Raw genomic sequence first — 122,591 nt, 5'->3', positions numbered from 1 at the left:
CGGACTCTCACACTTTTACAATTCTTTTCTGATCTACCACTTGAGGGGGCTCATTTAAAGCTCTTGGTGGAAGAAAATTTGTCACCGGCTTTGTTTTTTCGAAATTTAAAAATTTTATTTTTCTCCATAGAGTTTACACAGGTATGGCGGCCATTTTGAATTTTAAATATCAAATTTCTTGGGTAATTTGTTTCTCTAGTAGCAAAGTTTGCCCTGTGCCCCCCGATTTTTACTCTTGATGTTGAAAGAGAATAGTTGAAAGATTCCTTAAAGAGTTTTAAAGTTTGAGCAAAAGTTAAGTCTTTCACTTTTTAGGCACATACTACCATAAAAAGATTTTATCATTTTGTAAATGATCTAAATAAAGTGGGTGTATGTACGTATGGCACATGCAACCATAGACAAGAACACTACTTGTCTGTGATGCAACTCCGTGCGCGTGTTTATACCTGTGCAACTGTCTGAGTGTGCAACTGTAAGTGTGTGTGAGTGTGTACATCTGTGTATGGGAATGCATATTTGAATTTCATACTGTCACCATAGCAACAAATCTGAAAAAAGTTATACTTAATATCAAAAGTTTATGATTTGTGATAATGTTTTTCATGTTTTCTGAAACTTATGGTCACCCCTCAGTTTATTCTTGGACATGACAGAAAGTGCAGATTTAAAGTCTCCTTGACGGAAGTTTTAGAAAAAAAAAATTAAAACTTCTACTTCCAGGTATTTATTAGTCCCCACGGACACCGTCCGGGGGGACCTATAGGTTCAGTCATGTCCTTGCGTGCGTGCATCCGTGCGTGCATCCGTCTGTCCGTTCACGCAGATATCTCAGAGACGCCTGGAGCGATTTCATTCAAACTTGGTACAAGGATTATCACCTATGCCATACATATGCACGTTGATTTGTTTTAAGATCCGATCCAATATGGTTGTCTGGCAGCCATTTTGTTTCCTGTATTTGATGTCAGTGCGTATGTTCACGCAAATTTTTCAGTGATGCTAGGAGCAATGCCATTCAAACTTGGTACATAGATTACTCTATATGTTATACATATGCACATTGATTTTTGTTTTGATCCGGTCTAAAATGGCTGCGTGGCGGCCATTTTGTTTCCTATATTTGACGACTGTGCGTTCGTTCACGTAAATTGCTCAGCGATGCGGGGCGCGATTGCATTGAAAGTTTGTACCTATATTAATCCCTATCACATATATATGGATGCCGTAATGATTTGATCTTAAATGGCTGTACGACGGCCTTTTTCTTTCCTGTATTTAATATCCATCCACAGGGTCCCCAGGTATGATTCACAGGCGTTCAAGGATGAAATTAATATTACCAATGCTGTGTCCATGCATAGGGGCTCATGAATGCAGATATCTCAGATATTCCTGTGCCAATTCTTTTTAAACTTGGTACAAGGATAATACAATATGGCATACATTTGCAGCTTTATTTAATTGGTGTGGCATGCATAATTAGTTCCAATTTGCATAATTTGAGATTAGAGCGCTGTATCTTGTACAACTGTGCCAAATTTTATGAAACTTTGTGCAGATGTTTTTAGTCCCCAAGGACCGTCTGGGGGGACTTATAGGTTTGGTCATGTCCGTGCATCCATGCGTGCGTCCATCCGTCCGTTCATGCAGATACCTCAGAGATGCCTGGAGAGATTTCATTCAAACTTGGTACAAGGATTACTTCATATGTCATGCAGATGCACGTCGATTTGTTTTGTGATACGATCCAATATGGCTGCCAGGCGGCCATTTTATTACGATTTTTTCATGTACAGAGCAATAACTCAGGCATGTTTCAACTGATTATATTCAAAGTTGGTACAAGGACATTGACCAATGTCATAGATATGCACGTCAATTTTTTTGTGATACGATCCAATATGGCCACCGTGCGGCCATTTTGTTACGATTTTTTCATGTACAGAGCCATAACTCAGGCATATCTCAACCGATTTTATTCAAACTTGGTACAAGGGCATTGACCTATGTCATACACATGCACATTGATTTGTTTTGTGTTACGATCCAATATGGCCACTGTGTGGCCATTTTATTACGTTTTTTCATGTCCAGAACCATAACTCAGACATGTATCAAGCGAATTTATTCAAAGTTGGTACAAGGAGATTGACCTATGTCATACATATGCACATTGATTTGTTTAGTGATACGATCCAACATGGCCACCATGTGACCATTTTATTACGATTTTTTCATGTCCTGAACTACAACTCAGACATGTATCAAGTGAATTTATTCAAAAGTATTTGTATCACAGACCTAATGAAGAGGACTCCATCCTCTCTGAGGACCTGTAATCAAAGTACCCATTAACAAGTGGGGACTGTGTCAGCAACGATGACTTGTTACCTTAACTCTTTCAAATTCATTACCAAACAATTTCAAAGCATGAACTTGGCAAACCTTTCTACGCCACTATCTTGTCCTCTGTTTATTTGTCCAACGTTGTGAAAGAAACAGTTTTCCCTTTGTGTATTTTGTTTATTCTCTCATGGAATAGACTTGTATATATGAATTGTTTAAATTGATTATAATATCCTGCTGATCTGACTCACTGTTTGTTGTGAGGACTTCAACATTTCCATTTAGTTACTCTCAGCCAGTGTGCGAAACTCACGCAAAATCTCTACTGGCCAAGCGGGCCAGCAACTTTAACAAATCACTGTCTCTGAACAAAAATCACTTGTCCGACTCGAGTCAAATCCAAATATCATGCAGATTTTTACCCGCGCTCAGGGAGGCCTAGAACATTTGATTGAAAAAACAAAAAGACACCACTTCAACATCCTGACATCAAACTCTTGTGAATTTTAATTCTTTTAAAGGAAAGCAAATGAAGATGACTATCAAAACCAAGTTCTGGAAATTGATCTCAGTGCCAAAAAACATATGAAAAAACTAGTCAAAGGTTAAGCACAAACACACAAAACGTTTCTATTTCTTAAAACAGCCTTTCACAACAAACATTTCTAACATTGAGAAAACGAGCATAAGCGTGGGCTTGAAGTTAAAATATGTCCCAACACGAAAAAGCTAATAAGCGTCCACAACTCCAATCAGGGATGGGTAAGTTTTTTTTGCATCACAAATATAGGATCACACACAAATGGAGTCAATACAGCAGTTGACTCTTTCAAAACGATTCTGGCTTCTCCTCTTTGAGCGAAGATGGCTATCATCAAATCAAAGAAAGGGAATACAAAAAATTAGGGCGACTGATGAAGAGAAAAAGTACTGAAATGTCGAAACCCACGTTAAAAGACGAATCACAAAAATGTAATCTTTACAGGTGACCAAGGCAAATGGCCATCAAGGTCAAATCACAATGAAGGCGCGGTTTTACAATTTACTTTCTAGTATCGAAGTTTGACGTCCAAAATATTTCTGTCATAAGCTTACCCCGGTCGTGACACTCAGAAAGCATGGGCATCCATGCTCGTTCCACAACTTTAAGATGCCCCTAATCTTGGATTTCTCAACAAAAAAGACCCCCTTATGGAGAAAATACGACCAGAAATACCCCCTTACTTACAAAATCCAGGAGAGGGAGACGTATTATTAGATCGAGTCAAGTCAATGCTGAATTATGATATTGTTTTCACATATATTAAGGATGTACGATCGGAAAAAGTAAAAGTAATGTCAATTTTTTCAAATGGGGATTTTTGAATACCTACATATGTGAATAGTCCAAAACTGGGAAAAAAGATGAGGTCATCGCGCTTATTTTTTTACAAAATGACATTAAATATTCACGGTTTTTCACAAAATCACTAAAAATCAATAAAACAGGTCATCATTTTCATATTTATATCATAATTGCATTTTCCACGTTTACACTGTAGAAGAATAAACAAATTATAAACCTAAGCTACTTTGAAGATTTTACTTACCTTAAAATTGAGTTAAAAAGTCATGATATTTATTTTTTAACCAAAATTGCAACAAATATGCCCCAAATTTTAGGAATGGGAGAGGGTAATTTATTAATTATCGATAGTTTCTACTAATGTCAATTTTCTCAAACTTTGCTAAATAATAGCTCTTTTTGTGAATTTTTCAAAACCACATTTTGTTTAGTAGGTCACCGAGCTAGATTTTTCACAATTTTGCAAAATCTAACTAGGATTTACAGGTTCTGGCGATAAACCATGCTCTCCCGGGTTCGTCGCACGTAGGCGCTCTTCAAATGCTGCTGACCTGCAGTGGCCTTGTCCAGGCATGGTCATGATTCAAGCCTACCTGTAAACTTTAATGAGAGGGAAATGACAGAACAAAGCAAAGACTTTTAGGTTCTTCTACTTTTTAGAGTCTATATATTAATACAGCATACAAAAAATCACGTAATATTTATTGCCGTGACGCTTATCGGTGGGGATTAGGTTGACTTCGCTGCAGGCTAAGTTGTCACACACTACGTGGAGCCAGGAGCCGAGGCCGTGAACTTGGCGTTTCCCCAATACACGATGACAATCGTAAAGGCAAGCCCGCAACTGACACAAGTGTCAAGATTTTCGGCTAGTACACTCAAATCGACAATGCGACGGCCATTCTTCCATTCTCCGGTAGGTCTACTAGCGACACTATCATTGGGATTATAACCACGACCTCCTCTTGTATAGCGAATCAGACCACAGGGAACTGAGTAATCTTGTTGTTGTTGTTGTTGTTGTTGTTGTTGTTGTTGTTGTTATTGTTGTTGTTGATGGTGATGATGATGACGATAATAAAAAATATTAAAAAACAACTTTTCATTCCTTGCTGTTGTTTGTCGATGTTGTAGATAATTGTAAAAGAAAACTGTAATCGTGACCAAAAAACGACGTAGGTCGCTCAACGTCACTCCCGTCCTATAATAGGTTTTTTGAAAAGTACCCCTTTTTTTTCGATTTTATGGACCCTTGATAGGGAATAAACAACACTCCGTTTCCCCTGATTTCAGGAACACGCACGGATACCCTTTCCCCGACAGTGACACCACCGGGTGTCATACATAACAATCTATATATCGGGTCTTTTACAATTATCTACAACATCGACAAACAACAGCAAGGAATGAAAAGTTGTTTTTTAATATTTTTTATTATCGTCATCATCATCATCATCACCATCAACAACAACAATAACAACAATAACAACAACAACAACAACAACAACAAGATTACTCAGTTCCCTGTGATCAGACGTCACACTTCTGACTTACGTTGTACAGGATATATGTTGCATTTTTTATCTCTTTGCTGAATTCTCGTACCTTCAAGCGTGTTTTAAGGGCACGCTGAACATTTTCTCGGCGCGATTTTCCTTTACCTGCAGACGACATTTTGTACAACGCAAAAACGTTAGGAACGTCACTATGCGCGCGTGGTAACTATGGATACATTTCTGCGCGGAAATCGGCGCAGTACGCTTATATTTTTCCGATCGTACATCCTTTACACATCTGAGTCTGAAAGACACTTAACTTTGGAATAGAAGTGTCAAACTCATAAAATTCATTAGATTTCGAATAAGAGTTTTAAACCAGATCAAAGCATAGGAAACGCACAATGAAACTTTTGGTGAAGTTTGAGTGTCTGATAGGTATTTCCCGGGATATTTCAACCCTTTCTTAGACCAGCGTTTTTGAAAAGTACCCCTTTTTTCTCGATTTTATGGACCCGTTATAGGGAATCAACAACGCACCTTTTCCCCTGATTTCAGGAACACGCACGGATACCCTTTCCCCCGACAGTGACACCACCGGGTGTCATACATAACAATTTATATATCGGGTCTAATATCGATACTAGACGACACAAGAATGACTTGCGGCACACCGGGTTTGCGAAATTGCCCATATTTTACCGCAGGCTCATACATATCGGCTATTTTAATAATCTAATAATCAATACCAGACAATTCTAGAATGACTTTGCCTTGTGTCTAGACACGCCCGATCTGTGAAATCACAGATATTTACTTCATATTTATCGGCAATTTGGACTCTAATATTGATACTACAATGACTTGCCTTTGTGTCTATGGCACGTGTGGTCTATGTAAAATCACTCATTGGCGATTTCAGGACTCTGATATCGAAAGTTGATTCTAGACTTTTAAATCGCGGGTAATCGGAGATTTTACAACCTCACAAATTTTGACAAGGCCAACTTCCTCAATCCGACTCTAACTTCGACATTAGACGATACTATACTTGTCAAATCGCGGGTAAATATTCTATGTATATCGGGGATTCCATTATACCTTACAGATCCGGTCCTGCGGTCTGGCCAAGTGGCAAGCCCGATAGTCCGACTCTAACTTAAATTATACGATACTACATATCTAAAACTGTGGTAAAAAGCCTATATTGGAGATTTCACCACCTCACATATCTGACCAAACAATTCTAATTTCGATATTGTGCTGTCCAGTAGCTGTAAATATCCGATATCATATAAAAGTGCAATGTCGCGGTGTCCTAGAAATCCACTTTACCTCGACACGGTCGATACGCTAAACGATGACTCTTTAATGACCACAGCGAGATCTCGAATCGAACACATACTCTCGCGAGAGGTCTTTCGCCTAGATGCAGTACCGATCAACCTGTTCAGTTTTTATTTGCAAATTTCACGTTTTGCAAATCTCTTGAAAGAATAAATTTCGTATTTTTGAATCATTTTGTCAGGTATTTAGCGTAGCAAAACATTCTTGAAAAGTTCTATACATATAGTGAAAGTTACTGGCCCGCGTCTTTAGGAACAGCAGGACATCTTTCAGGAGTTACTGGTCCAGAATTAAAATAGCTGGTCTCGGGCCATCGGGTTAGCTGCTCTCAGCGGTTCAAATTTTCTAGTTTTATAAATTTGTACTAAACAGTAGTGTATAAAAACAACTTGCAATTGTAATGTTTGCTTTTTGAATTTTGTTCTTATTTCTTTACCGACTACCTTTTGATCCTCTTGTGTACATTTTTCTTCCTTTTGTTAATATTTCATTCCATTTGGGGGACTGGCTTTGTATAGGTGATTTGCACCTGTTTCAGTCGCCCTTTCCATTGTAGACATATTTCTTGTGTTTATCTTGGATGAATAAATAAATAAATAAATAAATAAATAAATAAATAAATAAATAAATAAATAAATAAATAAATAAATAAATAAATAAATAAATAAATAAATGTATATGGGTTTTATTATTGAACCACAGTCCCTATATAGAGGGACCGTGATTGAACCCACTTAATAGTCAAACTTTATAGTTGTCACAAATCAAGTTCCTCATTGAACCTATACTGATTTTATCGATTCTAATTTCCATGTTATAAATAAGTGTATGAAAATTAAAGTTTTTGAGCAGTTTCTGACTTCAATCACTTTATCACTTTATCACTTTATTACATAACAACACACTTCGGAAAGTGCAGTATAGCAAGAACAAAACTAAACATTGCATAAAACATTGTTGTCTATGTCTTTACCTGCAGCTGCTGGGGGAAACATAGTGTTTGTAATATATTTCATGAGAGACAGCGTATCATCTGAAGTTAAAATGTACAAAAACTTATCTCTTTCATTTAAACTATCAAATATAGGATAATACAACTTCATTGCAGAAAAGAGAACTTCTCTATCACTATTATATTTTTGACATTTCATTAAATAGTGAAATTCATCCTCGACGGAAGACTTACAAAACTTACAAAATCTGGATTCAGGTGGAATTCTTGGTTTTGACCTTCTGCCCAACTCGATTTGTAAACAGTGATCAGAAATACGAAGTTTTGTGACCAATTTTCTACAGCGTAAGTTCTTAATATCCAGTAAGTAATTCTCTAAACCAAACTTAGTTTTAAATTCTCTGTACGTTCTGAGCTTATTATTTCCCTTCCCAAGAGACTTATTATCATTGTGTAAATCACTGTACCAAGAAATTTGATAATGCTTGCGTAAGTTATTCTGTACAATTTTAATAGTGGCATTAATGTTACACACAGCTGACCAAATATTACCCTCGCTATAAGTATCAAGTATGTTTTGAATGAACTCAAACCACTTTGAATGATATCTTGCAGAAAGATACGCTGAACGTAACAGAATGTCATCACTGAAAACTAACTTATGCCAATATTTTAACATGCGTTTGACTATGGCAATTTTGATAGGATATCTACCAAGTTCACCTATAATACCTGCCTGGGGAGCATGTTTTGAAACTCCCAGTAAATATCTGTAGAAAGAAAAGCTAACATCATTTAAGAAATTACTCTTATCATTAATTTCATTCCCCCAAATTTCACAACCATAGGTAAGAATGGGAACAATCAAATGATCAAAAAGATCTAAAGCAACTTTCACAGAAAAATTCCCATTATAAGAAATACCTTTACGAAGACTAAAAAGAGCTTTAGTAGCTTTCATCTTAAGATTGTGAAAATTTGCTTTAAATTTGCCATTGGGAGTTATAACAAACCGAGATAACAATACTCTTTCACAACATCAAGGGCGAGTCCATTATAGGTAAGTAATGTACCTTTCAGTAAGTGATTACTTTTGTTAAAAACCATGACTTTTGACTTCTTTGTACTAATAGAAAGCTTCCACTTCAAACAATAAGAGTGTAATTTATCAAGACAACTTTGCAAACCTTCTTGAGTTTCTGAAATCAACAGCAGATCATCAGCATATGAAAGACAGTTGATGCGCAATGAATCTAATGTAATGGGGCTGTCCTCACTGGAGCCAAAGTACCTGGAAGGTCATTTATGTAAATGTTAATAAGGTAGGGCTCTTCTTTTTATAAATTTCAATATTTTATCTACATTTTGGGAAGTTATAACTTTTGTTCTTAATATTTTAGTGCAAAATTTGCAAGGTTTTCTTCTGCATCTTTAAAACGAGAGAAACGTTCATAGACTACGAATTTCGGATATTCTATGGAAAAACGCTACACATTTTCAACTTGCGGCAGACGTCCAACAATGACAGGAAGTTGTATGGCCAACCCTGCGCACAATTGGTCAGTTTTTATACTCACTACGCAGCTTCACTAATGGACGCCGTCGTGTGTCTGGCAATTTCACTGTAATTTTGACCATTTTCTCTTACATTTGCGACAATTTTCCTTGTTGAAAAGTGACCGAGAGTATGGCAACAGTCGAGCAGCTATATAAAGACTTCGGTGTGCTCGCTGATGCGAAGGATAAAGCAGGCGAGGTAAGTATGCTTCACCCGGCACACGAAAACATTGTACACATGTTCTGATCTGAACAAACATGGCCGACGACGCGATCGCACGACGGTTGTCAGAATTGAGCCCTAGTCAAAAACATCGAAGTGAAAGAACCAGTCTAACGTCAGGGGGACTAAAAATGGTCATAGCTTGTAGGAATCAACAACAGATGGGTTTCCTACTTGACGTTCTTGCTCTTGAATTGTGTATGGTTCAGTCAGCATAACATCAGACAGTACATGCTTTATGGAGAACACACGTAGTCAACTCGACTGAGGGATTTGTCATGCCATTGGTTACTGATTTATGATGACGTTTGTATACGCTCTTGATGTGGTTGATGGAAGCATATGAAAAATCCACCATGTATTTTCTTGAAAAAAATGCTGTGTGTAACTAATGTATATGTACGTGAACTCATCAAAGTTAACTTGATCAAATATCCATCTTTATAGTCTTTCGATTGAACGACCGACCGAATCTACTTGTAATAATTGTTATAATTTTATAATTATTGTAACTTTAATAATTATTATTTATTTAAAAGAGATTGTTGGTTCCATTAAGAAATCAAATCTTGTTGTACAAGGTGATACAATCATGGAGGTACCACAAGAAATCAACTTCCCTTTTTGCATTCAAAATGTTCAGTACAACATGTACATTATATAGTACAGTACAAGTACTCAAGACACAAAATAGTGAATTGTAGCAGCTTCAGACAGTGCTGTGGTCAATATCCTCACCACTCCCTTAGTCTTGCCAAAAATCCATTAGCTGAACATTGGGTGGACAGTTTTTACACTACACCACTTTATGTCATCCTCACTGCCCCCATGGCACAATCTATAGGAAAACCTGGTGAGTGGGCTGCACTGTAAAAGCTACAACATGATCAGTCCGTTTTTACAATGAGCAGATGTTGCATGAGTATATGTACTTCACTGTAGTTAGAGTACAAGAAATTTTTTTAGTGTTTTTATTCAATTCTTTTTTCTTACCATTGATGCAGCAGTTTTAACCAGATTTTACACAAGAGATGTATCAACACTGGGGGTCACTAACCAGGTTATTCTATAGATAAGGCCACAGTGGTAGTTTGGAGAGTGATCACCTAACATTCCGCCAAAGGCTCCTGGGCTGCCCTTGGTCTTTATTGTGCTTGTCCCTTTCACAAAGCAAGAACATACAACAATTGAAGTGGTACAGCTATTAATGGCAGCAACTGCAGAACTTACAAAAACAGTTGTGTCATCGTTCATTGTTCTCTGTTTGATTTGCAGCATGAGAAGGAATACCTCTCTATACTCAGTGCTGTGAAAGGCGGAACCAATGAGAAGAGACTCGCTGCACAATTCATCCCAAGATTTTTCAAATATTTCTCAAGCATATCGGAACAAGCAATTGATGGACAGTTGGATCTCTGTGAAGATGAGGATGTTTCAGTAAGTTTATGAAGAATTTGATAGTAAGGTCTTGCTGAAACAGTTACCTTACAGCACTAGCAGGTCTAAATAAATTATTCAGTTATATGATGATAAATTCTGTTGTTAATTTTAATTTTAAATCAAGAATGTTACCATCGCAACTGTAGAGCTGACGAGCTCATCAGATTACTGCCATACTAGATTGATACTTTTCTTACATGTTTCATTACAAACTGCACAAACTCAACTTTTGAAGGGACATCACAGGTATGAAAGGAGGCACATGACATCTCATCATTTAAAGGTAGGGGGGTCATCAGCACTGCTCGTGTGCGACTTTCTTGTTTACAAACAATGTAATTCATGCATATCTAGATGCATCACGTAAACACAGCTGCAAAAATTAAATTTAACAATATTCATCATTAACAAACGTATTATTTTCATTAATCGCCAACGTATCCTAGATACAGTGTTTACGTCAGTGGTAAGGTTCCTGGCAAAATTTAAGCAGAGTTCCGAGGACCCCTTCCCTTTACCGGATTTTTCTGAGAGTACGCCCACTCGAAAAAACCGCCCATGGGCGGTTATTTGGGGGGTGGGCCGTTATTAAGAATTTTAAATTTCATCTCAACCTTTGTCTACAGCATTTCAACTTGACTCCCCTTGAAAAAAATTACCTACGCAAAGGTCAAAAGTTTTTATATAGCGTACAAAATAAATAAGTTACACTTCTAAGATAATTACTTCGGCGATATATGTCCGTATACCCCTATTTATGCTACTAAAATGCAGGTGGAATGATCCAGAAGAACGCAAAGTCAACGTTAGAGTTTGCCACACAATGCCGACAATGATTGACAGATGAAGCAGGAGCCAGGAATTTTCCATTCTGCACGATGGGGATCATGAAATAAATAAAATGACTATCATAAAAAATAACTCTGTTTCATTATTTTTTTATTTAATGTACATCATTACTTTTCAGGTTTTTTTCGCTTTGATACAAAAATCTGATGATTTTCTTCGCGTAAATTTGTTGCATTCACAAACGTAACAGTAGTAGTAATCCCTAGTAGAAATGGTATGATCCACAATTGTTTACGATTATTGACCTCTTTGCGTGCAACGAATGTGAAACACTGTATCTATTTTCACAAGTTCGACTACTTTGATTAACTTGTCACACTTACAAACTAGGTCAACCTCAGAACACGTGCACACGTCAAAATCTGATCGATGATTTTCTTCGCTTAAATTTGAATGCGTTCGACAAACCATGGAGGCATATATAAAAAAAATGTCTATATAAAAATTTAAAAAGGTTTTTCCTTTTTTGTTATTGGCAAGTAAAATCTAGCGTAATACTTTTTGTCGAGGATCCCTGCAGTACGTCACTACAGTGACGTAGTAGACGGTGACCTCTCAACTTCTGAACACGAACCAAGAGATTACGGCCAGCATCCGCGCGCCACGAATTATCATAGATCCTAGGACTGAACTTTCCCCACCCCCCAAGTAAAGTTTGGTTTCAGTTTTGTGAGACTGGGAATGTCCATAAGACGAACGATGGTCATCGATATCACACGAAGAATCTCTCAGTTTGTGTTTAGAAGTTGAGAGGTCACCGCTACGTCACTGTAGTGACGTACTGCAGGGATCCTCGACCAACAGTTTTACGCTAGCAAATGGCGGTTCTCCGTGTAGTCATGTCGGGCAAACTTAGAAAAAAGGCGATATTTCAGTGAATTTTGAGCGGACTTCTGGTCTGGTTAGTCCCTAATAACCAAGCTGTCGATGAGTGTTGGCAATTTGTAATTTGGATGGAAAATATTTCGAAATATCGTCGAGCAAACTTCCGCAAAGGGTGCTTGCGGCGGAACATGGACGCTAGTCTATGGAATATCCCTTAGCTGTGGTGGCGGGGTTAAAATCGTAAAAGTCAAAACCAGCCCGTAAAAGGCATGAATCCCGTCTGAAAACACCACAGCTATGGACCCACAGCTAAATGGGACCTTGTGTTGTCACGGTTGTGCGTTGATTATCCATGCGTTATTTTTACCTGACTCGTAATTTATTTTTCCATGTGTGATGTTATTTTCCAAAGTGATGTGTATAATTATTATAGCAATTTGTGTTGATATACAAATAAAAGAAATCTTGATCGTATCTTGGGTTCAGTTTAGTTTTATGCGTGCGTGAATGAGTGTCAGTTTATGTTATTGTAAGATGCATCAGAAAATTGCAACATTGTGTCCTTTTTGTTGAAGATGGATCCGTTAGAATTTGTAGCCCGGGAATTTGTAGCGCACAATGACGAAAAAGAAAACAAAACTCTGGAGAAAAAAATGAGTGGATGTTTTGCAGCGTTCTACCGTCATTTATTTTTGGTTTTGTGATCACAGTGATAAAATAACTCCTTTATTTTTAGTTAATTGGCGGTAAATTTTTACCGAATTACGGCCCTGGGCCGTTATTTAGCTACAGGTGTGAAGCAGACAATGTAGCCATTTTCTGTTTAACGGCCCTGGGCGTACTCTCAGAAAAATCCGGTAATTGACAGCAAGAGCTCAGAGAGATCACTGTTGAAAATTAAATGGTCTAGATTTCTTTCTTAGCCATTTCTTTTTCTTTTTCACCTCAGATACGCAGACAAGCCATAAAGGAACTACCCAACCTGTGTAAAGGGTCTCTTGAAAACATTCCTAGAATTGCAGATGTCTTGACACAGTTACTACAGACTGAAGACTCAGCAGAGCTGAGCATTGTCACTACATCATTGCTGACATTGTTCAAACTAGATGCAAAGGGTATGTACAGTAAAACACTGGTTTCACAGAACAGGAACAAACCATTTTAAATTCACTAGCTCACTGGATAGTAACCAAAAAACAGTACTATTCTTGCAGTAGTTTTCACTAACCCATTGCCTTATAGCAAAAAGTACCTGCTAGCTCTGCTTAAGCGTCTGATAGCACGCAAGTAAACATTAAAGTTGACATCTCAATAATGCTGGCAGTCTTTGTAGCTAGTAAGCGAAAAAAAGGATGTAAAAGCTATTAGCCTTAGAGTTTTAGCTAGTGAATTTGCCAGCCCAAGCATTCACATCTCTTACTCAGTAATGAATGAAATAAATTTTTTACCTGGATGATAAGTTTTCCATGATTCACAGTGCTGTGATACGTTCAATACCATCTCACAGTGCTGTGATACGTTCAATACCATCAGAATCTCTCAGTTCTGTGAGAGCTACATGTAGGTGTTCTTCATGATAACATTTCCATCTATTGTATCAGTATAGCAGTGGTACCCTCAACTGAATTACATGTACTTTTCACCACCAGATTAACACACAACTTTGCCTCTTTGCTCCTAAAATGATGTCACGGCCGATAGCATACATGTATGACCATTTCATCATAGGATGTGATCATTTCTGTCTGTTGATGATACACACGTAATGATTTTCATTTTGTCATCTACACGGATGAAATTAGGTACCTAATGGAAAGTAGCGTTTTTAATTGTTCCGTGTTTTCTTTTCTTTTCATGACAGGAACTCTAGGGGGATTATTTTCACAGATTTTATCAGGAGATGAGACAGTGAGAGAAAAAGCAATCAAATTTATGAGTACAAAGATGAAGACACTGCCATCAGAGACATTTAATAAAGATGTTGAAGATTATCTGCTACAAAAGGCAAAGGAGGTGAGATCTTGTCAACTTGTGGATGGAGACAGATTCTTGATTCATTTGTCACTGCATTGATCAATAATAGTAATTACATATAGCTTTGTCAGTACCAATGAATTTGTGATGTCAACCCCTTACTATTACTCGTAATGTATCCGATTATCCAGTATTGTGGCCCCAAGGTGTTTTCTATATCTACAAATTCACTGACATCGCCAAAACTATAAAATGATAGCAATAATATACCATTCCTTGCTCACAATGGACATAAGCAAACTTTGCATTCCATAGTGTACTTGGCTTTGCGTCATACATTATGTTGTGCAAAGGTTGGTCCTGGAGAGGGTACATGTACATCATAGCCTAAATACATGTATGATCAAGGAAAATGTAAGACCTTGTAAATTGCAATGCATCTATGTCTTCAATTTGCTGAGTACAAGAGGACATGTTCATATCAGACAGTCTTGGGGTATGCTGTATTACCAAAATGTATATAACCCTGTTCACCCCAATGCATGATGTAAACAGGTCCACAGTCACCATTGATAACAATGGGTCTAGGCCAAACCATGGTGATCAGAGGGCTAACGTGACATTTAGCATTCACTTGTGTTATACATGCTTCTCCTTTGTAAAACTTAATATGGAAGCAAGTGTTTAAATTTATTGATACTGAAGACAACCTTTTCTGTTGATCGCCAAAGATGCTGCATACACTGTATATAAACATGTAGACCATAGAGCCAGTGTTGTCACTGCCACCATGCATAGATACTTCTAATTACTGTTCCATATGATAATTTTTCCTGACATAATTTATTGTCATTTTCACTAGGTTTTAAATGATGTGACAGGGGATGAGTTTGTGTCCTTCATGAAGATACTGTCTGGTCTAACCAGCATGCAGACAGTGACAGGGAGACAACAACTTGTAGATATTGTTGTAGAGCAAGCAGATCTGGAATCAGAGTTTCAGGTTGGTGATGCTGTGATCTCTGTGCTACCTTATGTACAGCCAGCCAAATTATCATTTGGTTGTACAGAATTTCTTGTTATCATTTTGTTTGACAGAAACTTATTATTAGTGACATAAGACCAGGCCACAAAGTATCATTTAACCCAAACATAATTTGAAAAATTTATCAATGGAGGAACTGTTTCACCGGAACATTTATATTATAAAATCAGCATAATGTAAAATATTTTATGTGTGATACATTGTTAGATTTTCTAAAACTAATGTCAACTCTGATATCACAACAAGATGTAGCTAAATGTTAAAAATATACTCGTTTCGTTCATCACAGCCCACTGATGCGGACAGTGTAGACAGATTAATGCAGTGTATCAGACAAGCCCTGCCATTCTTCTCAGTAAGTATCCTATGCTTCATTTGTAGTTATCATATGATTATGTCATGAAGTGTATCCTACTAAACAATTTGTATAAGAATCATAAACAATGCCATGTTTAACCATGCTGCTGTATCAATTTGTAGTGTTTGGGCAAGTTGTATTCAATTTATTGATAGCAATGTATGTCAGTACTGTCACATTTTATCTTTTTGTACCAAAATTAATATAATTAGACTGTCAGAGACCACCTCTTCACAAAAAGCTAGTTTATGATACTTCATTACTACCTATGTTATTATTGATACCACACCAATGTCAGGGGATCAGACCCTAAACTGTAGCAGTAAACAATCTGGCAGAAAAACAAGATTTTGTGTACAAGCTGACATACAGTGCATCAAGCAAGGCACATGAAAATTTGCCTTCAATAACAAGATGTTCCCTTCAGATTTATATTCTTTTACTGTACTCGTAACCACAAATACATTTAACGCAAAGGAATTCAGTTTGCAACACTTTAACATCATGTAGTCAATTTTACTGAAAATGTTAAGTAACAAACCAATGGAATCACTGTTGAGAAGTAAACTCGGCCTAGTAAGTGTGAATTATTTTCTCTTAGTGTAAAGAACTGAAGAGTAACTTAAACTCCTGTATTATTTCATTGTACTTTTTCAATCATTTCAGAAAAATGTTGCTTCTACAAAATTTGTGAGTTACATGAGTAGCCAAGTAGTGCCGTCACTTTCATCCTTGGTGAATCCATTGGAAGATGACAGTGACGTACAGCTGGAAATGTTGAGATTGTTTGCAGAGCTTAGTAACTTCACAGGGGAACTCCAAGACAGTAGCTGTATTGAGAAAGTCTTTGATAAACTTCTTGTAAGTAAAGTATCAGTTATCGCTGAGACAGTTTGTCTTTCAACCCTTTCCTTCTCATTTCCTTGTTCAGTCAAAAATTGTTTGTTTGGTCCTTGGTTTCTTCAAAAAATGATGCAGCGACAAAGATGTTTATGATATCTTCATTTTCTTTTTATATGAGCTCAGAAGATCAATTAGCACCATGAAAGCAACAAGTATGGAATGTTTGCACTCAGCAGTAACTCTGACACACAAGATGATGATAGTGATACAGTGGCTTCACTGTTAAGTAATGTACAGTACAAGCATGTGATCCTACAGATAAACATGTTGAATTTTTTCCATGTGTGACTTCCAGTCAGTCCCTTTAGAATTGTTTTCTCATAGTGTAAAAAGTGAGTACGAAAGTTGACACAGCCAGTTTAGATCAACATTCACAGTGATTAGGAACAAAACCTGCTGTTTTTAGTCATAACAGAAAACTGTAGGGATGTAACCAATCTCCAGTCATGTAAATGTTAATTAAATACAAAACATGGTTATCATTTTTCCATATTCAGAATACAATATTCGTCATCGTTGTGATTAAAGGTGCATTATCTTTCACATTTTACAATATTTTCATCATTTTTTGTTGTCTAATCTATATATGTCTAATTCTTATACGTAACGTATGTTGAAATCTGTTCTTGCTGTGCAAACACATACACTGCATGCAAAATGGAATCTTATTGTTGACAAATGAATTTAGCTTTTTTATTGGCATTGATGACATGTCAACTGGAATTTGTGGAGGATAGTTTGATCTGCATGTTCAGAATAATTGAGAATACTTTCAACAAAATTCAGTCTAGTACACTGTAATCATCTGAGAGAAAAAAGGGTCAATATTTCATAGGATTCATAAATCTTCAATGTTTGTTGGTTCACCAGTTCTCTTCTCCAATAATTTAACCAGGAATACATGCCACTGCCTCCAGAGGGGGAAGATGGAGAGAATGACCAGCCAAGTGATGAACCCAAATTACAGTTTTCATATGTTGAGTGCCTCATGTTTTCATTCCATCAAATCGGTAAAAAACAGTCAGATTTTCTGACTGCCGAGGAAAATGCAGAGAGACTCAAAGATTTCAGAACAAGGTGAGAGAGCAAGTATTTCAGGTCAGACAAAAATTGCACTGTAGAATTCAATGAGATCATACTGTGTCACTAGTCGCTAGTTACCTTGATGCTCAGTCTCTTTTGATGTTCATGAGTCCAGTGCATGCATCATGTAAAATACTCAAAAGAAATAAAACTGGTATCACCTTAGGTGAGTATGCAGGAAAGACAAGACAGTGTTATTGTTTTGTGGAAATAATTGCATGAACACACAGAAAATGTAGATGTCCATAATGTTAAATGTTAAAATTTACAAAGTACTGTACCTCAAAAGGGGATAAAACTGCAGCAAGTTATACAGAGTCTGTATGGGTGTGCTCACTTCTTGGTTTCCACATATTGCTGGTGACTTGTGAGAACACTGATTTATTGTAAGAATATTTTAAGTCGTCAGTAACCACATTACTCCTAATCATGACTTTGTGATGACAGGTTGCAGTACTTTGCCCGTGGTTGTCAGATGTACATGAAACAATTAAGACTTGCAGTACAGGGAAAGAAAGGAGAAGAGTTGAAGTCAGAAGAAAATAAAATTAAAGTGGTTGCTTTGAAAATCACATCAAATATCAATACACTGATCAAGGTAAACTGTGAAAGTTTAAATGTTGTTTGTACAAGTATATCAGTGTGTTGTGTTGTGTTCTGGTGTTGAACACTAAGTTGAGTTGTCCTGTGGTGTGGCACTGAGGCCGTGGTAATGGGTTCAATGTCAGAGTGCCTTACAATCACATTTTCTGTGTTGTTGTCCTTTAGAAAATCTTTTAAGCTTCACAAGTCGCTGTATTAGGTATATCTTCTGCTTCATCTCCAACTGATCTGCAAAGTTGTACAATATGATTACAGAACACAATGCTTACAAATGACCAGTCCTGTTTGATTGACATTTGATGTAGAACCTGATAAAGTAAAGAGAAACCATGTAGTGATTGAAATCAAGATCATTGATAGCTTTGTCTATCAGATCACACAAGACTCTGTAGCACCATAGCAATATTGACTTTGCATCAAGCTATCATATCCCACTTGTTCTTAAATGTTTCCGTTCAAATTTCAGGATCTTTTCCACAACCCTCCATCCTACAAAAGTGTTATCACGTTGTCATGGAAACCAGTTCAAAAACAAACTCCAGAACCAACAGCGTAAGTGACGTATTCACTCTTTTTAACCCTACCATCAACATGATTTAGCCTAAACCCATTGTTATCAGTGGGGAGTTTGGACCTGTTTACTGGATCAGGGGTGAACGCACACGACTGTAATGGTGTTATGTTTTATGGAAGTGATCAATCAATATTTTGGTATTGCTTCCTAAAACATGTATCATCATAGGTTATGTGTCTAACAAATGATAAACAAGTATATTTTTGTAAAGATATATATCACTAAGAGGAGTTTCATGAAATTTTGAAGTAGAGGGCCAAAAGACTAAAGTAAGCACCCTTCTAAATGGTAACAAAGATTTTAGCCATGAAATAGTATCAATTTTCTGAAAAAGTAGCTGGAAAAATCGAAAGAGTAACCGGTAATTTTTACTACCTGCCTCTTAATGAAACCTCTGACCAATGTACCCAAGAAATTTTCAGAAAAAATATTATTGAAAGTATGAAAAATTTTTTTATCCGCAATTGGTAAAATTAAACCCTAATTTTGCCTTTAGACAAAAGAGACCAGGCATTACACCAATCACATTTGAAGATTCAACGCCGTCAAAGAAACCAACACCCAGCAAACAAAGAGGAGCTCGTCAGATGTATCAACCACCAAGTGGAAAATTCAGTGCAAAGGCTGGTGCTGCACCAACATTTGGAGATCCAGATTACGGCTCAGGATTCAGTAAGTATTTTGTTACAATGTGTTTCAAAATATTCCAGACAGTGAGTACTACCTAGGGGAGGGTCTTATACTGGAGCAGCGTCTTAAAATCAAATGAGTATGGTACTCTCAGAGTGTAGTGTGTATCTGGTATCCCTGTGAAATGAAATGCTGTAGATGGAAGGCAGGATAAACAGTACCATGGTTGTTTAGCCCCATTTTCATTTCAATACACAGTTTGCAATGCCAGCATAATTACAGAATAAAATTTTACATTGAACAGGATGATGACAAAATTTTGGATAATTTTCTTGTGTGACATCGCTCTTAGTGCTGACATCAGTTAAATTGATTCATCCTCATCAAATTGTTTGTAATGATTTATCCGACCCAGTGTGCCCTCTAATAAACGCTTCTTTCTGAAAAATTTACGTCAATTTGCTAAATTGTTGAGAATTCTTTGCATCAGCACTATATCTTATATGTAAACCAATAAATTTGCTTGCATCACAGGCAATATGTTTGCGTCGTGGCATGTCATATTGGCTTTGAGGGCACACTAATCCAATCAGAGATGAAATGGAAAGAGATCGTAAGGTGCAATTTCCTCTTTTGTCATATACATCCTCTGTAATACTATTTCAGGCGGAGGAAATCGTCGTGGTGCATGGCGTGGTGGTGGTGGTAATCGGAACAGGAATAGAGGACGTGGAGGATGGAGGGGCTCTAGAGGAAGATATTGAAATGTTCCGGGACAAAAACATGTACAGTAATAAAACAGTTGTTTTATCTTCTCCACTTTATAACCAAGTACTTGACCAAGGCATTTTAAAAACTTTAAATCAGAAACATTGTTATTTTGTGACTTGCAAAGTAAGGAACTGGTAAAGAAACTCTGGCAGGTGATTGGAGATATGACTGTGAACATCAACACTTTTGATGAGAATTCTCAGTCAGTGGCTGTCTGCAAAATGTCAGGATGCATACAGTTTTAGATTGCTCTAGTTTTGGGAACAATGCTAACAGAGATAATGTAACATCTTCTTACGAATAACTGAAAGACCATGTGATTGAAAAAGTTCAAAAAAGTTTTCAGTGATGGTTTACAGAGCTGTGTCTCTTTCAAAATTCTTTGTCTCGTCATTCACAGAAATATTGTGTCAGCAGTGATCTGGAAAGTAGTGTCTCAGTTTATTTAAAATTCCATCTCAACTATTGAAAACAACATGGGTTTACTAAACTTTAGCTGTAACGGTTTTAAAAATTGTAGAGTGACTGTTGTACCAGCCAGATATCAGTGACTTGTCACAAGCAGTTCAAGCTAGATGTTTCTTTCATCCTGCAACAAAACTGAGCCGTACAATTCTGATTTACTTTTGTAGTCTTTATTGAAAAACTGGTCATTCTTTCAGATATCTTCTGGTGGCATGGCATGGAATGAAATCTTATTTTAGCAAAATGTACAAAAGCAAAAAATTCAGACCATGAGAGTATGTTGAAGCTGGGCCAGCTAAACTGCCTTGAGCTTGATGTTAGAAGGCCTGTAGATTGTGAATTTATAGGACGTTTTAAAGATTTTTTTTTACATTTTAGACAATATTGTATTGACCATTCCAGCTTTTTTTACTTTGCGTTGCAAAATTTAAAAAACAATAATTAGCCAAGTCTGTGTAGAGTTACAGCAGTTAACAAGGTAGCCGTACACACTGATCTTTAGTTATCAGCTTTTGTAGAGCATCGATACCCTTAAAACACTACCTCAACTGTGCCAGTGTTAAGAATATTGCTTTTAGAGCAGGATACCAGACACTTGTAGTTCCCAGTCAAGATTCCCACTACTATGCACCCCAACTCTTCCCACCAAGGTGAGGATTTCCCCTCTGTGATAGAGCGCCCTCAGTGGCAGTCTTTGCAAGACTGCACATTCACAACAGACATTGTGTTTTGTTGAATGCACTTTCCTTGTTCAATAAATTACTTTGTTAAATCCAAAATAAAAACAGTCATTTTATTTTTTTGAACTCTGAACTTGCATGTGAGCAGGAATTGTTGACAGCGGTGGTTGGGTTTCTGGACTCTTTCAGAAGATAGCAAGTTTGCAGAGTCCAAAGTAATGATTTACTGTTGGTTTTAGACTCTTACATCATACTGTACCTTTGAGCAATGCAATCCTCGTACCAGCCACTTGTAGTAACCAGTCAAGATTCCAACAGCTTTGCACTCTAACCCTTCATACTGTCAAAGAGTTTCCCTTCTATAGTAGAGCGCCCTCAGTGGCAGTCTTTGCAGACTGCACAGTTCATGACAATTACAACGTGAACATTTTGTTTTGTAGAATACATTCTCCTTGTTCAATAAACTATTTTGTTAAATCCAAAATGGAATCAGTCATTTATTTTTGAACTATGTGAACTTGTATGTGAGGAGGAATTCTTGACAGAGGTGGTTAGGTTCCTGGTTTCAGATGATCGCCAGTTTACAGAGTCCAGAGTAAATGGACTTACTGTTAGTTTGAGACCAACATCGTGTTGTACCTTTGAGCAATGCATTCCTCATTGTTTCATTAAGTAAAGGCCACCAGGTACCTTATCCTGTAAATTGACTTTTGCCAGTTGGATGATGGATTGATTTAAGAAATCTGCTTTCCTCCAGTTGAAAAACAATAGCAATGATAATTTGGAATCTTTTAATGTTGACAGAGTTTTGACAATCGGCAGATGTTGCAAAATGATATGAGAGCTGTGAAAGATGTAAAAATAAAAAAATTCAGGTTCATATTGCAAATTTCTGAGATCTCAGATTTTCATTTTTACCCAGGTATCTGCCAGATTGACTAGCTATTCAAAGTGATCATAGTATTGGTCTTGCATGCCAGACCTCTAACCTGCGCGTGCATTTGATTTCAGACCTGAGCGACTGGCCATGGGCTTTTGCAGGTTTTGAGTTCTGACACGACAAGACAACCATAGTATCCGCTAATGTTGACTGGCTCCTTTCCTGTAAAAATTTGGAACCTCTCTTCTCTATGACAGGGGATACACACACTTTGAATTCCTAGATTTCAGTTACACACTGTGAATTCCTACATTTCTGAAGTCAAGCAATCAGGTCCTGATACTTTGAACATTTCTTGAAACCCTGGATATCTTACGATGGATGACATGTCTGTCAACGGTACTTATCTCCACCGATTTCTGATTACTTATTACACTACCTTCCCCTCTGTGTTTTATCTGGGAAAGAGAGACTTCTTTTCTGCATAAAACACTTATTGTAGAGTTCATTTAAATGGCAATTATCTGTTATATCATCATTCAGTTTAACCGTAGACACTTTGCCAGAATGAGACTTTGCCATCTTGAAATTGCAAATCAAACCTGGAGTGTTAATTCTTCTCAGTTCTCTACAAAGTGCATAACCAGAGAAGAAGCGAGATCTGTTGTCTACAACACAAGTAACCACTTTGAAGAAATTTTCAATACCAGTGAATGTGTTTTGTACACAATTGCACTGAGTTTTAGTGGCGCGGCTTGAAGTTGTTCAACAAGTACTGTACTATTGTAGAGTATGTATTATTGCATATCAAAGTCTGCTGTTTGATGTTATTGAAGGAACAAACTTTGAGACGAGAGAGAATGCAGAAGAGAACACATAGTTTCAACTTGGTAGATTTATTACAAAAATAAAATAGCAAGGAATGGAATAACTACATGCAAATGACTATATACAAGTTGTTCATTGCACATTTTGACTGAAAGACTCAGACAAGATGTATGCAAACCAAAAATGATATGTGCACACGTACGAAAGAAAAGGTAATATTAAAATTCACAACACTACTGGAGACCAGTCAACGAAGGTATCAAATGTACAAATAAGTATGACCTGACATTTTTCAAGGCCTCTTCTTCAAGAAACAGTGAATATCTCTACAATGTACAGTTCAGCAATAATGCTTGCCATAACTCCCTATTCTGAACAGACAAATGGGTTTTTGCCGCAGTGCGCAGCTAGTACTGGGATTGCTCTGACTACTCAAGCTTATTAGCCTTTCTGGCTAATACCGGTACAGTGTGAACACAAGTAGCCAGATTTTTTCAAGGACGGGGTCAAGGGTCGCATATATAAGAGGGTCAAAGGTCATATAATTAAATACAATTAGAGTAATGAGCAAGAGTAATGATAAACAAAACATTTCAGAAGTCAGCCTCTTTCTCATCATTATGTATCCTCAGGCTCAGTGCTGCTTAATTCAATAAAATGAAAACTTCACATCAAAACTTTCATGTATGATTATTGAACACCACTCTAACTTTCAACATAGACTCTCGAGGGTCTATGCTTTTAATCACTTTCAAAAGTTGACCAGCATATTGTAAAGGATAGAAAAATTACAGAAAAAATGAACATTCTCAAGATCTTCATGAACTAGCATGCCATGATCACATTGATACTGATTGCAATCCTGACTACAAGGGAGTAAAACTCAGCAACGATTTCCAAGCTTAACTGACACAGTATTTTATATCGCTGTTTCAAATCAAACTGATTAAACAATCCCTCAATACAGGAGTAACATTTTGGTATTTGACACAAAATTATTCTAAAATATGCAAAAAATTGACGTCTTCATAATTTAATACTCATTTCAAAATTGACAATGACGTACGATCAGCCTGCACTGCACTGCATGGCCGCCTGAACATGGAAATAGAACGTGTACACCTGCTTGCAAGTGAAAAGGTTCATTCACAGTTACGCCATAAAAGTGACTTTGGTTCATTGCAAACCACTGTCCCTCTATGATCAGACCACTGTCCCTCTATGATCAGACCACAACTTTCCTAGCAACATTCTATCTACACATCACAAAGCATTGTGCCAATCATTAATTACATGCAAGTTCTCTATGGACAAGGGTTGTAGACAGGCAGGAAATTCTCACATAAACATGATACAGTTAACTAGTTATTTACATTTGTTATGTTGCATGTCATTGGGGTACACTGTTAACGGCCCGGGTGACAATCTACAGTCTGTGGAGTGGTATTCCTGAGGTCCCACTGGACTTTGATCAGTCTGCTTTTTTGTCTAGCCTTGGAATACACTTAGTCTGTAGTAAAAGAGTCTTTTCTGTGAACATGAAGTCTTTATACTGCTAAACGAATGTACATCACGGCATGGAACCTGCACATGGCTGCAGCACTGCACAGCACAGCAGATCAACATTTGAGAGACGTCAATGCTGAAGACCCCCAGCTTATTGTTTTTAGGTAACAGAGCATGCGCATCAAAGGAAAACTTAACCCCAACTTCTAGAAAAACTGTCTCCATGAAACAACCCACTTCAGCTATATGGACTCTGCGGTAACTTTATGGAAATGTACGCATTTTTTACACATTTTACGTAAATGAAAACACACTTGTGTACAAAGTTTATGGCAAAAGAAGTATAAAAAAATTACTGCAATGCACAGAACATCAGAGGACCGAGAACCATAGAAGCTAGACTGTCTTTAGTTGAAAGTAGTGAACGAACGTTACAAATTTCGAGTCGCCAGTCTGGCAATTGACTTGACCGTCTGAGTCGCCGATGAGTCAATCAATTCACCATTTTGCCGTCTGGCGAGCGGTAGTGCGCACACTGTAGTAATTTCTGCAATAATGCTGGATTATTCAAATGGCTTGTTCTATTATGTTTACATCATACAGAAAGAGTCATTACACTCGTATGATATCATGATGGAACACTTTTCACTGGGTCCATTAACCTTCAAGGATTTCTTGAAAAATGTTAGTTCATTGCAATCTTCCTAGAATGTTTCTTCTACAGGTAGAATACTTTCACTGTGTTGCTTTTCACCTCTGTGATAGCAATTCTATCAGCTGTGACTGCAATGTGTAGAGGATTTTGTACTTCACCTTGGAATAAATTACAGATCCACTTTCCATCAGATCTCCACTTTACAATCCTATCATTGCTGCCATCACAGACATAAACATTATCATCCTTGTCGACAGCAATACTGCACGGCCAATCAAGTTGACCGTCACCAGAACCAGGTGTACCTAATTTATACAGGAACTGTAAACTGCTATCAAAACATTTGATACAGTGATTATGGCAGTCAGACACCATGATAACATTGTTGCTATTGACAACCACCGACCATGGCCAGTCAAACTCAGTATTTCCACTTCCTTTGCTTCCAACCTCAGACACATACTCTCCATCTTGTGTGTACTTCAGGAGTCGATGACCTTTGACATCGGTAAGTAAGAGATAGCGAAGCATTAATGCTATTCCATAAATGCTGACTTCTTTAAGAGGAGAAATAACTCTTACGACAGTGTTGCTTTCATCACAAACAACAACCTGAGAATTTCCTCTTTCATTTATGAAGATTAGATTGCTATGAGCGATGGCCACATCCAGTGGCCTGAATGGCTTTGTAAACTGACCAGTAAAGCTTCCTATGACCCTTAAAAAGGCATAATCTTTGTCAAGGATCTGTATGATATGGTTGTCTGGATAGCATACCATCAGTTGGTCACCGTGGAATGCCACACCTGTTGCCTTTATAAACACTTGTCCAGGTTGTGAGGGATGGCCTTCCAGTAACTTCATTTTCCAGTTACCTATCAGGTCAAGATAAATAGAACAGTTACAAAAGTAATATATCTGTATTGCTCTGGGTGTCATGGTAACAAGCAGATTGTGCTCATAGTTGATACAAAACAAATACAAAAATGACTTTAATGATATGACAGATTAACACTGGGCTTAATATTGCTGATTACCATTAAACGAATGATTGCACAGTCCTTCAAACAACTCTAGGAAACATGCTGTATTCATCGCCAATAATATTGTGTGTACTTCTGAACAAAAAATCTACTACTTTCTATGTTAGATTGAAACTTGCATCACTTTAGTACCGACCAGTACATAACAAGTAAAGAAGTTGACATCCCAAACTCCCTTGATGACTGCTGATATTAATCCCTACTTCAGTATGGCAGTAAATAATTACAGGTATAATTAATTCAACAAAGTGGCAAATGGGATGTTAAGAAATTTGCCAATTCAGCATTTTGTATACTTACAGTATATGATAAATGGCAGCGGAAGAACTGCATTGATTCATGTTTCAAATAAATTTATGGGAAATCAAATGTCTTTTAATCAATTCATATTGCTTGTTTCATGACATGTTAGCATTCAATCAGAGGTAAGTTGCATCCGTGTATTCACCTTTTGAAACATCTCACGAACTTTAAACTCGTTTGCACGCCATCATAAGAAAGTTTTAAAATTGTAACAGAACCTCTGACATACATGTGAGTATATCTGTGATATCACAGCGGTACTTGTGGCGTATATCGAGCGCGCTTGGGTCATTGGGTCATCGCCACAGTCCCGCTGCGAGCCAAACCATAGGCTTCGTTGGCAGTTTACGACGAGACCGACCGGTGTCGTGGATTTAGCTTGCAAAATAATAAAATAGATTAAGATTGCAATAAATAAAATTACGGTATACCTACTGTATCATTGACTATCTACGACTCATCTTCTACTTCTACTAACGAACCCGACTGTGACAACCGTTTTTCAGTGAGTCGTCGATGGTTCCTGCTTGAATTTGAACTTTTGACCTCCAACGTATTCAGTGCGTTGTACGCACGATCGAGCAAACATCGTAGAAACCGTCGACAGCTCACGGGAAAATGGACGAATATAAGTGTTCTTATCTTGAAGGAAGTTAGCAGGCGTACAGAATGAGTCTCAGATAGTCAATGATAAAGATGATACAAGTTTATTTATTCAAAGGCTAATATAGTTCATTATTTTGCAAGCTAAATCTACGACACCGGTCGGTCTCGTCGTAAACTGCCAACGAAGCCTATGGTTTGGCTCGCAGCGGGACTGTGGCGATGACCCCAATGACCCGAGCGCGTTCGATATACGCCACAAGTACCGCTGCGATATCACAGCTAATGTGAGTACAGAGTACCGGTACACACGTATGTCATACAAATTCAATCAAAGCGATGTATTTACTGGTCAATTCATAGGGCCTAGAATATGATTATCACTAGGCCCTATGAATTGACCGGTTATACATCACTCACAAATTTAAGGTGTTGTATGTTAAGGAAGTACATACGATACTAACTCACCTTCAGCTGCTGTCCCTACAGAGCCAGTACTGGCTCCATGATCACTTGCAAATCCACCATAATCCTCTTTATCAATGTGAATTGTTGTCTGTTCATCAGTTGCCATGCCAACAAACATATCATCACTAACATCAGTGGGTTTGGTTTCAGACACACTGGTGTCATCAGCTTGTACTGATTCGTCTCCAGTGTCCTTACTGATGGTAGAATGGTGCAACGCTGAGTTGTCTCGGTCTGTTCATTATGGAATGCAAAAAAAAATTAATAATTGATGTGACAGGCGTTGTGATAAATGTTATATTTGAACATCAAGTACTTATGATACGCTTACAGAATTTCATGCATTTTCATCAAACAAACACTTAATGGAGACAAATGTACACATTGCTTTTCATTTTTGAATAGTAAAATTGCATTCATCTACCGGTATATAAACATTGATCTTACCAGCATTTGGATATCAATGAATAATTCTTATACGGTACAGTGGATACTATGATGAGTGTATGGTTTAATCATGATAAACCGATTCACAGCACCTTACCTTCACTTTCAGATGCTGTGATCTGTTTCTCTCTGTTTTCACTTTCCATATCATTTTTCCTTGCTGACAACTTTGCCTCAGTTTGCTGTAACTTTGTTTGTGTCTCCGTAAGTTCTGCGTGGAAAATCTCTCTCATAGCATCGGTGGCAACTTGCTGCTTTGTCAGAGCACTCTCTGTTCTTTCTAATTCTTGAGTAAGTAGCCTTGTCTGTTCCTTGAAAGTATCCCTCTCCTGTCTAGACTCATCAAGTTGACCTTGCATTATCCTCATTTCTAGATGTAACTTGGACTGTGTCACTGTTTGCCCTAATGCCAGGAGATGTTCAACCCAATACTGCGTATAACTTGAATGGCACTGAATTGGAATGGAAGTAAACTCCTTCCAAGCAAAGTAACTTCTTCATCGATAGACAAAACAGTCGTCCCCTTGTGGAGCAGTTGATCCTCAAGTTCTACAACAAAAGGAGAAAATTAGATTATCTTGTCTTGTCAGATGTCAATCTTTGAAGAATATACAGTAAAAATGTAGGGTTAGTTTATTGTACGGTAGTTTTGAATCAAAGATAACTTTGTCTTATTACATCAATATCATCTCAATGCTGTGCTGTCTATGAAAATATGTTTGAAACAAGTATTGTTTCACTGTCGATGCATGGTTCTTCCTAAATAAACAAATGCTCTTGATCAAATATGTTCACTCAAAAACTCGTAATTTGCAAAGTGACCCACCTTGGGTTTCAATGTCCTGAGTTGCTGCATCATTATCAGTACAAATTTTATTAACGTTCTGACATCCACGACACTTAAAGGTGATTTACCTTGAGTATCCATGTCCTGAGTTGCTGCATCAGTCAAGTGATACCTTGTAACACCCAGTAGTGCTAAGACATCCTGTCTACAGGATAGGATATGTTGAACTGTGTCTGTATTTGTTGTCAGTACTTGCAGCATATCACACTGCCTTCCTTTCAGTCTGATACACTTCTCAGCTTTGAACATTGTCTGTACACTAGTCTCAGTGGATGACTTAATTTCCATTGCTGGGTCAACCTCAAGTAGCAACAACTGGGATTGCTCCTCTGTGAAATGAAATATTGTAGGATTATGAGTGGAATGAAGATTTTCTACGTATGATTTTGTTTCAAGCTTAACATCTTTGACCAAGTGGCTAATATTTGAATTTTGTATTATTTGCATATTTGAAAATTATCTACCTGTTAGATTTCTTCTATTGCATAATACATGAAGGATACAGACTGACATTGTGAAGCAGCTCAGCTAAAAACTTCTGAGATGCTGCATAATAGCCAAGATAAGACTCTATTCCAGGTAATAGATTGATTATAATCAAGTATGAAATACAGCTAGCACACACTAAATTGATATAAATAATGTATATCAGAAGTACATAAAGATGGGAAGTGGTCGTAAAGTTTATTATACATTGTTATGTATCCATGCTTGTTTTTTGTTTTTGCAGGGAATATAAAATTATTATTGATTTAGTTCTTTCCCTGGCAACAGTTTGCCAAAACACTGATTGCATGTACCTAGCTGAGTGAGTACTTCTTTGCACTTTTCATATTCCTCAGCATCAACTGAAGGCCTGACATCCAAGTAGAGGGCGCCAATCTTCTTCAGTGTTCTATCTGAGATGGTGGTTGATGTGATCATTTTCTTTAGTTTTAGTGTCTGGTATTGATGCCACAAGCAGTTCAGTGAATCCAGTGTTCTACACTTGAGATGATAGATAACACTACCACTGCTTGTGCCTTCGACAGTGATGTCACGGTGAATTGCCTCCAACTGTCTTGGTGTGTCTTCAATCACTTCTTGCAAAAGACGGTATGCCTGTGTAACTTGTGCCATGGAACATTTACTCAATGGAATACCACTGATGTTGACATGAAGTTTGATTTGACCTGTTGAGTAAAGATGTCAAATTACAAACAAATGTATGATTGCAGTGATGTTACAAGTTAAAGATCATAGTTTGGTGTTTCTATTTTATAGTCAGTGTTCGCATCCCCTTCTGCAACCACAGCTAACGTAAGAGTCCTGCAGTGTTTCTATTTTATAGTCAGTGTTCGCATCCCCTTCTGCAACCACAGCTAACGTAAGAGTCCTGCAGTCAATCTGTGCACTTTAAGCCATTTTAGATTTTCTAAAGGGTTTCTATTGCTAGATTAATGGTAAGATCACATTGACAGACAACATAACGTCATTCAGATCACTTGCTATTTAAGGGAAAAGAGAAGGAAAAATGGTTTTACTGTTCTGACTATTCATCAGTTTTAAGGACCAGCGATCATAACAACAGAAGCAAAAGAATTGTAATTCGTTAGTTTTGGTGTGAACGCCGCCTTCCCAAACAAAACTCCTTAACGCTATTGTGAGGTCAAAGGTCAACTGGTTTCCCACAACACCAAAAGTTATTGGGATCCATGTCCACTGATACTGAAACAGACTTTACAATGAAACTCTATAGATTGCAGATATAGGCAATGTTTGTTTTACAGGCAGTTAACCCAAGTAAATTTTTCCAGGTTTCCCATGTTAAATAAATGTAATTCTATGAGGGGACAATAGAAATGGTACATTGATTCCAATATCTTTGATCTATCTACACATGTAGTACCTGCAGGCGTCATATTATTCTGATGATGACTATCATTTTCATTTCCAGAGTCTTCCATACCATGTGATGGGTTTCCAGCATCCACAGGTGTTTCTGATGAAAATCAAAAACACAAACAATATTGTGTGATTATTCTTATATTTATTTTATTTATATTATGCATTTTATGAATTATTCAAAGTGGATTCCCTCTGACTGCATGATGTAAACAATAAGACAAATATCAAAATCAGAAATGTAGTTTTGTTTCCACAAAAATCTTTCTAAATATCAAACAGCTGTAGTTTCCTATACCCGGTACACGCACCTAATTGTGTTTTGGGATTTGTGATTATGGCAACAAGTTAGCATGGATAAATGTGACTGAAATTGCTCAGGAAAGACACTATCTATCATGTCATGTCAGGTTTTGCCACGGTAAATTATTGGGGAAGAGCATAATCACACCACAGAATTATCAGATAATCTTGAATGCCCCTTTCTGTCGCTAATTACTGCTGTTGTGGACAAGATGTAATCTTCATCTCACCAACTCACCAATTTGTGGGCCATGATCATGTCTCTCTTTCTGTGGTAGAGCAGACTCCTCTGCTATGAAATTTGATGTAAATCTTTTGTTGATTTCATTGATGGATTTGCTCACAACACTCTGTAGCCTCTCCTTCCTTTCTGCTGCCTTTATGATAGAGCTTCATAATTTGAGATGACACCCTGGATCCTTTCTGCCAAAAGCTGTGGATCCATCATATCAACCACCATGTCATCCACGTACTCTGGGAAGTATTCCTTGATCAAATCATGACAGGGGGAATACAGAGAAACTAAAAGTGGTATTCCGATAGCCAAGGTAGATATAAGAAGATGAAGAGAATTCATTCCAGGAGAGTTCGGTGGGATAAGAACAAGATGTGACAGACGAAGTACCTTTTTCAGAAATGCTGAAGATTGTTTGTTAGATGGAATTATTTTCAGATGAGTGTGAGGTTTCAGGATTTGTTTCACCTTATCTTCCATTGCCTCACTGACACCATTCAGTACCCAAGTGGGCGGAGTTTTCTGAGTTGAATGGAAGTTTTCAGCAACAATATTGATGGCTTCTGCTAATTGCTTTTGATTGGTCATTAGATCTGCGTCATGTTCCTCAAGACATGACACAATTTGATAAACTTGCTTGCCCTCTGGTAAGAGTTTAGGGAGTTTAAATGTGAACATTTTCTCATCAGGTGTTGGCAAAATTTGAAAGTGATTTTGAGCTTCTAATCTGATGTTATAATATTGGAAAGTTTGATGATCTATTGAGACAATTACACTGGATGAATTGTGTTGTTCTTCTTCCAACATTTCAATCAAATCCTCTAACATCTGCTTATCACAGCCAATAATACGACTGAGTGATTCATCATCAGAAGGCCAAAGATTAGTCACACAATATTTTGCAGAAGGGAAAATATCATCTCTTATTGCCAAACCAGCTTCTGATGTTGCTAACGCAAAACATATAACCAGATCAATATTGCTGAGTTCTTTCAAATTGCGAAAATATGACTCGTGTGAGAGTAACCAATTCTTATTTGGTTTAGTGTGTTTCAGTGAACCCCTTGGCTTTGGGAAGATTGGTTTTATTTTAAGATCTTTAGCTTCACTTTCCTCAGTTTCTGTCATGTTAAGAACAGTGCACTTTACAGATAACCCTATTGAATGGAAAAGTTGGGCAAGAAGTCGAATGGCAGCCGGAATACCACCCTGGAATGGAGATCCCCACCTATCACTTATGATCAAAACACCAGGTCCTCCGTCACCTGTCATGTTATAAACCTGTGATAGTAATAAAGTATGGTCACTGGAGTCATTAAATATATTGAATTCAAATATTTATCAAAATATGTATTCAACAGTTGAAATATCTTGGTAGAAAGTGAAGATACTGGTACGTGGGTCTATAGAAAGGGGCTATAACACCCCTGTATTTGTAATAGTCACTATAACTAAATAACATAGCATCAATGACACTTGGCTCACATTTGATTTGATGTTGCAGGCCAGAATGAGTATACTTAACTAGGTTTACCCCTGGGAACATGCATACCAAGTTTCAAAGCAATCGGATGAGCAATTTAAGAGAATAATTTTTTGACCAAAAATGGGGAAAATTGCCCCCAAAATACAAATATAAAAATTTCACCACAATTTGAAGACACTCAACTAAGGTTGCCTCAAGGTACATGCATACCAAGTTTCAAAGCAATCAGAACAGTAAGTTATGGGATGAGCACTTTCAGAAAAGAATTTTCGACCAAAAATGGGAAAAATTGCCCCCCAAAATATGACTAAAGTCATCATAAAGAACACACACACACACACACACACACACACACATACACATACACATACACACGTACATACCCAATACAGATAGATATATAGACGCCACCGACCTACCATATACAGTAAGCTCTCTTTGGTATATACCGGTATATATATACCAAATATGAGCTAACAACCAGTAGGTATCTCTTGTATACAGAAAACAAAATTAAAGGCCCCTAAACCAGGACAGAACATTGATGACAAAATAAAGGTCCTTGAGATGATAAGAAAAATGTGGTAAGAAACAAGCGACCTAAGTAGCCTACAAAGCTGTGCCTTTTGTCATTGCTGGAAACCATGATAAAAGAATAGTCGATTAAAATGAATCTGAAGACAACAGAATGATGAACTTTGCAATGAGAAAATTCACAAATTTCTACTTTCTAACACAAAATACTTTAGATACATGTACAGGTAGTGATGATGAATAATGGGGGGGGGGGTCCCCTAAACAATCACTTAAAACCTTCTCAATAAATTAACTAAAGTGGATGTTCAGTAAAGAAAATCAAAGTGATCCAGGCTATTTAAAAGGTAAAAAGTTGTTTCATCTACCGGTAGCTGGTAAAATTTGGGACTTTCTATTTTAAATGAGGAGTCTTTAGTCATGGTATCATTTATCTTCTCTCCAACAAACTGCAACTGCAACACTGCTGTTGACTTAAGGTAGGATGCACCTCGAAAGTGAAAGACTTAAACTTTTGCTCTAACTTTCCTCAAGGAATCTTTCAATCATTCTCTTTCAAAATCAAGAATAAAAATAGGGGGTCACCGTGCAAATTTTTGTACTAGAGAAACAAATTATCCAAGATTTACCGATATTGAAAATTCAAAATGGCCGCTATATCCCTGTGTTAACTCTATGGAGAAAAATAAAAATTTTCGAATTTCGAAAAAATTTGCCGGTGAAAAGTTTTCTTTAACCAAGAGCTTTAAAATGAACCCCCACATGTGGTATATCAGAAGAGTATTGTAAAAGTTGAGAGTCCGAATGTCTGTCCCCGAGGTGCGTTCTACCTTAATATCAATTTACCAAATCAAATTTTCTTCTTTTTAATTGGTCTTGGAATTTGAACGGGCCTGAAGATGTGGCATAGTATGTTTCGTCTATCACAGCAGCCTAAAAACTGCTTCAAATTTCAGATTAAACTAGATGCACCTTGGAGACAAACATTCCGTTTCTAAAATTTTTACAGAACTTACTCCCTGGTCTACTGTTTGTGGGGTTTATTTTGAAGTTCTTGAAGTAAGAACAATTTCAGTCTTAGTTTTTATTATTATCCCTCGAGTAAACTCAGAGATAGCAGCCATTTTGATTTTAAAATATTGGTAAATGTCAGGTTATTTGTTTCTCATACCAAAATTTGCACAGTAAACTCCTCCCCCCAACTCATTTTTATTCTTGTTTTGATGAGAGAATGGTTGAAAGTTTCGTTAATGAAAGTTCAATCAATCAATCAATCAATCTATCAGCAAAGTTTATATAGTGCTAAAATCAAAAAAAGTATTTTGCTCTGTGAAGCTTAATGGCTAAACCACAATGTATGCTCTGGAGAAAAAGTGCGTTGTCAGTTTTTTTGAAAGTTGAGTCTACGTTTTGGGATTCTCTGATGTTGAGAGGTAGTGCATTTCATAGTTTAGGTGTAGTGTATGAAAATGTATGGCCACAATAGGTGATGGTTTTGTATGTTGTAGATGTTAAAACACGTGTTTCAAGGAAATAAATTTTCAGTTTACTGTATATGGTCTACTGATATGCATAAAAGTTTTTTGGTAAATTTTCCACATTTCAGACACAAGTGAGTGTGTGTGATAGTGACAAAAAGACCCAAACTTACAAATCCCATGCCACGCTTTATTTGAATGGCAAGATTAGAAAATATTTACAGAAACGCCTACATAATGGGAGAACCATTTGATTTCTTGGGGGGGGGGGGGGGAGGAAATGGCTAGGGCAGCAATTCTTAGCTCACCTTGGTTATACCAATGTGGGTTTATTGTATAAGCTGAAGTCGATGGCGTCTGTATGTATGTGTGTGTGTATGTATGTATGTATGTAAGTATGTACGTACGTACGTACAGTATGTCCGCCAACATCAAAAACACACACAAACCACTGCACGTTTCAGCTTGGTATTTGGTGTGTGGATGCATCCTTGGCTATAGATGGGATTTTTTCAAATGAAGTCTGCATTGCCAAAATTATGCAAATGAGCTTACAAAATGTGAAAATGGTCAAGAATTAATTACTCGAGAACCGCTGTTTTGATTGCTTTGAAAATTGTGTGCAAGTACGTTAGGTAAACCTTATACCCCGGTACAGTTTATGAATATGTGAAGATATCCTTAATTTTGTATTTTTGCTGAATTATTCGGTGATTTTTCTCATTTTCAGTTAAAATTCTTCTACTCTGAAACCACCAGCCCAATCGCTCTCAAATTTGCTTTGGATCTTTGCAAGGGTGTTACTCTTCTAAGTTGTTGAAATTACAACAAAATTTGAAAAATTACAGTTTTGGGGCAATTTTTGTCATTTTTGGTCAAAAAATCGTAAAAATATTTTCTTTTTAAAGCCCCTGGACAGACAGCTTTTATATTTGGTACACAGACGTACAGAGATGACATTAGTTAGATATGTGGAAATTGTCCTGAAATATACAAATTTGTATTTTTAAGACAATTTTGTCATTTTTGGTCAAGAAAACTTGTTCTCAAAATTACTTGTTTGATAGCTATGTAATTTGGTATAAAGTCCTGAGACATGTTATTAGATAACTTTTCTGCTCAAAGTGTTGGGAAACCCCCAAACTGTTATATTTTAGGTAATTTTCTCAGTTTGTGACCTTAAATGACCTACACCAACCCAGGATATGTTGTGAGACAGTTTCAAAGGCTGTGAACATAATTTTGTCATATTTGGTATCAATTTGTAGGAAAATTTGATCCAGAAAACAAAGCTGAGGTGAATTTTTTCATTGCGGACCAATTTTTGCAACTTTTCTATGTAAGACATACAAGAACTGATGAGAAATTTGGATCCAGGATAATTCCAGATGTTGTAATCACCGCCCACAGTGGAAGGCATTTCACTATCTGTAACTAACTTAAGTGCTGTTTACATTAGAATGATAACACTCATCGCATTAATTAAAAAATCCCCAAGGTTGTAAATACATTTCCTGTCATCTGGTCTTATGTAATACCAAGGGGTGGAACATTTGATATTCAGGAGGGGGTAGGGTCTAGAAGATTGATGAGGTAGCATTACTTTTTTACCAGATCCCTTGTACATTTTTTTACCCATTCCCACCTTTTTCTTTGCATCAAGCCTTCTCTATCTATTTTTTGCTGTTGACATTTGCTTATGTATTTAGGATCTGCTTCTCCAATTGCTATAGAAGTTGATATGCATGTTCCTAAAGATGACCTCCAGTACCTAAGTTGGAGACCTTATTTGCTTTTGTCATTCTTGTTTTTTCCTGGTTTAAATATTTCTCGAATGGACCAATTCAAACCGAATGTGAGCACACTGTCCTTGACGGTATTTTTTCTCCTTCACTGTGACAGCAATTTTTTTTGCTATTTTCTGTCATTACTGGACATTTAGACATTAGTGGATCATTTTTTTCCCTTCTTCTTCATCTGTTGATAATTTTTTCCCAAAAGTCCTCCAGCCCCTCCCCGAGGAATCAAATGGTACTCCCTAAAAAGATCATCAGTCAGTAGCATGGGCAGAAATTTTGTGCCATAGAATGTTGTAGAACACAACCATTTCCTTTCCTTTCCTCTTTTCCTTTTCTTGACTTGCCCCGGTATTCACTCTCTTCAAGCACTATGTAACTTACTTAGCCACAGTCCCTCCACCCAGAGGGTGCAGGGAATGTGCGTTAGCTGAGTACTATGGACAAGTGAAAATGTTCCAATCTTCAAGATTTTACAGGTAATTTCTCAATGATTTTCTTCCTCAGGGCACAGAGCATTATCAGTCTATGTAGCCTGCAATAAGCACAGGGGCACAAGGTATTATCATAAAAAAATAATAAATTTATGATTATAAAAAACTTGATAAAAATTAAATATTTCTGTCATTATTGTAAAATTTCCCAACTGCACTCGAATCCCGAATGATAATCCATTTTCATGCTAAATTTGCGCAGTTGTAGTACAGACCCTGTTATTAATAAATTTATGATTGTGAATATTCTTGATAAAAGATTAATATTTCTGTCATTATTGTATACTTACAAATGTACTCTACAACACTCAAATTTTATATGATGATCAGCATTTTTGCCAAAGTCACACAGCTGTAGCACAGACTCAGAGGAACAGTTACAGCAGCAAAAACAGTGCGCATTATCTTCATGCGCTGTAGTACTGCCTTGGCAGACCCTCTAAACAGTAATGCCAAGGCAGTACTGTGACCACGCATCAAGTTACTGTGCAATGTTGTTGCTGCTGTAACTGTTTCTTTGAGTCTGTGCTACAACTGTTTGAATTTGGGAAAATTAGGATTCAAGTGCTTTAGGGTACTTTTATAAGTATACAATAATGACAGAAATATTATTTTTATCAAGAATATTCATAATCATAAATTTATTAATAACAGGGTCTCTATGACAACTGCGCGAATTTGGCATGAATATGGATTATCATTCAGGATTCAAATGCACTAGGATACTTTTTTAGTATACAATGATGACAGAAATATTCAATTTTCATCATGTTTTCATAATCATAAATTTATTATTTTTTTTTATTCTTGCTATGACTGATAATACCTTGTGCCCCTGTGTTTATTGCAGGCTACAAAATGTGTAGGGCTAAGCTGTGTGAAAAGTCAGCCTCAAAGCAGTGTTCATAGATTTCTCACTTTTTGCATGAAAACCAAAGAATCCTTATTGAAAAATAGCCAATTTAAAGCTTATAAAGTAGACGACTAAAGCATAAATTTACAATTTACTGTGTAATCCACGGTTACTCTGGAGTAGCCACATTTAAACCATAAAAATTGCTTAATTTTGATATTTTCTGTTAAAAAGCTAGATTAGTGTATTGCTGGTTGACTCGCAATGCACTATGTGCTGATCATGGATGTCTGATGACATTGACGTGATGACAGGCTATCCAAAAGACAATATCATGATCTAGCAATTGAAAAAGGGAGACACACTGTTCCAAAAACCCCAATTATATATAACTGAAAGATACTGCAATCAGTGTAAACACCACAGTATTGAAGATGAAACACACTTTTTATTAGTCTGTCAGAAATACAAAGTCCAAAGAAAGAACTTTTTCAGTAAAATCAATTTCCCAAACGACGATACTGAAAATCAGCTTATTTCTCTACTAACAAAACAAGAGTTATATTTTATGAACAACTTGCAGATTATTTTTACTTTATATAAACAAAGAAATACCTAGTTATATTTATTATTAGCTACTATTACTATACTGTAATACTTTATCCTTATTGCAGGGCTCGAAAATTTTTTAAAAAATTCACTTGCCATAGGGCAAGTGAATTTTCAATTTCACTTGTCCAGAAGAAAAATTCACTTGCCCTGAATTTCAGACGATTTAAGGAGTAAAATGTGTATGGTTTTATTCATGTCATAGTAAAGAAACGTAGCTGTAACTTACTGATAAATTTGTGTCCTTATTCTGTGTATCAAAATAATATCTTATGTAATGTATACATGCACATGTTTCAGCCAGCTTTTGCTAGCATGGGGACACAGTGACCCATAGTAGGTCTTAATGGGGACAAATTAAATTTTGGGGGGACATGTAGTGTATTTCAATAAAACAACACCGGTACATTGTCATTGTGTGTCATCATGACCTGGTACCTTGTGTTAAATAGGCAAGTCAGGTAGGTGCACTAAGGGTAAGTATATAATAGGCCACCGGTGTTGTGTCAAATTGTGCCCATGTGAAACTTTCAGTATCATTTACTTTACTGTTACCACATGGTATATGCATAAACTGCAAGGTTCCCCTATTAAAGTCACCAAAATAATTAGCCAACTCATTTTGAGCAACTTTTAAACAGTTTATGATCTCAAGTGTAGCCACAGCTTTGGCATTGAGGAGTTCCTAATTTTACAAATCAAGATGTTTTGTATGTTGTTCATGATAGTTTTAACATTAAAGAAATATTTGTTTAGTTTTTATTACATTAATTATCTGTGTTTTTTATGACATTGAAGGGATTGAAATACTTTTTCATTTCTAGTGGTAAACTTTTGCGACAAGAAATAATAAGGTGGCAATTCTAAAAATCAGGTAGCGATGTGAAGTGTATATTACCACAGATACAGAATACTTCTGCAGCATTGAGTCAGTGTTCACAGTATGACAACTTATCATACATATACACTACAAGCTCCTTATGTGGTTTTGTTAGCCACACACATACAAATTTTCCATGCAGAAGAAAGCATTCGGTAGCATAGTGACAGTGTAGATACAAGTATTGTGGTGTTGTGTCATAGTTGTGATCAAGCAGGCTCAATAGCATCTTCAGCATAAGTATTTTTCTTGAGACAAAAAGGGTCAGGTCAAAATCCTTTAAAACAAGACACAATGATATTGTTCAATTCATTTCCCAATGTTTCAAAGAGTAATAATAGTTTTAATGATAATGATAACATTGTAGCCTAGGAACATTTTCATTTGATATTTTGATATCATTTATAAATGTCTGGTGATGTTCACTATTACATCATTAAACTGGAGGAATCTGCAGAAATATTAATGTGATGATTTGAAATGGATATGCTTACTGCAACTACTGTTGACAATTTCCCTTTGCCATAACTGTTGATAAAATTTAATTTAAAACTGACAGTCAAGCTAAATGCCATTAAATTGGAAAGCACCAAGAAATTACCTTTTATCATAAGATTGTACCTATTAGACCTCCCTAGGTGGTTTCTTTTGAACCATAATTGTGTACTTAAAGGGTCTTCATTCATGACATCACATAAGATGACCCAAATTTGACCTTTCAGAAAACCTCAAGTTTTTCTCCTTTTCCCTTGTATTCTGACTCTGTTTGTGAAAGTTTCCTTTGAAATAATGGTTTTTACTATCAAACTGAGTAATTGCAGGCCAAATTTTGATTCAAGCAAAGTAGGTAAAACTTGGACTAAAAAGGATGACCGGTACGCGGGACTCACAGAGGCAAAGCCAGGCCTCAGTGTATTCATCAATTTCACGGCTGACTCGCAGCGTGTTTGCAAGGTTATATCTGATTGGTCGATTGTCACTATTCACAGCCACTTAGGGAGTCTATTTGTATTGTTTTCATTATATTGGTAAGATTCAGCCACCCAATTGGATAACAGCTTCGAAATCGCTGCGAGTCGGCCCCAATTTCATGGTCGTCCATGATGCATGTATTGTAGCACGGTCCGTCCATGAGGGACTGAGAGGGACCGTGATTGCAGTATCGAACAGCAACAATGTTTGCTTCACGTACCAGGGAATTGGTAACTTTGTAGAAAGGAGAGTAAAGTGTTTCAATACATTGTAACTTTGTAGGAAGGAGGGTAAATTGTTTCAACACCTTACAACATTTTATTGTAAGCTGTAGATTTCTGTTGAGGAGGCATCGTGACATGATTTCATGAGAAGAAAAAAACATAAGATCGTGCAAAGACGTCAATAATTTGCCATTTGTAACCAAGCAGAACAGAGCTATTTTATCGGCCGGCCATATCGAAAGCGGTACACACTCAAAGAACTGGAGAGTGGCAGCGCGTACGTACAGTGGCCTCATTGAAATTCACTTGTCCGTCGGGCTGGGAGAATGTTGTTTTCACTTGCCCGGACTCAAAATTCACTTGTCACGGGCGTCGGGCGGCGAGAATTTTCGAGTCCTGATTATTGAAGAAAATTTTAACTTATTTTTGTATCACACTTTTATTGCCACAAATGTGATGTAAATCCTAATTTACAAGCAAGCAATAAAAATATTGTTATTATTATTATTATTATTATTATTATTATTATTACAAGTTTAGGGGCTATAAGTGTTATATAGAAATCTAATAACAGTTCATTGAAGCTGTGTTGGAATTCTGAAAAAGATGTGTTGTTTATTTTAATTTTGTCAATGGGGTGACTTCCAATTGTTGTACGTGCAGCGCAGAATTATGCATCATACTGTTCAGAGAGAGGGGATATCATTAACCCAAGAGGTAATGCTTGTCGGAAAAGTGACATTAAGCAGTTTAAGCGATACCAGCAGGCCTAGACTTTTTACTTTTGTGCGAACTTTATGGATACACGTTCAATCAGTTCAATTTAATTTTGTTTTTAGTTTTCTTCCATCAAAACTCACGACTATGAAAAAGATTTCCAACATAAATTAACAATCTCTCTCTCTCTCTCTCTCTCTCTCTCTCTCTCTCTCTCTGAAATTTCTTTTCTGCGACCACCGAACCTCGTAAGCGTCATATTGGCATTGAAGAATAAACATTTTTTTTACATCTCGCATGTTTCGCCCTGCCAGTGACGGTAGTCTGGCAGAGACCTGCGATTTGCGTTCTTCACTGTTGGAACACGCGCAATTCACGCGCACGCCCTTCAGAGAGCATGCGCAATTGAGTCTATGTGCGCGTGTCAGTTATGCTCGTGCTATCGTGTCGTTGAACAGTTGAATGTTGACAGAAACTGGAATTACTGCAGAGAACACTTTTCAGGATATCACATGTGAGTGTCTAAGGTACCAAGTAGGACGTTTAGGAAATCCTTTCAGAAAGTTCACGCCGCCTGTGGCCATTTTGTGGAGTATAAAGCTTATAAGCTTACGTAACTGCAGCGTATTTCTACTGTACATATTGCCGGAACATATGCGATGGAATTTTGTGTTTCACATCGTTCAATCATTCAGATGGAAATGCCACCCTTCTCCAAACTTTGAAAACATAGGGCCAAAGTCCCTGAAGCTACTATAGACATGGATACAAAACTAAGTATTTCCTGACTGTATGAAATTATCTCACTTAGGTCATCCTAGGGACATGTAAACCAAATATTAAAGCTGTCTGACCAGCGGTTTTGAAAAAACAAGCGACTCAACAGTTGACAGAGCTCTGCTGTGTTATGTAGAGAATAACCTTTTGTGACACATGCATTGATGAAGGTGGATATCTTTGAAAGCTCATTTCAGGATGGCCTGACCAAAAATGGAAAAAAATTCCGTAAAAATACAGATTTGCATATTTCATCAGACTATATTAGTCTACAATAGCAAATAAACGAGAGTTAATTACATTCTAATTAAAGTAAACAAGACTTGCTGTAAATCAAGATTTACATCATAAAAAACAGCATATCTGTCAGGTTATAAAGAATCTTGAGCTGGTTATCTTTTAATATCAGTAGTTTCATCCTATTAACCAAGCACATTTTAACTTTCAAATTAACATTGTAAGTAAGTTCTGTTGAATAAGTTGAGACTGTACGTACTCAGAGAAAGCACACTAAAGAGACAAATGTTTGAAACTTAAGAAGTTCAAGGCCGTCAAAAGCATTATAAGGAATCATGTTACACTTTCATTGCACTGTTTACACAGATTGCATAATTGCTATAAATAGCACATGAGGAATCTTACAGCCAAGCTTTACCATAAAAACCCTATCACTTTGACCACTCTTTTAATTGACCACTCTATTTTTTTGCTCCAAAAGTAATCTTATTTTATCCTTACCAAGTCAACCATGTATGGAAATTAGAACTTTCTCTATTTGTTTAACCACCCTATCATGACAAAACTATTATGAGCAATTTCTTTTAGATGGTGGTTCAGAATATATCAAAGTTGGGATTCAGGAAAGTTGCCTTTACATGTTTTAATCCTCAATTCACCATGAACTGTCAAAAAAAGTTTAACTTTCTGATAATTCCACACTAAAATTATTTTGGCTTTGATGATTTCCTAATTAATTCAATTATTTAAAAACATATTAATTATTTTTTTCTGGGTGAATTGATAGGGTTTTTACAGTACAAGAATTACATACAATGTAAGTCAAACATTGACCAAAAATGACAAAAAAATTCCTTAAAAATACACATTTGCATATTTCATCACAATTTGAACAAATCTAAGTTGGGTTATCCCTAGGGACCTGTATACCAAATAACAAAGCTGTCTGACCAGCGGTTATGAAGAAGAAGATTTTTTACCAAAAACACCTTTTTTGGCATTAATTTGCCTATTTTCAACAATATCAAAAATTAAAAAAAAATGGTTTCTCAAAATCATATTTTTCATCTACACAACAAATATCAAATCAGTAAGTACTGCGGTTCTCAAGATATTTGAGTGGACGGACGCCTCACAAACGGACATACATACATACATACATACATACATACAGACTGACGACGGACGGATACCCATCCCAATAGCTTCTATAGACTATAGTCTATAGTAGCTAAAAAACAGGGTGACAGACTTTGGAATGCTAACTCTTGTATACAATAATGTAATTTAATGAGAAGACATTTGTATTCGAGCACGGCTACAGTTTTGGATTCGCGAACTCTCATCATGGCGGATTCACTGAAACAGTCAGTTATATTCTCAACAATCCAGAGGGTGAGTCGAACTTTTTCCTATGTCCATGTACACAGCACTTGTGCAAAAATAAGCGAATCCACAGGCCTTTGGCGAATCAATAAATGCGTTTTTCACCAAGCTGAAAGGTGGAAAGATTAATTATTTTTGTCGCATGTCAATAGTTTGATATGACTATCGCCTTTTACAATAATACTGGCTATTCCATTGAGCATATTGTGCTACAGGTCAAAATCTTATTCCCAAGGTTGATATACATGTGTAGAGATTTTTATAGAAACTATTCCATAGCTATTTACATTTCTTTATCACTTTTTGCGGTTTTGCGGTTTCCTGTTTTTTGTTAGCCGATTAGCCGGCACATGCCAAAACGACTAGTCTTTGCGGTTTTCTATAATTGTGAGTTGGCACACGCCAAAACGATTAGTCTATTGCGTTCGTATTTCTGGGCACGTTTGGTCTCACTGTTTACCTCCTGTTGGTTAGCAACCGCAGTTTAATTGACAGCCGATTTTTTTTATATTTAGGGTAAATTGTTGCAATAAGTGTTTCCTATGACGTTCGCACAAGTGAGAGCCCTATACAAGTAGGGCAGTATTAAACGTGAAACATTTATCTTTTAATATTTCCCCCTTGTCTTGGCCTGCTGGATTTAATAAAGTGTTTAAAGGTATACAGGCACCATGGTCAAATTTAGCTGTTGCTACCATGGAAAGGGATCTAGCTAATCATAGAGTTTAGGGGTCACGCCAGGTCACACTAAAATAATGCACCACTACATGGTCATAATTTTACTATAGTTAAACAATCAGAAATAATTTGTCTTCATTATTCTTCCTGGAATGAGGGAAAAAAATCATTAATTGTAAATCCATAAAATAAATAAGTACCAGTGAATCATGTGTTAAATAAAAAAAACTGTGCGCTACTGTTACTGCTTGTGATAAATAATGGTACACGGGGTGTTAAGGGGAATAGGGTTCATAAAATTAATTTGAGATACTAGTAGAATTAATTTTATCACATAAAATTAATTTGAAGGCATAAACTTAATTCAGTGAATACATAATAAGTTAGTAATATACTATATAACACTTATTTGAGATGACTGCATGAAACAAAATTAAAACTGCTTGAAAAATTATTTCTGGTCTATATAAAATTAATTCTAACACACTAAAATTAACGGAAAACATAATTTTGACCAGAATGGCCCCAATATACATTATCTTTATTATTATTCACCTGCGCCTGCAATCTATGGCGTTTTCTTCGTACAGTAAATTTCGGTATCAGAGGACGCAGAGTCCAATAACTTTGACACGGAGTACAGCAACTTTTTGGTGTTATTGGACGCTATTTGACCTTTGACCTCAAAACACCATTACGTTAATGCGGGGAAATACTTCTAAACATTCGGTGCGGTACTTCACAACGTTGGTAGTGGTGAATCAAAAGCCTGTGAATTCGGGTGAAATTATGCTGCCGACCTACAAATTTCTCGGGTTTGAAATTTCGTTCTGTGCGCTTAGCGGACGCTCTTAACGCATTCTCAGTTTGCTCACGATCGCTCAGTGCAGTGCGGGACGGGCATCCCAAAAAAGCTTTAATTTTGATTTTTTCGAGGTAAAATTGGATTTAAAAAGTGTATAATAATGAGGTTATTCCCAAAATACCGGGATTTATGTCCAAGTATATTTTTAATAGGAATTAGTAGGAATTATGGAAAAATTCTATTTCTTTGACAAAATAGTTACCATGGCAACTTGAAACATTTAAAAATAAGTCTGGTTTTTGTGTTCTCTGACCCGAACACCCCCACTAGATAATTTTCATATCAATCAAAGTAACTTTTCATGGGATATTAGAAAAATTGAAATTTTCAACCCCTAAAATGGTTACCATGGAAACATGGGGCAGTGAAATAGATATCATATTTGGTCTTTTCGACCAAAAATACCCTTATGGTGAAATTTTCACGGAAATTGAACCTATTATTATTCGCGTTATTATTTCTATATAATACTTATATTAATTATTATTATTATTATTATTATCACACTTACCCCCGATCGAGTTACTTGTGCACTTGGCTACTGAATATGCAACTGTTGCTATGGGTTCTGGTAGCATGGTCAATCCAGCCCGTGTCAGTCATAATCAACAGCAGACACTGCATTACTAACAATACAGTTTGTTCGGCCATTTCACTGAGATTTTAACATTTCCGTGATAGAGGCTGCCCTTGTTTGCCAACAGGCGCTGGGCCCTCGGAGTGTCCGTTCAGTCTTTAGGGTGGGAAGGACGGGCCTTATTGAAAATGTATACACACAAAGACGTGCAGACCCAATACGCCTGTGATCTGGACGACAACTGGGAAGCTTGACCAAAACAACTGCACAGAGCTGTGCACATGAACCAGTTTTCTGAAAAATGACGTACCTAGTGACCCTTTTCGACCTTCTTGAACTTTGACCCTTTGACGCGTGCCCGCCCTCTTGAGCTGATCCTCGAAATCATGGAAACAATGTCAGAAGACAGTCGCTTCTTGATTGCCTTCTTGATCCGAAGACATGCAAAATTTGCGTAGCTTTTGACACAGACATTCGACCCAATGCAAGAAAACCGCCACTGATACCGGTTGCATCTGTGACGGCATAGAGAGATTGCGGTGACGGTTTGCCTGCATTGAGTCGAATGCCTGAGACTATTGACCCCTATTGACCTTGCTCGTGGAAACTTTGAGGTAGAGCTGGAAGGTGAGACCTATGGCCGCAATTTGCACTTTCATAGATTTAAAGCAGAGGGATCGTTTTCGTATCCTTGCACCCTAACTTTCTGTGACAGGGGCTGTGTGTACAGGCCTCCCACCACACAGTCCTACGTACCGTGTTGTGTGTTCCCGGCGTTATACCGTACGGTGGTGGGGAGGCCGTATAACGCCAGGAACACTCAGCACGGTACGCAGGGCTAACCGTGCCCCGGGAACTCGAGCACGGTACGCAGGGCTACCGGTATAGCATGCGCTGTTTTCATTTTTTTTATATAAAGTAAAATACGCATAGCCTCGGAACTACATGCTTGCATATCAGATAAGTTTGGAGATTTCAGTAAGATTGACAAGTGTTACCATGAATTTCATCATTTTACAAACAAATAATTATACGTATTGGTGAACCACTCCTTCATTGGGGGACTGGATCTGTCGGCAGCTTTATTTATGAGGAAGGGAAAACTGACTCTAGAATTGCGCGAGGAAAGAAAGTGGTACAAACAGAGAGAAGGAAAAGCCCAGATGAATGATTGAACTACAAATCATTTCACCATACCGTACCGGTATTAAAGTTCCATTGTTACTGCAACTTAGATTGACACTTTCACTGGTTTTCAACTTTCACTTATTGACTTAACATGAAGCTGCTAAATTTCTTTCCACATGCAAACTTTATCAAATTTTGTGCAGCTATTTTTAAGATAAAAGCACAGATAGTTAATTTATTAATGTTCATTATTAATGCAAATTTTCATTTATTTGACATGAATCTGTAGTGTCCTTTAGTTCACCTTATCCTATATTGTTGTTAATAACTGTACCTGTACAGCTTTGTCAAATTTGATGAAATCACCTTTGACTTTGTCCTTCAAGTTTTACAACTTTTATTGAATCTCAAATTTAAAAATTCATTGAGTTTACAACCTCCAGATGACAAAACTGTCTGAACTTATAAGAGTGTGTGTAACTGATTTGTGTAGAATCTGTATTAAATATTAAATGTATGGAAAAGTGCAAGTTCACCAATATGTTGTGGCAATATCAGTACCAAGTTTCACCGAATGTAATGGGCTGAGTGTTGATCAATATTGTTTTGATCAAAAATATCATCAAATATGCAAATTACTGATATGGAACTGCTGTCTTTCTTTCAATGCAAATACAGTTTATGAATAATCTACAAATATGGCAAGTTTCATTGACTTTATCCTCAATTCAAGAGATATGTCTATTTTGTGAAAGCTTGCTAGGTTTGCAAATTAGCACTTTGAGATTGACACCAAACTTTCTTATGTTTGTATGATCAATATCTGTGACAAGATGCATCTGATTTGATGCATTCATTCTGAAAATATAAGACATCAGGACAATTAATTCTGAAAATTGAATTGTACAAACCATAGCCGTACAAAACTTATAAGTAGTTACCAGTACCAAACAGAATCTATGTGCTTGATTTTGTTTCAATCATTTTCCCTATTGTTGATTGAATCCTTCCATCAAAAATGTTAACCTAACATGCAAATAAGCAATGAAATTTCACATCAGCTCTTAATATTTTTCACTGTTAGCATATTATTGTGTAATCAACATTTGCAATGAGTGTCATCAGAAACTGTTCCAGAAATATACCTAGTTTTCTGAAATAATTATCAAAATAAGAACGAAATTATGCAAGCCATGCCAGGATTTTGTTAAAGTCCAATGCGTGTTCTTAGATATCACACTGACAGACAGACATTGGTACAACAATAGCTCATGAATAAAGACTTGTGTGATATCAAATCTAGTTTGTAAGTCCACAGAGCTAACCTCCCTCTCCCTCTCCCCCTTGCAGGATGCAGCTGTCCTCAAGCCACTTACACAATGCTGACATAGACATCTTGGTATGCGTTATCTATTTAATCTTCATTCTATTGCACACAACCCTTGACGTCACCAAGCCTTTGTTTCAGGCTTCTTGTCCAGGTTCATTCATTATAGGCCATACTCTTGGACCCTTTGTTTCACTATCCCTCCACCAACTCCATCTCCTCCTTAGCTTCATCAGCCTACTTTCCCTTCCTGGGCCGGTCATGACATGTACCCCCATTCAAGAAGGTGGTCACCAAAGGCCTGACAGAACCACTTTCACCTTCGGCTCTCTAAAGGTCTACAAACCCAAGTTTGCAACCTAAACCTTTGCCCCGGAAGCAGACTGGCGGAGACTCCTTGCTTTGAGTTATTTTGTCTACCAAGTTTATTGATTTAGTACCGGTACTTAAAGTTTTTAGTCTTACCTAGATTTTTGGACAAAGTGCTCATTGGTAGTCAAGGTCCAGTCCATTAACATGTTGACTATTTATATGCTTTTATTATCTCATCATTGCCAGTTTAATTCCTTGTAAATTGTTCATTTGTTTTATTACTCATTTTGTTTCATGTTAAACATTCTCTTGGCTCCACATCCTATATAGTGGCGTGTACTTACAAATATGATGTCAACACCGGTGCATGTATCTTTCAACAAAGGTATGAATCTTATTTTTTCCATTGTGTATATATACTTACAGTTTAGAACAACCACAGCACATTCAAATATCATGACATACAAATTTCTTCAGTCAATTTATTATTTTATTTGCAGTTTTAATTATACAGAGCATGCACATCAGGTTGGAAATCATCCTGAACAGAACAAGCATTCAATACTACATTGCATAAAGTGTGAATCAATGTTCTACAGGATTCCATTACATTTCTAAGGAATTCATGGCATTTCTGAGGATTTTAAAATTACAGTGTTTCATCACCGTTGACAAAGGCAAATTGCAAGGCATAAATGTTATGTTCATTGTCTTTCTGTCATACCCTGGGCTTCATTTGCATTGTACAACACGTAACTAGGTACCGGTATAAACACAAATGTGTATGCAATCATATAATTACAGAGGGTATCTGTAATAATCAAATGATAAATATATATCCATAATTAGCTAATCAGGAAAAACATACAGTACACAATAACACTACCGGTATATGCCAAAATTTTCAAGTGTCACATCAGGATGTTAAATAGCTGTGGCAAAATTTCAAACAAATAAATATCATAACATCAACTGAAATACTGATCCAAAATTTACAAAAAATAGAATTATTGTATTCAAACCTGTACAAACATTTATGTGAGATATTTTGATAGAAAAAGTACAACACAAAATACAACATACTGAAAACCACGAAGTAGTATGTATACATTTTGACCATTGGTCATAAAACCAAGAAGTGATGTCTTGTGTTTTGAAAGTAGTGAGCACACCCTGCTCTAAATATGGCATTAACAGGTTACCAATCAGCTGGTCTCATGAAAATTGCATTATAAGAAGTTGAACAAAAGTCATGATATGTAATGAGAAAGCATGCAAATGAACTGACAAACTGAATTTGAGTATGTTATTAGAACACTTGCAACAGAGATCAAGGAAAAATGGGTATTCTTTGGAAAAGCAGCCTAGTGGTAAGCTATGACCATACTCTGGCATTGTCAATGCCTTGGAAGGTGTATATGTCATTTGTTTATGGAATATAACTAGCATGTTGCTGTTAGGATGGACATGCAGATCTGTTTTGTCTGCAGTTCATGCAACAATTCACAGGAGCCATATGTAGTCTCTGAACTTTACATGTTTTTAATGTTAAAATTAAGTTTACACAAAGTTGTTTATTCAGAGAACATTTTGATATGGCCTGCTCCAGACTCTGTGACAGCAATTCTGTCACCATGAGCAGCAACCTGCCAGGGGCTGCTAACATCTTGTCTAAATAAATTGCAGACCCACTTCCTGTCAGATCTCCATTTGACAATTCTATTATTGGCACTATCACAAACGTAAACATTATCATCTTCATCAACAGCAATTCTAGTTGGTATGGCTATCTCACCATCATGTACACCATATCTACCAAACTGATACAAGTAATTCAATTTACTATCAAAACACTTGATGCAGTGGTTTTGACTGTCAGACACCATTATCACATTTTTGCTGTTTACAGCAACGAAGAAAGGCAAATTAAATGGTATTGTTCCATTTCCTTCACCATTGACCTGTGCAATGAACTGGCCATCTTCAGTGTACTTACGTAGATAATGATGTCTTACATCAGTGACAAAAACAAACCCAACCATTACAGCAATGCCATAGGGGCATATATCCCCAGTGAGAGCAATTATTCTCAGAATTTGGTTGATGAGGTTACAAACAACAATTTGAATATTTCCTCGGTCATTGATATAGAAGTGACTTTCATTGGAGATAGCTACATCCCATGGCTTAAATGGCTGTGCAAACTGACCATCAAAGCTTCCCAAGACTTTGTCGCAGCTGTAATCTTCATTCAGTATCTGTACAATATTGTTATCTGGGTCACATACCACGAGTTGATCACCAAGAAATACCATACCTCTTGGTTCTTTAAACTTCGACCTGGTTTCGGACCTTGCCCATCCAATAACCTAAAGGGGATAAATGGCAAATGATTAAAACATGGATAATATCAACTTCATAATGAATTATCAAAATTTAAGAATTATTGTTAATTACTTGTCAATAAAAGAAAGCTACACCAGTACTTTGCAAACTCCTTCACCCTTTCAGGCCTGATTTTCTGGTAACCTAGCAGAGCTACCCCTACTGGAATATATAGGGGTTTAGGCCTGAAAGGGTTTTAAAACGTACAAACAACCTCTTGACAAATTTAATGTGCATTTCTCTCTGAGGGAAGGGGCATATTGCATTGAATCAACTACACAGTTTTACTTACCAGATGCTTTTTTCCTGAAGCTGAGACGTCTTAAGAATTTTGTAACGCCTGAAGCCTTCTTTCCTAAGAATTAAAAAAAAATACTTCAAGTTTCCAGTACATTAAAAATACGTTCACCAAATTTCTTATTCATTGATTTGAAATTGATAAATTTTAGTAAATTTACTGTGAGACTGTGAAATTTGATATTTCAAAACAACAGATCCCTTCCAATCAATCAATATGTAATCCAAGAAGTTTAAAATATTTATAGACTAGTCCCTTGGCCTTCCTCGGCACCAGTTACTGTGTCAGCAGTTACTGGCTGGCCAAGTGACTGGTGTACCAAGTGCAAAGCCATCTAGTGTCACAAGCGGTCTCCTTGTACCGGTATGTTGACATAAGCGTACAATGTATCACTAATAAGCAAATGATTAAATGATTAACTAGGACTTTGGCAATCGGTTCATAATAAGAAATAATTTTGATATGAGGCTGATAGTTCTCAAAACTTGATAAGGGAGGTTTTCTTAAGACTTGGTATCATCAGAGAAGAGCATCAGAACATGCAGAAAATGGTCAGGAAAATAGCCCTGATACTAGCAATAACACCCTTGCATAACATTCATGAATGCAGTACAGTGGTAAATAGGCTTTCATCTCCAACTATGACTCCATTTTCAGTGCATACAACATTTAACATTGAATTTCTTAAGGTGGTTGTAAAGGCTAGAGCGTCAGTTATAGATTTCAACAAAACTATTAAAATATAAAGTAGTCAACATTCTCTGTGAATAAAAAAACTAGACATTTGGGCACAAAGGCATTGCAGAGTTATAGCCTGTTAAAACTTCTGAAAAACTGACCAAATAAGAAGAAGTTGGGGAGTCCTTAGTGTATTAACTATGGTAGAGGTCCCCTAGCTTTTAATAAAATGTTTTTCAGGAAAGTCATTATTTGCTGTTTTTCAGGAAAGTTTGACAAGGCGGTGCTGGCATTCAGAGTGAGTGACTACTATTGTAAATGCATTTTTAGATTATTTGAGTGTCAAAGAGGTGTCGAAAGTGAGATTAACCAAAAAAACTGCTCTATGACTTCAAAAGAGGGGTGCAAATATGGCTTGTTTTCAACATTTTTGACAGAATAACAGTTTTCCTACATAATTGTATACCAATTTGATCCAACTTTGAAATGAGATATGGACATTGAATTTTTACAGCCTATTAACAAGGTTACAGATAAGATTTGTACGGCACAATTTTCCTGTATTTGAAGTATTTTTGAAAAATCACATTTTGAAATTTGGAAGAATTTTTAATAATTTTTTGATATATAAAACCATGTAAAATCATAAAAACAAATTTTATTTACAAATCCTGCCATACAAATCTTACAATAAATAGTGTCAACATATTTAAACTAATTTGGTAATATTAATACTATCCAATTAATTCAAATATGTAAAAAAATATGAAAATTTAAATTTTAATATTTACTGGTGTCATATTTCAAAATCATGGCTGCACATATACAATTTTTATATTCTTTGGAGAAAATATTAACTAAGGGAGTTATCCTGAAAATTTGAACTAAATATCTTGATTCTAACACTTGAAACTTGACATTAACTCTGAGAAAAGAATTGGTGCAAAAATAGCCTTTCCAACCACCTTAAAATAAAACTTCTCAGTAATCAGTGTTATAAAGGACAATGGCGTGCAATTCAATTGTTGCAAGAAGGTCCCTCTACAAACTGCTGGGGAAGACTCTGCCTGCCCTTGATGCATATTTATAACCTGGTGTAAGTATGAATTAACCCAAACTCTGTAAGGTTCACAAGTCTGTGGGCTAACAGGTTCACTCCCATGATCTACCACACAACAGCCTATTACTAAAAAGTTACTTTTTCACTTCATTCTGTTTTGATATTTAAACGGTATGCCCACAGACTTGGAGCAAATCTAAAATGTATGGTATAAACTGAAAAATATTCAGATATGCAGACAGGAATATCAAGAACATGTAATTTTCAGATTTTGGTTGATAAATTCAGAGCAAATGGAAAAAGATACAAACCTTTCTTTTGTTTTGTTTCAAATATGATTTGTGTTGGTGCTACAGCTGGTATTTCTTCTGTAGAAGATATACTCTGTATGTCTTCAAGACTTGTTTCAGCTTGTGCAACTGGTGCAAGGGCTGCAATTCCTTCTGTCTGCCTCTCTTTCTTCTGCACTGATGTTTGGATTGGCTGTATTGTAGTGCTCATAAGCTGGGAGCTGCCATTTTCACTATCCACAGCTGGATGAATTTCAGCTGAAATTACTTCTGTCTCTAGATTTTAACAAAAATATATTTATTTAGCCTGTTAGTACAATTCTGCTTCTATCCTGACTACCTTTCAGTTTAAGCTAGGTTTGATTGCCTTCAGCTTGTAAGTTGATGGGATGAAACTTATGGACACTTACCAGTCTTTTCATTTCCATCTCTTACATGTTGATGTTCATCCCTAATGCTTCCCAGTTGTGGTTCTGAAACAGCATGCTGTGACGATTTTGCTTCAAGGTCATTGATCACCTTATCCTTCTTTTCTAGTTCAACCATATATTCTTCTTTCATTTCAATACATTTTCTTATGTATGCTTTCTCATTGGTGTCCATTTGTTCTCTTAGCTCCAGATATTTTGCCTTAAAATTCTCCTTTTCCCCTTCAGTCTCATCCAATTGAAGTTGAAGGGACTGCTTCAATACTCTGGGAGGCTCTTTTTGCCAAAGATCTAACAGATATTCAACTACATAATGAATGGTCTGCGATGGACTTATCTTAGCAAGCAATAAGCTTTCAAGTAGAGGGCTGATATTTCTTTCTGCTATTTGTGGTAGTGGAGACAGTTTTGGTGCCTGGCTAAGGCTTTCTTCTAATTCTGAAAGAAAAGAAATGGGGCACTTTGTGATACAATATTGTGATTATTATGGCATTTCCAATATGCACTTCATGAAGAAATACATCTACAAGGAAGATCATCCTAGCTGGACATTTGACTATATGTTAAGTTTACTTTTTATGCAGTATGCACAAGTTGTACAGATAAAATAGTGGATAAAAGGACCAAGTCTTTGAGTGTTTGGATAGAGGTGTCAAATGACTTAATCGGGTTAACATATCGAATTTAAAGTATCAGATTATGCCAGCATTATTGTTCTGCAGGCATTGTGGTCGCCAGTTATATCAGGGGAAAACTGATGAACTTGTTATTGAAATATTTGTGTTCAATCTATACATACTTTACACTTGGCAATATAATACCAGTGATACATTACCATCTATCGTCAAGTTTTCAAATCCAAGGTTATTCAAGAGATATCTCCTGACACCGAGCAATTCTAAGACTTCCTGCCTCGATGATAGGATATATTGAACCTTGTCTGTCATAGCAAAGAAAAGTCGGACAACATATTGGCTTTGCCTCCTCCTAATACAACTTTCACCAGCATTGAAGATAGATGTCAAGTAGTTGTTCACTGGAAGGAGTGAGATGATACTTGGGTCTACCTCCAGGATCATCAGTTTATCAACATCCATTCCTGTCAAAGAATTTCAAAATTAACTTTGCAACAACTCACCCTAATAAGTCTGTTCTGGCAAACAAACAGAATTTCAGTAATTCCTTCTCAAATTGCAACAAGAATTCCAATAACGTTCTCTGTATGCTTGGAAAGCCAAGCCAATTATAATAAAACCCCTTCCTGACATCATAATGATATACCTGAAGATTGTTTACTACTAGAAAAGCTCTAGATTGATATGTGTCTAGTGGTGACATTTATTTTGCCTGAAGCTTTCATTATCACTAAGACATGACAGTAATCTTTGGTTTCATTGCATCCATAAAATATCATGAGGATGTTGAAGTAACTTGGATGATGACTCATCAGCAGCAGCTTTACTGCAGCTCACTATGTATTTTTAAATACACAGATAGGCAGTTATTAAACATGTCATTTGCAAATATATGGGTGAATAATTTATCTCTTGACCGTGATACTTCCCTTAGCGTACTGTACATTTTAGTCTTAAAGTTGTAGTAACATTTGTTTCTTCCTTTTGTCACCAAAATGACAATAATGACCTTCTGTACAAGAAGTTATGGTGAACAATATAATGTCCAAAACTTCTTATATATCTGGCAGGTTTATTCTGTTTTGGTGATGTAAACACTTGTAGATTATTACATTCATTTACTATAACATTAGCTAGGAATATGGTGATGAATCTACCTGTCTGTGATAATTCTTTTCTACACTGTTCATATTCTTCAAAGTGTAGTTTTGTTGTGAGCTCCAAGTAGATGGCACCGACTTTATTCAAGGTTTCCTCTGTGATTGTTGTAGATGTGATCATTTTCTTTAGTTTTAGTGTCTGGTATTGATTCCACAAACAGATCAATGCATCCAGTGTTTTACACTTGAGATGATAGGTCATGCTACCAGTACTTGTACCTTCAGCAGTGATGTCAGGGTGAATTGCCTCCAACTGTCTTGGTGTGTCTTCAATCACTTCACGTAAAAGACAGTACTCCTGTGTAACTTGTGCCATTGTTCGATTACCAACAGGAATGCCACTAGGAATCACATGTAAGTTTATTTGACCTGTATGTTGATTAAGATATTCCGAGTTACTTGTGGATCCCAAAATGATGGATATCCCATCCCAAATTCTACACTGTGAGCACACTTGGTTTACACTATTGAAATTGATTTGAGGGTGGCTTTGAATATTTTCATTGATAAGTCATTGTATGATTGTAAAATTTGTGTATTATGTTAACTTTTGGGATTAGATTTCACACAGTTTTGCCTAGACTCGGTTCAAGTCCGTGATTTGTGAATGTTTGAGTGGAGTGAACGCAATGATTTGTATTCTGCTTTCATGTGAAACGCGCGCGTGAGTGGACGCGATGAGTAGGGTGAACGCTATACAGCGGAGTTTCACCCGGAATCCGGCAGAAACTAACTCACTACTGCGCAGACTCAAACGTGACGCATTCAATCGCTGGCAAAACCTGGCGTAAGCTGCCAAATTCCGGATAGGGTTGTACGAAATAGGAGAGACACAAGAGAAACTATTATAAATGATTTTATTTTTTTTAAATTCACCGACTTGAACCAAGTCTAAGTTTTGCCCAAACATATCCGAAACTGCTTCTTTTTAGTCCTTTGGCCTTTGGCCCAAAGTACTAATGTGATGACGCGGCCTCTGTTGTTGCATACAGTGGGCCGTATGCTGTGGACGCAGGTATCTCAGAAACGCTTCTGTAACTTTTTCTGAAATTTGGTCTGGTGGTCACTTTGGCATGTATCTCAAACGGTCTTTTTTCTTTTTTGATTGAATCATTTTAAAGTCACTTTTTTAGCTTTTTTGTGAAAAACCACTATTTTCAATTTTTCCTCAAAAAGCACTGATTTGATTATTGTGATATTTGGCATGGGTGTTCGTATAGTTGAAATGCCGTCAGAAATGTTCAAAATTTGGTGATACATGCCTTGTATTATTTTTAAACAATATTTTTATCCATTTTTATTTTATATTTACTTGAGTTTGACTCGCTTTCGTTAAAGCTACCGTCTGCGCATGCGCACAACTCTAGGACAAAATCTGAGTTGAAGAATCGAATCGGACGCCATCTTGTTTCTCGGTCTCGGCACAGTTTTTACTTTTTGAACGTTTCACTGTGTCTTTCAATATGTTCTATAGTTATGAAGTTGACAGTGATGCACTTTTGCGGCTGTCGTGTATTATTTGGTACGAAAGGCGCGTTTGATCGACTGAAGAATGATGGTACCGGCAGGCATATCAGTTCTACTGAGGAAGTAATCCACTGGCCCGCATAGGTCAGGGACTCACTTAAGGGAGAACCACTTGATTTCTGGGGGGGGGTATGGAGGATTTTGAGGAAAAAAAATTGTCACCAGGTGAAATAAAAGAAAAAAATAAGCCTGTAATGGCTTGAGAAAAAAAATTCTCATAACAGACAGAAATAAAAAAGGAATTGTCATTATGCAGTTGAAATGAGCAAAATTTTGAAACTTCATTCTCATGTGTTCTTTGCTAGCATGCTGCCATAGGCAGCACAAATGTTTTTACCACAAGCAATTCTCATGTGTTTTTTTTCCCAGCACTTATGATATAAGCATTGACTACTTTACATCTCAGTGCACTCGATGTTTTCCTTCCCTTTTCTGACCCAAGAAATCATGTTTCAGGATTTCTGTTGCAATATCTCAATGGTACAGGCAATATCTAGATGGGACTATTTGACTTCTGTACATTGTGAAAATTTAAAACACAAGACAGGAGTCAATAAACTAGTGTAAAAACCAATATATTATTCTCTCAACATAAATATGTTAGAAAGATTACAAGTTGTCAAAGAAAAATTGAGGAACAACAAATATAATGAAGTACAATGTGTGAGCCTTGTTTCTCTGACCACAAAAGATAACATCTCCCCTGAGAACTTAAAAGGAATTGACTGTTATAAAGAAAAGCAGGTATAGTACTGATCACTGTTGATTTGCCAAAAAAGTGTTCTATAATTTAAAGTTGTATATATACTAGACTTTCCATTTTGTTTTCATTCGTTGGAATGTAAAATGAATATATAAAACCATCCTGTGATATGTGAAACACTGGCTTAAATTTGAAAAATTGCACTGCTACTCCATTTGATAAAAAAAATTGATGCAGGTGTGACAGTTGAAATTTAAAAATGCTGTCTCTCTGACAAAAAAAGTTCCCATACCCACTTCCTGCATACCCCCCTGAAATCAAATGGGTCTCCCCTTAATATGCGCATGCGCATAAGGACCAGCTCCTGGCAAGGACTTTGAAAAATCAAACCGACGCTGTCTTGTTTCTCGGTCTTGTGCGAATTTTGACGTTTTGAAGCTTTTAGCGTTTATTTGATGATATTTTGTAAATATGAAGTTCACAGTGATTGTATTTTTGTTGCTGTCATGTATTTTTTTGGCACGAAACGCTCCTTCGTTACCGGCGAATCCATTGCTTTAGCGAGGCAATCCCACCGGCGGCCCGTTAGTAATAGCTGGGTGAGAGCGAGGGAATTCGCTCTGTCCTTCTACCTCCATGTCATAACAAACTAGCGTCGTTTTATGTTGATGTACTGTCCTTTCGACACAGCGATAACTTAAGTTTTCTGTTGCTTATTTTGGGTAATTTCGACAGTTGTGCATTGATTTTGACATCATTGTTGAAGACAGTGTGTGCTTTCCACTGTCGACAGTCCTCGTGCCTTCTTTTGACCGGATCCGGAGTCACTTGCGGTAGTAATCCAACGTAGGCGATCGAGCGCCGAAGGCGCAAGGTCGAGTGCCGAAGGCACGAGCTTGTATAAATACGGTACCGAAAGCTACGCGAGACCAAGCAGTACAAGTGACTGGCGAGAGTCTATGTCTGCTTTTGTTGACCGATTTACGCGCACTTCAGAATCACGGCATAATCCGACATGGTAATTTGGCATGATCATCAGATCATACATGATCCGAGATTGCACTTTAGCAAGGTCACGATAACTAATGTTGTTTGTTTCACTGTCGTTTAATACCTATATTTCCACTAAAAGACCATTAGAATTTCCTCCTGGCTACTTTGAAATCGTGCACTGGCATGCATGTAGTTGTCAACATCACTATGCTTGAATGTAGTAGACTCTTACTATGAATATATCGACTGTCACTGCATATTGCATATGTGTGCAAGTCACTCCATATCATATCAAAAAATGTAGTATTGCGATGTTTGAGCTGCCACAAGCCAGAATTTACAGTTTATGAGAAAGTTATCTTACATGTAAAACTCAGTTCTACTGTGAACAAAATGCAAGCTATGTTATATAACTATTGTGAATAACATAATATTTTGTACCTATCACCGTGTCAGAAAATCAGAAGGAAACAACCACTCAGACAAACTCTGGTCAGGATGATACTGTCCAATTTTAATATTTGTCTCTCGGCACACACTAGATACTCATGACTGTAAAACAACATTTCCATATAATTGTATATTCAGTTTTTATATTTAGTTTGCTTTTCACCATATTCTATGTCCTTCCCTGCACTACATAATTCAAAATTAAATATTGTTTTTGGCCTATACGTACTTGAGGGGTAAGCTTATTTAGTCTCATACATTAAAGATGCACTGTTGACCTTCAGAGTCAAAACTTTTTATCATTGTATTGTAGATAGGTGTACACTCCAAATACTAAGTACAAGTGTGGTGAGTGTAACAAGCAAATGTTTTTTAGTCAATGGCCCAAATTTATTTTCTATTTGATGGACAATAAATACATGTGTAATCAATGCCAACAATCCAGTTTAAGTAATTTGGTTTAGATTAGCCATTGTCCATTATATTACAATAGTTTGTGGCTAAATTTTCTCCCTTCTGTATCGTATAAGTTCACCGTTTCCTGTTTTAGATATTGTTGATCCTATTGAGTTCCATCTCTTATTCTTGATTCACTTTCATATTAACTTTCATTTATGTCCAAACAATTTGACTTTTTGCCAAATTTCACATTTATGGCAAATAATAAACAGTAAGGAGGCACAAAGGACGTCGGTGCCCCCGGGCCCCATGTTTATACACTAAACTTACATCAGTTTTAATGTGTCATTGATACCGTTTTAAGTTACATCCTGCCTACCAGCCTATTTCTAAATATGATATAGAATTGTGTAGTCATTTATGTACCGGAAGGAGCAATCACTGCACATGTATCTATGTGTGTTGAGAAAAAAAAGTAGGGCTCTTTAAAAGGAAAATCATCAACATTACCTCCACTATGAGTACCAATATCCATGGTAGTACTTTCTTCATTTTCATCCTCAGGGTCTTCACTGCTTTGGAAAACTATCATAAGCAATGACAAAAGTAAAAGATGGCATTTATGTAATTGTACATACTTGCATGCTGTCACTGTTTTATTTTCTGTGAGTAGACCAACATGGTTTAAGGTAAAAGAATGGTTGTATTCAAAAGAGGGCACTTGAAGTGTTGGTTGAATATCACCTGAAAAGTTGCGCCAGCTCTGCCATTCTGGGTAATTTAAGGATTAAGCTGAGCCTCCTATAATGGTAGATCTTTGTTTTTTGTCTGTTTTGTAATTCAGGAAACGTATGTTGATCTTCCAGTAGAGTAATGGTATGCATAGATATGTAGCAGTAAGAGTATCATGTCAATTAATTGCTGATTTGCATAAAGACATTTATCAGTGTCATGTTGATTAATTTTGAATTTGAATATTAAATTAACTTTCCTAATTACAGTGATATGTTCAGAAATATTACATCAAATTTGATGAAATGTGGTACAGATGTTGATCTCACAGTGCTGTAATACATTTCAATGACACTTTAATTATAGCCGTATTGTTTAAATTAATTGCGAGTTTGCAAACATGATGATTTTTTGTTTTTAGGGTGATTATTCAGAAGCACTGCATCAAACTTTACAAAATATGGCATCAGTGATAATCTGTCAGTGTTATGATAGGATGAAAAAAAATTAAGTAACATCCTGTCAATTACCTACTAATTGACTCATTTAATGACCTTTTTAATTAGGATGGCTGCCCAGATTGGGTTTCAGTTTTCACCAACATTCATTCTCGGCCATTTAACCCGACCTGTATCACAGCATTTTTAGCCACAGACCCAATTAATGAAAAGGACTATCCTCTACAAGAAGTTGTAATCAAATTACCCATTAACAAGTGGGGACTGTGTTATCAACTATGATTTTTTGAGACAGGGTAATTTCCATTGCATTCTATATATTTCAGTTGAAGGATATTGCTCGCTGTAAGGCAAAGAAAGCAAAAACTCATGTTCCTATGAATAATGTACCCTTAAAGATGAATTTGTTGTAAAATGACCTCAACTTCACTGATTTCACTCAGCCAACACACCTGCAATATGTTTGTTTGTCAACTTTTTTGTTTATATAGTTTTGAAGAACATTCTATCCTCCATGAAATTTTTCCTCAAAGAATATTTGGAAAAATAACAAAAGTTATTATGTTCATTACCATTGTGCACAGTCTGTTCAATATTTTCCTGGCCAGTTTCTTGTATTCCATGAGTTGGGTTGTCATCAGCACCTGTGTCGCCTGCTGAAAGTAATACAAATGACAAAATTTTGAGCTGTGTTTTTACTTCATGTTTAATTCATAAGCTTTTCATAACTGCATTCATCATTTACTGTGAGCAGGAAAGAAAAAAGTACTGATTGGATGTTTGCTAGCTGCGGAGCAGATAATCAGTTTTTTGAACAAAATATTTGACAAAACAAATTAGCTTAAATTTTCCTACATTGTATGAGAGTCTTTGTAGGGTTTCATTCTTGTCAGAAACTTTAAGCTAACAATTACATCTACCAATATGTTTTCAAAAAATTGTGCCAAGAAAGTTCTACATGAATGTAGAATTTCCAAGAAATTCTAGAAGAATCTGTACAAACAACCTTAAGGCCAAATGTGTAGTTAAACAATAATTGTGCAAATACACAAAGCCTTGTGTGAAAGCGAATGACAATGCCATACCCATTGGAAGATAATCCCTGCCAATTATTACATGATGAAAGAGCCAAGCTTTGCGCTTTTTTTCCATGATCAAAACTGCAACTTCCACCAGTATACCAGTATTTATTCGTTTTTGTAAAAAATTGCAAAACTTATAAATGACAAAATGGCTTTCAGTATAAGTGGCCCAAAGCTGACCCATGTGTAATGCAAATCATCCCTTGGTGAATTTCCCCTTTAGGTTATCTTATCTCTGTGACAGGAGCTTTCATATTCTGTGTATCAGATTCACAGAAATCTGATTTTTTTTACCTGGACTGTGCACTTCTCTTCTTTCTACTGATATGTGTGACTCTGTGTCCTCAGAAACTTGTGATATAAAGACCCCATTGATTTCACCGATAGATTTGGAAGCAACAGTCTCTAGAAACTGCTTCACCTCTGCTGCCTTCTTGATTGAAGCTTCATAGTTTGAGATGACACGGTGGATTCTTTCTGCAAAGAGCTGTGGATCCATCATATCAACCACCATGTCATCCATGTACTCTGGGAAGTATTCCTTGATCAAGTCATGACAGGGGGAATACAGAGAGACCAAAAGTGGTATTCCGACAGCCATGGTAGATATAAGAAGATGGAGCGAATTCATTCCAGGAGAGCTCGGTGGGATGAGAACAAGATGTGACAGACGAAGTACCTTTTTCAGAAATGCTGAAGATTGTTTGTTGGATGGAATTATTTTGAGATGATTATGAGGTTTCAGGATTTGTTTCACCTTATCTTCCATTGCCTCATTGACACCATGCAGTACCCAAGTGGGCGGAGTTTTTTGAGTTGAATGGAAGTTTTCAGCAACAATATAGATGGCTTCTGCTAATTGCTTTTGATTGTTCATTTCATCTATGTCATGTTCCTCAAGACATGACACAATTTGATAAATTGCTTGCCCTCTGGTAGCATTTTAGGGAGTTTAAATGTGAACATTTTTCATCAGGTGTTGGCAAAATTTGAAAGTGATTTGAGCTTCTAATCTGACATTATAATATTGGAAAGTTTGATGATCTATTGAGGCAATCAGACTGGCTTCTTTGTGCTGTTCTTCCTCCAACATATTGATTAAATCTTCTAACACCTTTTTGTTACAACCAACAACACTAGTGAGTGAATCGTCTTCAGAAGGCCAGAGATTTGTAATGTGAAGTTTTGCTGAAGGAAAAATGTCATCTCTGATAGTCAAACTTGCTTCAGATGTTGCTAGAGCAAACCCTAAAATTATCTGAATATTTTTAATGTCTTTCAAATTTCTAAAGTATGATTCTGGTGACTGCAGCCAGGATCTATCTGGTTTCTGGTGCTTCAGAGTCCCTCTGATCTTTGGAAATATTAATTCTATATTCAGATCATTTGCTTCCCTTTCTTCGGTTTCTGTCACATGTAAAACTGTTGAATTTACCGTCAGCCCGACTGAATGATAGAGACTAGCAAGAAGGCGTACAGCAGCTGGAATACCACCCTGGAATGGAGATCCCCACCTGTCATTTATGATCAAAACACCAGGTCCAATGTCATTCATTGTGATTATTCTGTGTGAGAAGAAAGAGGAAAATCACATATACATAAATAAAAAAGTTTAAGCTTATATTCAATTTCTTTTTGAACTAGCGTTTTACCAATAATATGATATTCTGACAAATGGAAGAGAAATGCACCCCATAGATTATTTGGCACATGCATAATAATTTTCACAAGTCATAATTAAATCAGTCGAAACTGTCAATACCTTTGAAAGCTATAACTCAAGCAGTTCTGAAAAAATGTAATATTTTTTTTAACAAAAGATGAGTAAATTAAGCCCAATGTTTACATATTCAAATTTCTTTGGCATTAGAATATACCGGTATTTGTATCAGGTCATCTTAAAGGCGGAGCCTCCCTTTAAAAGGACGCGAAGCTATGGCGGCGTTCATTGTGTAAGTGGACACCAAACAGGCAACACGAGGGCACACGCTCCAGAAAATGCCACTTTTTATTTTTCCCTTTTTAGTCTGTCTGCGGCTGCAAAAACGCAGACAGACTGCCAAGCGATCAGCGCAAAGTTGCTGCCAATCGAACTCTGTGGTTATATTCAAAGTCTAGCGCGACTGGAAGACAATTTTTTAGGAAATTTGAGAGTTTGTGGTGGGTAATCAATGACTGTTGGTGATTTGAACCGACCGTCAATCAAACGCTTGTATAAACTCTGTTTGCAGGATTAGCAAAAGGTGACAAAAGGTTGAGATCAGTTTGTGTAATCAATGTTATAGAAATCAAACATCGTACCGGCCAAGTGTTTGACTGGGAGGAGAACTCCACTAATGCGAGAACCTGGGATTGAAAAGTGCGGCTTTAAAAACCAAATATCCAAATCACAACCTAGTGGACAAGTTTTCAAAACAGTTTTCAAAAATACCTATTTGCAAATTTTATAGTGGATTATGTTTCCATCAAGGTTTCAGGTTTTCCTTGACAAACAGAAGAAAAGACAATAACATAGAAAGCCATATGCACATGAGTCCAAATTGGTGTACGCCCAACAAACCCACAAGTAACTGCAGAGTTTGTATGTTAAGCGCAGCTGAGCACATTGTGTGCCTAAGAGGTTTGCTCAGGAAAACATTTAAGATCAACACAAGTTCATGGTTCAAAAAAATGCTGTTTTCAGGAAAAAACCGTCCTCCATGAAACTGATGAGGGGTCAGCAGTTAACTATGGCAGTCAGACTGCACTGAGTAACATACAGCCCTGCCATGCTGATCTGTCATGTACATCACTCTTGTCTGCCAGTGACACAAAGGTATGTGGTTATCTGCATACGTACGTACCTACCTCACCTCACAACCACTGAAATACCATATATCTGTGTATCAAATCCACATTGAAGCTTCTTACAGAGAACTAACAGTTGGAGCTCTAACAGCTTCTGTTGCAGCCTTAATTGCCTTCCATGCTCGCCATACTCCTATTGTTTTACTTATCCAACCCCCCCTCCCAAGGAGAGGGGCACTTCCATGGCATATAACTTTTAAATATTAAAACTGGCATGTACCACCCATTTGCGTGTCAGTGACTTGGTCTAAAATCAGGGGCATGAGTTCCACTATAAACCAGTGTCTTAAATACGTTGTCTAGTTTTGAGTGCAAATTTGTAAAGTACTAAGAACATTTGTAGCCGTCTGTTCCTGTTTCTCCTAGCAGCACTGAGTTGCAATCAATAAGCATCAATATCTTTTTCAATGGTAGCTGGGAAAACATGGCAAAAGACACCCTTAGCTTTAGCCAAAGTAAATGTCAACCTGATTTTAAAACAAGCTCACTGATTGGTTAGGAAGATTTTTGCCAATAGAAAGCACCCAAACAATTCATCTATATTGAACAGTGCTCTGAGCTACCAACATATGAGTGCCAGTCATGTCTTCTGGAACATTGCCAATGTGTGGTAAATATTTGTGAAAGGATTACAATTACATGCAGGACTGTAAGTTTCAATTCTGAGTAGGTTTTACAAAGCCGAAAAAAGTCACATAGTTACTGGCTACTTCTTTCTTCAAGATGAATTGGATATTGTAGGCTTATTGTACAGAAGTACAGAATAATTTGAAGTTAATCTCGTTCAATGTTGATTGGACAGTATATAGTCAATATAGACATTAACCGATGTCCAGCATTGCATGACAGTAATTATCAAATTGAGAAATGTTTGCCCCATAAATGTCATTTAATTACACCTTTATATATGTGAACAACATATCACAGGTCAGTTGCTCTCGGTACCGAATACCGTATGTCTTATTTGGACTTTCTTGTACATATCCTTGTAACTAAAGCCTGCCGCACACAAGAGATATTACTGGTAGCCGAGCTTAATTTCATTTGAGGCTTAGGTTTACTTTCATGTGCGGTGATTTTTCGTGTTTCTTTCCTTATGTGCCGTAAAGCAAAATATTCAGCATTTGACATTTTTTGCCTCTCGAGGTTCCTCACCATGTACACCAGACGTTATTTTCATTCCATCTTTTTCACAAACTGTATATGAGGAGATCGCATGACAGTGCAAAATGACCATCCATTGAAAACACTGTCTTAAAATGGCTGGAACGAAATTGTGCCTAAAGCTGCATACTCTCATGTGCTGCAAGCTTAAGATTTTTCTCAACAAGGAACAAGCAGCAAATACTTGACACATCTCTGCTATGATATATTACAAAAAATAATACAATAAATCTTTCTATTTCCTTTTAAAAATAATAATACAATGTAATATACAAGATACAGGTCATACCTATACTAATGACAGCACTTCCTTATCAGATTAATTTAACAAAATGAAAGAGACTGTAAAAAGGAGGGGGGAAATCTCAAAAAAATGAAGATACAATTGTCAATATTTAATAGATGTACAGTTAAGATCATTATCATGGTAATATACGATTGAAAGATGCCACAAAAGAGCTGCCACTGAATTTTTGACCAAACAAATGAAACAATTCTATGGGGGAAGTTTTTTATAAGCAGCTGGTATACAAATGATGATTTAAGTATATATGTAAATAGAGATACTGTATGTATTTTTTCCCTGACCAAATGGATGATTATGGCTTGCTATAATCATGGTTAACGCGGAGAAGGGCACGGAGACGCAGGCCATTCTACCTTTGCCTCACAACCACGCCTCGCACTTTCGCTTAACACACAATGAACCCTTGCCTCTCGAATCACAGCTGCTTCTTGTCCACCCTCACTATCAAATATGAATGCCATGCATGCCTTGCATGACGTCCAACCGTTATCTGCTCGCATCACTGACCATCAGCTATCCATGCATACCCCCCTTGGCCAAAGCCATTTGCCGCCACTTCAGCTCCTGCAACGATAACGTACACATCACAAATCCTTCACGCATCCCGACCATGGGTTAAAACAAAGAAAAAGCCGGGCAAGCTGCCCGCCGATCTTCATCGCGACCGAAGAGGACTCCGAAGCACCTTGATCCCTACTTGGTACGGAGACAACAGGCTCAACCCGATGACCCGCGCCCTACCACTTCGAACCCTGATACAGTACCAGTGCAGGGAGCGACAGACCACATCTCCAAACTCATTGAGGCCGGAATCGCCACAGCCGTCGAATCGATCCGACGTGACCTGCAAGTCCTAACGACCGGTGCTGCTGGCCTGACGGCGCATCACCCGTCAAGCCACCCTATCACTTCCGCTCACGCAGATACTGGACCTCTGTCTCCTGTTTCGATCATCGAGACCAGTGTGGAGCGGGCAGCCCGACCGGCCCACTCGCAGACTCACCAACAGCAGGCGTACGCTGTAACACAACAACAACCAGCCATTACAGCGACCCACACAACTGACCTGGTCACCGCTGATGGCGTACATCACTTCCTGGATCAACCCAACGTAGGAGGCGCGCCTCATAACAACATAACAGCCAACATGGCTGCGCCCATATTGCAGCGGACCCAGCTTCCCAGTTCCACAGAAACACCGCGGCGTCCACCCCCTCGTTCAGGAACACCGGCTAACGCACCAGCAGCTACGCCGCCAGCCGACCTCCTTCTACTGTACGTTGAGCACACGACTCTGAACAATCTGGCGAACATCGGTAAGTTCATCGACCTCAGTGAGCTACACCCGATGCCCTTGCCCCAAGCGCCATCAAGGGCCACAAAAAAACAAATAGCTTTGATCCCGACAACCCGGGTATAGCTATACGTTCACCACTGAAGTCAAACGAAAGAACATTGACAACTTTGAGATCTGGTCTCAGTGTTACAGTACCTTCTTGATGTATAGATCATTCTACCATCCGCACCTAGCTATCCCCTGGCTAACTACCACCGTTTCATAGCAGCACAGGCAGCTGCCTATAAACCTGAGGCCTGGCTAAACTACGACAAAGCCTTCCGCCTGAATGCGGCACGCTACCCTGACCAGGTGAACTGGGGCAAGCCGGATCCGGAGCTGCACTTCTTCTCCTTCCAACAACACCCACACCTACTGATCCCCACATGCTTCGGATGTGGGCAACGAGGTCACGTCAAGACCGAGTGCAACAGACGTCCGAACAGCACCACGAACCCTTACTACTGGGAAAATACCAATGCCAAGAAACAGCTGAATCCACTCAACAACAACAGCAACAGGTATGTCGTTCCTTCAACCGTGGGACTTGCAAGACCCCCTGTCCCTATGGGAGAATACACAAATGCACAGTGTGCGCCTCACCTGACCACAACGCTCAACAACACCACCTGGTCACAGGTCAGCAGCCACCCCAGCCCTTTCGAGGGAATGATCGCCAGTCCGGCGATACTCGAAACGTTGCAGCCAACAACACCAATCAACCTCGCTAAACTAGCCACAGCCCTTGAAGGCCACAGGTCCAGTAGGCATAATTTGTGATGATTTTTTCCTATTATTATCATAAAAAATAATTATGAATATTAATAAATTATTAATATGAATGTTACAGAATATTAAAACTTTTTTACACACAATGTCGTCTAGTTTGTGTAGATGCCATCTGGAAACTCCATTGTTTTGATAATTATGATTATGAATAAATTATAATTATGATTAATAAAGTCATATTTTACACATTGTAATGTGCTTATGTGAACAACCCTCTGGAAACCCTCATACAGTTTCACAATCTATGCCAAAATATACAAGTGACACCATTGCCAAGGTTTAGTCTACGTCGAGAGTTACCATTGCCCAGGTTCAGTCTACGGCTCATTATATACACTGTGTAGTAACTCTCGCCGTAGACTGAACCTGGGCAATGGTAACTCTCGCCGTAGACTGAACCTGGGCAATGGTGTCACTTGTATATTTTGGCATAGATTGTGAAACTATATAAGGGTTTCCAGAGGGTTGTTCACATAAGCACATTACAATGTGTAAAATATGACTTTATTAATCATAATCATAATTTATTCATAATCATAATTATCAAAACAATGGAGTTTCCAGATGGCATCTACACAAACTAGACGACATTGTGTGTAAAAAAGTTTTAATATTCTGTAACATTCATATTAATAATTTATAATATTCATAATTATTTTTTATGATAATAATAGGAAAAAATCATCACAAATTATGCCTACTGGACCTGTGTTGAAGGCCACCCGAACTCTGCCACCCTACTCCATGACCTCACCTACGGCGCCAACATCGGCTTCACCGGGACCAATGGCCCACGCTACACCCGCAACGCAAACTCGGCCATGAGAGACCCTGAGGTTGTTACCAAAGCCATACAAAAGGAAATTCAATCAGGCCACACAATTGGCCCATTCCGCACACCACCACTACCGAACTTCATCATCAACTCCCTCGGTTTGCGCCCCAAAAGTCTGGGGGCCATCGAATCATCATGGACCTATCACGGCCGAGAAATGACTCTGTCAACCACAACATAAACAAGGATGACTACACCCTCACCTACTCCCGTGTCGACGACGCAGTCGCCATGGTGCACAGACATGGCAAGGGCACTTTGCTTACCAAGGTGGACATTAAAAATGCATTCCGCCTATGCCCCGTTCGAAAGGCAGACTGGCACCTCCTTGGTTTCAAATGGCAAGGACTATACTTCTTTGATCGCGTGTTACCCTTCGGCTTACGCTCTGCTCCATTCCTCTTCAACCGCTTTGCCGAAGCCCTGCTTTGGATCATTCAATCTAGGGCAGGGACGAAGGACTTGTTGCACTACCTGGATGACTACCTAGGGGCCGGCCCACCACACTCTGGACAATGCCAGCATCTACTGGACACAATGCTCAATACCTGTGATGACCTAGCTTTCCCATCGCACCAGAGAAGATTGAAGGGCCATCCCCGGTAATAACGTTCCTCGGTATCATCATCGACACCATCTCCATGACATTGCGGCTTCCCAATGACAAATTACAAGACCTCCTCGATATTCTCCCGACCTGGCTTCAGCGGCAAACATGCACAAAACGAGAGCTACTCTCCCTCATTGGCACCCTCAGCTTCGCGTGCAAATGCATTCCAGCTGGCCGCATGATTCCTCCGTCGTATGTTAGACCTCACTCAGTGTGACAGTTCAAGCACTGAATTCCACCATCACCTTGTCCAGTGAATTCCGCCTCGACGCGAAGTGGTGGTGCGACTTCTTGCCAACGTGGAATGGTACTGCCTCATTCCTGGAGCCAAACTGGACCTTATCCCGCGACCTGGATCTATTCACCGACGCCTCCGGTACCATTGGCTGTGGTGGCTACCATAAGGGCCACTGGTTTACCGTCACCTGGCCCACCTCACTCACTGCCTCAATCGCCTGGAAAGAGATGTACCCAATACTAGTGGCCTGTTCAATTTGGGGGCATTCGTGGCACGGCCGCCGTATCCTCTTTCACTGTGACAACCAAACGGTAGTGCATATTTGGAAAAAAGGCTCAGCCAGATGCCCGAAGATCATGCACCTGGTCAGAGGCATCTTTTATCAGGCAGCCAAAGGTAACTTCCATGTCTTGATAGCCCACATTAACGGAACTGATAACTCAATTGCTGACTCACTTTCTCGTTCACAGATGCCGAGATTCAGAACGCTGGCACCCGAGGCACAAGCACAACCCACGCCAGTACCGCAGCACCTGCGACCATCGCACCTGATATGCGGCAACTGATGACGCTGGCCACGGCCTACATTCACAACAGTGTTGCTGAAAACACGCGACGCACATACCAGGTAGGCCAGACATGCTACGCCAACTTCTGCTCATCATACGGACTACGCGCAACGCCTATCACGGTTAGGGCGGCAATCCTATTTGTCACCAATCTTGCAGACCGGGGCCTTGCATATAAGACTATCAAGGTGTACCTTGCGGGGGCAATGCACAAGCACGTCGAGCTAGGCTATGAAGACGATGTCACCACCCATGCATTGCTGCAGCGCACGCTACAAGGGATTCGGAGGAGTATTGGTGATGTGCGCCGGCCGCGTCTGCCAATCACAATCAACGTACTTCGCCACCTAAAGGAGAGCCTACGATCGTGGGAAGGCCTGTGTGATCACGACAAGGTCATGCTGTGGGCAAGCTTCACCCTCGCCTTCTTTGGATTCTTGAGAGTGAGTGAATTCACTGCTGCTGGGCCACTGCAGTTCGACCCAGCCACAACGCTGCTTGTTCAAGACATAGTCTTGACCAGTGTACTAGAAGTGAGACTGAAATCCTCTAAGACTGACCCATATCGACGTGGGTACGTACTCCGCATTGCGCCAACCGGGACATCTGTTTGTGCGGTCAACGCCTTTGCAAAATATCGACGATCACATTGCCTTACGAATACAGCAGTGCCGGTCTTCCAATTTGCCGATGGCATGTGGCTCACTACCTGAGAAAGCTGCTCGTGCATTCAGGGATTAAAAGTGCGGAGCTATATACCACACATAGCTTAAGAAGTGTGTGCTGCCACAACCGCCGCTGAGGCTGGCCTACCAGATTGGCTAATAAAGACCCTAGGATGATGGCGGAGTGACGCGTACCAGGTCTACATAAAGACAGCAAAAGAGACCCTGGACTCTGTGCAGTGTTCCCTCTGAGGTTTCAAGAGGGTGCGCAACTTGAGATCATGGTCCCTCCGGGACTGTGTTGAGATACGTCGGATTATTGTCTCACAGCTGGGTCCGTTCATGTATATGCTAATTTACTGAGGTACGTCACAACGTACAATGAACGTTGGTGGCAACTGCGCCACCAACGGGCGCTAAACCCGAAACGCGGAAGTAAAATCTACGCCGAGATCGCACATTTCACCCCGAGTTATCATTTCCAAAACTACCGATCGAAATGACTGAGACTAAAGTTGCGCAAAACATGAAATTTCACTGCGAGAGCAGTCGGAGACACTGCGCAATTGGCGCGCAAATAAGCCTTAGCGGGAACACTGACTCTGTGCCTCGCATGCTTGCTACAAGGAAGTAGTCTCTAGGACATGAGGTGTTAGAAACACCTACTAGTTATTGGGACTTTAACGACGCTCGATCTACAGTACAAACTCTGTATGACAATGTTAGCAAAGTTGGGCATACGATATGTGGAACTGTACGCGTGACTTGATTAAACATTGAACTGTGGACTATGAACTATGAACTATTCGCAATTAAACGGTGGTTTATTCTGTAGTAAACGTAGTGGCAGTCGCAGTTGTACGACTGCCAGGTCTGAGGGCTGGCTTTAATTTGGGGGCTGCTGTCGCGGATCCGGAGGGACCATGGTACCACATTGCCCGATGCATGGCATGATCCCGCAAGGGGTCTGTGTCATCTTCCAGGCCGCCATGACGCCGTGCATCCCGCCGTGGCAGTAGGTGCATCCTGGGTAACACGTTGCCCTCCCTTGAGGTCATTCAAATCTGCGACTGGCTTCACGGGAAAGGCCGCCACGACGCCCGGATGTTCCATCGCCCCTGGGTTTCGGCCAAGCCCTGTCTCCGTGTCGTTTCTTTGCGTTAACTGTTTTAAAAGCTGGTGGATGATTTTAATCAGAATATTCACTGAAGTAATGATGCACTTTGCACAATGCTTTTGAATTGTCTTTTTTGTTGTCTCAATGTTTGTCAGAGATACTCTCAAATATTGTTTCTCAAAGTTACAACATGTTGTGAAATTTAAAAAACAAACTGTTTCAGTTAATGTCTTTCACATTACATTTTAAACACATTCTTATTTAAATGGCCTTCGATTACCACTTTTGTACTATTTTTTAAAAATCTGTCTCCAATTCTCCTTTTTGCCTATAATGTACAACATTTACACTGTGCTAAATGCTCAATGTGTTTATATGTGCACCCAGTGAAAATCTGAGATGGCTACAAGCGACAGGGTCTAAATGTTATTGATGTGGACACATAGTTGAGGGTCACTATTTGTTGTGCATGAAAATTGGAGTAGGTCACTTTTTTCTTTCCAACGCTTTTGAAGGGTCACTATATTATGCGCAGCATCATTTTGAAAAGACCTTTGACTTGTTGACCTATTGCCCTTATTACCCGCGATTGTATAGACTGTTGTTGCTTTAAGGCATCGTTGCCTTCGCTTTCACTGACTATTGTGCTGCCTCAATGCATGCATTTGCCGCTTTTTCACTCACCCACCCACATGGTTTTACAGAAGCAAGCTTATCGATCTGTCACAGACTTGATTGTCTTTGGAAACAAAGAAACACTTGTTCACATGTGCAATTCTCGCCAAACTTGTTTGAATTGGACAGTTTACAACTTACGAAATGTACTAACATGCTATTGTCACTGCCAACTTTTGCTGATGCCGGTTAATTATTGCTCAGCCTACCACCAGCCAGTTTTGCAAACAGCAAAATGTAGCAGGAGTTACTCCTTTGTGTGCTAGCTGAATCAGTTAAAATTGTTTGGAATATCAAGAACTCTCAATGAAATTTTTGTGCTCAATATGAGGTATAAGGTATTATATGTGCATGCATTTCAATCATGTGTGCCTTATACGCATGTTTTATCTTGCCAATGTACCATTCCATTCACTGTATGGTCATATCACAATATTCACAATAATTGCAGTGAATGAAGAAAGGAATTGTTAGACGGAAAAATTGCATTCCCTAACTATACCTTTATTGAAACAAACCTGCTCAGATAATGCCTAGAAATTGAAATCCACATTTATTGACCCTTTTAAGAAACATCCAAGTTATGTAGATATGAGTAACTTTCACTGGGAGTCAGTACATAACAATTAAGTATTAATACGTGAAGTAAAAATAATTACATGTGAATAAACCCAGCAGATTACAAAGAAGAATCTTTCATAATAATTTTCTAACGTTAGCTTACGTTTTACATTAATCAAGGAATATTTTATATCATTTAGTAAATATCAAAGATTAGTAGCAGGATTATAAAGACTTCAGAACATGGTCAATATTAAAGGTGTTTTTGAAATACAACAATTTTGTTGAGATACTGGGCACGTCTCATAGCAATTGGCATTATAACTTTTAAAGACAAATAGCATAGATATCGTGCAGCACAACAAGTTATATAGCTAATTGTTAAAACTGTCATGAAGTATATGATTATTTGCCTAATAGAAATTATTAATTGACAATAATTGATAGAAGGGAAATTATTAGGCAATCCAAAAAAAATACGCAGAGCCCTCTTTTGTGGAAGGAAGCGTTGTCAAGATTCTTTTCAGTTATGTTTCCCAATATAACACGAAAGTCTAATGTGCTCTGAATTAATCTACTGTATTAAATGATTCATTGACTTACTGGAATAAAATTGTTTAATTTCAACAAAAGACATTCTCGTATTGATCATTGTACAAACAGATATGTATGCTAGTTCCATGATAAACTCTTACTGACAGTTGAATTACTTAAAGTAGCTGAAGGCCATTAGATGAGACCTTTTTATGCTAGAAGTTATCTCTGAAGATGAATTTAAAGACATCAAAAATATGTATTTACTTGTACACATTGTGTGTCAATGGTGAATCAGGAAGAGTCTTTTGAATTAAAAGACATTATAGATATGACAAGAATACATTTTATGTCAATTGTAATGAATCAGAGAAAGAGCATTCCTTGAAAGCTACCGTACATTTTAAGTTTGATAGCTGTCAGATGGAATCAGAAAAAGGACACTGTATAATATATAGAGGGAGTGAATAAGTCTAACCCTAACCCAAACTCAAACTTAAGCCTAACCCTAAGCCTAAGCCTAACCCTGACTTACCCTAACCCTAACCCTAACCATCGGAAATACGTATCAACAAACAGACAAACAAACAAACAAACAAATAAACAGACAAATAAATAAATATATAAATCAACTGCTCTTTATTGACAAATATTAACAAAACAGCTTTTCGCTGTTATTTTATTAAAAATAATAAACAAACACAATCACATACACACAAACAACAAACAGACACAAATAAACAACAAGCACGAGTCCCCTGTGGTTTAAGATGTCAAGTTAAGGATTTGAAAGGAATAGTCAAGTTCACAACAGTTTAGCTTATCTCTTGTGTCATCATCCTTGTGTAATTGGTTAAGTTTGTAAGTTTGTTCCAGATTGTGGATGCACCAGCTGTTCTGGAAGAAAACAATGTTTACTTTTACCTGTAGGGTTTCTGAGTTGATGATTGTATGTTGAAATTTCTCCATGTATCTGGTGTATGGGCAAAGTGTAAACATCAGAACAGTTTACTGTGTGCTTGTAAAAGATAACATATTTGTCAATACATAAACTGCCTTGCAGATTGATTGTCTTAAAGATTATCACAGAAGTAGAAAAGGAAAAAAACTAATCAAATTGCTTTAACATATTCACTCTCAGTGCCTGTATAGGCCTATACTTAACTATTTTATCATTACATTCAGCTGTTTATTATATCTTTATCACTCTCCATGGGCCAAGGCACACTTGGGGTCGATGTCATCACTCTGTGCCAGTCTATGTATGTCAGTCCGTCTGGATATGTATGTCCATGTTTCATACAATTGTTGACTTGTTTTGATAACTATATGGGAGCGAACAGTGATGTTGTCACTATTTTCTTTGCTTTGTGCCGGACAGCAAAATATTCAACATATTTGACATTTTCTGCCTCATTTCTTCTTTTTCACAAAATGCACATGAGGAGATTGCATGACAGTTCAAAATGACCGTCCATTGAAAACACTGTCTTAAAATGGCTGGAACGAAATTGTGCTTAAAGCTGTTTTCTCTCGTGTGCTTCAAGCTTAAAGCTTTATTCTCAACAAGGAACAAGCAGCATATACTCGACACATCTCTGCTATGATATATTACACAGGCTAAAATAGTAAAATCCATTTCGTTTTTAAAATAAGATAATACAATGCAATATACAAGATACAGGTCATGCCTATACTAACGACAGGACGGGTACTTCCCAACCAGAATGATTTAAGATAACAATTGTCAGTATTTGATGGATGTATAGTTAAGACATTATGATGATTACTTACGTTAAGCTATTTTTTTACTCCTATTTCCATCTTTATCTTGTTACGTGCAGAGAAACGAACAAAAGGGTGAACTCAGCAGTTTCAGTTTAAACAAAATTTATTACGAAAATAAACTAATTGCTAAGTCAGGGATAGAGTACAAGCTTTAAAAGTGTACAGACTACTTATCTCAGCTGGGACGGCAAAGCTCCAGTCTCAGAGTTGTAACAGTAAGTCGAATGAATGAACAGTCCATTGGCTTGCAGGCTTGCAGTTGCACAAAGTCCACAGTATAAATCCAGCGTTGGCAGTGAAGGTCTTGAACAGTCTTGAGAATGACTACTGCTGGGTTTCCAGACAACATGTAGTAACACACAAGAGACACGGTCCCCAAAAGTCTGACTGGAAGCTGTGCATGTCCCTTTTATACACATGTGTTTACATAAGGGCATATAAGAACAATCTAAAACTTTTATTGACATGCTAATTACTGTTCTAAAATTATCTACACAACTAATTAAATTTCTAGAACATTCCAAACATGACTAATTGAATTCAAGGTTGCGAGGTCATCAAGGGCAGTGACCTTGAGAATGTTCTAGACTAATTGAACTCAGGTCATGATGAGTGTGGGGGAAATGACCTACATAACAATCTCAACCTCTACAACATAGACAATCTTTAATTGGCAAGAAATGAAATGAAATGATGTACAAGATGTCACAAAAGAGCTGCCAATGAATTTTGATCAAACAAATTAAACAATGTTAGTAGGATATTTGTATATGAGCCCCTGCTATTCTGGTACAATGATGATAAAATTATATAATTATGTAAGGGGTGGACCATTTGATATCCGGGGGGGGGGGCTTGGAAGATTGGTGGAGAGCCATTATTTTTTTTCCCACCTGCTTCACCATGAATTATTTTTTTTCTACAGGGCATATGCTGGCAACTTTTTTTTTCACTTTCCTTCTTCGAGATATATTTATTTTTTACCAAATTTCGGAGCAATGTTTGTTTGCTCGGTTTTTCACACCCAGTAACAAGATGCTGTTCTATTCCACACAGACTATATTCAAGAAACTAAATAAAGATATGTAAATACATGTACATTTTTGATTCACTTTACAAAAATATCAGTTTATAGATCTATTTATACCATGGGTAACACACTGAAAATACAAATCAAACAACCTGATTACTGAGTTCTACATTAAGCATTAACAAACTTACAGTGAAAACTTTTCTGAGAAAATCACTGGTGTCATCAGAAGAGATGATGGTATCCTACATATATTTGTAAAATCATGTACATTTATGGCACAGTGCTCTCCCCAGGATTTTGTTAAAAGAGGGCAAAGACGTGGTGCAAAGCACCACACGCGACCGCATTTGCGGTCGCGGGGGAGGTCAGGGGGGACACTGGAGCTTTTGAAAAACAGAAATTAAAATAGTGTTATTTGGTGGCACTTGGGGAGTATTTTTCAGATTTTTTTCATATAAAAAAGCTCAAAGGAAAAGAAATCTGAGACAGTGTTCCATAACTTTATTCCACTTCACTGATTTCAATGAAGATTATATTTTTGAAAACGAAAACATAGCGACTGACATACATTTATTCATCGATGTCAAAATTATCACCATAACACTTACGCTTATGTGTTCTAAGCCTGATACACGTACACGTCCGACCGAGTCCAACAATAGGTCGTTTTGCTTGGGAAGAAATACACAAGCGAAATTCTAACCTCCTATAAAAACTTCAGAGTACTCTGCTGTCCTTGGTTACCCTCAAGTTCCTAGGCATGTTTATACAGCTAAGTCGGTTACCTAATGCACGGCCCCTATAATGCACAGTAAGTGAGCCTACCCACAATTCCCCTTGTTCACTCAGACATTTTTTGCTAAAGGCTTTTTCAATTTTATCAGTTTCTTAACAATTTTTAAGTTACAATTTAAGTTCAGGATTATTTGTTAAAACTATGTTCCAAAATTATGATTATGTTTAAAATTCAAGAGTAAATTGAAGGAGAAGTCGATGTTTGGAGGTGCTAAAAATTGTACACTTGTCAAGGTAAAGATATCAGCAACTAAGATGGTCTCATCATACCACCTGTCAGACATGCAAATTTCCTTTCTTACGAACATTAAAAAAATCAATATCCTTTCTTTTGCCAACACAGATGCAACTTATTCCTTAGTTTCCCAGAAAATATTGTGTATGGCTGTCAAAAATCTATGTCGACAAAATTACAAAATTACTCTCTCCTCTGCGAAAAATGGGTTGATCTTCTCATTATTCACAGTGAGTAATCAAAAAATTATGATTATCAGAACAATGTTGCCAGAATTTTGAAATATGGACCGAGTTGTTCTGTGTACAGAAGAAATTTGCTTCAGTTCAGTGAGTGATCTCCGTGTGTACAGATCATGGAGAATTGTGGGTAGCCTCACTTACTGTGCTATGGAGGGACTGACCGTGGCTAACGTTACGGCCTGTGCCATGCAAATATGGCTGCCATCAATGAATGAGTTGCACATGGGCTTATGATCTCGGATGACATCACAAACTCGCGAGATTTGCAAGATCGATGAGAATTACGTTTGCAGCCTGCAGGATCGACGCTCAAGCTTGCATTTTGCTTGTAAATCACTGTCAACTTTTTTCCCCGTACATTTTATTGTTTTATTTTTCAAAAAAATAAATCTTTTTCATTTCTGGCAAGGGGGCGCTCGGAATTACAAGGGGGCGCCACGCCCCAGTTACCTTATTCAGGCTGGCATTTACTTGTGCTTGAAACAAATATGTCATTGTCTGACAAGTGTCCTGGTTTGAGTGATATTAGCAAGTTGAACAGTCCACTTGACTGACTGAGTCCACTTGACCCAGTTCATGGCAGGCTGTCTCTCTTCTTGTGGTATTTTGACAAAATCCATACATTCAGATTTACACATTTCTGGAAAACACTGGTGAGCAATTTCAATTTCAGCATACTTCCTCTAATCAGAAGGTCATGTATACTGTACAATTGTTCATATTCAGTTATTGTTCCTCAAGCTTGAAATGGTTTATGCTTTATAAAACTCCAGAGCTACTGCTTGATTTTTATTGATGCTGCAGTGTGCATCGAACAATTGCCAAGATTTTTTTTTCCGAGTCGCAATGGTCCATAATTGTTTTTTCCATCAGCCACTTAAAGCCAGATTTTTTTTTTTCGAGCAACTCCACCTGACATCTTTTTTTTTCCCCCCAATCTTCCAAGCCCCCCTAGGATATCAAATGGTCCACCCCTAAAAGCCTTATTGCACCGTAGAGTGATAACCATCATGAGTATGACAGTGAAGTTGGAACTGGTACTCAAACTAATACTGTAACACCAGTTTTGTAACCTAACATTTGATTTTTTCACTCTGCTGTTAAACTAGATGAATCCACATCACCATGTTTCTGTTTGCATGCTTTCTTTTTTTCCTGACAGCTGTCTTGGTCACGCAGTACATCTTCTACTCTACGTTTCAGTGCAGCTCTGAGTTTACCATTTCCTCCATCAGTTCCTGTCTGACTTGTGCTGGAAGGGCTTTAACCTTCTTCTTCATGTTCTCCTAGATCTTGTTGCAGAATATTCTCATCTAATCCTATTGGTATTTGTAGAGCTAGAGAAACCAGATATGAATTTACATTGCCATTACTCTGTCTGTTAATATTTTATTATGTTATAAATACAGTACTGTGCTGCATCACAATATTTGCCATCCTCCAATAATGTTTTTTTCTGAAAACTATTTTGTGATTTGCTTCTCAAGAAGTTCTAACAACACTTTACCTCCCTGGTCATTGGTCAACAGTCATGTCCATTTTTGATAGTTAATTGTAATATCCTTTAATATTGCAAGCAGCATACCAGTTATACCTACCCACTAAAACTCCGCTCACACAAGCCACAAAATACTGTGAACTACATGAGCACACATACGGATTGTTAGGAAATATTATCAGGACATCACTATGTGTCTTACTTAACTCTTGTAACATACTGCTAAACTAAATTCAGCTTTGAGCATATGCTTTGAGCTTCATATTACTGTTTATTAATCCAATCAGAATTTCCATTAGCTAAGACAAAATGTTCAATCCATCATGTTCCCTTCTCATGACTTAGCCGTACAAGCAGCTTAATCCATTATTTGCCTTTAAGTGATTCATAGACACTTAATTTTCCCGGCAAAACTGCTTCATTAATGAGAATATTTTCCCGGCAAAACTGCTTCATTAATGAGAAACCTCACTTTCCCAAATTAGAGACATTTCTATCCTCAACAGAGACACTTAGTGTCACTGAACTTTTTGCATGGTCTCTCACCAAAGTGTTATGCTTCCATGTATAGTCACTGTGTATTATTAGTATAGTACTAAAGTAATCACCCATAGTATGACTGTGTCTCCGCCTGCTTTCTCATGATCATGATACTCCACACATGGATCTAAAAGAAGTGACAACATGAGATGTTTTGAAATGAGTAAACATAATTCCTGCCCCAACATGAGGCACCTGGCAAAAATTGATAGAGAATATAGTCACATCTCATTTCATTAATGATATCTGAGATGATAAATCGTAAACATTGAGAGATACTCTTGTTTTACAAAGCCAACAGAAAATGATAACAAAATATTCTAAATATCACAGAGACATGCCAGATTAATATTAATTCATTCAATGTATACAAATCTATAAATTGACTGAAAAGTGAGGTTCGTTAAGAAGTACATACCGGTATGTGTTCTTTCATGTAGTTGGCAGTATATTGTGTTTTGTTCGAGTCAGTTTTTTAGTGGATTTGCTGCTGTGTGTGCTGCTTGCAGTATTTTATCAGGACATTACAATGTACCTATATAATTATAACTGGGTAATGACTGTGTATTACATAGGACATCATAGCTTTCTGCCCTTTATTGAATGGGAATTAAAAAGACAAAAAAAACAATTAATGGAAATAATTGGAAAGTGCTGATAGGCAATAGCATAACAGCTTGCCAAGATGACTCCTTCATTAGTATTTGACTCATGTTGAACTAAATCGCCTATTTTGATGAATGGGTCTAGTAATGATTATTTTGTGAAATTCTTGCTTTTTCAACATTTATGCACAATCGTCAAATATCTGTGATTACTGTTTCATCACAAACATATTGTATAATATACTCACACTTGTTCGGAACCAAAATGAGCACTTTAATTAGCAGAGATGGTGACTACTGCTCTCACAAATATAATATCATGTTGATTGTACCTGATCTTGCTTCAGACTGCTCACTTTCATTCTCTTCCTATATCATCATTTCACACTTTATTTCAGTTTTTTCTGTTTCATTTACTTTGATTTCAAACCCACTCTGCTCTGTTATGACATAATCTTTAGTGATTGCTTCTTACATAGAGCAGGAAAACATTAGCTTTGTATAAAATTACTATTTGCGATCAGGAAGTAAAAAGTGTTTTATTTACTTAAACTGTGCAGATTGATTTATCATGATGAAATCTTTGATGTTTGTGAGTCCTTTCTTTCCTGTCAATAGAGTAAATCTACCAATGGATGGATGTGCTTACATCCTGTATTGTTCCACTTCTCATTTTGACTTATGTAGCTAAATTTCCAATGCAATTTTTTTATGCACAATATCTTTTTATTAACACCCAGTCTCTCCATCACTGGGACTGTGGTCACAATAATAATTTCTACATGTTTGATCTACTAGTATTTATCAGTGATTTAGCAAAGTCATGAATTAAAGCTAGTTATTATACCTTTCATATCTCTTCCCACTCCATGATCTTTTTTTGCTGTAAGTTCCAGTTTGTTGCTGGACAGATGTAGCTAAAAGCGATGCAAACCTGGCACAGCTTGCGGATATGATCTCACTCTGCAGCATGTCTTCTTTCAGGGTCCTTGCCTTTTGGAAAGCCAAGGGTGTATGTAGTAGGTGTTGTGATATCCTCTCAGACAGGTGTGCCTCTCTTGCCTTCACAACAACCTGGTGAGCATGATTTTTTAGGTATTTTTCAATAAAACGAGCCAGATGAGAATACTTATTGACAATTGTTGGTAAACCAGATACCATTGCTTCAAAGCCGTAGAAGCTGTAATCCATGTACCATGGTGCAGGCAGACAGAGATGAGACTGTTGTAGAGATATGTGTAGAGACATTGCTGAATGCCCTGGATGAAGTGTTGGCTTTATATGACGACATTGCATCTTATCAGAGAGGAACTTCACCACAGTGTGGTCTGCCTGTTGAGATACTCCCTGGATCTTCCATGAGGGAGGATTGATGTTTGATTGACTGTCTGACAGATGCTTAGCTGCAGTACCAATTGAAGCTGCCATTGTTTCACATCTTTCTATGGCTTTCTGTGTGTCCACCTGACCACATGTCAGTATACTGTGCTTGGTAGTCTTTCTTAACACTGGATCTTTCCCTCTGAAACACGCCAATGGTATTGGCGGAATCTCCTCGTGTGGAATTTCTGACAACTCTTTACCCTGAAACTCAGCCCTGTATGCATTCTGGAAATACTCGTAGATGACAGGTCCAATTGAAAACAGTAGGTCTGCTTCACGGGCCATTTGCAGCATATTCTCTTCAAAGTCCACCAAACCATACTCTTCAGCTTCCAGGCAGTCAGATTCTGGACAGGCATGGTTGATGAGAACCAGCTTTGCCTTTGGGAACAGCTTTGCTCGAATATTTGCTGCTGCATGTCCAGTCTTTGGAGCATAGCCAACCACATATTCAATATCCTCTATCTTTCCCAGTTCAGGAAAGTAACTTTCATGGTTCAACAGCCACTCTGTTTTTGGTGGATCAGATTTGGGTTCAATGCCCAGCCTTCTCTGTGCTGGAATCAAGGTAACACCACAACTCTCTGCATCTTTCTTCTGGTCATCACTGATTTTGACATCAAGTACAGTTGAGTAGACTTTCACATCTTCTCCTGCCTTGACCTTACTTTGAACAAAATCTTGGACAAGAGTTATGTGAAATCCAGTAAGACCTAGCTCATCATTGCTCCAGGCATTGAAAACAAATAACACTGCTGGTTTTGGAGGCAAAGTGTGAAGTTTAGCATGAGGGAAAAGATATTCATGTATTGCAGCTGCTGCATTCTTTGTCTTCACTGACAATGCAACCACATGACCTACATTTTTCAGTTTCCAAAGCTCTGGGTAGTAGGTATTGTGATTGATAAGCCAGTTAACAACTGGTAGGTCTTCATCAGGATCTAACCACTTGCTTCTTGTAGCTGGAATCAGTGTAACACCATGTCTTGCTGCATCTTCCTTTTGTTCTTCACTCAGTTCAACATCAAGGACAGTGCAGTAAATTGCTGAAAGTTCATCAGGTTTCTTCTTCAGTGTCTCTTCACAGAAATCACTGATCAGCTGCCAGGTTGCTGGACCATATGAGTTTTTCTTCCATGATGTTGATAAAAACAAGGCTGCCAAGTAATATAATCCTGGAAATACAAAAACAACACATTAAAGAATACGGCTATCATTGCAAAGTTGCCGTAAAACAAGTATTTTATGTACATTTATTGACAATTGAAATCATGTCCTATTTAAATTAGGGTACATCAGCAATAAAAATCATCCACAACTTTGTATTTGTTCACAGAAAGTCCCATATGGTGTATTGCAAAATATAGGATTTGTGTAGGGCCAGGAAAGTCAAGAATATTTTCCAGCTCATTACGCCCAGTTTCTGCTGTTAGCGAACCTTTGTTGTCATCTATTTCGAGGTTTGATGTTTGAGTAGGTTTGCTCAAGGACACCCTCAACAGCATATCAACACCTATAATTCTATTTATTGGTACCATCTGTGTCTGAAAAATTATCTGCCAGGCCAGATAACACATTTAATTTCCCAAGACAAAGCATCGACAGCTAAACAACAGCTAATACTTGTTAAAGAAATAAAATCAATATAAGCCTAAACGGTAAATGCTTTATTTACAAATTGCCAGAAAACAATACCAGTTGTTGCATAGCATTATATTTTATTCTGTATTTGCTCTGTATGTACGTGTGTTAATTCTTCATTGAACTCCAGCTAGATAGAGAAGTCACAATAAATAGTGTGTTTCCATTGTTGAACATAGTATTTGATCACTGACTTGTCAGTAGGTGAGTTAGCACTGTATTATATGAATTCAAACTTGATTGAAATGTTGCTGATCACAGTGTCATGATCAATTGTCTTGATGCAAAAATATTCTGAAGAAATCCAAAAGATATTTTTAGGACTTCGCACCATTTACATGAACTATCAAATGTCAACAACCTGGCAGCTGATCAGTGATAATCTTGATGAAGGGACGAGCATTAATAATTATAAACAAAATATTTGCAAACTCCATAATTGCAACTCAAACATGTTCATGCTTCCTTGATTATGTTTCTTTTCCACAGTTTTCATCTCTCAACAAAATCATGCATATGACGACTATTTTTTAAAATCAAACTGCATACAAATCCATTTTAAAAATAATGGACGGGCATGTTATAAAAGTGTCATAGCCATAATATCCAGGGACAATGTACTGCGATACCAGATTATACAAATCAGGAAACAATTGTCCGTGGTAATTGCAAAGCCACCATGACAATATCAATTTCAGTTCCTACATCTGACACTAGTTCCACTGACACTTGATATTGGTAGATCTTTGACAGTATCTCAAACCCTCAGATTTTAACCTCCTGACTCAGGCTAAGGTCACTTTTACCTAACTGTAAGAAGTATTCAGTCTCTTGTTTTGGGTTTATTTTCAATTATATCCTGAAAATGAAACTAACAGTTCAAAAATTACTAAAATATCTCTTTTTGTGGCTGCCATGTTAAGATATTCATAAAGGCCTGGCTTGCAGTTCAGTCTCATAATTGCCACAAAAGCAGGTTTTCTCTCCCAAGTGTTCTTTTTCTGGATCTTCCCATTTTTATTTGCCCTAGCTTTGTTAACGGATCACCAGAAATATCAAAAATAATTTTGGAACTGTATTTTCCCACCCTTCACTTTTTCTCGATCCTCACAAATATCTAACCAACCCATTTTTTTTACATACCACCAGCAATAACCCCCTCCCCCCCCATTTTTTAATGATACAAATGATTTTCTTTAATGTGGATCTACCATTACAATAGATAAAGTTTGTGTGTGCGATGTGTGATTGTGAGCATGCGTGCGTGAGTGCTTCACGAACTCTACAACGTGTGGAGCGGTCTCAGTCAGAAAAATGTAACAACTTAGCCGGCTATTGAACCACTTTTTTTTTGGGAGTGGAGATTTAGCCGAGTGGTTCTCTCTGTGGCCTCTCCGCTAGGCGACTGATGCTGTATGTTGTGAGTTCAAACCCGATTGAAAACTTGCCGTATATAGTACCCCCGCCCCTGTTTTTTTTTCCCCAGCGATTTTTTTCTGGATGTTACCGCCGTTTTTTTCATTAACCTAGATTATTTTCTGATTGTACCCCTTTTTTATCAACCTGGTGAATTTTTTCTCTATCTATCACAGTACCCTCTCCGTTTTTATTTACCCCTGGCGATTTTTTTTTATTGGATGACCCCCCCCCCTTTCGTTTTTTTTCTAACCCCAGCAATATTTTTCTGGATCCTCAGAAATATTTAAAATAATTTTGAAACAACCGGCGCGCCGTAGACATACACTCATTTTACAACGTTTTAAAGGTTTTACCTCTTTCACTTACCTGGCTGTCTAGCACGTTCCGATATTATCTTTTGCCTCCTTTTAGGCTCTAGAGCATGTTTCTCAACAGTTCCTTCTAAAGTGGCCTTCTCCTTCTTTGCCATACTTAGTTGAGCTTGGAGAATGTTTTTTCCTCTGTCAAACTCAGACTGTTCGACAGCTTTTCCTAATGCCAACAGAGAAGAAGATCGAAGAGGTTGATAACATGATGTGCTATTATTACTTTACAGAATCTATATCTTGTCTACAGAATACACACAAACACTCTGAACCTGACTACAAACTTGTACATTTTGTAGACTATAGTGCGCAATGTCTATACAACAATCCTGAATAAACCTATCAAGCTGGTTTGTGCCTTGCTAAGGACAATAAGAAAATAAATTTTTTGAACATGTTTTTATAAGTAACATTAATTATTGTGTTGTAAATGTCTCCATCTCCTACACACTCACCTGATTGCCCAGATGTGTGTCCTGCTGGGATAATCTTAGTCACCTTTTTTAAGTCTGACTCAAACTTTTGTTCAAGTTTTTTCAGCATTTTTTCTAAGTTTGCCTTTTCTTGCCTTGCATCAATCAATTGCATTTGTAGAATCATCTTTTCTGCATCTGACTGAGACTGTGCGGCAGTATTTCCTAATTTCAGAAGATGTTCAACCCAATAATGAGTGACTTTGGTGACAGTAGTTTTCGGTGAAAGTAAACTCTGAACGAGTGGGCTGCAGTTTTCATCTGTTCCTGTCAGTGAGGGTACTTGTGTTCCATTCTTGATAAGTTGTTCCTCCAAGTCTGAACAATAAAGGTGAATAGCATTCATTCAACACTAAATTATATAAATGATTCACTTAACATAGTCATTATAAGTGAAAGTTGTAAGCTGGGTTAAAATACAAAATTATACAAACCACGAAATTAGTTACGCTTAGGGCAAAGAGAAACCATGATAACAATAGAGATATTTTTATCAAGCAAACCATTAATACAACTGAAAAAGATAATTTATTTCCATCTGATCAAAACTTAATTGTGTGACTTTAACATGCCAAATCAAATTCAGGCATGCAGTATTAGAAAAATGAGAATAAAAATTAACATTGGTCCCAAAAAATTCAAATTTTAATCCCAAAGTGCTCAAAACATTCTTAAACAGACCATTTGTAGGATCCAGTAAATCCATTGGGTAAAAATTGAACAATTATACGCTTATTAATACACAAATAATGGCTTTAGTAGGTCACTCCTGAGAATTTACAAATTGCAGATGAAATGCGTTTAATCAGCTGCAGTTTCAAAGAAAAAGAGAACAATCTCCTATCAGATATGAGGTGATCGTTATTTGATATTTTTCCAAAATTTTTCATCAATATAGCAAAGGTTCACTCATTGGGCAATCATTTGCAATGATATTCAGTGACACAATTCAATACATGTCTCATAACTAATTAAAATATCAATGCAGATATCACAAACCCTTCCAATTCTTCCATCTATACCATACTCTCCTGTGCTGTACATAAAAAGCAGACATGTCTGTCAGAAATTTAAGCGTTTTCATGAAAACACAGAACATGTTGTAGTTACCTTCACTTGTTAGGTTCTGAGTTGCTGCATCAGTCAAGAGATACCTTGTAACACCCAGTAGTGCTAAGACATCCTGTCTACAGGTTAGGATATATTGAACCCTGTCTGTCATTGTCATCACTGCATGAAGCATATCAAACCACCTTCCTCTCTGTCTGATGTGGTTTTTAGTATTTAATAACCAACTCAGATCTCCAACTGATGGTTTTGAGGACTTATCAATCCCTAGCAACAACATTTATGTACTTCTGAAATAAAGGTAAATGTATTTTACAAATACAATACATGTTTCATATCCTTAATAATTTACTGAAATAATGCAACTTCCTCACCAGTTGAAAACTGATGTTCAAACTGCATTACAACATAGATATCATTATAGGAAAGTTCGTGCTTAACGACTGCATTTATGCCTTGAAACACAAAGATTTTATTGTATGACCAACAGTGTATTCCACAAAATAATCAAAGAGGCCATTTTGATGAGAAGCAAAACATACATTGCACATTCACATGTGGCAATTCATCATCGCCTTCAGTCAATTGATTGTAACACGGTCACTCCACAGAACTTTGTGAGTGACCGTGATTGTAAGCTGCCGTATACCGGTAGTTAAACATCTCCTAGAGCCTTCCAATACCTTGCCTTTTTTTGCACAGAATATCAATCTTTTCTTTCATCACAGAGCTGAAATGATGTTGCTTATCTTATTCACATACCTTTCTGAGTTAGTTCACGTTTACACTTTCGATACTCTTCTATGTCCATTGTGACTTGTAGTTCCAAGTACACAGCACCAATGATTGCCAGAGTCTTCTTTGTAACAGTTGTTGATGTTATCAACTTGTGCAGTTTCTGACTTGTGTAATAATGCCATAAGTAATTCAATGCATCCAGAGTCGCACACTTCACATGGTAGATGATGCTACCCTCAGTGATATCTTCCACTGTGATGCCTGGATAAATGCCATTTATCTGCTTTGGTGTTTCTTTGACCACTTCTGTTAAATCATTGTATTTCTCTATTACATGTGCCACTAGCTGGTTCTCCTCAGGAATAACTTTTGGAGTGGCACGAATGGTCATTTGACCTGTGTACCGAATAAGAGGACTGTGTTAGATCAGCTTATAAACATTTTTGCAGAGATAATTGAATTTTTAAGATACATAAAAACATAAAATTCATGGAAGAATGTATCAAACATTATTTTCCTCACTTCCACCGATATTCAAGCATATATTGCATGATAAGCTTATCAAGCTCAAGAAGACTAAGTATCACACAGTAAGAGTCACGTCACTTTATGCTCTCTGACTTTATTCTCGATGACCATGCAGACTACCAGCTGTAAATCATGAACACCATGAAATGTATTTGATGGACTCCATGATAGCATTGCATTTTCATAGTACCAATAAGATACTGTGTGTAAACTGTCCTACAATGTACTGGTATCGTTTGAATATGCTCTTCCTGTGAATGACATCCCTTTGATTTGCTTGTACGCATTTAAAGAAGACGCTGTTTTCCAAAATATTCAATACATTAAGTTTACCTTGTGATAAAACAATCACAAGAGTGGAAGTTTGACTCCATAGCTATTAAACACTTACTAAAATAAACTTCATATACCTGACTAGACTTTGTTCACTAAACCCCTTGAGAATTTGAGAAGGCAGGACATGCAAAACTGATGAAATATGAACACGCCAGCTATATAGCCAGTATTCGAATAGTGCTGGACTGAAAGATGGGGACTAACTGATAGGAAAGAATGCTTCTAATAGAAGTAACATTTTGAACAAAAGTAACCTACAAACTAAAGTTTGCTTGCAAAAAGTATGTGTTCATAGCTATAAAAGTTAGCAAAAATTTGCACTTCAACCATAGGTTGTGCCTGGAATCCTAAACATCAATTGTTCAAAAATATGGAACTAAAATATTGTAATATGATACTGTAAGTGTTGCCCTTTGTGTATGTAATGTCTGGTACTTCAATAAATCAGACAACTCTCAGACTGTCTGCAGGCATGGCAGCTCGTCATGCTGCATTTAATGCACAACAGCAAAACGTGATCTACATGGACTGATGATGCAGTGGTCATGACGTTGTAACATATTAGTTTGGCCATACTGATAGAAAGTTTAGTTGCATGTCTGGATATTACAGTGTAGAGTTTTTAGATTTTATTTACAATTAATAATGCATATTCCTCAGCAGAAGAGGGTATGTTAATTAAGTTATTAGACTTATTTCTGGGAACACAAGCATGAGAAAATCTTCTCTACCAGTATACCGGTGCAACTGCACTGTTGAGAGGGTCACTTTGAGAGGAACACTTGTGCCCATATTGACTTGCATTCAATATTTAATAGAGGAACATGATATACAAGTTCCTCGTAAATTTTTGCCACCCAAACAAATTTCTGTCAACTGATAATTTACCTATTACGTTTCAGGATTGCCTAAAATGTAAATACAAGTAAATTTAGGCCTTGATGTCCTTATGTCTTATCATGATTATTGGGAGACTTCAAAATCCGTACGTGTGAGAAGGTGGACACTTAAAGCATTTTAGGTTGTTGAATCTAATAATCTGAGAAAATATTTGATGAAATTCTCCCGGTATCTGTGAAAGTAGCCCTACCAATTGTATTATGGATTAAAAAATAAATTATCAGTGCATCATCTAACGGGCGTTAATAGCCCAATTACAGGATGAGGTACCCATAACCCAATACCCCAATGGAGCACTGAAGAGTAAAATGCCTTGCTGAGGGGCACAACACCGTGCTTGACTCTCGAACTCACCAACCGAGTGAATGCGTTACTCTAGACCTACCGGGTCTTGAACCAGGTCTCAGACTCACCATACTCCGATAGTGAGTCTATTGTCCTTACCACAGGTCCACGATTCGATAGCCTAATGTAATAGTGGGTGTAATTAATAATTAAAATCACCTTGAGAAGTAGAAGAAGTAGTCTTGCCCATGTTGTTCTCAGGAGCTATATCATCAGCTGATCGTGTTGAGGTAATATTGAAATTTAGAATTCACCAGATATTTTTCATAACGGTAAAAATGTATCACATTTGTAAAATTAAACATTTGAGTACATTGAAAGTTCATTTGAAGGTTTAACATAGGCTGAAATGTAAATCAATTACTCAGCATGCTATTAAGTTTCAAGTACATGATGATTGTAACTATAGAACAATTTAAAGAGGGACCAAAATTCAAATCAATGCTTGATATGGTTAAAAACAAGAGTCTCGTACATAATATGAAACATCTCAATTATATATTTGTTAATGGTAGAGGCTACAGAAACAAATTGATGCAGCTGTTTTTAAGTTGACAAAAAATGGCAAAATATTTTTCTAATCCAACAACCAGTATTTATGATTTCCAACCATCACCACAAAAGTCTTTGCGAATTTCTTCAGCAATTGTTTCACCTTAGTTTAGTCAGTGGAACTAAGCTTTTAAATTTTTCTCATCTCTGTAGCCATTACAAAACATAAAGAATGGATTGCCTCTAGGTAACAATTATTATAGTAATGTGCCTCAAAAGTAAAATCCTTAAACTTTTGCTCTCACTTTCCTCAATGAAATTTTCACCCATTTACCAAATCAAGAATAAATATCAAGGATAATCATGCAAGGCATTTAAAAAAAAAATTATTTTGCGTTACCAATGACCAATATTCGAAATTCAAAATGACTGTCATCCCTGTGTGAACTCCAGGAGAAGAAATAAAATTTTAGATTTTCAAAAACTAAGACATGAAATTGTTATCTTACTGTAAGAGCTTTACAAGGAGCTCCCACAAGAGATAAAATTTGATTGTCCGAATATTTGTCCAGAGGTACATTCTGCGAATTTTTATGCGTTATTTTAATGATTTTATTTTCAAACCAATTTGGTTTGTGTACCGTAAATGTGCTCAATGAAGGACATGTAGAGAAGTAGCAAAGCTCGCTGACTTTTAACAGGCTGCATAATAAATGGGTGCGGCACTCATAAAATGGCACCCCTCATAAAAGTGATCATAAAAGAAACAAAGATGTTGCCCTCTACTTGTATGCACAACACCCGCCAAGCTTTTGTTGTTGTAATCTGTATTTTCACTGTCATTTGAGTTGCTTTTGAACTTAAAATGGGGGAAAATCTAAAATGATATTAAAACTTTTGAATTTTAATACATGCCTCCTCCGACAAGTATGACAGTGTTATGTTATACACTTTTTCAGTCTTTCGTGTGTCTTATTCAAAGAAAGCTCTTGGAAAACAGGATATTTTGAGATCGGTTTATTACACAGTCTCAGCTAATTGGGCTATAAGAGCATTACCTGATGCATCATTCCCAGCATTCTGATCATCAGTTTCTTGTCCACTGTTTTGCACACTCATTTGTAGATTTCTATCTTGGCCTTGGCAGCTTTGTTACCTTTCAGATTTTGTATGTAATGGAAAACAATAGGCTTAATAAATAATAAAAGGTACATTGATTAATGCAATTAAGTGAACATTTTTATAAACATCTCTCTTATTGGCGCACTATCAAGTTTTGAAAGATAATTTAGTTTTCAAGCCAAAAGTCCCCTTCGTGTTATGATAAATCACATTAGGAACAATCTCCCTGTTCACTTTTTCTGTGGGTGTCAAAGTTATCCCAAATTTGAATCACCTTGAAACAATAACGGTAATGCACAAACCCTATATGAAACGAATGATGCGCCACAATAAAATTTGCAGATCACAGGCATTGTACAACTTTTGTAGAGCATAGTGATAAAACGTTATCAAATAATTGTAAATTCTTGCTAATTATTTCACTAGCAGCTATTCAGAAGAATATCCTGTACATGTTGAATGGAAACCATTACATAAATTTACTGAATAATTGCAGACCTTATACAGTTTTCCCGAGGTTCTATAGACAAATCCAAGGATAACAAATACTGGTAATTAATAAAAGAAAAGATTTTTTTACAGGTAAATCACATCATTGGAGGAATGAAAGATTTAATTTTTACCTGATGTGTCAGCATTTCCATTTTGCTCATGCTCCATAACATCCCTGTCATCTACAATGTTAGGCCCAGCTACTACCGTCTCTGAGTCCTGTGTATCTATTTAAACATCAAATTAACCAGAATTAAGTCACTACCCTGCATGTGAGATTTTATGTGTCAAGGTCAATTATTGCGAGAGCATTCAGTTATTCCAACATTAAAGTGATGGCAGCTTTCAATATCAGAAAAACTTGCAAACGGCAATTTTATCGATGCATGACCATTTCTTTTATAATTAGATTGTAAAGTTGGTTAATGTCACAACTCTCTGTGCTGCTCTTTATATCTGTACATATGTACAGCGATTCAATTATGAACATTTGGGATGCTGGATTCGTAGCTCAAGGGCGCTTCTTGAATGTCAAAAATCTCACATTCAAACGTACATAATGATTATTATACGGTGATTTTGTATTTTTTTAAACATGTATGTATCAGCATTGAAAAACATTGACTGTTTGTGTTATAGAAACTTCATACTACATTTTATCTGCTAAGCTGATGAATATCTTTGGATATAACGGTATCTTTCTTTCATGAATTTGACTTTGTTGTGTGTATGGGTGATTTAGGGATTAACCATTAGATCTTGGGGGGGTGGTCACAATGAAATTGTGAATTTTTTTTACTATTGTAAATTTCTAAAAAAATTTTTCCAATTGAGATTAGCTGTGCAAATTTTTTTTTTAGAGTAAATTTTCAGATTTATATTTTTTTTAGTTCGTTGCTGTCTGAGAATAAAGAGGACAATCATGTAAGCGGTCACGGGGGGTCAGAGGTCGTTGGAGCTTTGAAAAATAGAGATTAAAATGGTGTTATTTGGTGGCACTTGGGGAGTATTTTTGCGGGGAAGGTCAGAAGTGGGGTGTGCCCCCTCCTGCCATTGGAGCTTTTGAAAAATAGAGATTAAAATGGTGTTTTTGGTGGCACTTGGGGAGTATTTTTTCAGATTACACATCTTCCTCTGAAACATGGTCTTCTTGTCCTCAGTAGCTTTCTACTTTTGAAAATTGATTTTGGTTTCCTGGCTTCCCTGTCTACTGCGTGGTGAAATGCCTACATTCACCCCACCAAACACCATGCGTATCTCATGGATTTCCAATGATTTTGACAAGCTGAGAAGCTGTTTGCAAAATATAGTGAAATTTGCATATTTGTGTTTTTAGAGTAATTGTTGCCCTTTTTGATCAAAACATCTATTTCTCTGTAGCAGCATGTCCAAATTGATTGGATGTGTATAGATGTGGTGAAATTTCAATATTTGTCTTTTTAGGGCAATTTATGCCATTCAAGGTCAAAAAAAATTGTATTCTTTGAAAGGGCTTGTCCAATTTCTTTGAAATTTGCTACATAAGTCCCTTAAGATTTGTTTAAATCATACTCTTTTTTTGTGGTTGAAAAATTCTTCCGATGATTGTCATTCAGCATTTGCTACACACAAACAATTATTCATACAGATTTATTCAGTATTTGCTATCAAGAAACTTTCAAAGTTCAACCCTTTTGTGTGTTTTGTGTTGGCATTTGTTGGATAGATGGCATTCTACGTAGTGTATTGATGAATGTTAAAAAATGTGTTGCTGTTGTATTTTGAGGCTGTTTTTGAGAAAAAGGATCGAAAATGCCTTTTTAAAAGCCAAATAATACATAATGACTTGATATGTTGTTTTTATCATTATTGACGTGTTTCTACTTGTTCACCCATTCTTGCATTCATCATTGCAATAAAATGCTGTGAAAAAAATGAACCTGATGTGGCCTGCATCTACCTTGATCTTAAAAGGCAAATATAACTTTTTGTTTTGACAATCATACCATAGTTTCAATGTTTTACCTAGTGTACCTGCTTGGTTTGTACGCAGGAACCAAGTAGAAAACAGGCTCTTTTATTTTATAATTTTCAAGTGATCAGAATACAAAAGTCCTGAAAAGAGATAAGATAATCACAACTTCCAGTATAAGGGATACAGTCACTCTAAATGTATTAAATTAAACATAGGGCCAAAGTCCCTGAAGCTACTATAGACATGGATACAAAATTAAGTATTTCCTGACTGTATGAAATTATCTCACTAAGGTCATCCTAGGGACTTGTAACACCAAATATTAAAGCTGTCTGACCAGCGGTTTTGAAAAAACAAGCGACCCAACAGTTGACAGTCTCATGCTGCTGTGTTATGTAGAGAATAACCTTTGTGACACATGTATTGATGAAGAAGGTGGATATCTTTGATAGCTCATTTCAGGATGGCCCGACCAAAAATGGAAAAAAAATTCCTTAAAAATACAGATTTGCATATTTAATCACAATAAGTTCTGTTGAATAAGTTGAGCATGTAGGTAATTAGAGAAAGCACAAAGAAGAGACAAATGTTTGAAACTTAAGAAGTTCAAGGTCATCAAAAGTATTATAAGGAATCATGTAACACTTTCATTGCATTGTTTACACAGATTGCATAATTGCTATAAATAGCACATGAGGAATCGTACAGCCCAGCTTTACCATAAAAACCCTATCACTTTGACCACTCTTTTAATTGACCACTCTATTTTTTTCCTCAAAAAGTAATTTTATTTTATCCTTAACAAGTCAACCATAAATGGAAATTAGAACTTTCTCTATCTATATTTATTTGACCACCCTATCATGACAAACTATTATGAGCAATTTCTTTTAGATAACATACAGGGCACAATAAATGACAGTTCAGAATATGTCAAAGTTGGGATTCAGGAAAGTTGCCTTTACATGTTTTAATCCTCCAAGATGGTAAGCATTTCACTATGAACTGTCAAAAAAGTTGAACTTTCTAATAATTCTACACTAAAATTATTTTGGCTTTGATGATTTCCTAATTAATTCAATTATTTAAAATCATATTAATTATTTTTTTCTGGGTGAATTGATAGGGTTTATACAGTACAAGAATTACATATAATGTAAGTCAAATTTTGACCAAAAATGACAAAAAAATTCCTTAAAAATACAGATTTGCATATTTCATCACAATTTGAACAAATCTAAGTTGGGTTATCCCTAGGGACCTGTATACCAAATAACAAAGCTGTCTGACCAGCAGTTATGAAGAAGATTTTTTACCAAAAACGCCTTTTTTGGCGTTAACTTGGCTATTTTCAAGAACATCATAAATTAAAAAAACTAGTTTTTCAGAATCATATTTTCATCTACACATCAAATATCAAATCAGTAAGTACTGCGGTTCTCAAGATATTTGAGTGGACGAACGCCTCACAAACGGACATACATACATACATACATACATACATACAGACTGTCGACGGACGCCGGACGGATACCCATCCCAATAGCTTCTATAGACTATAGTCTATAGTAGCTAAAATGTGTCGGAGGATGTACTAAAAATACAGAAAGTTGCTTCCTGTCAGTAAAATCTAAAAAAAAATTCAAGATTTTAAAGACTTTTGCAGATTTTTTTTACGCATTTGTCTTCTTATTTATTTATTTTTTATTTTGCAAACTAGTTTGAAGATTTTTTTCCCTTTCTGCTCTGAAAATTATTTTTTCTGTTTTTGACCACCCCCCCACTCCCAAGATCTAATAGTCTGTCCCTTAATACTGTCTGCTCTGTGCTGTTTTTGTCTCAGTTTATTACTATTGTATTATGAATTTTGACCTAGTGGTATAGTGTTATCAGATTATGGATGGGTATGATTGCAATTATTGTAAACAATAATAAAAATGTTTTCATTTGCTATAATGGTAACTAAACTGCATCAAGATTCTGTGACAAACAATTTTGTGTAGCATCTAAGACTTGAAAATGGTGTAAAACAAAGAAAGATTTCATGCTAGTACAAGGGGCGTGTGTTCTGAGATTTCTATTTGAGTTATCCCTTTCAACAGTCGGCATGTCTTGGGGACCTGTTTATAATGAACACCGACAAAAGTTAACATGATTGACTGTAAGCAAAATATGATTTTCTGTTTGTAATTCTTATCTTCAAGTTAATTCAAAAGTTCTCTATAAAAGCCAAAAAGTATCAACCAGAGAGATTAAAATTCACATCTAACTAGGTTGGGCACAGATATGTTGTACATGCAAATACATTTCATGCTTGGAGCTTTAAAAATTTGCATGATAACTGAGACAGAAAAAAATAAATCTTATAGCTAGACTGTGACATTCAAAGGGAGCAGATTTCAAGATTGTACATGTATTTTGTTGACATTTTATTTACATTACTCTAGAAAAGGCACCAGTTAGCAGCATTGACTTTTTTTGTATAAACATTCTTTCATGAGCTTACCTGTTGAGCTACCCGAATTTCCATTGTCTGCCGGTGGTAGGATACCTGCAAAATGAGGATCTGCCTTCACGTGAGCTATAAATTTGCAGTTGTTGTCAGCAATTAGTGCCACTGTTTCACTCTTGAATTGTTCCTTTATTGCAGCTGCTTTCTTGAGGGAGCATTGGTAATTACTGAATATATCTAGTATCTTTTTTGCCAATACTTCTGGATCAGTTGTCATATCAACTATCACATCATCCACATACTCTGGGAAATACTCCTTTATGAAATCATGACTAGGGGAATCCATAGCAATCAGTAGTGGTATTCCAGCAGCCAGGGTTGATATAAGAAGATGGAGAGAGTTGATCCCAGGGGATTTGGGTGGGATAAGGACAAGGTGAGAACAAAGAAGATCATTTTCAATTGACCATGAAGAAAATAATGACTTTGGTACTATTTTAAGATGGCCAAATGGCTTCAGAACCTCAATTATGTCATCTTCCGTAGTTGACTGCACACCATGAATTACCCACTTTAGTTGCTTCCGGTATACTGCATAGTACTTTTCAGCAGCTGAATTAATTGCTTTCGTCAACTCGATATGGGCACTGATTTTAAGTTCATCATGTTCCTCAAAAAATGACAATATTTGTTTTCTGGTGATTTCTAGTGATTGGTTCAGTAGATTTGATGAAAAATACTTCTCTTCTGGTGTCGGCAAGATTTGAAAATGTGAATCTCTTTTTAGATTTTGGAAAAAAGAAATGAACGTCTGGTGATCAATAGATGTGACTGCATCAGCGTCTTTGTGATGAGTTTCTTGTAATACTTTTACAAGTTTACTTAGAACTTTTCGCTACATCCAAGAATACTGGGGGGTAAACAGGGCTGTCATTTATAGCCGGTCACCGGCGGCAAATCGCCGTCTGACACAGGTCTTGCCGCCGCCTGTTTTCCCCATTCAAGGCCTGCAATAATGATCTTTACACACGTTTTGAATTCTTTCCTGTCCCAATTCTACCGTTGGCTGCGCTGTGCTACAGAGGCGCAGTCCCTAAGGCTCGTTGGTAGCCGATTTCTGATTGGTTTCAATCGGTACTGTCAAAATGCTTTGCGTGTTGTGATTGGTTTTCGGACGTACACGATCGATATGGCGACGAAAAGAACGACAGCCACGTTGGATGTATGGGTCCAAAAGACCCCGAGAGGCTTACACTAGCTTTGGAGATAAAAGTAATGTCAATATTTGTAAATCATTTTATTTTCCTGAGGAATTTCAGTGATCGGGGGTTCAATCCATCAATGGTAATAGCATGCAATGCAGATTTCACGCCGCGTCTGAGCAAAATGCCATAGCATTACGTGTATTTAGCGACTGGAATTTTTTATTTGTTTTCCCGTTTGCAGATCGTGAACGCTCTTTACAATGAGTAAGAATCGTTTACTCAGCGCAAAAAAAACTTTGAGGGGATTGACTCAATTTTTAGTGAGTTTTGACTACCACTGAATTTGTTTGCACCAAGCCGCCGTTCCATGAAATGTATTCTTATGGTAGTACATGCTGTGTACTGTGGTTGTTTCGAAGGCCCGAGTATTGAAGTTTGATAAATATTTTCCGACATCCGAAATCTTTCCTCAAAAGCAAATATCAGTATTCCGATCCTTCAAAATCATTTACCAAGACCAAAATTTTTGTAATGTTTAGGGCAATCAAAAATTTTTGGCTAGACTTGACTATATACTTTCGCGGTATCTTGCACGTACGCATACGGCGGTAAACCATGTTTTGAATATGGATATATCATGCATGTAGTGAGCCTACCCACTTGGCCGGCGTGGGTTTCGACAAAACTCTGACTACTGTGAGGGATATCAGAATAGATAGTCATCAGGAGAAAAGATTTGATCGTTAACTTTCACGCGCAAGGATTTACTACGTAAATAATCAACATACTGTCAATCTTGTCGATTGAGAGGCCGACGGACAACGATGCCACGCAATTTCATTAGCGGATGTAAACTTTCGTATGTAATTGTTTGTATGACGTAGCGTCTACTCAAATTGTCTCTGGTACTGGTCTCGTATTTACCCCATTACATTTGTAAATTTTCACACTGGAAATTCATAGCCGGTAACTCTGTGGAGAGGTCTTGAAACAGACAAAATAAAATTACAGCAGTATCAACCAGACGCAGATCGGAATTTTTTGTCGTGACGTTAATATGGTCACATCAGTTTTGCAGAGGGGACAAGATTTTGTTTAATTCTAATACGATTAGTACGATTAGCTGTTATTGAATGAGAACGTATTACAATTATTGAATTACTTTCTGCAGATGTTGTTTCTCAAGAAATAGTTTCTGCAGGTGTAGTTTCTAAAGCTACATCTGAAGGAATAGTTTTTGCAGATGTAGTTTCTGAAGCTACTGTTTCATCAGCCTGAGAATCACACAATATTGAGGTATTGTCAGCTGGTACTGCCATACAAGCCTTGGGCTTGGATGAGTACTCCAGTGATTCTGATTATGGTTCAGATTATGATCTTTATTAAGCAGGTTGTAATTCAACAGAATTTGTATGCAAATAATAATAACCTGGTGTATCAATAAAAATATAAACTCTGTAATACTTCTGTTGTCTTTCATAATTTATTTCACAAGATTCAATTTCATGTTACTTTTGATACTTCAGTTATAATAAACTTGACAGTAAATTGCCCTCAAAAATGCCACCACAGGCCACCAATTGAAGATGAATAATTAGAAAAGCTTCAGCTTCAGGAGGGGGGACACCCCCCTCCTGGCCTCCCCCCGTGTGCGCTTGCGCGCACGCCTAGCTCCGCTTCGCTCCGCACAAGGCTGTACCCTCCTGTTCTTTCACTTGTACCCTTCTATTCTGAAAAACATTGACAGCCCTGGGTAAATTGTCACATGGCCAGAGATTTGTGATGTAATACTTAGCTGTTGCAAACACATTATCTTTGATGTGATGAGAGGCCACAGATGTCGCCAATGCAAACCCTATGACAATTTTAATATTTGCTTGTTCAGCTAAAATTTTCAAATTTCAAAATAAGATTCATGTGAGAGTAGCCATTTACGACAAGGTTTGTCTTTTTCCACCCACTCTAAAGCCCCTCTCAGTTTTGGGGGAACTAATGTGACATTTAATTTCCTTGCATCTTTGTCTTCCTCTTCTGAAACATTCAAAACAGTGCAATAAATGACAAAACCTAACGAATTGAAAAGTCGGGCAAGAAGGCGTACAGCAGCTGGAATACCACCCTGGAATGGAGATCCCCACCTGTCACTGATTATCAAGACAGCAGGCTTAGGATTGAGTTTTGTCTGGTGATGATCCATTTCAAAGCTGGTAAAAAGAGAACAAATCATTATTCAACTTCAGGTCTATCGATTGGCTATATCATTGCTGGGGTCATGCATGAATGAAAGTAACATATTGTTTACTGCAAAATTTTAAATCACAAGAATCGACTAATTTGAAATTGATATACTTTAATGCCAATATCCATGTGATAAACCAGTCTTTTGAAATCTTTCAAGGATATTGCATATAAGATGATAGAAACACAATGTACTTCATGCCCCTCCTCTGTAATGAAAAAATAATACAATGTAATCAATACAATTTTCTCTTGAACTGAACCAGTGCATGACTCCAAACATTATTGTGACTTCAAAGTTCATCATCATTTGGATTTAACCAGTCCATGGCACATAAAATCAAATATATCTGAAACAAGTATATCTTAGCTTATTACTAATAATGAGAAAGAATTGTGCAATTACATCAACATTTGCCCAAAAGAGGCAGTTGGTCGTGTGAATCTATAAACTTAATTTGAAAGCTGTAGGATTAGTTTTTTAGTCCACGCGGATGAAGTCCGGCGGGGACTTATAGATTGGCTCCCGTCTGTACGTCCGTCCGTCCGTCCGTCATCAACAGTTTCTCAGACACTGCTGAACCAATTTTGTTCAAACTTGGCACAAAGGCAGAGCACTATGACTACAGATGCACGTCGATTTATTTTGTGATACTATCGAATTTGGCCGCGAGGCGGCCATTTTGTTGCAATTTTTCATGTCTTTGGACCATAACTCAGACATCCTTGAGCAGATTCTGTTCAAACTTGGCACAAAGGCAAACACTATGATAATGGCTTTCATATCCATGTCAAAAAATTTTGCGATTTGATCCAATATTGGCGCGAGGCGGCCATTTTGTTGCGATTTTTCATGTCTTTGGACCATAACTCAGACATCCTTGAGCAGATTCTGTTCAAACTTGCACAAAGGCATAACACTATGGCCTACATGTGCATGTCAAATTAGTTTGCGATACGATCCAATATGGCCACGAGGCGGCCATTTTGTTTGCGATTTTTCGTGTCTTGGATCTTTCAATTCTTTGAACCATATCTCAAACATCCTCGAACCGATTCTGTTCAAACTGGCACAAAGGCATAACACTATGGCCTACATATGCATGTCAAATTATATTGCGATACGATCAAATATGGGCGTGAGGCGGCCATTTTGTTGCGATTTTTCATGTCTTTGGACCATAACTCAGACATCCTTGAACCGATTCTGTTCAATTTGGCACAAAGCAAAACAGTATGCCCTTCATATGAACACTAATTTATTACGTGAACTGATCCAATATGGCTGACAGGCGGCTTTCTTTTTTGCAATTTTTTCATGTCTTTGAACCGTAACTCAAACATCCTTGAACAGATTTTGTTCAAACTTGGCACAAAGGCAAAGCATGTACTATGGCATGCGTATCAATTAACCTTGCGATAGGATCCAATATGGCTGTAGAACTGCCATTTTGTTGGAATTTTGCATGTCTTTGAAGCGTAATTCAAAGGTCATTACCGGTACACCATTTTGTCCAAACTTAGCACAAAGATCAAGCACTATGGCATACATGTCAATTTACTTCGTGACATGTTCCAATATGGCTGCCAATTTGTCATTTTTTCCAATATCGCTGCCCAATGGTCATTTTTGGATTTTTCATGTCTTTGAGGCTTAATCATATGCAAATATTCCTTAACCAATGTTGTTGAGACTTGGTACAAAGATAAAGTACTATGGCATACATATGCATGTCTACTAATTTTGTGCTATGATCCATATGGTGGTGACAATAGACAGCCATTTGATTTCAATTTTGGTGTAATTTTTTTATGTCTTTGAAACATAAACATAGGTCACTGTCCCTCGATGGACTGATTTTGTTCAACGTCATACGAAGATAAAATACTATGGCTGAATTCTTGTGCACATTAATTTGTTTCATTATACGATTCGAAATGGCTAATGGCTGATTACAACAACATACCCGATCCCATAGCATTTCGAAAATTCCAACAAAACCATGTGTATAGTATGTGCCGTCATGACACTAGAGGCAGTGAGGGCATCGTTATGTATGATGTAATCAAAAGTTCCTTCAGTGGTCATTACCGGCAGAGATGAGTCATTTATTGAACGTTCCTCACATTACTTTATTATGCAAGTCACAGGCCTGATGCACCCGTTGCATCAATGTCATTCCACAGCGACCTAGACCACAGCTACCTAGACACCAAAGATTATAACAAAATGGACAAGCGGGGACTGTGTCATCAACGATGAGTTTTTTGTGATTATAGTACATGTGTGTGCTGACAAAAATAAGAATATTAATTACCCTTTAAAATTTCATGTTCAAGTTTCATAATAATTTTAACAACTAAAAAAATGTGTCACCACAAGGAACCTGTTGAGAATCTTTGAAACCTGTGAAACTAGTGGTTTGGTAAAAATGATTAGAAATTGATAGAATTGTCATTCACTATTTAAATAATATAATATCTTCATCATTTGAACATATGATATTAAGGTTTGCATCAAAAACCTGAAAGCTAAACCTGACACCTATTGAACAAGCAATTCCTGAAGAAAAGAATTTACAAAAATACCGACAAGGAAAGTGTGCTCATATTTGGTTTGAATTGTTCCATTCAAGAAACATTTAAACTAGAAAAACAAGAATGACAAAGGTAACTACTGTCTGAAACTTTAGGTACTGGAGGTCAACTTTAGCAACATGAATAGCAGAGGATTTCAGACGGTCCCTCTTAGTTTGAGCAGGTCTGCCAATATGTAACAGTTCATGAACAATGACAGAAAATGACTCAAAAGCTGTTTCAGTTACTGCCACCACTCCTACCAATAGGTACACAGCATACAAACGAGTTAGAGATCATAAATGCGCTGACTCAGATGTGTAGGCTGTTTCAGTTACTACCATCACTCCTGTACATTTGCAGGATTTCCCCGTTTTCTTACCTCATTTGCATATTTTTGACACTGACATGTTCATTTGAACAATGTCACATCTCAACCTCTGGGTCTACCTGTATACCAAATACTGAGACGGTAGGTCTGGCGGTTTGGCAGCTTTTGCGTCGGACGGACATTCAGCGGCACGCTCATACATACATACATACATACATACATACATACATACATACATACATACATACAGACTCCACTGACTCACATGTAAGCTCTTTTTGGTATATATATATATATATATATATAATATATAATATATATTTATATATATTTATATATTTATATATATATACCACATTTATATATATATATATATATATATATATATATATATATATATATATATATATATATATATATATATATATATATATTAAATATGAGCTAAAAATGACAAAATCTCGTTATATACAAATTTTATCGGCAACTTGGGTATATGTCAAATGAATTGTGTAGATAAACATGCCAAATATGAAAGTAATAACCCTGTTCAGAGAATTTTTTTTTGAAAATAATGAAAAATCATATTTTTTTTAATTTATGCAAGACTCATTTATGAGATCTACTTAAATCTACATAATCATCCAAATATTCCTTATTTGATCTTCAATTATCAAACCTGCAAATCATACATAAATTGAACTTGTGTTCCCAACCAGGCAAATCAGACATTCACTAAGTTCAATAGACTGTAAGTACCGTAAGTATATAAATGTAAACTTTCGACTGCATGCTCTCTTCAATACTAACTGTAATGAATCATAGAAAGCCCCTTTTTCATTTATTAAATAGCTGTAAAAAAAGTTCACAAATGCCTGATTTTGATTAAGTTCAGAAGAGAATATACCAGTAGGTCATAGACTGATCAACAAAGAGAATTATTTGTGTTTCCAAGAACAGCCACGAGAGGAAATGCTGCGTAAGCAACAATGAATTTAAGTCACCTGACCTGGAGCAGTGCCAAAGCTTTATCTGCATAATGCAGAGGACACATCTATTGGAACATTTTTTAAATATTTTCTTTGAAATCTAATATGTTTATGTGTATTAAATATCTTAAGTTTGGTCATTCATTATTCTATTTTTCACTCAATCTTTATTTTAAGGTGGAGCTGCATGTAGCCAACAGTTTTTTTATAAGCAATATTTCTCATTAAAGTTGACAAGAAAACCCTTCATACTATATATTTTCAAAAAGCAGAGACTCTATAGTTTAATATGGTGGAAATGGTTTACTCGAAGGATGAAGTGGGTATATATTTCGGGTAAAAAACCTCAATTCTCATATTAATGATAAAATTAAGATGGGGGCTTTGGTCTCACTCACCTGCTGTCCTGGTCTCAGGCCAATAATTGACTTGGATCAAACGGTTTATCTTTCAAAGGGACAATGTAAACTGATACCATTATATCATCTTCGGAAGACAGGAGGGAAACTTTTGTTTGTTATAATTATGATATATTTTACATTCCATCAAATTTGCCAATATTTTACATAGATATTTTTTGAATGTGGGCTGATGTGAAAAAATGGGACCTTCAGAATGTGATTGAGAGTGGTAATAAGAATATTCGTATTGGAGGAGATTCAGTGTACTTTAATGACTTGTTCACAAATGGTTTCATGTACGTTCACGATATTTTTACTTAGGATATCTGCCCATTATACAAGAAAATGTTAACATTTTACGTCATGCAAATTTTACAGAAAATATGATTTTTAAGCTTTGGTGTTTATCGAAGGCTACTCCTATTGAGCTCAGAGTGACATCGTCGGAAAATAGATCCTTAAATGCACCTTTAAAACAATACTTACATCAAGGGGATGAATATTATGACTGTACAAAAATCACTACTAAACAGTATTATGAGATAATATTACTAAAACATCTTAAGAAAACGGAAGCAAGAAAATATTCTGTGATACTTTTACTCTGAGTAATGATGATTGGGTCAAACACTGTCGTATCACAAAACATGTGATAACTGAATCGTCAGTGAGATGTTTTAAACAAAAGATGCTAAATAATTTGATTTTTACAAATGATAGTCTGTTTAGAATGAATGTTGTAGAGTGTGTAATTTTGCCATGTATCAATTCAAGCAAAAGACCATCTCTTTATTGGTTGTAGATATTCAAAAGATTTCTGGGTGCATGTAAAAAGTTATTTTTCAGAAATGTAAATATCAATTTAACCAGACGTGTAATTTATCTGGGTATCCTCAACCATGACAAATTAGTGATGGTAAACTACATTATTTTGCAAGCTAAGTTCTTTTTGTATACCCGTAAGCAGAATAACAAAATACCAACTTTTGAGGCACAAGTATGTAATTGAGTGTAAAGCAGTTGATGGTGTAAGTAAGCAAAGTAAATTTGAAGTTAAGTGGAGTGAAATAGAAAATTTTGTAAAGCCTAATTAGGCTGTTTTTTTTCTGTTGTTTTTGTTTTGTTTTACTTTTTGTTTTGTTCTGTTTTATAAGTAAAAATAAAAATAACATTTTGTTAAAAAAATATTAATGATAACATTTAAGTCAAAAACTTTACACTAGTTTCTGAAATGTAATACTTCACTTGAAAGAAGAGTACATGTCAAAAAAACGACTATTTTATTAATGCATTATCTATCCTCACTCTAAAATGGCAGAGGTTGAAAGACTGACACTAAAAATTGATTAAAATCATGATTAACAAAATTAAAATGCCTCTTATTCAAAATATAAGAATTTTATTGCCAAAGAAATAGCCATTTTGTTATAAAGCATTTAAAGAACATATTGTAAAAATTTCAGAAAATTTGACCCAGTCAGAGTGGAGTTAAATTCTTTGTAAAGTTTGAAATTGGGAGGGAAAAAAGCCAGGAATCGGGTGATTTGCACAAATTTGCATAAAGTAGCACATTTTCATTCATCATGCAATAAATTAAGACTTCTTCACCATGCAATTCACGACTTGACAAGCTAAAAGGTGAACCCAACCAATATTTTTATCTTGGGTCAACGAATTAATTAAAATTGAATGAATATTTGCAAAAAGGTGATTTTTGAGCAAAACACGCTGTGTTGGGTCCCCCTTAAACAAATAAAATAACAATAAAAACACACTTTTTGCAAGTGAACTTGATTAAACTAACATGTGTTTCAGAGCTTGGTTAATTATTGCAGACAGTCTTAGGTTGCCATGTGATATTATAAATAGAAAACATCACATTTTATTTCATCAACAACGTTAATATGTGATACTGATTAATGGAGGTTACCAATACATTCAGGTTGATTATTGAAGTTACAATTAATGAGTTAGTTATAATAGTTTGATTGTAATCTATAAGTCATACACAAACTTTTAAGTTTGAAGATCTACAATTTCGCAGTATGATACCTGAACAATATTTGTGACAGCCTATTTATGCCTTTAGCCAGAGGGATAAATATGTTTTGTTGATTACGAGATTTAGCACTCAATTTAAATGTGATCTACATAATGTATAAAATTTCAGGAAAGAATTTACAATTATAGTTCCACAAATCATGACAGAAGAGGTATAGGGAAATTGCAGATATATTCTTCCTTCAAAGATTTCCAGATAAAGTGAATGCAAATCTTTGAAATGTATATTGAAGGATGTACGTGCTTGATTAGTCCCCACGGACCCGGTCCGGGGGAGTTATAGGTTTGGTCATGTCCATGCGTCCGTCCGTCCGTCCGTCCGTCCGTCCGTTCACGCAGATATCTCAGAGACCCCTGGAGTGATTTCATTCAAACTTAAGGATTACTTCCTATGTCATACAGATGCACGTCGATTTGTTTGTGATACGATCCAATATGGCTGCCAGACGGCCATTTATTGCGATTTTTTCATGTACAGAGCCATAACTCAGGCATGTTTCAACTGATTTTATTCGAAGTTGGTACAAGGACATTGATCAATATGTCATAGATATGCACGTCAATTTTTTTTGTGATACGATCCAATATGGCTGCCGTGCGGCCATTTTGTTACAATTTTTTCATGTACAGAGCCATTACTCAGGCATGTTTCAACAGATTTTATTCAAAGTTGGTACAAGGACATTGACCAATGTCATAGCTATACACATCAATTTGTTTTGTGATACGATCCAATATGGCCGCTGTGTGGCCATTTTGTTACGATTTTTTCATGTACAGAGCCATAACTCAGGCATAACTCAACTGATTTTATTCAAACTTGGTACAAGGACATTGACCTATGTCATGCACATGCACATTGATTTGTTTTGTGATACGATCCAATATGGCCGACGTGTGGCCATTTTATTACATTTTTTCATGTCCAGAACCATAACTCAGACATGTATCAAGCGAATTTATTCAAAGTTGGTACAAGGAGATTGACCAATGTCATACATATGCACATTAATTTGTTTTGTGATACGATCCAATATGGCTGCTGTGTGGCCATTTTGTTATGATTTTTTCATGTACAAGCCATAACTCAGGCATATCTCAACCAATTTAATCAAATTTGCTACAAGGACATTGACCTTAGTGTCATACATATGCACATTTATTTGTTTTGTGATACAATCCAATATGGCCACCGTGTGGCCATTTTATTACAATTTTTTCATGTCCTGAACCACAACTCAGACATGTATCAAGCAATTTAAGTATTTTTATCACAGACCTAATGAAGAGGACTCTATCCTTTCTGAGGACCTGTAATCAAAGTACCCATTAACAAGTGGGGATCAACGATGACTTGTTGTATTGTATCCTAACACAGAAGCTTGTGGTCCAGTCACTGTGAAGGCCACTGTATACACAAAAAATACCGCAATTATACGGTGTCGCTCAAATTTGATCAGAATTGGTACATACCAGTATGGGTACCAAAGATCAACAATAAATGTTGTTTCTATCTGTTCAGTGCAGGAAAATTCTACGTTGATGTTATGACAATGATTTCTGCACAGTACAACCAGAAAAACAACAAGAAATATTTAAACCAGAAAAACAAGAATGGCAAAAGTAATTAAGGTCTGAAACTTTAGGTACTGGAGGTCAACTTTAGCAACATGCATAGCAGAAAGGCAGCTAGCCCCCCTTAGTTTGACCACAGACGGTCTTCCTCCCCTCTACTGATGGTCTTCCTCCCCTATGTAACAGTTCAATGACAATGACAGGAAATTACTCAAGTCAGTGGAGTAAGCCTGTTTCAAGCCTGTTTCAGAATTTCGCTTTTTCTTACCTCATTTGCACATTTTTGACACTGATGTGTTCATTTGAACAAATTCACATCTCAACCCCTACATCTACCTGTACACCAAATACTGAGATGGTAGCTTTGGCGGTATGGGAGCCTCTGTGTGTGACGGACATACATCCGCACATACCCACAAATATACAGACATAGACGCCACTTAGACTCATCATATAAGCTCTTTTTGGTATTTATATATAAAACCAAATATGAGCTAAAAAAAGATTGCCCAATCTTTCTTGAGCATGTGTCCTTCGCAGTGTATCGAACCTCAAGTGATTGTGTAACCAGAATAAGCCATACTGTGCGTCACTTATGTAGACAAAGTGCCTGTGACGCAGGTACATTTTTTGATTTACACATAAAGATGTGTCGACATTTCTACAGTTCGTCAAATTGACACTCTTTGTCCAGAAATATGTTTGTTTAAGGGCATGTGCACATTACTTGATGGAGATCATATTAATCAGCATTATAATTATTGTACGGCGTCTTTTGCAATTTTACAAAAAGCTCAGCCGACCGTAAAATGGCTGCAAAACATAAAAGAGGCTATGTATACTTACCAAATGTAGCTATCACACATACATGTACCGGGTACATATGCTATGATCCACAATCACACTTTGGATTTCTAATTTGTTGAAAGACAAAACTGGCATACAGAAATAAACTAACACAGTGAGCGGCTTAGGTTTTGAAGTACAATTGAGGTAAATATGGCGACGAGAATGCGACAAACAATGTCTGTATCACATGACTTGGAACTTGGTCAAAGGCCAATCGGCACCAGATATAACAACACTTATGGCTTGGGTTGGAGTGTATGTCTGACCTATTTAGCATAGTGAAGTCAGTTTACCATATTTTTAGGATATTGTCATTGAGTTTTGGAGATCAATAAATCCCTCATAGCCATACTAGGTCTGAAGTATAAATGTACCACAGGATTTCAGGCAAAAAACAGTGTGTTTATTCTAAAGGAAGTAATAGCTATGAGGCTTAGACAAATTTTTCCAACGTTGCCTTGCCCATAAGACCAAGTGGGCGAAACAACACACAATGATTTATAATTCTCCTTTACTGAGATCAGATTGTCATGTTGGTACAGATATAATGCCTGTATAGCAACAAAAACTTTCAAGGTGTTTGACATTGCCAAACTTTCCTTAAGTAATTGTTTTGAATTCTATTTCAGACTATCATGCTGATCTAAGGTCCTAGGTGGTTATTACTCACGTACACACACATGTACATGTAGTTTAATACTTGACTTGCCAACAACCATGGTAACCAAATTTTATAATATTATTTCAGTCATACTATAGTGAGACATGTACTGAGATATAGTATTTGCTGTGAAAGTATAAATATTTCTCATAATTACGAGAAAGTTAAACATATACACCTGTATGTAAATGCTTTAAAAATGACATTACATTCATATTGTCATGCTGGCGCAATCTTGTTAATTATATACTTGAATTATACTCCCAGGTATATGTATATAAAATTCTTAATGCATTGAAATTCAGCTATTTTGTCTTTCATTATAAATGTAGATAACAGAGATTCAATACATTAACATTTGTCCAGTGGATAAAACACCTGTTGTTTCAGAGATTCTAGCTCTGCTACCACAAGTCAATGATTATTTATGTTGGTCACGTACAGAAACATACCACTTCTTGTTTGTTAACAAAAGAAGTATTGTTAGACAGTTCACCAGGCTGCCTTATCCTTATACATGAATAGATTGAGGCTGACTCTATTTGCTGTTGGCTGATTCTTTGTCTAAATACCGGTACATGCTTTTCATCTGCATCTGTATATTTGTAGAAAATGCTTTAATAATTCCACTCGACAATTAGCAATAAATGATATGTGCACACAATGGATTTATAACAGCATTTCTGTTTAAAAAACCAACATCAGCTTAGGCTTCATGTAAGTACCTTTTTCAAATTTCTTTGATCATTATAAAGCTTGCATTACAGTTTCACTTCAGATCATATATAAATAATTTAGAATGACAATTACAATTTAGCATTACAATTACTAAAACATAAATCAGGAACCATGAATTTTCAGGTATAGCCACAAAATGTCATAGCAATATATCACACAGATGTCAGTGAAAAGACGGTAAATGATCTATCGGAAATCAAGACCAATTAAAGCAAAATGGCATCAATGACACTTTTCTCATATTTGATTAGATGTGGCAGACCCGAGTGAGTGTACAGCGCATATGATATTTATTAGCTTCTATAGGTTTAAGCTTGTAAACTAATATTCATAATGTCAAGTGCATTTAACCTCATTGTGATGCAGAGTCCATCAAATACAAATGTACAAAGGCAAAGTATGTAACATGTTCCAATGGACACATACATATATACCGGTATGTTACCATGCAGTCTGACAGCCATCAAACTTCATGACACAATCTACTAAGTAAGTATGTACGTCCACTTGTGATATTATGAGGTTATTACGAAAATACCGCAAAGGATGCACGAGGACATTGGCGCAGCGTATCGCCCGACGCGAAGCAGAGGGCGATGCGCTGCGCCAATGTTCGAGTGCATCCTTTGCGGTATTTTCGTAATAACCTTATGTACCAGTACATCTTACATTCCTGATCGGGGCATCAAAATGTCGGAGTAATGACCGTTTTCGTGCAATGTCAACAATTTTTCTTCCGATTTTATCGCGCCAGTGTGGAACGCTACCTCGGACGCGCTTCTGCAAGTTTTGGAGTGTGTGCACTACACACATACGTACCTACGTACAGAGCGCGCGCGAGACTTGTTCTGGCACTCGTCCAAGGGGTTCCTTGAAACCGTCCTACAGTGAACGCGCAGATACAGCCGCAGGGAATGGGGCGCCTTGAAACCGTACGTGTTACGGAACGGGCGCGACTTCCATACGGCTTTTTTAGCGCATGCTAAATTCTATTGTTCTCGATGGTAGATGTATAATAATGTATTGTATGGAATTAATGTAAACAATATATTGATCAAGCGGTAATTAATATTTGAGAAAACTTATTATTGGCTTGAAGGTCTTTGGTTGTGTTTCTGTATTAATCATTGCCAACATGTGCACCATATTTAAACTTTTGCTGCTCTTTAACATACTTTTGGTAAATGATAACTTCATTTAAACAAATTCCCATTTACGATTTCGCAAGCACCTACACACCAAATACAAACTTAAGGTGTAATGTGCGACAGTTCTCAAGTTTTTGAAATTCGACCAGATAATTCAAGAATGAGATGTTTGACATTTTTGCCCAAAATACCGTATCGCAAAACTTGTCAAAATTTGTGCAACACTGATATAGATCATCCCAAAAAATCTTCATGTCAAATTTTGAAGCAACCAGATCAGTAGTTTCAGAGGAGTGTTTTTTACAAAAAGAAGACAAAAGTGCCCCAAACTACAAATATGCAAAGTTCACCACAATTTAAACAATTAAACTCAACTAAGGATGACCGGGAACATGCTTACCAACTAATCTTTCAAATTGATTGGACGTGGTTTCAGAGATATTTACCAGCCAAACTGGGAATAATTGCCCAAACAATGCAAATATTAAAGTTTCACAATTTGAATACATCTGACCATGCATACCAAGTTTCAAAACAATTGGATAAGGGCTTTGCAGAGATGGTTTTTAGTCAAACACTGGAAAAATTGCCCCCCCCCCAAAAAAAAAAAATTTCACTATGATTTGAAAAAAAATGTTTACTTAGTTTCAACCAAATCTGAACTCATTTGCATATCTTTGACACTGACATGTTCAAATTGAACATATTCAGATCTCCACTTCTAAGTACACCTGTGTACCAAATGGTTGGTGCAGTAATTATACAGTTCTTGAGGAAACAGGGAAATACACAGATATACTGATCTACTACAGTATATAGCTAAAGACCTCTTTGGTATAAAAACATTTACCTAATGTCAGCTAAAATTTCACAAAAATTCTTGTTTTGACTGTGTTTTCTATTTTAAGCTGGTATTTCAATATCCAGTATCCCCTTATGCTTCATTACAGTCCCACTTTTGGGTATCAGGAATTTGAAATCAATTCTGAACAACTGATTTTGCTTGTTTTCATTGTCCAGGTCCCGTATTCCACTCAATGTTCTTAGTCCAATACCAAATACCATGAAATCATACTACGGGGATAAGTGGGTCTAAGTATGTGATAATAATATTCACGTGTTTGGGAAAATATTGTGTTTTCTATAATGTAGAAATAATCATTAAATGATGAATTACTAAATGTGATGTCTGCACTTGCTTAGAAACTTTGGTGCAAATAAAGAATACCTCTAAGTTTAAACAAGTCATCGTTGATGACACAGTCCCCACTTGTTAATGGGTACTTTGATTACAGGTCCTCAGAGAGGATAGAGTCCTCTTCATTAGGTCTGTGATAAAAATACTTTTGAATAAATTCGCTTGATACATGTCTGAGCTGTAGTTCAGGAGATGAAAAAATCGTAATAAAATGGCCACATGGTGGCCTTATTGGATCGTATCACAGAACAAATCTATGTGCATATGTATGACAGACATCCAGCTCTATGGGTTTGCTCAGAATTAGATATATGCATAATTAATGAGGTACAGTATGAAGCATCATAAGGTCTCCCATCATACCATACATGAAGGGTGTACAACTTGTGGTTACTGAGTTATGGACAAATATGTATATTTGAGGTCAAAGGTCATCGAGGTCACGTGACATTTTGTCAAAATAATTGTATTGCTAAGTTATCCCAATATACCAAAAATCAGACCTCTAGCTCTATTGGCTCGCTCAAAATTAGATATGCACATAATTAATGAGGTACAATGTGTGGCGTCATAAGCTGTCCCATCATACTATATATGAAGGGTGTAGCACTTGTGGTTACTGAGTTATGGACAAATATGTATATTTGAGGTCAAAGGTCACCGAGGTCACATGACATTTTGTAAAAAAATATTGTATTGCTAAGTTATCCCTATATACCAAAAATCAGACCTCTAGCTCTATTGACTCGCTCAAAATTAGATATGCACATAATTAATGAGGTACAATATGTGGTGTCATAGAGTGTCCCATCATACCATACATGAAGGATGTAGCACTTGAGTTTACTGAGTTATGGACAAATATGTATATTTGAGGTTAAAGGTCACTGAGGTCACATGACATTTTGTCAAAAAAATTGTAGTGCTAAGTTATCCCTATATACCAAAAATCAGACCTCTAGCTCTATTGGCTCGCTCAAAATTAGATATGCGCATAATTAATGATGTACAATATGTGGCATCATAAAGTGTCCCATCATACCATACATGAAGGTTGTAGCACTTGTGGTTTCTGAGTTATGGACAAATATGTATATTGAGGTCAAAGGTCACCGAGGTCACGTGACATTTTGTAAAAAAAATTGTATTGCTAAGTTATCCCTATATACCAAAAATCAGACCTCTAGCTCTATTGGCTTGCTCAAAATTACATATGCGCATAATTAGTGAGGTACAATATGTGGCGTCATAAGCTGTCCCATCATACCATACATGAAGGTTGTAGCACTTGTGGTTACTGAGTTATGGACAAATATGTATATTTGAGTCAAAGGTCACTGAGGTCACGTGACATTTTGTAAAAAAATATTGTATTGCTAAATTATCCCCTATATACCAAAAATCAGACCTCTAGCTCTATTGGCTTGCTCAAAATTAGATATGCACATAATTAATGAGGTACAATTGTGGCTCATAAGGGTCCCATCATACCAAATATGAAGGATGTAACATTTGTGGTTACTGAGTTATGGACAAATATGTATATTTGAGGTCAAAAGTCACCGAGGTCACGTGACATTTTGTCAAAATGTCTGAGATATCTGCGTGAACAGATGGACTCACGGATGGACTCATGGACGGACATGACCCCATCTATAAACCCCCTGGACTTCGTCCGTGGGGACTAAAAACTGTGTCACTGCATCCTTTCTGCAATATGAATACGATGAGAAACTAATTTTATTTTTTTGCTTATCATGGGAGTCTAGGACTGCCTTATACATGGGAGTCTATGGACTGCCTTATACATGGGAGTCTATGGAGACTGCCTTATACATGGGAGTCTATGGAGATTGCCTTATACATGGGAGTCTATGGAGGTGAAAACTAAAAAGTCCTCTAACACGGCCAAATTTGATCGCATTGTGAAACAAATCGACGTGCATCTGTATGGGGTAGGGTACTGTCCTTGTGCAAAGTTTGAAAGAAATTGACCTGGGCATCTCTGAGATTTCTGCGTGAACGGACGCACGGACGCACGCACGCACGGATGCACGCACGGACATGACCAAACCTATTAGTCCCCCCGGACGGTGTCCGTGGGGACTAATTAGGTTAGCTAACTGATATTACTCAAATGACCTGTTGAGTTGAAACAGATAAATACAATTAATCTTAAAGTAACAAACAGATATTCACATTGTGAATGCACACACTTAAAATTACAATATTGAGCATTAATTGACCAGCTTTGATAATGCTGTGTAAAACTGTCCTTGTTGCAGTAGAGACAATATGGTGATGTCTCTTTCTGAAAACTCTTTCTGAAACTTTTAACATTCTATACAAAGTGATAAATGGGGTTTGGTATAATCAAGAACATGTGGAACGTAAACTAAGGCCAAAGTAATTAAATTCTTTGTTTTGCGTCCCACCCGCCTAGGTTTTGAAGGTTTTCATGAAAACACACACAGTGTATTTGAATAGGAAATTTGAGGACATAACCGCTTTGCTTTTCTGAACTAAAATTTTGTTACAATTTTGTATTTGCTGCAATCAAATTACATTGTGTTAATTTTCTTGTGTGTGTTTTTCATCCGCTTAGATGCGTACCTTTCCCATTTAGAGTGGACGCAAAACAAAGAATTTATTTAACTTTGGCCTAATTAATGTATGCTGATACAGTAGAGCATGTCATTGTCACTACAGTCTGTCTCATATCATGTACATTGATTTGGTTCATGGCACTACAGGTTGTAGGATCACTAAGCGTAGTTACAAAAACACTATGGCAGGCGTTAGGAGTCGCTGAATATACACAAAGTCAATTGGGTATACTCTGGAAGTGATATATTCCATTTTATTTATTTTTGTTTTCAAACAGAAGGCATACAGTTTATGTTCTTATTTAACATTACAAAATGCTGAGAAAGGTTTCAAGTCTAGATTATATATACTCTTTTTTTGCAGCTTATATTAAAGAAGATCCACAAAAAACTTGTAAAACCAAATTCCCCAATAAACTTTTATGTAAAGGTGAAACTAAAAGAGGAACTACAAATATTACTGTTGAATTGGTGTAATTTCAAATGGATCACTTCACTCTCTCACGATTTAATAATGGCTCTACTCTGTCTCATATAAACTGTTAAAGTTTAGTTTTGCCATCACTGGTATGTTTGATAACACCTAAACCTAAGGCTACCTTGGATGACAGTTTGAAAGTCGCAAGATGACCTAAATTATCCTCTGCTGGTTGGCAGTTTGACGTTTACAACACATACTAGCTTTAAACAGCTATTGTGGCTCACTGAATAAATGTCAAAGGTCACAACAAAGCAATGTATATAGGATACTTGAGGTTCTTCAACCACAAAAAAAACACAAAGAATGTGGCAATTAATCTATACATTTTCTTATGAACACACAAACTTCACATGATAAACTGAAAATACAACATCAACGACAAGTATTGAATAAATCTATAAATTGTGCTTTGATACTTAAGTGCCTTTTATACTTGTTTGTGGTGTTTGTTGTTTACAAAACAAATGTGTTAAGAATTATTTGTCTCCAAGGAGTGGTACTTAGATTAATTAACAACTTTCTGATTGACCTTGGTGGTTTGAAAGACAGATAAATAATTATGTACACATAGAAAATATTATATCCCTACAGTGTTTTTACAACTTTATTTCAAACTTTGCTGTTAGACAAACTATTCAAAATATTGAATACAAAATAGTCATTTGGTAAATAACTTCTGAGATAAATAATTTCACTTGTCCACAATTGTTCAGAATTAAAGCAGGCTGCCTTCAATCATCTGTGACAGGGCTTGAACCCTGTTACCCCTGTTTGCTTGTGTGGAAGTCCATTGTTGCCACAGAAAACAATGGTTTTAGGCCTTACCACAGTGATGAAAGGGTTAACTTTGCCACTTTCTAAATTGTACTGATAGTTATCCTTAAAGCAGAACATGAATAAAAGTTGGTCAGAATAATGAACAAGGTAAACATCATCTTTGATTCAAGATTATCTTACCTTATATCACCTCTTAGTGTCAAGTTCAAGTCTATACATTTTATGGAAGCTGTATTAATATACTTTGAGGTGTTTGTTTATCTTGAATCTTCTAAAAGCTTTGGTCTTGTGTAATTAACTGGAGAACAAAAATAGATGCTGAAGAACAGCTAGTGCCTGTGAATTTTCAGCTCTGATTGATAGAAGTTATCAAATTCATTGCACTCATGGTGAGTATAACATTTTTCCACACATGAAATTTTCAAACCCTGACTCCAGCTGACCATATTCAGACTCTTGAGTGGCAAAGTACTCGGGCTTACTGTTCAGAAAATTTTGCTTATGAAAAATTTCTGCAAACTATTGATCAAACTCAATTCCACAATCTGTGCATTAATCCTTCACACCATGTTTTCCTCCATGACATGTTCATCTCTAGGTTTATGTCGCATTCCTTTAATTCTAGTATGCAGTGTTAGCAACGATGGCACTGGTTGATTTTCAAGGTCAGTTCCATTCAAGGATTGTGGTGATTGAGGAGGACTCTCTGCTTTTCCATTCTTCTTCTCTTTACCATCACCTTTTTTCTGCTGTTGACGTAAAGTTCTTCTTTTCTAAAAATAAAAAGACCACTTATACAGGGTTAGAATGTTGAGTACATTTTATTAGAATACAATGTGTACCTATACATCTACATGTAGATTAGTTGAGGTCTGGACTTTGATTAGTTTTCCACTGATAGCACCTACTATTGTAAACATACATGCTGTGTTGATGAGGTGATTAATCACAGTATTTTCACCACAGTATCTGACATTGTGCTGTTGGCAAGGTGGTTTGTCATGATTGTAGTCAAAACATATTTTACAACAGAAAGAGAACACCAAGGGCACAGCAAATAAAGAGACATGGGCATAATTATTTTTTAAAAATTTCCAAATTAAATGTATTTTTTTACAAACATTGCATATATATATAATCTCTTAGTTTTCAAACATAGTTAAAGGTTTATCTAGTATGACCTCATTCAGGTGAGTTCAATTTTAACAGGGTTTCAGTGTGGGCACATTTGACAAGAATACACTCTGTTTATCAAGATCAGTTAAGCTATAGACTTTGATACCTCTTCCTCTGATAACGCTTATTGTTGTAAACATACATGCTGTGTTGATAAGGTGACTAATCTCAATATTTCAACTATAGTGTGTAACATTAAATTCTCTTGGCACGCACTGGTTTCTAACAATTACATTCAAACATATCCACAACATATTAATATTAATAACCCAGCAAACACATTGTATAAACATGTTGCAGGATAAACAACTCAGGTGAAACAATTAATAAGCTGGAATTTTCATTTTCTACTAAAAAGTCCCATTTTTTCAAGTCAAATTCACTAAGGCACTTTATCAAATTATTTCATCAGTACATTTTACAATAACTGTCTAGGAAATATCCTTATCTCAATCTTTATTTCAAAGTCACTGACAATGACCAAATCCAAATGGTGTTCAATATGCTGAATATAAAATGATGAGTCACTAGGATTCCAGAGAGTCACATAACCAACATCAAAGAACAATCTTCTCAGTGAAATATTGTTGTACAACAATATCATACACACTAAGAAGCTGTTTCTTTCAGACTGATCTGATACTCATTTTTTCATACTTAGAATTATTGTAGACTTGATATTACAGCAACTCAATGTTGTTGTTCCCAAGGCTCCATGTAAAGGGCGCCCTCAATGGTAGCACTTGTATTTGCAAACACTGTGGATGTAAGGTATGAAGCTGTGTTCTTATTATCAACATCTTTTGAACAGAGTACAATATGGTGATGCTGTATGCATTGTGATTATGATATGTGAACTTATCAGCAAAAAAAAGAGGTAGAAAAAGAAAAAAGTTTGTTACGGTCTCATGCATCAATTATTCAACTGTATGGAAATCACTGATGTTATATATGTGATAGAAAGTTTATCACTTCAATATTTTTTTATTTTCTATGACTGCCATCAGTGGTTTTGAGACAATGAAAAAATCCAAAAGACAGTCATACAGAAGACACTTTCTCACAATGTTCTTTTCATCATATTACTAACCTCCACATTTCCTCTCCATTTTTCAGCAGCAGCCTTGGCTAGCTTAATCTGCTTCTCTTTCATATCTTGATGTCTTTTGTAGAAAATTTCAATGTACACTAGGAAGACTCCAGCAAAGATTCCACCAGCAACAAGGATAAACACACCTGATGGAACACAAGAGAAACTTTGACAGGTTGATTTGTAGTGCTTATACAACACGTACCAGTAAAATATTGCCAAGGTTCACAGACAATTGCCTCAGTGGAAATGACTTTTGCATATTAAGTACTTCAATAATCTGAGCACTTCATATAAGGCAGAATAATCAGTTGAATCACGATTCCTCCAAAAAACTACGGTCCCTCCACAAATGGGACCGTGGTTTTGTGGAGGGACTGTGTATGAACTAATAAAGTTGAACTATATACAACACGCCCTCTATGGCAGGTACAATAGCATCCTTCCTTTTTTCATTACCTTCCTTCTTGGGCATTGGACAAAACTCAAAAGTCAATGGTTTATAGCTTGTATAGCATTTGAGAATGCATATTTAAAATTCAGAAGTTTTTTGAAATATTTCAAAATCAGATTAATTTATTCTTCACTAGTATTTTTTATCATCTTTCAAGGAAATGCAGAGTTTTCATTTCATTTAGTAGACGTTTTTGTATACTTTTTATTTCTCATTAGAATGTTTAAATGTATACAACTTCAATCTCACACAGCAACACAATTGACTGTCTCACCTGCCATGTTTTTCAATCCCAGTGTTGCCGGCTGATTATCCTTGACATCACAGTGTTGGAATGTAATCCACTCGGAATCCAGCCTCTCCATGATTCCACTCTCAAGGAAATGTAGAATATTAAGGGATATCTTCTGGGCAAGTGGACTACCTTTCTTTGCTCCGATACCAAATCCAGATCGGCTGAACAACTCTCCGACAGTAACCAATTACAATCTCTGGCTGCTTCATAGTCCAGTACTGCTGAATCCCAGATGGATGCATCTAATTGTCTGAACAGAAAAGGCAAGAAAAACCATCTGATCTTTAAAGGACATTTACTTTCTTATCAATGTTTTGCCATTGCCATGTCGGTGTTTCACAAGTTTGCTGGTTGGACAAAACAGACTATATAGTTACAAGTTGTACATCAAGATTTTTCGTGTGATCATCGACAGGATAATTTTTTATTCAAAATGGGACATGGTAACAAAAAATGAATATCCACACGTCTTTTTGCACATGTCTTAATCTGAAAACATTTTTAGAGAAACTTGAGATAAATCTTGTTGGATAATTTTTTTAGAAAAGATTGCATTTTGATGGCCTGGATTTTTATTAACATGAACAGTAATCACAGCCATTCTAGGAAAGTGGGTATGCATTTTGATTCATGTGGACTCCCCACAAAACTACAAATCAGAGCAATAACATGGCTGTAGAGTGTCTGTAACCAAAATCACACACCATGAAGAATTGTCAGACACTTAGGTTTGCATAAAAAACAACCCTTTCCCCAACTTAACGGAATTCGCCTAAAATTCAGACAAAGTACACCAGAAATAGAAATTGTGTCCATTATTCATTTGTCAAAATGTGTAAAAATATGAACATCTGAAGAATCTTGAAAAGTTCATATCCTGTTTGTCTATCACACATTCAAAAAAAAGTGCTATTGCACAGAAGGTATGATTGAACTGACATCAGTACTGAAACATTCAGCTATAGAGGGCGCACTTTTATGTAGCATTGTTTTAAATATTTGCAAAGCATTACTAAGTCGTTGAAAATGTTCAACAAATATGAAAAAGCAACAGGTGCAAAGCTGAACAAAAAGAAATCCAAAGGTTTATGTGGGCTGGGAGTTTTAAAAACCGCACTGATTCAGTGGAAGGGATAGATTTTTCAAACAAGGTTTTACAGATCTTGGGAGTTGGGTTAGGAAACAGTAACACATCTAGAGAAAACTGGAAAACTGGAAAACAATTGCCTTAAGATTTGGAATACTAGAAATCTGTCATTTAAAGGCAGGGCAACAGTAGCTAATATGCTGGCTGCATCAAAATTATGGTACCTGGCATAATTTGATCACGTACCTAAGGAAATTATTAATGAATCAAACAGTAATTATGGAATTTTATTTGGAGAGGCAAACGAGAAGTTATAAAAATAGTGACAACGTCACTGTTCGCTCCCATATAGTTATCAAAACAAGTCAACAATTGTATGAAACATGGACATACATATACAGACAGACTGACATACACAGACTGGCACAGAGTGATGACACTGACCCCAAGTGTGCCTTGGCCCATGGAGAGTGATAAAGATATAACAAACAGCTGAATGTAATGATAAAATAGTTAAGTATAGGCCTATACAGGCACTGAGAGTGAATATGTTACAGCAATTTGATTAGTTTCTTTTCCTTTTCTACTTCTGTGATAATATTTAAGACAATCAATCTGCAAGGCAGTTTATGTATTGACAAATATGTTATCTTTTACAAGCACACAGTAAACTGTTCTTGATTTTTCATTTACAATATTTAACATAGACTGAAATACATAACATGCAACCAATGTTTACACTTTGCCCATACACCAGATACATGGAGAAATTTCAACATACAATCATCAACTCAGAAACCCTACAGGAAAAAGTAAACATTGTTTTTTCCAGAACAGCTGGTACATCCACATCTGGAACAACTTACAAACTTAACCAATTACACAAGGATGATGACACAAGAGATAAGTTAAACTGTGGTGAACTTGATTATTCCTTTCAAATCCTTACCTAATTTGACATCTTAAACTAAAATACACTGCATGGTTAATTGTGCACAAAAATACATCGGGGTGGACCATTTGATAAGGGATGGTGTCTGGAAGATCAATGAGGTACATTATCTTTTTTATCTGATCCATTGTTCATTCTTTTTTCCCCCACTCTTCCACCTTTTCTTTTTGTCAAACCTTCTCTGGCTGAATTTTTTATTGTCATTTGTTTGGAATTTTTTCAAAATCTGCCAGGATTTTTTTACCGCATTTCAACACCAAATACACTTTACCATATCAAATGCTTACTAAATCACCACATTATATACTCTTAGTTCCAATAGGTATAAAATTACCAAAAAAATCTTAAAAATACAAAATGAAAGATATCCCAGTAAAACTGAAAGTTTCGCAAAGTTGCCCCAAAAATTCAAAATTCCGGATTTCAACTTAATTTCAATATATCTTATTACAAAAACCCTAAGAACCGGTTTACTAAATATCAAAGCAATCAGACTGATAAATTTTGAGAAACAAATTTTTTGACCAAAAATAAGAAAAATTGCCCCCAAAATACAAAATTGCAGATTTCATCCTAATTTTTAATATATCTAATTAACATAAACCCTAGGAACCTGTACACTAGATATCAAAGCTACCAGATCAGAAGTTTTAGGAGAAAAATTTTTGACCAAAAAAGGCAAAAATTGCCCCAAAAAAAAAAAAATTGCCAGTTTCAACATACCGTCAATACATTATATTGAGATTAATCTTAGATACCTGTATACCAAATACATGTATCAAAGCTGTAAAATCAGTAGTTTTTGGATTAAAATTTTTCTTATCAAAAATTGGGAAAATTGCCTTAAAATTACAAATATGACAATATCAATACAATTTGTACAAGCATGACTGCCATTCTGAGGAACATGAATATTACGTTTCATAGCAATC

General features: G+C 36.9%; 6 protein-coding genes and 1 long non-coding RNA gene across 9 annotated transcripts; 2 read left to right on the top strand and 5 right to left on the bottom strand.

The window, feature by feature from the left end:
- Window positions 1–9,059: 9,059 nt before the first annotated feature.
- On the top strand, window positions 9,060–21,007 carry LOC139141880 (apoptosis inhibitor 5-like). The gene is made up of 12 exons (XM_070711639.1): window positions 9,060–9,245; window positions 10,545–10,706; window positions 13,333–13,498; window positions 14,245–14,396; window positions 15,220–15,360; window positions 15,692–15,757; window positions 16,427–16,621; window positions 17,559–17,740; window positions 18,194–18,344; window positions 18,816–18,901; window positions 19,420–19,595; window positions 20,220–21,007. The coding sequence occupies exons 1-12, from the start codon at window positions 9,177–9,179 to the stop codon at window positions 20,315–20,317; spliced, it is 1,644 nt and encodes a 547-aa protein (XP_070567740.1). The 5' UTR covers window positions 9,060–9,176; the 3' UTR covers window positions 20,318–21,007.
- Window positions 21,008–24,795: 3,788 nt separating this feature from the next.
- Window positions 24,796–28,570, bottom strand: LOC139141855 (tripartite motif-containing protein 2-like). Its single transcript, XM_070711599.1, has 3 exons — window positions 28,300–28,570; window positions 27,756–27,989; window positions 24,796–26,213 (listed from the first exon to the last, which is right to left on the bottom strand). Exons 1-3 carry the CDS (start codon window positions 28,568–28,570, stop codon window positions 25,402–25,404), a joined length of 1,317 nt encoding a protein of 438 aa, XP_070567700.1. The 3' UTR covers window positions 24,796–25,401.
- Window positions 28,571–28,605: 35 nt separating this feature from the next.
- Window positions 28,606–46,373, bottom strand: LOC139141864 (uncharacterized). 2 transcript variants are annotated; one of them, XM_070711620.1, is made up of 6 exons: window positions 45,969–46,362; window positions 31,475–32,752; window positions 30,938–31,030; window positions 29,850–30,221; window positions 29,118–29,378; window positions 28,606–28,751 (listed from the first exon to the last, which is right to left on the bottom strand). In XM_070711620.1, exons 3-6 carry the CDS (start codon window positions 30,993–30,995, stop codon window positions 28,606–28,608), a joined length of 837 nt encoding a protein of 278 aa, XP_070567721.1. In that variant the 5' UTR covers window positions 30,996–31,030; window positions 31,475–32,752; window positions 45,969–46,362. The 2 variants fall into 2 exon arrangements, with proteins under 2 accessions (XP_070567721.1, XP_070567711.1); XM_070711610.1 differs by lacking the exons at window positions 28,606–28,751; window positions 29,118–29,378; window positions 29,850–30,221; window positions 30,938–31,030 and having other exon boundaries at window positions 31,480–32,752; window positions 45,969–46,373.
- On the top strand, window positions 46,283–49,216 carry LOC139141873 (uncharacterized). The gene is made up of 3 exons (XR_011554265.1): window positions 46,283–46,661; window positions 48,513–48,561; window positions 49,132–49,216. It is a non-coding gene; the product is annotated as an uncharacterized lncRNA (long non-coding RNA).
- A 4,677-nt stretch (window positions 49,217–53,893) lies between these two features.
- Window positions 53,894–63,003, bottom strand: LOC139141849 (uncharacterized). Of its 2 annotated transcripts, none has more exons than XM_070711576.1 (6): window positions 62,374–63,003; window positions 61,570–61,653; window positions 60,318–60,392; window positions 55,733–56,104; window positions 54,776–55,039; window positions 53,894–54,378 (listed from the first exon to the last, which is right to left on the bottom strand). In XM_070711576.1, the coding sequence occupies exons 1-6, from the start codon at window positions 62,954–62,956 to the stop codon at window positions 53,909–53,911; spliced, it is 1,848 nt and encodes a 615-aa protein (XP_070567677.1). In that variant the 5' UTR covers window positions 62,957–63,003; the 3' UTR covers window positions 53,894–53,908. The 2 variants fall into 2 exon arrangements, with proteins under 2 accessions (XP_070567677.1, XP_070567688.1); XM_070711587.1 differs by having other exon boundaries at window positions 61,570–61,650.
- Window positions 63,004–78,885: 15,882 nt separating this feature from the next.
- On the bottom strand, window positions 78,886–86,583 carry LOC139141847 (uncharacterized). Its single transcript, XM_070711560.1, has 4 exons — window positions 86,326–86,583; window positions 85,872–86,036; window positions 81,910–83,620; window positions 78,886–79,756 (listed from the first exon to the last, which is right to left on the bottom strand). The coding sequence occupies exons 1-4, from the start codon at window positions 86,468–86,470 to the stop codon at window positions 79,729–79,731; spliced, it is 2,049 nt and encodes a 682-aa protein (XP_070567661.1). The 5' UTR covers window positions 86,471–86,583; the 3' UTR covers window positions 78,886–79,728.
- A 30,525-nt stretch (window positions 86,584–117,108) lies between these two features.
- Window positions 117,109–119,816, bottom strand: LOC139144333 (glutamate receptor ionotropic, NMDA 1-like). Its single transcript, XM_070715063.1, has 3 exons — window positions 119,600–119,816; window positions 118,872–119,017; window positions 117,109–117,378 (listed from the first exon to the last, which is right to left on the bottom strand). Exons 1-3 carry the CDS (start codon window positions 119,688–119,690, stop codon window positions 117,166–117,168), a joined length of 450 nt encoding a protein of 149 aa, XP_070571164.1. The 5' UTR covers window positions 119,691–119,816; the 3' UTR covers window positions 117,109–117,165.
- Window positions 119,817–122,591: the final 2,775 nt, after the last annotated feature.

The sequence above is a fragment of the Ptychodera flava genome, chromosome 1, assembly GCF_041260155.1.
Source record: "Ptychodera flava strain L36383 chromosome 1, AS_Pfla_20210202, whole genome shotgun sequence".
In the NCBI taxonomy this organism is placed as follows: domain Eukaryota; kingdom Metazoa; phylum Hemichordata; class Enteropneusta; family Ptychoderidae; genus Ptychodera; species Ptychodera flava.
The sequence above is the reverse complement of the archived record's forward strand: the minus strand, read 5'-3'. Positions and strand labels throughout refer to the sequence as shown.

Coding starts and splice junctions, on each gene's coding strand:
- LOC139141864 (XM_070711610.1), bottom strand. CDS start 32,743: ATGACAGGTGACGGAGGACCTGGTGTTTTGATCATAAGTGATAGGTGG.
- LOC139144333 (XM_070715063.1), bottom strand. CDS start 119,690: ATGGAGAGGCTGGATTCCGAGTGGATTACATTCCAACACTGTGATGTC. Junction 119,018..119,599: donor GGGATTGAAAAACATGGCAG/GTGAGACAGTCA, acceptor GTGTTCCATCAG/GTGTGTTTATCCTTGTTGCT. Junction 117,379..118,871: donor AATGGAGAGGAAATGTGGAG/GTTAGTAATATG, acceptor TTTTATTTTTAG/AAAAGAAGAACTTTACGTCA.
- LOC139141880 (XM_070711639.1), top strand. CDS start 9,177: ATGGCAACAGTCGAGCAGCTATATAAAGACTTCGGTGTGCTCGCTGAT. Junction 15,361..15,691: donor ATCTGGAATCAGAGTTTCAG/GTTGGTGATGCT, acceptor CGTTCATCACAG/CCCACTGATGCGGACAGTGT. Junction 15,758..16,426: donor AAGCCCTGCCATTCTTCTCA/GTAAGTATCCTA, acceptor CAATCATTTCAG/AAAAATGTTGCTTCTACAAA.
- LOC139141847 (XM_070711560.1), bottom strand. CDS start 86,470: ATGATTCTACAAATGCAATTGATTGATGCAAGGCAAGAAAAGGCAAAC. Junction 86,037..86,325: donor ACACACATCTGGGCAATCAG/GTGAGTGTGTAG, acceptor TGTTGGCATTAG/GAAAAGCTGTCGAACAGTCT. Junction 79,757..81,909: donor AGTGGGAAGAGATATGAAAG/GTATAATAACTA, acceptor TGGTTTCTCTAG/CTCTACAAATACCAATAGGA.
- LOC139141849 (XM_070711576.1), bottom strand. CDS start 62,956: ATGAACAATCAAAAGCAATTAGCAGAAGCCATCTATATTGTTGCTGAA. Junction 60,393..61,569: donor TGAACAGACTGTGCACAATG/GTAATGAACATA, acceptor TGCTTATGATAG/TTTTCCAAAGCAGTGAAGAC. Junction 56,105..60,317: donor TATTGGTACTCATAGTGGAG/GTAATGTTGATG, acceptor ATCAACATACAG/GTCAAATAAACTTACATGTG.
- LOC139141855 (XM_070711599.1), bottom strand. CDS start 28,570: ATGAGGATAATGCAAGGTCAACTTGATGAGTCTAGACAGGAGAGGGAT. Junction 27,990..28,299: donor CACAGCATCTGAAAGTGAAG/GTAAGGTGCTGT, acceptor CATAATGAACAG/ACCGAGACAACTCAGCGTTG. Junction 26,214..27,755: donor TGTAGGGACAGCAGCTGAAG/GTGAGTTAGTAT, acceptor TTGACCTGATAG/GTAACTGGAAAATGAAGTTA.